The 144179-nt window shown below is 38.0% G+C and overlaps 1 protein-coding gene across 1 annotated transcript; it reads left to right on the top strand.

Moving 5' to 3' along the window:
• Positions 1 to 87721: 87721 nt before the first annotated feature.
• Htr2a (5-hydroxytryptamine receptor 2A) lies at positions 87722 to 143736 on the top strand. The gene is made up of 3 exons (XM_076872546.1): positions 87722 to 88133; positions 91046 to 91246; positions 142931 to 143736. The coding sequence occupies exons 1-3, from the start codon at positions 87722 to 87724 to the stop codon at positions 143734 to 143736; spliced, it is 1419 nt and encodes a 472-aa protein (XP_076728661.1).
• The last annotated feature ends 443 nt before the right edge of the window (positions 143737 to 144179 follow it).

Here is a 144179-nt window from a genome sequence, read left to right as displayed (position 1 = left end):
ATCAAGAAAATAGTTTCTGCATCAGCAAATGTTTTCATTTTCAATTCTAGGGATAAATACAATTTAAAAAGTGAAAGATCTCTTATGATTTGGATATGAGATGTCCCCCAAAAGATCTCTTATTAATGCAGACATATTCAGAGGTGAAATGATTAGATTTTTGAGAGTTATAACCCAATTAGTCCATCCTAGTTTGAATGGACTAACTGGATGGTTAGAGTACACAACAGATGGGGAATGGCTAGAAGAGGTAGATCACTGGGGAAATGCCCTGGAAGGGTTTATCTTCCCTTGCAGCCTCTTCTACTCAACTCCCCACTTCCTAGATCCAGTGAGTAGAGCAGTGCCCCTCAACCACAGCCTTCTGCCATGATGTGCCTCCTCACCTTGAGACCAAAGCAATGGAGTCTGCTGACCATGGACCAAACCTCTGAAAGCATGAGCCAAAATAAACTGTCTTCCTCTAAGTTGTTCTTGTCAGAGATTTTTGGTTACAGTGATAAACACCTAACACAATCTCCATTATAAGAGTTATAAAATACTGATTAAAGAAATTGAAGAGGACACAAATGGGAAGACATGCTGCATTACGGATTAGAAGAAATCATACTGTTACAATGTCCATACTGCCTGTTAGAGAGCTTTCTATAACGATAACAAATGTCCACGATAAAACAACTTATAAAGAGAAAAGGATTATCTTGGCCCCTGGTGTCAGTTCATGATCAATTGGCCCTGCTACTGTGAGACTATGGTAAGGCAGTACATCATGTCTGGGGGGACAGTATGAATCAAAGCTACTCACCTCATGGCCAGGAATCCTGATAGGGACAGGAAGGGCTGAAATCCCACTGTCACCTTAAAGACACACCCTGAGTGGCCCAAGTCCTCCCACTAGGCCCACCTCTTCCAGATTCCATCCCGTCTCAATGGTGCCAAGCCAGGGCTCAAGCCTTGAAGGCACCTTCCAGATCCAAACAGTAGCACTATCCAAAGCAATCTGCATATTTAATGCATTCCTTATGAAAATACCAATGACATTCTTCAAAGAACTAAAAAAAAAAAAAAAAAGAAAAAAAAAGAAATCCTAAAGTTTATATGGAACCACAAAATCTCCTGAATAATCAAAATTATCTTGAACAAAAAGAACAAAGCCTGAGGCATCTCCTCAACTTTAGAGCATACTACAAATGAAAACCGCATGCTATTGGCATCAAAGCACACATGTAGACCGCGCATCTACAGGCAGCTGATTCTTGACAAAGTTTGACATCTACAGGCAATTGATTTTTGACAATGTACATATTTACAAGAAAGAGAATGAAACTGCACATCTCTTACTTATTACAAAAATCAACTTAGAATGGATTAAAGACTTAACCATAGGCCATGAAACTGTGAAACTACTACAAAAAATAATAGAGGGAACTCTTTGGAATATTAGAATGAGCAAAGATCAAAGATATTTTTTAAGAAAACCCCCAAAACAGAAAAAAGCAAAATCAAGAATAGACAAATGGAATTACATTGAATAAAAAACTTCTACACAGTAAAGGAAATGAACAAAGAAACAATCTACCAAATAAAAAAATAAACTAGACCTCAAACAAAAGATTGATATCCAGAATATAAGGAACTATAAAAACTCCAAGAGCCAAATAATAATAATAATAATAACAATAATAACAACAACTTGATTTAAAAATGGACAATAGACCTTAATTGATGCTTCTCAAAAAGAATGATGTAAGAATGTCCAACAGATGTATGAAAGTATGCTACATATCACTGATCATCAGGGAGACATAAGTCAAAACCAAAAAGGGGTATCACCTAACCCCAGAAAAAAATGGCTATTAGCAAAAAGACAAAAGATAAGAAGTATTGGTGAAGATATGGAATAAAGGGAACCCTTGTACATTGTTGGTATGAAGATAAGTTAGCCATTATGGTAGACAGTAGGGAGTTTCCTCAACAAGTTAAAAATAAAACTACCATATGATCCAGCAATCCCACCACCGGGAATAGATCCACAGGAAATAAGAATGTGAAAGAGACATCTGCACTCCCCTGTTCATTGCAACACTACTCACAGTAGTCAGAAAATGGAAACAATGAAAGAGCCCATCAACCGATGAATGGACAAGAAAATGCAATACACATACACAACACTATTGAGCCACAAAATAATTTGGGACAACATGGATGAGCCTGGAGATCATTATGTTAAATATCACATGGTACTGTCTGAATGGTAAGACGGTGTCATCTGTATGGAATTTTAAAAAGTTGATCTCACAGGAGTTCAGAGTAGAATGTTTTACCAGAAGCTGAGGAGTATAGGCAGGATGGGGAAAGGTTCGTCAATGGGTAATAAGTTACAATTAATTAGCAACAAGAAGTTCTAGGGTACTATTTAGTACACAAAGTGACTATAGAGAATAGCAAATATGTATTTCAAAAGGTTATAAGAACGGATTTTAAAAGTTTTTTCCATAAAAGAGATAGTTGTAGTTAACTTGATTTAAAAATTGCACACATGTGTCAAACATATGGTACTCCATTAATAAGCATAATTTTTAGTTTTTTATGTACCGGTTAAATTAAATAGCCAGGAATGATGGCACATTATATTATATAATCCCAGCTACTCCAGAGGCTGAGGCAGGAAGATCACAAGTTTGAGATTAGCCTAGAAAACTCAGCAAGACCCTATCTTAAAATAAGAAGGCTGGGTCAGTAGCTCTGTGCTAGAACACTTGCCTAGCATGTGTGAAAACCTGGATTCAATCCCCAGCACCACAAAAATAATAAATTTGCTCAATTTTAAAAGGACATCTCTCAGTTAAGTTTGGAAGTGATCTTTAAATTGAAGACATCCCTGAAAATCAAACTGACACCAGAGTTTAATAAAAAAAATCCAAATGACTATTTCCAAATTAACAACCATGTCATTTCACATTTTCCACTAGAAATTACATGTAAACAAACCCCAAAATACCAAATCAAATATTTCAAATATTAAATTAGGTCAAAGATAACAATCAAGAAGGCCGATAATCAATCCCACTGTACATAGCAATAGTGATCTTCATGGACTTTTTAATAAGAGGAAGAAGAGAAAGGAATATTTCAATTCGCCAATATGAAAAGAACACTTGGGGGACACTAAACTTTTTAGAAATGTTATGAATAAAATAAATAACTGGCAACTTCACAAACAGTATAAGGGGGGGGGGGTGGTGGATTAAAAGCATTCCTATTGACCAAAGGAAAAGAAACATGAGCTGTTTAAAGAACTAAGAGAAAAAGGAAGGCAAAATAGTGTTATTTTTCTTTAGTTTTTGGTAGAAAATTTTGGAAATGTAAATGATTGAGATGAGGGAAAAAAGAGTAGGTCACCCTAGGTCATCCTAGCTAGGATAGAAGAATTTAAAAATACATAGAAAGGAGACATAAAGAAAGGATGAGGAAATAAGATTTTAATCCAGAAGTTCTTCATAGGTTTCCTGGACTAAGTCAGTCTCTCTCCCAGGTCTGTCAATCAAATTCCTGGGAAATTTGTAAATCTAACTTTGAACTATTAGTTAACCTCCCAATAAATTCATTGAGAGAGATACTGTATCTTGAAGAACCTATACTTTAGGAGATTCTTCAAGCACTATGACCTGATCAGATGAGGACCATGCCAGTCTGAAGATCCTGAAACTGACCAGACCACCAGAAACCATCTTGAGATCACCAGGCTGACGCCATTCCTACATTCCTTCCCATACCCACCCCTCACCAAGTTTCCTTTAAAAGAAGAACTGGGAACCCCCAGGATGCATCTCTTACTCTTTGAGATGATCCGCATTCTCCCTTAAATGTGTATCTGCTGTCTTAAATAAAGCTGTCTACGTCTGTGACTGTTGCATGCTTAAATCCTTTTCCAATGCATAAGTCAAGAACCCCACTGGTCCTCAGTTGAGTTCCCCTTTTCTCTGGCAACTCCCCAGACCCTTCTTCAGAGACACCTCTTCTCCCATGACACTATGAATAATAAGCAATCAACCAACAGACCGCACCAGCACAGACTTTAGGTTGTAAATAGTCAAATGTTTGATGTGCCCATAGAATGTCCTCATAAAACCTCTCAAGACAAAGGAAAGAAGGATCCGAGATGACAAATCCAAGAACTTCTGTTGTCAAAAAATTCTATGTCCTAAGCAGGAAAAATTTGCAAGTAGAAAGAAGCTTTGAGTCTCCTATTGGTTAGGAAATAACCTGATTCACTTTTTCTCTCCAGGATTTCAGGGATTCTTACCACTTTGGATCACTTCCTAGATCTCTTTAGTGTATCAGAGTGAAAATACACAAATAGAGAAAGCTGACTTCAGTCTGAAAATCTGGTCCCAAGGGAGGTATTTGGATCCTTGTTGAGAACAGATGGCCAGAATTTATAGTTTGAAAATTAGCATAGATTCAGACAATACAGTAGTATTTCCTTTAAGCTATAGCAGAAGGGGGTTCCTGCCCCAAGGTTGTACCCTAGAATTAACATCAGCTTCAAAAGGCTTGTAAAATAATCCTTCTCCCTGGCTTCAAATAATGCATGTAAAATATACTTCCCATAGAGTAATGAGAGAGTGGTGTAAAATTATTACAGGGAGAAGGGCAAAAAGATTGAGCACACATGCATGAGAGAATGAGAGACTCACTTCTGATTGGGGCAAATCAGATGTGGACATAAGACCCATTTTACAGACTACAAAACTAAGATGCAGAGAGCTTAGTTACTTGCCCTCATTAACACAGCCATCTGCCCCTCTCACTGTCACTAGAAGGTGACAGGACCAGTGTTGGATTCAAAATGCAAACCTGGAATGAGAAATGATTATAATGATGCAGAAGATGTCCAAATGACCAATAGATAATAAATTATCTATACCAACAAACGTCCTGTGTTGGGGAACACGATTGGCATGACAACAAAGCAATTCTGGAAGCCATTGGACAAAGTTATTTCCTCCAATTTGCTTGGAAAGATGTTTTCCTTTCAGTTACTTCCACTTCTTCCTCAATATTTCCCTAATCTATTCCCCCAATCTTTTACCTCCCCGACTTTAAGTATTGTAAGTTATAAAGTCTTCCGAAATGTCTCTCCTCACCTCAGCTCAAAAAGATAGTATGTTTGTCTAAAAGGAAAATACAGATGCTGGTGCCAGGAGGTCAAGGTTCTCTTTGATGTGACAAGGACAGTGAAGGCCATGATGTTGTTGGAGAAGGGCAGATCCCTAGCATTAACTGCCATCTGTTTCACTATCCCTTTTTCCCTCTCATGAAAGCTTTCTGCACCCCGAGCCCCTGAACATGGAGTAGAGAAAGTTCCCATCTTCCTCAAAGCTGGTTTTGAGTAAGACCCATTTTCCCCTCACAAATCTGACTCCTGAACTTTGGCAGAGTGCAGCGGTAAAGCCTTCCTCAGGGTCACATCACTATCAGCATCCACAGACCTACAAATATGTGACTCAGACAAGCATCCTAGCACAGGTGGCCTTTCCACTGTATCTTAGCAGTGTTTTCATATGTCAACTCTTTCTTGATCACATGCTAAGGACTTGACCTTGGCCTGTTATATCATTACATGGTAGACCATCAGTCAGCCAGCAAGCCCTACTGAAAATTCCAATGTGTTCCCAAAAGAGTTTTTAACCAATTTTGGATCACTAATAAATGCATACTTTATGTCATTTAATTGCAGAATTCTAATTATGCATATGAATTCATAAGAAATTAGATGGAATGGGTGAGAATAAGAAGAGAATTACTTTTAAGCAAGACCCTGGTGAAATTAGCTAAATTTGCCTGAGATATAAGGGAGCCCTGAGAACAGAGACAATTTTTCAGACTTCTTATGAGTCTAATAGAGATTATTTCTGCCTGGTAAAATCAAGTTAGAACTGGAAACTGAGGAGTAATATTCTTTAGGCTATATCTTAATCTCTTAAGGAAAATGGCTATTGAACCATTTATCCCCAAAGTAAGAAAAATGGTAAAAAGTGGGTAGTAATGATGTAAGTTAACTGATTCTAGGTTTCGTTTTTTCTCCCCTTTTAAATTATGCAATAGCAGACTGTCCTATATGAATTACAGAATTTATAAAGAACCTTTCAAATAGCACTCACAGCTATGTTATGCAGCCTGGCATCCCTGGTTTTTGTTTGTTTGTTGGGGGGTGGTTGTTTTTATTTTTTGTTTTCTATTCCATTTTCCAGCCCTAACCCTCCTCCCCTCAAAATCAATTATTCATGAATACTTTACTAGCAGTTCCCTACCTCAGGTGGTATCTCTTGAAATTATTTTGCTGGGTAATTAGGCTTACTGTAGACAGGATTGAAACTAAGATCAATCCTGTGTTTGTCTTCTAGTGGTTTAATTATTGGATTTAGTTTAATTTTTCTATGAGGTATAATATGCATGAATTTCTCCTAATTTTTCAGATCAGATGGGTCTGTTCTCATCCTAGGTCAAACATGGAAAGAACACTTGACCTATCTTCAATCAAAGCAAATTATTTCAGCCAGTGTCCTTTTTATTTAAAAAAGATAGTAAAATGAAGCATTAATACTAACTAATGACTAATATAATTTTTTAAAGTCTAAAAATGCAAAATTTAGAAAACACATTTACAGATAACAACCAGTATCTAGTGTATTTACCCCTACAATGTACTAAACTTGAGTATTTTAATGCTAGTTTTAGTTTCCAAAATGAAGAAAGCCTATTATATTCAAACATCATTTATAATTTGAGATGTATGTATTTTAGGATCACAAAAAAGTTACTATCAATTTGATTTAGAAGACACAATAGCTACATACATAATACTAGTACATATAAGAAACTGTTTTCTCTATGTCCCCAAAACAGCTTCCCTGATCTTTATGGATTCCCATATTATTTGAAATCATTGCATCCCTCTTTATATGTTACTCAACATTTCTTTTTGTGGACATTAAGAGTAACTGGCACTTCAAAGTTTTGCATTTTCACTTTCTTATATTTTGGGTAGAATATGCAACTTAGGAATCAGATTCATTGCTATATCCAGTAGAGGAGATCTCTCAGGAGTCATCAGAAGGCTAAAATAGGACAGAGGAAGAGATGCAGATGGAGAACAAAGCTACACTGGCCCCACATACGCTCCAGGTGCCCAAGTACAAACTAGCAAATTACCAACTTATCACTAGTGCAATAATAGGTTCGATCAATTTAGAAGAAGCACTCAAATACCAAATTGGCCACAATGACAAAAGCAGGTAAGAACTAAGACTACTAATAGTTCTGGGCTTCACCTAGTTTCTGGAGTAGGATGTTAGAAACACAGTGGAATTATAAAAGTATGAAAAACAGGCAACTCATCCCTAAAAAAAAAAAATTACAATATACAGGAAAGAGAGAGAGAGAGACTTTTATTTGGGCCTTGGAAACTCAGGGATGGCAAATCAAGGCTTTGACCTTTGCTTTTGGGAATGTGAAGGTTAGTCACTGAGTGCATTCAGAAAAGGACTCAGGAGAGTCAGCATGGAAGGAGGACAGTTTATTCAGGAGAATTGCTTTGTTTCCGTGATAGACCCCGAGTGAAGGCCTCTGTCTGCTTGTGTGGCCTGCAGAAGTGGAATCAGAGGTGCTGGAACAGACCGAATTTGTCTCCCTCTGAAATAGGAACACTTTCTTGTGCTGAGAGATGGAAGCTAAATGACTGTGACTTCCTACCCTAACAAGCACCAAAGAAAATAGGAGCCCAGTCAGATCGAATGCAGGCTGGCCAACTAAATCTGCATACATACCGAAATTGGCTTTTCTTTCTATAAACTGTTAACTATTTCAGCAATCTAGCTGCTTCTCCCCAGTTGGATAAAATGCACAAAGTTGGATATTCATGTTTCCATCTTTTGTGGACAGGTAGCTCAATCCACTAGCCTGATCCCATCATGGTCCCCAAGCTGGGTTGTAACAGTGCCAAGCCATGGAGGTCTGAGTAGACCTACACCATTTGAAAGGGGTCTGGGGGCTACTTGGTATGGCTGCCACTACAGATTAGGTAGCTTCAACAATAGAAATTTACTTGTCACAATTTTAGAGAATAGAGTCTGAGACTAGGGTGTTGGCAGGGTTGCTTTCTTTCTGAAGCCTCTACCCTAGAGTTGTATATGGCCATCTTCTCCATGTGTCCTATGTCATAGTCCCTCAGTACCTGCCTGTGCCCCAATCTCTTCTTATGAGGACACCAGTCATGGGGATGAAGACCTGTGCTAATGACTCACTTTAAATATTTCTCTCTTCAAAAACCCTACCTCAGATCTGAGGTTGTGGCTCAGTGGTAGAGCGCTTGCCTAGCATGGGTGAGGCACTGGCCCCGGCACCACATAAAAATAAATAAAGGTATTGTGTGTATCTATAAATAACATTTTACACATACACACACACACACACACCCCATATCTCCTATTTCTCTCCCCTATGAATAGGATATTTAAGTTTCCACAATGTGACCCTTTGAGTTTCATATTTTATGACTCCTATAATTTGCATATTACTAAATTTATATGCTTTTTGCTCTTCCTGTTTAAAAAAACAACAGTCTACAAATGCAGTCACATTCTCAAGTACTGGATGTTAGGACTTCAACACATAAATTTGGAGGGGGACGTAATTTGATCCACAACAGATGGCCGACTTCTGCCTGAATTTTAAGAACCTCAGTCCTGAGATTAAAGTAGGACTCTTCTTTGATTGTATATAAATGAACTAAAGGGAGGTAGTCCATATTCCAGGTAGGTTGACTAATATGGAGAATATTATAAAGAAAATGAAAAGTTATACACACATTCAGTTTCAGGAAAAATTGACTAGACCCTGAATCAAGGGTCCAAATATAAAACCATGTACACCGAAAAAGACAAAGGACAGCATCGTGGAGAGCCTTGGATATGTGTCTAAGAAATGTAGAATTTGTCAAAAGGAAGGTATAAACTTTTTTTAAATTGTTGTTGTTGCTTTTATACATACGAGTACCAAGAACAGTTATTTTTGAAGCTTAGGTTGACAGCATTATGTAGGGTGGGTTGGTGAGAGGGAGAAATGGAATTTCACAGATGAGGGGAGAGAGGTAATGAGAGCTTTGAATGATAAATGAAGAGGAGAGATGGGGACAGGGCAGGGAAAACTAAGGAGAAGGTGGAAAAAAGAGATTGAATTTAATAACAAATCAGAACTAAACAACAGGTAAGAAGGAAGGATAAAAGAAAATGCCAGAATTTAAATGCAACGTATTCATCACCATCTTTGATAGCAAACAGTGTTTCTATTTTTCCATTTTAAAGACCTAATTAAATTGTCACTTGAAAAATATGGAACAACAATTTCTGTTGTTGCATGTCTGTTTATTAACTGATTTGCTTTTGCAGAGCTGCGAATATTATTTAAAGAAGACACCTCTTTTCCCCTCAGAAAGCCCTTTAATCCAGTGAAATGTTAAATTACTCACAAAAACTTGCTAATTAAATTGGCTGAAACTGCCAATGTTAAAAATGTGATGGCCAACATAATTGGCTCAAAAGTGACGGTTAATGTCTCATTCATAGAGGACATGCAAATTAATTTTATAGTTTCCACTTCCAAATACACAGTGCCTTCCGCTCCCTCTGTTACCCATCTGTCAGTCCCCACCTACAGAGGCTTCCTCACTAAGCTGCCACACAACTCCCGTAATGGCTTCCTGAATTAATATTCCCTGTGGTAGGAAGCAAATCCACAGCTTCACCCTAACTAGGAGGAGTTTAGGGACAGTCTCACTGACACAGGTGTAGGTTCCCATGTGTCTAAGGTAAGCCCAGATCTCAGGTCACCTCACTACTCATCTCCTTCAGCCCCATTATTGACCTCTTACAGACATGCACAGGGACATTTGAGCACATACCAAATTGGCTCAATGCTGGCTGAGAGCATCTGCCTCAGCTTCCACATCAGAATATTTTATCTGATATTATTTCCCTGCCTTAACCTCAGATGACCTAGTTACGGCCCTTATGTCCCAAATTTACTTTTGATAATTCTCTTCCTCTAAAACCTGGATCCCAAACTTAGCAAACCTGGAGATTGACTGTAATCTTCCTATGGATTAGACCATAACCATCCACCAGAATTTCAAGATGACCTATTGATACACAGAAGATAGGCATATAACTAGACCTATCTATAATCTGGGCCCATTGTGCTGTCCCCCACATGCTTTCTTTTAAAAAAAAAAAAAAAAAAAAAAAAAAAAGGAGGGGGAAATTAACTTACAACCCTGCCTGGCTTAAGTCCATAGGATGTATTACATTCCTGAGCAATTTGTTATCTGCAGGAAAAATGTCACTAAGAACACCACAGGTTACTCTGAAGCGGGGAAGGGATTTTTGTGACCCTTTCACAGAAAGTTCTAGAACTCAGGGAGATAAGCATAATTCTCCCTGACCATAAAATCTGTAAGAACAGAATCCAATTAAAACTGATGAAACAAAGTGACCTAGAGTTGCCCTGAACTTTTACCATGTACAGAGGGGACTTGAAAATCTGATGTCATCCTGTTGACAGTCAAAAGTCAAGATGTAAACTTGGGCAGGATTCTCTTGAAAATTCCCTGAGACCTCTAATAAAACTGGAGCATAGATAGGGGTACCCCATCCTTCTCTACTCTCAGAGGAGCCTCTCTCTCCCTTGAGAGTCTCCCCTTTTCCTTTTTCCTATCCCTCCGAATAAACTCATGCCCGCTACTCTGAGCAACATGTTTGAAATCTCTCTGGTGTATTGCAAGAACCAGTGAGAGTGAAAGAATTGTTTTGGCTGCCTCAGCTCCAAGGTAAGCCCTTGCCCTCTAACACTACCCTCTGATCAGGCTACGAGGCTCCATCTACCAGATTAGGCATTCTCCGAAGTCAAGAGCAAGATGAGTTGATCAAACCCTTCTGACTACTCCCTTACAAGGGAGCTCGTGATTCACAGACTCTACTTCCTTCCTCTTCCTTGTTGAGCTCTCTGTAAGCCCTGGAGTGGAGGATGAATTACGATACTAATTCATGCCATGGTTTTTGGTTTCATCAGCTGAAAGGGTTCATTTGCTCCCCACAAATACACAACTCTAGCTTATTTAAAAAATGATATTGACAGGTTATGAATATTACAAAATTAAGAAAATTAAAACAATAGAACAATCTCGAGTAGTCAACAATTCTAAAAGCCCCAAGTAATCCATAAATTCAATGTCCTCAAACTATAATAAATAACATGGCAGAGTTTAGCTAATGAAAGATGAAACAAGTCAAATTTTTCATTAAGGAGTTATGGAGACATTGTTTATTAGCTTTACACTAAATCACACAAATAATCAGCAGCTACAAGCCTTTGGAATTGTTTTGACTCCACATATCAATTTAATGCCTCCAGGGTAAAAAAAAAATATTCAACAAAATAGTTGTCACAAAATGTTCCCATGTACTTTAGAAATCTATTTTACTTAATCTTCCAAACAAGACCTGTGTGATGAAACAAATGTGTTTGGCCATATATCTTCTTGAAAAGAAACTGTTAATAAAGCATAAAAACTAGGATATTGGAACCCAAATGAATGCATTGACTAGTGTTTTGTCAAAACTAACAATACACATCCTGGTTAGTTTAAGCAAAAGCAAATTTACTAATTTGTCACTGATAATCCTTGTGGGTGCTGGAGACCCAGACTTGCTTACTGTTCATTTTAGCCTATCACCACTCTTCCATCTCAACTGGAAGTAGATGTTGCCCCAATGACACTACTTTGTGTCAACTCTGGGCAATGGACTCAGAACCCTACATGACATAGCACCCTACATGTTCAGATAGTACGACTGTACTTGCTCAGGGTTCAAAAATGACTCATGTCTGCCTTTAAGACTTATACATTTCATTAGTTTGGTACCACCTAAGCCATGTGCCTGCATCCTAAACTGCAAGAAAATCAGAAATCTGAGATTTGTGGTAGAGAAATGCAAATACAAGGGAAACTGGGATGAGTATTGAGTGAGCCAAATCTACAGTGCCAGTCACAGTCTGTTCATGTAAATATCCAACATCCCTTCACACCTTCCCTCTCAAAATTCAATATCCAAACAACAAAGCAAAACATACTCCTAACTTAATGCAATTCTACATTTTGACTGAAAACATCAATATATCCTCCCACAAAGGGAGATCCATGGGCTTCTTAATCCCTGTACCCATTTCTGAGTGACATGCATTTCTCCTCTGGTTCAGACATAACCTTCCCTTGATATCCTATAAGCTATGATTTAGATAGAGTCACATGTTTCTGAACTATAGGGGCACATTCTGAGAAATGTGTCATTAGTTGGTTTTGTCATTCTACAAACATTAGAGAGTGCAGTTGCACACATGGGTATGACACCACTTGGTGAAATAACCTGGAACATCTGTGCAGTCCATTGTTCACAGAAGAGTCATATGTGGCCCGTGACTGTACAGATCCAATATAAAAGTAGGAGAAAGAATGACCAGGAATTGTAAAACTCTCACAGTTCCCTTCTCTTGATCTCTGAAGCTCAGCTGGAAGCAGCCGGCCATTGGTCAGTATTCCTTGTGTATCAAACCACACTGAGGGAGCTGCCTCCAGTCCCACCCTCCCTATTTCTACAGGCAATTTATATCAGATGACCTGGGGAAATTCAAAGTAACCATTTCAACATGTATCCTATTCTTAATGCTAACATCCTCATTGCCTTCAAGGATGTCAGATCACCAATCCCAGATTCACAATTTCTGAATTTCCATTCCTGGGACAACTACTAAATTAACCCCTAGGTTTGAATACTGGCTTATCTACCTTCCAAGCTCTTTGGTATGGTAAGTTTCTCACCAATAAAATGGGACTAGTATAACATGGTTCTAGAATTTAAAAAAAAAAAAATGTAAAAATGTCTAGTGTACATCCTATATGTGAAATGAAGTTTATCTAATGGATTACCAATAAAATAATTGTTTTTGATACAGAAGCACATAGAGTGGGGTGCAAGGAATACAGAGAAGTTTAAAAGAGGGTGGTGCTACAGGAGCTGATATGAGAGATCTTATGGAACGGCACAGCTGCTGCAGGAATGCAGAAAAAAGCCAAGCCATGCCTCAGACACCCTGGTAGCCCTGAGGAAGCCCAGTTCATAGCACCAACCAGTTACCACTTTCTGGAGACACCACGGCACATAGGAAATGGGGAAACTCTCCAGAATCAGAATGACAGGAATGCAAACCACAGTTCTCCTGCTCACTAGCCTGTGACCATGGGCAAGTAATTCAGATACTGAAATTAGTATTTTATGTAAATTAATAAATTAGTATATTATGGATGTTTTGGCAAAGCTACTTGATAATTATGAGAGATAATGTGCATAATGCCTGCTGTGGTGCATGCTCAAAAATGGTACATCTGATTTATAGGAATCATGTCAAATGCTTTGCAAGCATTATCCCATAAGACCCTCGGAAGGGTCCATTTTACAGAAGAAACTGAAGCTTAGAAAAGCTAAGTAACTTGCCTAAGATCTCAGCAAGCAGATGATGGAAACAAGATTCACAAATGGTGATCTTGATCTAGAACTTGTACATAATATTTTGCCCCATTGTCTAGATGTAGGACACAAATAAAAACTTAAATATAGTATGTTATGTAATTATATAGTATATAGCATAATATAATTATATAGTTACTATTAATGTCAATTAACACTTAAGCTCTAGATTATGATTTCCAACCTATTTTAATGCACCTATGTCAATGTTGTTCAAATAGTCACAAAATTAATCATTCATGACTTAATGGGTTAGTGATTAATCTCTTCAGCCTGTACTTAAGGGGAGTTTCAGGAACTGAAATAGATTATCTTGATCTCACTCTCAGAACCTAAAATATTAAAAAACGATTTACTTACATCAATATTCTCTGAACAGTAAAGATAGAAGTAAACAAAGCATTTTCAGAATCTTTTTTGTCAATAACCTTCATACATATCTCCAGGTCCAAAGTAGGACCTCATTTACCTCAAGGAAAAAAGTCGATAATCCAAGATGCCTAATTACTTAAAAAGAGTCAGTGGAATGAGATAGACATAATTACCCTAAGTATATGGATGAAGACACAAATGGTGTGACTCTACTTTGTGTATAACCAGGGATATTAAAAATTGTGCTCTATATGTATAATATGAATTGTAATACATTCTTCTGTCATATAAAATAAATTTTTAAAAAAGAGTAAGGAATACATAAGAAAAAGAAGACAATTGCAAGGCACAAGATCACTACGGAACAGCCTCTGGGGAATTAGCAAACCTCAAAGTGAACTAAAATTCAGCATAAGGATTTTCCAAACCAAGGGATTTAGCTAAGAATAAAGATGATGGTCTCTAAAGTTCCTCACTATTTAAGAACCAGATTAAGAAGGAGCAGACTCAGAGGCGGCTCGAAGGTTCAAATAATGAGAACGAACTAGACATGGAATCTCTTCACAGGAAATCAAACCATTTTAAGGCTGTGATACTCAGCACAGGGACTGGGCAAGCCTTCAAAGGCAGTGTTTCCTGCCTCAAAGGAACAATAATCTTGAGGTTTATAAGAGAAACATCCCTGGATGACATCTCAGTAAATCTGGCTCCCAATTGCAACTCTCTGACCCATTAGTAAGGTAATATTGAGCAAGTGGCTAAACACCTTTGCCTTCACAGCTTTGGTGGGTTCCAAAGGAGAGGATTCCAAGCAGAAGAAAGAATCTAGGTCAGGGCAACTGGTCTGTGGTAATGTATAAAAGCCAGGGCTGCAAAGCAGTGACATTGAAGCTGGCCCTTTAAATCAGGCAGGGATAAAACTTTAGCAAACTGCAGAAATCAGGAGAAAGATGACCTTCTCCTAGCTTATGCCTGGCATTAATTTGAAGACCGTAAGACTATAAATCAATTTTAAATAGGTTATGAATAGTCAGATTGGAGGAAAAAAAGCCATATGTTCTTGTATGAAAGTTTACTCTATTTTAAATCGAAGAGTAGACACCAAAAACAGGGAGGAGGGGAAAATGGCTCATTTACCCAAGATAATTTTAGGGGGGAAAAGAGATGCCTGTATTTATCTCCTTTATCTCTCCTCCCCTATGTTCTTCCATATTTTCTGACTCTGAACTTGACGGTAGGTTCCCAGTGCTGACAAACAAGCACTAAAGTTGGACTCAGCCGGTGGGTTTTTAGTCCAAGCTCTGCCACACTGTAACCGAGTGTGGGGGACCTGGTGATGAGCCACCAAGTCCTTCAAGGCCAGCCTTGAGGTCCTGCTGCTGGGCATATTGTCAGACACGCATCAGCCATCACTGCAGAGAGCCACTGTGTGCTATGCTTCTGCTCAAAACTTACAACTGACTCCATCTTATGTTGCAATGAAAACAAAATTCCTTTTCATGGCCTGAAAGTTCTTGGAGAGATAACTGGATGACATATCCTGCAACCTCAATCTAATGATGTTATTCCTAACACTTTTATATGCCCAGCGCAGCTGATAATCCCTCCTGCTCACAGGACCTTTGCATTTAAGGTTCCTTCTTCCTGAAAAGTCTGGCTACTCCCCCACATTCCTCTACAATTACTCATCCTTTAGCCCTTAGTTCAAGCATCACTTTGCTTGGGGAATTTTTTTTTTTTTAACCTCCCTGACTAGGTCAAATCCTTTTATTACAAGCACTCCAGTGCCTTGTATCTCTTTATTGCAGCAACTGTCATGGTGACAATTTCAAATTCAAGTTTGATGGTTTCAACTCAAAATTATATGATTTTATGAATGTTTCCTTCATCACTGTGCTATATTCCCTGGGAACCAAGGAGGAGTTCAATTTTACTTATCATTTTATTCCTCAGCACCTATCACAGAGTTGGTGACTTGGTAAGTCTTGAATTAAGGAATTAATTCAGTAGTAGTTTCTAGACATTTGGGGGAACGTGTTGGTGATTATCAGTGTCACAGTGATATCTGTGCCTTCTTTTTGGTGGAATAAATGTTCATGCCTCTTAAAATTCATATTTCATAGTAACTCACAAAGTGATGATATTTGGAAGTAGACCCTTTGGGAAGTGATTAGGTCATGATGATGAAGCCCTCATGAATAACATGGGGGCCTTACAAGAGAGACATGAGCTTGTTCTCTTTGCATCATGTAAAGACATAGTAGGGAAGCAGTCACCTGCAGCCAGCAAGCAGGTCCTCACCAGAATTCAATCATACTAGCACCTTTATCTTGGACTTCCCAGCCTCCAGAAATGCAAGAAATAAGTGTTTAGGCAATCCAGTTCGTGGTATTTGTTATATCAGCCCAAGCTAACTAAGACACCCTCTGAACATACAAAAGACTAAACTTTGTGCACCTCTTGCAGTTTTGTAACGACATGTAATTAGTTCTGGACAAGTTATTGAAGTGTTTTAATTTTCAGTCTTTTGATTTCTGTGGTGACTCTGGAATCACACATTGAAATGAACTTTTGCTCACAGTCAATGTCACCAAGCAAGGATAGTAGAGAGTGGAGTCCCCCAGCCAGCCTGCAGTGGATATGAAGTGTAAGTGAGAAATAGTCCATTACTGTTTGAGTAATGAGGTTTTAGGGTTGTTTGTAACAGCAGTATAACCTAGCCTATCCTGCATGAGGCAGAAATTGGTACCGAAAGATGGCCACTCATATTATCCAGTGGTAATATATTTGATTAAAATTATTTACCTATCACAATTTGAAAAGCCAATAACATGGAGTGAATTTGCTATCTGGTAGAAATGGATAGGAATCAGAAAAGTAGTTGTATATGCCATTGGTTTCTTTTGACAAAGTGGATTTATTTCCCATAACAAATTACCACACTGAGGGATTCATACAACAGAAATGTATTGCCTCTGTTCCTAAAGGTTAGAAACCCGAGATAAAGAGGTCTGCAGCTTTGGGTTCCTTCTGAGGGGGCAGTGAGGGAGAATCTATTCTATGCCTCTCTACTGCCTCCTGGTGGTTGTTGGCAATCTTTGGCATTTCTTGGTTAAACCACCTCTACCTCTGCCTTCATCTTCACATTGCTATTTTCCCTATCTCTGTGTGCATGCCTATCCTTGTTCAAATTTACCCTTTTTAAAAGGACATAGGCCATTAAGTCCTATCATAATGACTTCATTTTAATTCAATTACTTCTGTAAAGATCCATTTCCAAATAAGATCATATTCTGAAGTAGTAGGTGGTTAAGACTTCAATATGTCTTTTTTGGGATGATGAAATATATCCTTTACATTAAGTATTGAAGAAAAGAGATGAAATTAGAAATAAAGCCAATGCAAACAAAAATTTAAGAGAATAAAGAACTCCCAAATGCAGGAACTTCTATGTTTGGAAGAGGTAGCTCTTCGGATGCATGAAAAGTCAAGCGTGAAGCTACAGTAGCAAATGCCAAATAAAACTATATTGCATCAAAAATTAAATAAAGAGATTATCTATCTCATCCATGGATAAAAATCTTTGAATAGATTTAGGAAGCACCCAGATATTTGTATCATTTAGGAAAATATGGCGACTCAACAAATCAACAAAATGAATGGTTCTGCCACAGAAGCCCGATAGGACCAGAATGTCTACAATTAAGCTAAATGAGAGAGAAATAGAGTTAAGGTAACAGATATATTGCAAATCTAACAAGACTATCTAGAAAAGAATTGTGGATATGGCCACTGGCACCCAGTGATTGGATTGAAATAAATGAAAAGTTGGCTAAGTTACTGAAATAACTGGATTGCCAAAGAAAACCAGAGATTATGAATCTACAGGCCACAAGTGAGCTGAGAAGCCTCATCAGTACAGAGTATGCTGTTCAATATTTTCTTCATATGTGATCAAAAAAAATATTGGTAAACAAGGAATCCCCCCCACCCCCCCTTGGGTGAAGCCCAGGGCTATGAAGATCAACAGAGTGGGAGCTCCACCCAGAGTCTAATTAGTAACAGTCTCTACATCTAATTCAGAAGTACAGGCCACAACCATCACCCCAGCTCTGGCTGGAGGCTATGAAAAACATCCAGGATCTCTGGAGGGTTTAACTTAATTCCATAACTAAATGGAGCTAGGAAGGTGTGTGTGTGTGTGTGTGTGTGTGTGTGTGTGTGTGTGTGTATGAGAAAGCAAACCAAACATTTGATAAACATATGGACAAAATGTAGTAGTATATAGTGCTGCACATGGATAGCCAGTTGTCCATTTCTTCTGGGAAACTGGGAAATTGAATTTCCTGGCTCCCTTTTAGGGGTGGGTCATGATGCCAGTCAGTGTAAGTGTTGTGGGTCATTCCCCTGCTGAAGTATTGAATTGCTGGTATAAAACTCTCTAGAGTTCTTTCCCTATATCCTCTCCTTTTCTCATCATGGAAGCCCATGTCAAGCTGAGAGTTACTCATAAGATCGAGTCCCTGGGCCAAAATAACAAAACAGAACCCATAAACCAGCTCAGAATAAACATGTAGCTTCAGCCAAAAAAAAAAAAAAAAAAGCAAGCATATTTGCTTTAAGAGATTTTACTGATCATATGATCCAGGAATTATATTCCTTGGTATTTGCCCAAAGGGGTTGAAAATGTACATCTACACAAAAATTTGCAGGCAAATGTTTATAGTGATTTTAATCATAATTGCTAAAGCTTGAAAGCCACTAAGATGTTCTCCAATAGGAGAACGAATAGTTACATCCAGACAACTGAATACTATTCAATGCTAAAATAATTGTGCTCTTAAGTCATGGGGGGGGGGAACTTAAATTCATATTACTAAATAAAATTTTAAAATGTTAAAGGACTACTACATACTATATGCTTCCAACTATATAACATTCTGGGAAAAAAACTAGGGACATATTAAAAATATTTGTCATTTCCAGGAGGTGGGAATCAAAGGGAAGACTAGATGGAGCACAGAGCACTGAAACTATTATGTGTGATAGTATAATGGTAGTTATAAGGAATTATATATTCAGCAAATCCCTGAGGATGTATAATACAAGTGAACCCCCATGCAAACTATTAACATTAGGTAATAATGTATCAATATTGGTTCTTCAAAAAGAGATATGTTTTTTAAACTGAAATGTAACTAATACAGTATTTATAAATAATTCAACTGATAAAATAAACTCACAACAAAGGAAAAAAACACAATATATGATATAGCTTCAATTTTAAATATTCCTCAAGGGCTCCATGGGTTAAAGGCTTTGCCCAACCCAGTCCCCTATTGGGAAGTGAAGGAATCTAAGAATTGGGCCTAATGAGAGGAATTTATGTCAGTGGAGGATCACCTTCAAGAGGATGGATGGACTCAGTCCCTCCCCTTCTACCTTTTCACTTCCTGGCTATCAAGAGGTGGACTGCTTCCTCTGCCAGTTGTTCCCACCATGATGCTCTACTTCATCACAGGCCCTAAAGCAATGATTATGGCCAATTGATTACGGACTGAAACCTCCACAGTTTCAATCCAAAATAAATCTTTCCTCCTTCCAAGTTGATTATATCAAGTATTTTTTTCAGTAACAGCAGCTGACTAACACAGTATGTGGATGGAGTACAGGCAAATTTCACTTGCGCAGCATCAAACTTTTACTTCAGAAGCAGGAGTGCTTAAAAAAGAAATAAAATAGTTATGAGTAAATAAAATAATGTAAAAGCAGTCAGTCTTCCTAAAGGGAAAAGCCTCTGAAAAATATGTAATATAGCCCACATTTTACAAAACAGTATTTCTACATAACTGAAATTTTATACCCTTTGACCAACATCAGTTTCAATTATGTGGAATGAGTATGTTTAGGGAGTTAATGCACTGCTCTGGATAATATCACTGTATACTTGAAATTTATTAACTGAGTAGATCTTAAGTGTTCCCATCACACATACAAAAACAAGAGGCAAGGGAAATATTGATTGGCTTGTGGTAAAAATTTGCACTCTACATGTCTACTAAAATAGCACATTGTATACCTTAAATATATGCAATTTTTATTTTTTGTCAATTATACATCAATAAACGTGGAAAATAAAAAGCATCTGAACTAGACCTAATCTTAAATATATCACAAAACTATGGGCTCCGTTAGCCCCAATAAATCATAATTTGTTTTTATGTCAATGATAATGAACACATTCAACCCTCAAAATTTAAATGACTCTAGGTCAGCATTTTGTAAGGAAGGTAGATCAATTATGTAGGAATAATCTGAAGTGCTTATTAAATATGCAGGTGACCTGGCTCCATCCCAGACTTCTGACTCAGAATCTGTGAAGATTAGGACTTAGGAAGCTAAAGTTTATCATGTTGTGTAGTATTGACTCACCGACTTACAGGATAATAAACTTTAATAAGACTCCATATCATACACTTTTCATTTAAGATGCTAGTTTCTTAGGATGCTTAGTGAATCAAAGTATACATTATAACACAAATCTGTTCTCAGAATCGCTTCTCTGATCCCTTTTTAGGATTCCTTGATCCTTCTAACCCTTAAGGTGTAGTGAATTTCATGATAGCTCTGTAATAAACAAGCTCAGAGTGGAGCTTAGTAACAGAATGAAAATCAAGCAAAAAGAGATCATAAATGAATTCCCATTTTTCCTAATACAAAATTGAACTGAGTCTGAATTGTCCTCCTGCTACCCACATTTTCCATAGGCAATAAATGGTATAACTTGAGTTAATGAGGCTTTTCAGTTAAAAAAAACCAATGGAAAACATAACAAATTACAAAATCTTTAAGTAGTTCTTTGGGGAGAATCCAACATCATGGAGGAGGTGAAGAGAAACAGAATAACATAATACAAGTGGTACTATTCATCTGTTTGTTCCAAAGAATGAGAGCAGACTTTGTTATTCTCAGCATTCCTCCTGGTAATGATTTTATCTCATAATTGCACATCTCTGGATTTTTAAGAGAATCAATCAATCAAAGGTGATTAGGTACGGGCATGTCTGTATCTGAAGAGTCCATGAACAACCTCTGCCATTCTTATAAATCAAAGATCTGTGAGTTAAATTAACAGCCTGAGTATAGATAGAGAAGCTCAACTATCATCTTCTATGAAACCAATCAGAGGTAGGAGTAGGCTGATTTTTTTAATGAAATCAAGAACTTTCACTATGATATTTAAATTTACACAGAATACCATTAATAATTCTCTAATAACTACATGTCTATTAATTTCTCTCCTCCAGATTATAAGTTTTTGTTTGTTTGTTTAGGGGGTGGACAAAGACCATACTTAATGAGAGTATAGACATGAAAAAAATGATGTCTGTAAAAACAGCATGATAAATGTAAAATATTATCGTTGTCATTTGTACTTTATTCTTACATAGCAAGGGAAATAGAAGTTGTTGAACTACATTCAATGAACAAATATATTCCTCTCAAAAGACTATTGTTACCAACTAGGGGTGCAGGGTTCATTGTCTCCATTCAGCAAAGAATTGAAGAACAGGACACAGAGAGAGCAAGTAGGAAGTCATTATACCTCTGATGCCCTATAGTCCTAATCTATGAGAACTTTTTTGTATTTTTAGCTTTATTTAATGGTCTGACAGAAGCACATTTATCCCTAGACCTTCATGTATTGAGGACCCTTTGGGAAATAGTGACAGAAACCTCCTATTGCCACAGGATTGGACATTTGAAGGTTGGGCAAAACTTCCAGTGAAAAACAAAATTAGTGACCATGTAATTCGGCAACCCAAATAAGGGAATGAATATATGGAAAGAATCTTGCACCGACAATGCCTATCTTGCATATGTGCTGATTAAATATCTAGTGTTGTTTTTTATTGGTGATTTTATAGTACATGAGGATCAGGAGTTCTGAATTTCTGCAAAAAAAAATCATACCTTGAGTGGTCTATTTTCTTTGTCTATGGCAGCAAGACATGCTCTAAAAGAAATGTGTTTGATGATCTGTAGGGGGATCAATAATGGATATTAACAAATCACATCTCAAGAAAAACAATGGGAAAGAGATCCGGAATAAGAGAATCCTCTCTTGAATGGGCCCATTTGGTATTCTCTGCAAGAAAACCAATGAGCTGCCCTAGTAGGTGGGATGTGCTCTCACGAGGAGACATCCAGCCTGAGGACTAAGGAAGTTGCCCTTAAAATCAGCTCTTTACAGTTCTGCTCCTATTTTAGCCAAATTTGCATCAAAAGGACCACAGCAAGAGGGAAAGGTTTTGCAGGGTTTATAAGAGTGATTAAAGATCAAAGTCTGTCTGGAACAGACTTCAGAAGTTTGACAGCCATATTTGCAAAGCCAAAATCAGGTTACAGTCAGAAGGGAACTACATATTTGAAATTGAGACTGTGATGAAGAGTTCAGGAAATCAATCTAGGTAGGTAATTAACTTCCTTATTTTACAAGTGATGAGACTGGGTTTGGGACTGCTCCCACATACCTTAGCTGCATGGGATAAGAATCACATCTCTCAGGGCTCAAGGTGAACAGCTGTTCTGCTACACTGCCACTACTGGGACAAGAATTAGTGAACACAGTTAACAGGAATGCAGAAAGTCTAGACTAGCTCTAGTGAAGCTTTTTCTCCCGCTTTTCCCATCACCTTTTCTCCATCTCCATCCAATTTCAGACTCAGCTGTACATGTTCTTTTAACTTACCCCTCTTTACTGCCAAAATCTTCTATATTGCATATGGTAATACATAATATTGTACATATGTATTGTATACAACACTATATCATACATTCATGTATAATATTATAACTTAAATTCTATGTATTTTAACATAGCAAATATTTGTTTCAAAATCAGTGGTTTCCAATAGCTAGGGGGCAGAGAAAAATGCATAAACCTAACAGAATTTTTAGTCCTGTGGCAATACTGTTTGATATCACAACGGTGTGATATGACATCATACATTTGCCCAAAGCCATAGTTCAAAAGCAGGAATGAACCCTACCATAAATGGTGGAGTTTGGCAATAATGATGCATCAGCATATGTTTGTTAAATGTACCCACCTGGTGTGGTCATGGACAATGGGAGAGGCAGTGTATGTGTGAGGGCAGGATGTAGATGGCTCTTTGTACTTTTCTTTCAATTTTTCTATTTACCTAAAAGTGCTCTAAAGATAGTCTTTAAAAAAAATTAATCACTGATATTAAGAATACTAATATCATGAGCCATTAAGCACAGGTTACTCTGAACTAAGAACTTCAATAAATGAGGCCATACCTAAGCTATCAGATCTTTAAGCCCGTAATATTCTTATTTCCTTTGTTTTCTGGTTTTCACTGCCATGAAAACTGGAAATAGAGAAACTGCTATAGACACTGTGAGAGGAATATAAAGGACTAACTAGCAAGGAAATAAATAACTCAATTTTTTAAAAAATGGGCCAAGGTGCTGAATAAATATTTCTCAAAAGACAACACGTAAATGGCCAATAAGAAAAGATGCTCAACATCAGTAGTCGTCAGGCAGATACAAATTAAAACCACATGACAAATCACCTCAAACCAATTAGAATGGTTTTATCAAAAAGACAAATGATACCAAGCATTGGCAAGGACGTGGCGTAAAGGGAACTTTCGAATACTGCTAGCTGGAATGTAAATTATTTAGCCATGGTGGGAAACCTATGACAGGCACATGATAAACCTAAATAGAACTACCATATGATCCAGTAATCCCAATACTGTGGATATATCCAAAGGAATTAAAATCAATGTATTTTGTTAATTGTCTTATGTCGGTCCCTCTTTTCCTCTCCTGCTCTGTGCTTTTATTGTTGTACTGGCATCATGCTTTAATTACATTCTCATTTTCTTTCACATATTCTCTATAGATACTTTCTTTGTGCTAACATGGGGCTTATATAAAATAGTTTGTAGTTATAATAAGCATTTAAGCAGATAACTTCACCTGCATACAAAAACTAACTCTTCCCCCACATTCTAAATTATTGGCATCATGGGTTATATTCTTCTAAATTGTATCTCTATTAGCATATTTCATAGTTTTATTATTTTTATACCTTTGTCTTTTAACATATATAGGAATTAAAAGTGATTTCTGTAACTGTAGCCATGTTACAATATTCTGTTTTGTCCATATATTCTCTTTTTTCAGTTAGATTTACTTTCATGTTAATGTCAAGAATCCTTTCATTTTAACTTGAATGATTCTCTTTAGTATTTCTAGTAAGGCAGGTCTATTGGAAATGAACACCTTCAGCTTTTATCTATCTGGGAACACTTTTATTTCTTAAATCCTGAAGGATAGTTTTGCTGGACATATTTTTTTGCCAGATGTTTTGTTTTGTTCTAGCACTTACCCTACTCACTTCTATACTGCTAGGTTTCTTTGAAGAGATCTCCTGGTAGTTCTATGGGGTCTCCCTTGTGCCTAACAAGTCAGTTTCCTCTTGCTATTGTAAAACTTGTATCCTTCATTTTTGACAGTTTGGCTATAATGTGTCTTAGTGTGTACTTTGTGTTCACACTAGTGGAAGTCAATTGTGTTTCTTAAATTTGGTTATCCATTTCCTTCCTCAGATTCAGAAAATTCCAGCCATTATTTCTTCAAGTATATTATTTTGAACTTCTCTCTCATTTCTTAGATTCCCATAAGGCATACACAGATGCTCTTTAATTTATAACAGGATTACATCCCGATTAATCCATTTTAGGTAGAAAGTTTCATAACTCAAAAATGCATTCGATACACATAAGCTACTTAACATCTTAGCTTAGCAACACCATGTACTGTAGAGTATCAGTTGTTTACCCTCAATTTCAGGGCTACTTGGAGCTACAGCTTGCTGCCATTCTCCAGCATCACAAGATTGTCTTACTGCATATGGCTAACCTGGGAAAAGATCAAAATTCAAACTTGGAAGTATATTATTTTTGTATCATTTTAGAGTAAAAATCACACGTCAAAACATTTTAAGTCAACACTATGTTGACATACTTGGTGGTATCCCGTAAGTTCTTTGAGCTTTCTTTAAGGACTCATTTTCATTTTTCTTGTTATTCCACTGACTGGGTAATTTCAGATAACCATTCTTCAAATTCACCAATTCTTTCTTTCTCCCTCTGGTGTCTCTCTGCAGTACTGCAGCATTTTCTAAAGCTGTTACTAGTGTCCTAACCCTCTTCCCCACCCCCCCTTGGGGCTCCAGGGGTTGAATTCGGGGACACTTGACCACTGAGTCACACCCCCAGCCATATCTTGTATTTTATTTGGAGACACTTGCTTTTGCTGAGGCTGGCTTTGAATGTGCAATCCTCCTGCCTCAGCCTCCTGAGTCTCTGGGATTACAGGAATGCACCCTCAAACCCCTGTTTTGTTACCAAGGTATCTAGGCTTTAGAGTATGTAGGATTCCCTTCAGTCTTCTAGACAGATAAAACAGAAACCAATCCCTTAGGAGCTTTTGAAAAGCCAGAATGTTGCACGCATGCTCCAGCTCATTCACTCCCCAAGGAGACGCTAAGAGTTGCAGAATTTCTCCCATTTGAACCGCAGTGATTTGGCAGGGGAAGAGTGGGGGGGAATAGATGACAAAGGCATGCTCTACACTATCATCTTCGTTCTCCGTGATCCTAACCTGATGCTCTCCCCACCAGCCCTTAGATCTAGGCAGGACGGAACCCATTCCCTCAGGCAGCCTCTGAAAAATTCAACATTGGATATAGAGTCCAGTCTTCTCTCAATTTATTCTCCTGTATTTGATCTCTAAATTTGTGTACTGTTGAGGTTTTGGAAGACAATGCAATCATTTAGTAGTGGACTATCATTTGAGGTAGAGTTGTGGTTTGATGACAGCAGATTGTCTGTCAATTTATTCTCTGTCCTTCCCAAACTGGGAACTGAGAGCTTTCTCCCAACTGTGCCACAATGAGCCAGGGAAAGGGTTCTATGGCAAGTGAGTACCACAGATTTTCCTTCCAGCACTAATTTGGCTAATTTTATTCTCACCTTGGATTTTAAAAATAAAAATAAGAGTCTCTTAATTGGTTACTAGATTTTTCACAAAAAAATCTACGTGTTATTGCTTAGGCAATGTCTCCGTTGGGTGAATATGAGTCTGGAGCTTGCTATTCTGCCATCTTGAGAAGTCACTCCTGTAGTACATACTCTCAATGTAGATATCTATATGACAATCTGCTGTCATCAAACCACAACTCTACCTCAATACTAAATGATTGCATTGTCTTCCAAAACTTCAACAGCACACAAATTTAGAGATCAATGATAGGATTAATTCAGGAGAAAGAGAAAAGGAGACAGTCATAATGAAAAAGTAAGTGGACTATTGCAAAATAGACTACCACAAAGTTTTGTGAGTATGTTAAGTTCACAAAACATCCTATATACTATATGCATTTACTCAGAATTTAATGTAACTCCCTTTTATGTGCAATTTTAAATGTCTGTTATACACTTCAAAAAGTTAAAATGTGATAAAATACATAGTAAAATAAAATCTTCATTTGAAATAAAATAATTCTATGACTAGTAATAAAAGTACTGAGTAACAACTTCAATGTTGATTAAAGAAGGGACTTGCTCAGAACCTTATATAAGTCAAACTAAACTATTATCAAAAATCACTGGATTCAGGATCAGGCATAACTGCTTCCTGAAGAGAAAGAGAATCACAAATTTGAAAATGTATCCATTATCTTTGGTCCAATTTCTACTATATGCACCATTCTGGCAGCTTCTCGGACTGGAGAGTACATGTCTCAAGCTCTCTCTGCAGGAAGCTCATCAATGTAAAACTTCAAGCAGCTGCACACACTTCATTCCTCCTTTGTTTCTCCTTCTATTATATACACAGTTTGGCCCCTTTCAAACATCTTAAATAATGTCCAGCAGTAAATGAATGCTTGTGGTCAAATAGAACCATTGTGCTTGGAGAACAAATTATGCTTCCTACTCTCCAACTGTTCCTAAAATGAGAAGCCACAGTTGTAATTTGTCAGAAAAAATATATACATATCAAACCATTGAAGAGCATTTTCCCCATACACGATTCTTTGCTTGTTTCTGCTAAAATAAAAATATGGATATTTCACAACATTGGCAGAAGGTGAAAGTTTCTACATATAAAACACCCACAAATTTTTAACAAAGGAAAGAAATACCAATTTCATCTTGGCTAAGACCTGAATAACAAGGAAGAGACTATGGTTGAAGAAGCTAAGGGCAAAGCACTTCAGACAGAAAGACACTTGAGCACATGCCTAGAGGCAGGTAAGTCTGTTGTGCTTTAGGAGAGGAAAGCAAGGGGCATGGATGAAGGCGAACCCATGTTAGGGAAGAACAGCAACTGAGGTTATGGGGGAAGACAGGCTCAGTTCTGGCAGACCACAGGGGACCTGGTAAGAAGTCCAAATTAAATCCCAAGTGGCAGGCAGAGTCATTAGAAATTTTAAGCAGGAAAATTATGTGATATGGAAGACATGTTAAAATGATCACCCCAGGTGTTGTGCAAAGAAAGGCTTCTGTGGCCTGGGGGTAGAAACAGAAACTAGAAGATGCTCACAGGCATCCAGACAGGAAGTGAAGATGGTTTCCACTGGCAGTAGGAGTGGAGGTTGAGAGCCAGGAAAGATTTGGGATGGTTCTTAAGATGCTGTGACAGGGACTTGCTAGTGAATTGGAAGGGGAAAAGAGGAGAAGAAGAAACAATGAATCCTAGAGGCTCTTAGTGTTGGTAAAATAAATAAACCAGTATGCCAATTGAATGTGGATATCTGGACCAGTGGATCAAAATTTACCAAATTATAAAATTTTATAAGTTCCAATTTAGAATTTTGCATTTTTAATTTTAAAACAAAACAGCACATAAGTAGGAGAACATTTGAATTAACACAACTGTGTATAGAAAAGACTGTGAAGTTTTAATCAGGTCTAAGCTCAATAGAACCTCAGATTGACAGCTGTCAAGAAATAGCTGTCATACCCAGGCTATGTAACAAAAACATGGTATTTAGAAAATGAAAAGCAGTCTTCTGGCAATTTTCCTTCTAGACAATTCTTCCTTCTGGGTTCCTCATTTACTAAGAGATGACTGACAAACTGATAGTCTCCACATAAGCGTACCAGTATGAAAACTGTCATGTGAGGAAGAGCTGGAGGAATTTCAAGCATTTATCATGAAGATTAAGGAGGAAGGCAATAGTACCCTTAAGGTACTGAGTTGAGAGTCATTATCAAACCTATTTTTTATCATTACAGAAAGGAGAGGATGTCTCAGCAGTTAAAAATACAAGACAAATTACTCTTCCATTAATAGAAGATAGTTATAACAAATATGTCCCAAATGCAATTTGTTTAGCGAGGTCATGATGCCCTCTATCACTAAAAGGATTCTTACATGCCTTGGATGACCACCCACTAGGAATCTGTCAAATAAAAAATTTATATTGACTGATAAGATGGAGAAAGCCATATTATGTTTCCTCTAAAGTCCATAATCCTTGATGTGATATTCTGTAAGCACATCTGGGAAGAATAAATTAAGGAAAATCCCCAAATTATGAAACAAGAAAATGAAATTAAAAAGAGAAAGCTAACCAGGGGTACAACTGATAATCCGGGAAATCTGGCATTCAATTTCAATGTACAGGTTATTCAATGATGAATAATTAAGGCAAGGAAAAAAATCATTAAAGGTAAGTACTAGATTTCATATGGTAGGTCTTATGCAGACCAAGAATTCTAAATGAGAAAATAATGTATCTATGGTTACAGTGAAAGGATAATATACAAAATTGAATGACATAATTAAATCTTAAGCCCCAAGGATTGTCCTCTTATTATTTGATCCCAGAAATATAAGTGTAATCTAAAAATCAAAGTGACTAGTCCTTTTGATGGCTAGTTTTATATGTCAACTTGTCTAGTCTCTAGCACCCAGTTATTTGACCAAACACTAGTCCAAATGTTGCTGCAAAGGAACTTTGTAGATGTAAAAATAATAATAATAATAATAAACAGAACAATCCTTGGGCTTTAAGATTTAATTATGTCATTCAATTTTGTATTATTCTTTCACTATAACCGTAGGTACATTATTTCCTCATTTAGAATTCTTGGTCTGCACAAGACCTACCATATGAAATCTAGTACTCACCTTTAATGACCCTGTTTCTCTGAGAAGCCCTGACTTCAAAAATGAAGTGATTTTTTTCAAGGTGAAAGGCCAGGGCAGCAAAAATGACATAACTTTAGTGAATAAATTGGAGAGCATGTCTGTTTGAAAACAAAGTGAGTTTATGTTTGCTTAGGTTTGTTTTTGTCTCTTTCTATATTCATATTTTGTATTCAATTAACATAATACACTAAAAACATTGGAAAACAGAGGTACTAAACCCTGACACAGTGGTTTCTACTTTTCTGTTCTTTTCTTTTCATAAATGCATTCAAATAAATATATACTCATGTACAGCATTATAACTCAGCAATGTATTACAAGAACATGTTACCACAAAGCCTTTATAATAGTTTAATTGCTGCACGATATACTATTGATTGAAGACAAACACTTAAAACAGTCCCCTATGGAATGTGTATGTAATTCCTATTTGTCCCATGATCTGAGTCATCACATTGACGGAGTGTATGGATGTTTCCATATTTGCACTGATTTCCTCGGGGGAAAAAGCCTATAGATAGAATTCTGGAGTCAGATGGAATATTCAGCAAGTACACTAGCGACGTGGCTCCCTAGCCATGAAACTGCACAGTCAGCCCCATAATTCCCCACCAAGGGAAGTAGTGGTGAAGTCACAGAGCAGTGGCACAGGCAGACTGGAGCACAGGAGGCAAGCCTAGGTAGTAACCTGAGGCCCTCAGAGCTGGGACCAAGGCAAGCCAGGGCACTTGGACCTGTGGCCCCAGGGCTGGGCCCAGCCCCATGCAAATGTCTGCTCCACATAACACTGCAGCTTCAAAGAGAGCGAGCATCCATGATCCCAGGACTTCAACCTCCTGCTTCCCAAGGAGCAGCAAGAAAATGGAAAAGGAGCAGACTGAGATTTCAGCATTGGTACTTTTCCAAAACCTGATTTGCATAAATGTGGACCAATAACATTCACCCAAATGGTATATAAACCCCTAGACTAACACACTCAGCTACCTCTATAGATTCCCTCTCAACTTTTTAGAGCTCTCTATTCTTCCACATAAATAAATCCTACTCTTTTCTACCCACTCTTCTTTGTCTGTGGATTTCTTTCTTTAAATTCATGAGACACGAACCTGGAAGGAAGTTGGTCGGGAGTTCCTTGGGTCAGCTGCAACACTGGAGGACATAGCCTGCCATTTACAGCTGCAACACACCACTCAATGGTACTGGAGAAGAATTGGACTTTGCAGCTGGGACCCTCAGAGGTGACAGAAGCAGACATCCCTTGCCTTGTTTAACTGCTAAGACCACAACAGGCTCTCTAAGCTGCAGAGGCCTGCAGCTTATTCAGATCCCACCTGCCAGCAGAAAGAAGAGAATCTAGTTTCATCTCAGACTGTGTTTTCACTAATGTAATCATACTGCTTTAATAATATGTTGAAATATATCCATACAATTTAGTAAATAGACCTTGACCATTGCCTATTAAATGTCCCCAATCCCCCTTAATCAGGCCCCTCACTTGAAACCAGCTGACAACTCCAGGATCCCCAAACTACAAGATTAACACCTGTCTGCAAAAAGGGACCTGATCCAGCACTGTAACTAGGGTCCTCCTTGGTTGGTAGCCATGTTTTACCTGTTAACGTATTTTGAAATCCCAGAGTCAGAGGCATTTGTATAAATTATGACATTTATGTTAATTAACTTTGTTTTAGCACCTCATTTAACCTGAGGTAACATATTAATGCTTTATCATTCAAGGAGGGATGACCCAATTTCATTCAGTTTGTCCTCTTTTGATCTTTCTAGCCTCTTCTGAGGCCACAGATGCCTCCTATAGTTGACCAGATACTCTCCAGGCCCTATCCCACCCTCTACATTGGTTCTTATTCTTTCTTGAGATCTTCTGGTTCTTATTCTTTCTTGAGATCTTCTAACTGAAAGTATCTCTCTTCTTTGCCACTTCATCCCTAACCTCCACTTTAGTAAATCTTAGACCCTACCAAAAGCCTTTCTTCTCCCCTGTAAAGGGGGAGAAAAAAAAGAACCTATATTTTTTTTGATTTGTTGATTATACACAGACTATATTTCTTACTATTGTTCTAAAGACATTAGGGCTTTGGAAGATCATAAAAATAGTACTGTCAGGGCTGCTGTGAGATCAGGCAACTCTGAACTCAACAAGCAAGCTATTTTTCTCTTTCTGAAATAAACACTTAAGGGTACCTAATGTCAACAAAAGAAATAATCATTCTTTCTACTTTTTGGAAAAAATGCATGGAGGCAATTTATGATGAATGTGGTTTTTTCCAAACTGTCATTTAGCCAAAGCAATCGATCAGGTAGGGTTATCACATTGTGTGGTAGTCACTACTCATGTAGCTATTGCAGTATGCACTCTAACTTTTGTGTACATCCAAGTCAGTTTTGGAGTTCTTCACACAGATCATCTTCTTTCCTTTTAGTTATACCAATTAGTATTGAGACTCACTCCTAAAGCAACAATGAATGACAGAATTAATTAAATCATTTAAGAAAACAGATGGACCTAGTTCAGAATACCTGGGGATTTAATCCTCAGAGAAGATACATGGAAATAATTTAGGATGCTACAAGAGAACCATTCCAGGAGGAATTGCCATGTCAAAATCCATTAAATGGAAGTTCAAAATTGTCTTAAGATGCTCTTAACTTCAAGCAGATGAAATAGAATGATTTTTTTTCAAATGAAATTGACATCACCAAGGAACAAATTTTGACATTTCATCTGAAGCTCTTTAGATATTATTGAAAGAGAAAAAAATATCCATCCATCAGTAAATACCTATTTAGGTGATCCACGTGGTAACTAGAATATGCAGCCGACAGAAACACTGCAATTTAGTTGGCAAGCAAAGAGAGAGTCAAAAAAGTACACTAAGTGCCAAATAGGAAAAGAACTTAGAAAAGACAGTAAGGGTACACAGCTCAAGCCACCTAACCATTCCTGGCAGATAGCAATGAGATGCAGTATTGATGTGGTCTATCACTGGTGTCTAATAGCCCCACCATGGTAGCACTACAGACTAAACTATACCATACTTTCATATATCAAGGATATTTTTAATAAGAGAGTGCTTCTCACAGTAAAAGGCAAACAGTGGGCAAATGGACATGGCATTCAACAGACATTTCACATCATTATCACCCCAAGGCTACTACATGTCTCCTGAGATCTGTGTGCTGTACCATGTGTGAGAATTAAGTCTGTGACTACTTGGTGACACTGACAATCTGAACCTCAGATTCTTCTCTGATTATAAAGAAATCATTAAACAAAATGATCATACTAAGCTTAAATACAAACTATATATAATACAAACTATATATGTGTGTGTGTGTGTGTGTGTGTGTGTGTATATATATATATATATATATATATATATATATATATATATATATATGAATGATAGAAAAGTACTAAAGTTAATACAATTCCAGTCACTAAGAATGAATAGATTTGCACATGTACACTTAAAAGAAAGTGACTGTGGTAACCCCAAAATATCCAATTTTATCAAAATCAATTCTAAAAAGAGAAAAAAATCCATAATGAACAAGAATGACATCAGTAAATCATAAAAAGTGATATAATAAACAGCTGTTAAAAGAAAAAATGAGGCTCCCGACAGATGCTTTGACTTTAATTCCTCCCCATAAAAATTTGGCTCAAATATAAAGATACCAAGTGTATTCATACAATTTAACAGTTCTGCCAGAATTTAAGTATTAAGTCAAAAACAACAAAAATGATTTAATGTATAAGAAATCATTTTTCCTATCCATTTTCCCATATGGATGGGAAAAGAATACATTGTATTAGGACTTTTAAAAATTTTTAAAAACACAGCTCGGAACAGAGATGTGTTGGTATATATTTAATGACTAATTTTACAGAAAACAAAACCATTGTACAGTATTCGACTATTTTCATGGTACAAATACTACCACTGTGGCCAATCCCAAGCTGTCAAAACATCACTTATCACAGAGTTAGGAAAGGATATGTGCAATTTGCTCTTATGAGCTCATTCATACCATCCAGCACACTATTAATTTACTGGATGCTGCGGCTTGCCTCTGAGGGCTCATGTGTTGAAATCCTGGTCCTCAATGTGGCAAGACTTTTAAGAAGTGGGGCCAAGTACAGCATGTCTTATGTGGTCTTACGATTTTCTGGCTTCCTGTCTTCCACATGCTCCCTCTCTCTTACATGCATCCCCACCATGATGCCATTTGTTGTGAGATACATCTTGGCAGAGTCTCAATCAGACTTTCAACCTCCAAAACTGAGAGCTAAATAAACTCCTTTTCTTTATACATTTCCAGTCTCAGACACTTGGTTACAACAATGAAGAATTGACCAATATATATGGCAATGGAAAAATATATGAGGATTTTTTTTCATGAAACCAGTCTTAATATTTATTGTCTATGGAAACAGTTTTGTAGCACCAAGCCAGGCTTTGGTGCCAGGTGCATATTTGGGTTAAAGAATCTGTCACCATTTACTTTTATATGCTCGTGGACCAGTTACTTCATTTTTCTTAGATTTAGTTTTCCACATGCACAATGGAAATAACAAGAATATCCATCCTATACTATTGTCATAGAGACTCAAAGAAAAAGAAAAGACCTTTCTCCAATCTTAACTCCCTGCCATACAACCTATTGGCAGAGCCTAACACCAAGCCATCTGGCAAAGGAGAAATATAGTCTGCAAAGTTCAGATATGCAGTCACAAAGTAGAATGAAAAAGGGTAGGTTTGGATGTAATAACTAGCTAGCACATTCCTCAAACTGGAATAGAGGCTATAAGAACCCGATAGCTCCTGAGACTTCAAGAACCAGGACCAGAGATGCAAAAACTGTCAGCATTTTCTTCAAGCAAACATCACCCTCAGGCAACCTTTCAACCATAGATGGACTCTTTTATAGCTCAGAGATAATAGACACTATTTCTATCCAGCACCATATCTTCCAATCAAGACCAAATATAAGATGGGGGTTGGGAACTCTCCTCCAGCTCCATTATATGTAAATTATGAAGTATTTTTGAATCATGGCCCTCTTTCCATGAGTTTATGTGACCTAGAGAGTGTATAACTCTGATGCCTCATGTTTAGACAGCTTCTCTGCTACTGTGACCATAATACCTGACAAGAACAATTTTAAAGGATGAAAAGTTTATTTGGCACTCACAGTTTCAGAGGTCCCAGTCCAAAGAGGGTTGGCTCCATTGCTCTGGACCTCAGAGGAGGCAGATCATCATAACAGAAGGGCACGGAAGAGGAAAGGAGCTCAGGACAAGCCACCAGGAAGCAGAGAGCATTCTCACCAGGGACAATATACAAACCCCAAGGGCATGCCTCTGTGACCCACTTCCTCCACCCACACACTGCCTCCCTCTAGTTACCACCACTTACTAGTGGATTAGTGCACTGATTAGCAAGGCTCTCATAACCCATAATTTCACCTCTGAATGTTCTAACATTGTCTCATACATGAGCATTTGGGGGGAAACCTGATGTGTGAACCATAACACCTTGTATAACAAGTGCCCAACTCTATAGGAAGGACTTAGGGAGCTGTAAGGGTAGCCCCACCAGAAACACACAGGTGAAGCCAAGAAGGAAGATTTTCCCAAAAGAAGTGGCAGAGAGAAAACAATAAATATTCATGATTAACATTGCAAAAGTAGTCTCCTACCTCACTTTTGTCTTAAGACCCCATCAAAAAATTACCAATGGAAATCTGCAAATCTAATGCACAAGAAGACAGTTCTGCTCCAGCACAACCAACTTGTTCACTGTGCTTGATCTCTTCTGCCTCCAATTAAGCAATGATTAAACTATATGCATAACCAAGGGATGGTGACAGACACAATGACAGATCGAAATATGGTGAAGTCATAGTGCTGGTCGAGTTTCACTGCTACAGCTTCTCAAAGGCAGGGGGAAAGGCAAGTTAAGGTTTATATATCAGAGAACAGTGGTTTTAATTTTTAAGTTTCCTTTACAGAGAACCCAGAATAATTATGACCAAGAGGTTTTTTGTTTTTTGTTTTCAAGGCAAGGCCTATGTACTACTATGGTACCTAGTTTAATGTTCAATTTATTAAAGTCACACTACAAAATTAAAGTTTGGGCTGTTTGATACTCAAAGGCCAACATTTGGAAGCTGAGAGATGATAGAAAATAATACATTTATTCAGGAGTAGGTGTCTTGGAAGACAGAAAGGCTATTGATCTTAAAGTTCCAGTTGGGGGAAAACCAGTGGCACAAAGGGATCTTATAGGGGAGGAAAAATAGGCACCATGGGACAAAGGCAGGAAGGCTACCTACTGAGTGGGGTGTTTGTCAACCAGGACATGTATCTTCCCCGCTCCCCTGCCAGCCAGAACATCACAATTGATCAACCTCCTGGTGCTCGTTCCTATATATTTTCTTAAGACAGACCTATTACTTTTATGCAAATTAAACTCACATCAGTTTACATGTTCTGTTAGTTGGTGCACTGAGCTAAAGATGGAAGAGGCACATTAGCGAGGTCACATGTTCTAGGTTCTGTAAATCTAAAAAGATTAAGTAGCATCTAACATCTTAACCACTCAGGTGGGCTCTCTCTTTAGAGAATTTAGAATGCTGAGCAAAAGGAGGGGAACGAAATATTTGCAGAAGGGTAAGGGAAGGGAAACTACTTCACAGAAGGGCAGAGTGAGGGGTAGTGGAAAATAATTCTGCCAAGGACTACTCCCAAAGGAACAGCCCTGTTACACTCATCTCTGATAAAGAACTTGAAAATCAATTTTATTATATGCATTTAGACATTGATAATAAGTTTGATAAAATTCCTTTAAATAATTTAATTGTAATTACAAAGTATGCCTGATTCTTTGGAATATCTCAAAGCATCTAAAATAGTAAATCATGCACAATGTGGTAAAAAAAAAAAACTTATAATACCTTTACATTAAATCCAGTTATCAAAATTCTAAAATAAGCTTAGCTTATTCTTAAAATAACTTGGCACATTGCTAGTGTTACTATTTTAGATGTTTTTAGAGTTTTGTTAATCTTACCAGATCCGAAAGAATAAAAAGTTTCCTACAAGTCAAGACTGCAGATTCAGAGTTGCTAAATAAGTGACCCTGGTTTGGGACTTTGAGTGTGATTATAACCGTCATGGTGATTCAAACAGTGACACTGAAAATCATGAGTAATTTTTATATAACAAATGTTTTAAAATTTCAAGTTTTTGAAACCTCATGCCTTTTCTGAAAATGATGTATTTTTAAAGTTTAAATGCCCTAATTCCTAATCTATTGTCCTGTCCTATGATAGATGGACCTCATCTATTGACATTTAAAGGTATATATTTCCACCAGATTTCTTTGTTTAATTATCAGAGTCTTCTGAGGTTTAATCTCTATGAATATATGATCTCCTTTGGAGATTAGGCTATTTTATTGGAAACTAATTTCCTGAAATTTCTATCTTAAGAGATCTGATAAATTTGTGTATCTAATACTAGGTTATTTCATGTAACAGCAAATGCTAATCAGAACCGCCTGTTCTTGGCAGAGTTCCTACTTTTTCCAGGATTTCTTTCCTGCTTACAAAGACTTAGGGGGAGGGGAGTATGTAACAGAGTCACACCTTTTGGGGTTGTCCTTGGCAGAATGACTCACTTTCCATTTTTTTAAAAAAGGTTCTGAAGACAAAATGCTACTACATGCCTAAACATGTCTCATAATACAACAATGGCACTTTTTGATATTTACTGATATTTAGCCACTCTTTTCATAATTGCCAAACCTAGAAATGACCGAAACGTCCTTGAGCAGGCAAATAGACAAAAAAATCGATGAAAATGGAGGAATATTCAAGTGACCTATGGAGCCTTGCAAAGACAGAGAAAATTTAAATGTACAATGGTAAGTGGAAAGTATCTAAAAGGGCTTCATAATGTATAATTCCAACAATTGATATTTTTTTAAAAAAAAGCAAAACTATGGAGACAGTAAGTTATCGTGGTTTCCAGGGGTTAAGGTAAGGATGAACATACAGGGCACAGGGGATCTTAGGACAGTAAGATGCCATAATGATGGATACATGTCATTACACATTTGTCCAAAACTTTTGGAATGTGTAACACCATGAGTAAACCTTTATGTAAACTATAGACATTAACCATATGACTTTCATACCTATTTAAATTAACACTTTTAATAACAAAATAATAAATTTAAAGTCCACCAATTGCCCTAAAAATATGTCTAGAAGCTTGACCTCAGCTCTAAACAAAACTTAAGAAATGGCTTTGGGTTTTGGTTTTTAATTCTCTTTTAGTATAAAATAGTCCTCTCATCATCCTTTTTGTTTTATAGCATTGATTTTTCAGAGGAGATCAAGCAAATGGTCATATTTAATATCCCACATAATGGATTGCCTGACTGATACTTCTGTAGACTCAGCTGAAACATTTTTTGCAAGAAGAATGTTTAGTGGTTATACTGTGCACTTCTCATTGCTTTGAATTTGAGGCACATAATGCCAGTTGTCCCACTATTAGAAATGCTAAGTTTGGTCACATGGTTAAGATCATCACAGGCAGATGATTTCAGGGCAAAGGTTGATTTTTCCCTTTGTAAACAGTAAGTAATCTACAGGATGATATTTCAAGACCAATGTGAATCTCTTATTCCCCCAAATCTTCACCCATTAGTTTTAATATTATTCTACTGGGTGTTGCAAGTTAGCAATCTTCTAACATTGTTTTTATTTCTGCACTTATTAACCGACATGTTGCAGCAATATTTTTTTTCTATCATACATTTTCTCCATCAGTAGGTACAAATACAACTAGTGTTGTATGAGTGCACAAACCACTGATAAGATTGCTATCTGCAAATCTAGGCAGGCACAAGAAAGTTGGCTAGAGATAATGTAAATATTCTACTTCGTATACAAGCCTGCTACACCATCACACAAGACAAGTAGTTTAACAAAGCTCTTTTGATTGACACCACTGCTGTCTGAATTATTTGCAAAGATTTCCGTATCCGACTTAATATAAATAAACACATTTTGAAATAAATAGAAACTCATTCCCAAAGCACAGTGTTAGGATTCTAGAAAGATAGAAGACATTATTGAAAGCAGGCTTATCTGGGCCATGGAAAAACTAAGCAAATGACTGAATAACCCCTACCTTCATACATGCTGAGAGCAACAGAATTTTAATATTTACTAATTTATCTTCATTTCCCTTAATTTCTGATGTGTTTAATGCAAAGACGACATGGGGCTATGTTGTTAAACTTCCATGCAAGGCATGTAACACTATAATTTGTGATTCCCGGGGATTCTCTTGAAAGGCAGCCAGAAATTGCCACAGGTGCAGAATTCAGCAGCTTGAAAACTGCATTCAACATGAATTGGAACCAATTTTATGAACTGAAGCTCGATATATAGAATCTCCAATAAGCCCACATATAAGGAACTGACCTACTTGGATCTTGTGTCAAAACAAGAATATGATTGAGTGGTTCCAGTACTGTCCCTCTGATTTTAACAAAAGTTTGTCAAAATGAGGACCCCACCTCTTCGGAATATCTCCACAGAGAGGTTCAATACGGCTTTTTAAAAAATTTAATCGTTCATGATCTTTTAAATAATCAAATATGCTTATGTGAATAAGAACTTTTCCTCCCCAATCTGGGGTCCTCTCTCAAGGGAAATGGATGATAAATGGTTGAAACACTGAAAGAACCAGAGATGATTTACAGGTCCTCTTAATCTTCTGCAGGATATTGTCATTACCCACTTGGGTTTCAATCAAATTTGAATAATGGAGTGAATACACACTCATAGGAAACATTAGTTCATAGGAATTATGAAAAGAAGGTCCATGAAAATCAATACCACCTGGATGCAATTTAGGAATGGGTGAAATACGGGAATGAAAAGGGCAACTCATAAAACATATAATACTTAGTACTGGTTTCAGAAAAATCAAAATACATACTATCTCAAAAATATACTCCTATGCCTTAAAGCAGATAATGCACCACAACTCCTCATCAATTCATTCTATTGAGGGGGAAGGTCGTTCCAACAGTGAATCTCCAACATCCTGAGTAGTGCCTTCACTAGCACAACACACCCCATGAGGGACTGTTGAACGACAGCCTATCTCAGGGCACCAGGTAGGCCCAAGAATTTTACCCCCTCCCTTTTCCCCTCTTCTCATTCTTTTTTAAGAGTTATAAAACTGAAGGAATATTGAACTTCTCTGAAGAAAAAAACATCACAAAATGCAGGACAGTCAGTTGACTCCAGAGCAGAAGTTTCCTTTATTCTAAAATTTAATCTCTCACACATTCATGCACCTTCTAACTTTTGTCTTTAGTTCTTACTAGTTCTTCATTAACTAATGAGTTCAATGTCTCTTCTATTTTGCTAGATATTAAGCTGTCTAATGACCAGGACCTTGTCTATCACTACTCTATTTTAAATGCTTAGAACATGAAAAAATTGATATATTTTTGTTAAATGATTTAAATAATGACTAATCAACCCACTCATAAAAAAAAACTCAGTCCAGAAGTCATGCCTGATTCAGGGAATCCTCAGAGAATCTTCTTATATAGATGTCAATAGCAATAATTTTCTTCCCTTATAATATTTATATGGTAATCTCAGTGCCTCCCTTGAGCAGATCCAGTTCTCCATGGGGTTCCCTGGGACCCATGTCTTTCCAAAGACAGTCACTCTGTTCACCACAGAATGGATTCAGTCATTACAATGAGTATTTCTCATTTGACCAAATGCATGAGACTCCCTGATACCAACCAAGTCTCATTCTTCAACATCAACTGGAATCTAAAAATTCACTTCAATTCTGGTACCAACTCCAAGAGTTAGAGCAGACTTCCTACATTAAGGACTCAGTCATAGGATTGTCCCACTTCAAAGGCCAGTTGCAAAGGATAAGGTCAGACAACTCATTACACCTGTTCAGCTAACTTAAATTTGAGGGTTCCCATGTCTTCCCTGTCTTAGGTTCAATAATTTGCTGTCATGACTCAAACTCAGGTGAGTAATTCACATACTATTACCTCTTTATGGTAAAACACAATTTTGGAAAAACTAAATGGAAGAAATATGTAGGGAAAGGCATGGTGGGGAGTTCACAGAGAGTCCATGTTCTTTCCTGGTGTGCCACTCACTCAGAACTTCAAAACATTCACCTAACTGGAAGCTCCCCAACTTGTAGTTTAGAGGTCTATAATTATGTGGGCCTTACTAATTGGTCATTGTTGATTGAACTCAATATCCATCCACTCTAACCTCCCTGGAGGTTCTAATCAAGGCTTGGTCTTTCTGGCAATTAGCCCCTTCCTGAAGCTACTTGGAGACCCACCTAAGTTATCTCATTAGCATAAATTGAGGAGGAGTTGAAAGGAGCTTATTATGAATAACAGAAGATACCCCTATCACCTTTATTGCTGAGAGAGAGAGTGGAAGAATTTTGGAGCTTTATGGGATCACATTTTCTCTTGTTAAAACACACCTGACATCACTTTTCATCTTCCTCTTACCCATGACTACTACATGAAGGGAGAAATCCAATCCCTATTTGGGTTGAAGTCCATGGTCAAACAGCAATATTATTGGCATGTATAATCTGCCTGGCACTATACTTAGTGTTTTATTTATAATAATTCAATCTTGACAACATTTTGAGATAGGCACCTTTTTTTTTCCATTTTTCAGAAAAGAAAATTGAGGCACAAAGTAGTCAAGTAACTTGTCCAAAGAGAATGTGGTACACAGGGAAGGCAGGATTCAGATCCTGAGTCTGGCTCCAGAACCTGAGCTCCTAAGCACTCTGCCAGTATAAAAGGCTCTGTTGGGAGGATCACCAGGCTTTTGTACAAATTGAAGCCCTCGTTTTCTACAGAGTGGTTGTAAAGATTAGATTATAAAATACACTTAACAGCATTCAGCTATTCTTTTTACAAGAAATGGTGTTTTCCAATTTCCTATCTCCAACTTTTCTTCCTTATTCCTTCTCTTTGTTCTTGCTAAACTCTTCATTGACCAGATTATAGAAAAGCACACTGTTTCTCAGTGAGAGTTGCTGAAAACAGGGCAGAGGGAGAGGTTCACTGGACCTATCAACAAGAACTCTAGCCTAGGGTGGTGTGCACATCTGTAATCCCAGCAGCTCAGGAGGCTGAGACAGGAGGATCTCAAGTTCAAAGCCAGCCTCAGGAACAGCAAGGTGCTGAGCAACTCAGTGAGACCCTGTCTCTAAATAAAATACAAAATAAAGCTAGGGATATAGTTCAGTGGTTGAGTGCCCCTAAATTCAATCCCTGGACCCCAGAATAAAACAAATCAAAAACTCTAGAAAACAGCCTCCTATCAACTCCCACCAGATGTGAAATTTTAGGCAAATGGAATTCCCTGAGCCTCTAGGGCTTTGCACAGAAGTAAACAAAATTCAATGTGGAATATAAAATAAAAAATATTAAGACTTCTCCTGACAGATGATCTCTTGAAGTCAAGACACTATGTCTCTCAATTCTGCTGTTTTGTGGGGTCCTAGAAAAGCTATTTTTTGTGTGTATGTTTCCATGACACAAAGTAAAGGAAGTGGTTGGGATAATATCTAGGCCTGAGAGGTGACCACCCAGGAAGACCCTCTCTGCACATTTGTTTCCACAATTGCAGAAATAGCTAGCTTTCTTTCTTTGGTAAAGACATATTTCTGATTGATTTGTATGACCTGGGGACAGTGTAAAGAATGTTTATGTTTGTCCAGAACTAATATCAGCAACCTTTCTATAGCAAATAGCAAATACTGTGCTCATATGCCCACAAGTTAGTTAGAAATGTCAGCCTTCTATTATTAATGCCTCGTCCCAGCTTGTCATCCTCTTGGCTGACACCTAAGGAGACAGCACCACCCTCAAGTAGGCTTGTGCATCCAGCTCAGATAATGAGCTCATTAGCTGTCCCACCCTAGCCCTGTCCAAAGTCAACAGAGAAAAACATGGTGACTAAATCTTAGTCAAGAAGTAGCTCTAAAGAATAAAAGTACTGACTGGCAGGAATAGCATGAGACTCGAAATTGGCCTGTAATTCAGAACATAAACCCTAGAAATATGCCTACTAAGGTGTTTTACAATAGGTAGGAGCATCACAGTGTTTAACTGAAGCAGAATGAAGTAACTGTTAACCTTTGAGAATTCTCATCGTCCATGCTAAATTTCCATAATAAAATGAAAACTCTTAATATTTCCTATTGTTGTTCCATACCCCTACTTACTCCCCTTCATTCAGTTAGGTTGTACTCTTTGTCTAAAACAGGTTGGCAAAACATGGTCTGCAAACCAGTCACTTGTTTTTATAAATAAATAAGTGCCCATTTGTTTGTATAGTTTATGGCTGATTTCATGGTACAACAGCAGAGTTGAGAAGTTGCAACCGAATTCATAGCTAAAAAATATTATTTGGCTCTTAAAGGAAAAATGGACAAACTGATCTAAATTCAAGGTCATAGTTTTTGATTCTGGGCAAGACGGAGTAAATACACTCTTTGCTGTTTCTGTCACCAAGTTCAATGACAAAACTTGGAGAGAAGCCACAGTGAAAATACTGGATGATTCTTAAAGGTAAATACTTAGAGTTATGGACCAAAATTCAAAGTACCAGTGGAAAATTTGATGTTTTTCTTCCTTCCAGTCAGAATGCCTATCACTTGACCCAACATGTGGATATTGCTGTGGAAGTCGAAGGCAGAGCAGGATAAGCAAATCCCCAAGTTTCTGGTCAAAGGACTGAAAAATAGATGTTAGGAAGTGGAAAATGCTTTGAAGATTGTCAAGATAAGAACACTTGTGAAAGCATCCACATATTTATTAATTCTTGGATTTACACATTAACGGAACATAGGTTGGTAAAATCTTAAAAATACAAAAGCTTTTGAGTACTGAACTACTCTCCTCCTACACACAAAAATCAACTCAAAATGAATAGAATACTTAAACATAAGACCTGAAACTATAGCATTTCTAGAAGAAAACATGGGGGGAGGGCGGCTCATAACATTAGCCTTTGCAATGATGGTTTTAGTCGGCTTTCTTATCACTGCAACCAAAAGACCTGATAAGAATAATTTAGAGGAGGAAAAGTTTATTTGGGGGCTCATGGTTTCAGAAATCTCAGTCCATAAATGGCCAACGTCATTGATCTGGGCCTGAGGTGAGAAAGAACATCAGGGCAGAAGTGTGTGGCAAAGGAAAGCCACTGGGGTCATGGGAATCAGGAAGCTGAGAGAGTGAGCTCTGCTCACCAGCAACAAAATATATACCCCCAAACCAAACCCTCAGTGACCTACCTCTTCCAGCCACACCCTACCTGCCTCTAATTTATCTATTCTAGTGTATTAATTCACTGATTGGAGTAAGGCTCTCATAACCCAATCATTTCACCTCTACACCTTATTTGTTGTCTCACACACGAGCTTTTGGGGGATACCTCATATATAAAGAATAACAGATTTCATGGATGAGACACAAAAAGCATAGGTGATTTAACAGATGAGTATGATCACATTGAACTAAAAAGCTTCTGCATAGCCACGAATCCATAGTGGCAAGGTAACACAGAGAAATGGGAGAAAACATCTACAAACATCTGAAAAAGCTTGAATAGATATTTCTTCTAAGAAGATATAAAAAGGATCAAAGGGTACTTTGAAATGAAACTAATCATTACTAACCATCAAGAGAATGCAAATTAAAATCAAAATAAGGGGCTGGGGTTGTGGCCCAGAGCTACAGCTCTTGCCTCACCTGTGTGAGGCAGTGGGTTCAATTCTCAGCACAGCATATAAATGAATGAATAAAATAAAGGTCCATTAACAACTAAAAATATATATATATTTTTTAAAAAATCACAATACAATATTACTTCACATCTGTTAGGATAAGCTTTTCTCAAATATCAACAATAAAAAACCCATAAGTGTTGGTAAGGATGTGAGTAAATTCAGACTCTTGTGCAACCTTGACAGGAATGTAAAATGGTGCAGCCTTTATGGAAAACAACAGGGAAGTTTCTCAAAAATTTAAAAATAGAACTACCATAAAAATCTAACAATCCCACTTCTGGGTATTTGTTCAAAAGAATTGAATCGGGATCTCAGAGAAATACCAGCACGCCCATGTTTGGTACAGCACTATCCCCAATAGCCAGCATTCAGAAACAACCTTAATGTCCATGAATGAATACATTTTTTTTTAAATCTCATAATATTCAGCCTTAAAAGAGAAAATTCTGCAATGTGACCCATAAAAGGACCTTGGGGAAATTATGGTAAGAGAAGTAACCCAGCCACAGACAGGATTCCACTTGTATGAAGTATCTAAAATAGTCAAATTTATAGAGTTAAAGTCAGAGTTAAAGAGGAGTTTCCAGAGGCTGGGAGTGATATAAATGGGAAGTTGTCAATGAAAGGCCATAAAGTTAATAGGAATAGGCTTCAGAGATCTACTGTACAATATTGTACCCAAAATCAACAATATACCATAGACCTGAAAATGAATTAAGAGGGCAAATTTCACATTAAGTGTTCTTGCTACAATGAAATTTAATAAAATAAAAGAATGGAACTAAGAATTGAACTGAAGGATCTACCCTGTTCCCAGACTGTTCACTGTTTGCTACACAAATAGAATTTATCCAAATAATACTATGAGGCTTTGAAAACTGAGCTGGGACCACTGCATGTGGAAGGCAGTTTGAACTTGCTACTAAAACAAAATTACCAACATTCACCATAGAACTTAAACAAGACCCGATGTCTCACAACATGGTATTTAAAATTATTTGGCATATGAAGAAGTAGGAAATTGCCCATTCACATGGAAAAAGACAATCCACAGATGTCAACACTGAGATGAAATCAGTGTTAGAATATCTCACAAAGCCTTTAAAGCAGCTATTATTGAAAATGTTCCAACAACCATAAACACTCTTAAATAGAAAAATACAAGTCTCAACAAATAAATAAAATGCATAAAAAAAGAAAATGAAAATTTTAAAACTTAAAAATACTTAGTTTGAGTTGTTGTAACAAATTACATTTGTAATTCATAAGCTAATGAATATTTATTTCTCGCAGTTCTGGAGAATGAAAAGTCCAAAATCAGGGAGCGGTCTAGTGAATGTCCCCTTCCTGTTTTGTAAATGGCTGTCTTTACAAGGCAGAGAGCAAGGCTCCAAATCCCCTCCCCTTTTTTATTATCTTACACGGGCTCCCCCCTAATGACATAACCCCAAAGGCCCACCTCCAAATTCCATCACATTGGGGGTTCAGTTTCGGCATGTGAAGTTTGAGGACATACAAACTTTCACTCTATAGTAAATATAAGAACTAAAAACAAAAAAAAGTAAGGCAAAGGGCTTACAGTTGAAACTACACAGATACTAAAACAAAACTTATATATACCTTTACTGTAACAACATAACTTTAAGTTCAGTATCAAATGGCACAAACATTTTTTAGAAATCCACAGCTGTCCTTTTAAACTACCTTGAAGATACATTTACCAACCAGGAAAACTTCCTCTACACATTATGGTTACTTACTTGGCTTGTTTGCTTATTTTAAAGAAAACAGTCTTTCACCTACACAACAAAGTTTTCTGGCATATGCTTCTCAGATTTTTCCAATTTACTGTGACATTTTATGCCAGTCGGGAAGAACAATATCTAAGATAACTGAATTGTGTCAAAAGGACACAGGAGCTCACCAGAAAGGGAGTCTATCAAAAATAATAAATGCAATTGATTGAAGCAATGATTATTTTAAATCATTCATGAATTCTAACACTAGTTGTAAAGGAGAAAAAGGAAAAAAAACTCACTGGAGACCTCTGGAAGTAAGCAGGTTACCAATTCCTTATCCCGAAGACTGGCAATTGGAAATTAAGAGAAAAGAAATCAGTCATCCTGCCTTCCCTATGCATCCTAGTTAATGATTAGAAAGGAATTTTGTTTTATTTTTTTTTAAAAAAGTGTTCTAGCTAAACCATGTGGGAGGAATAACAGATTTTAAAATTCACTAATTTATAGGCATTAGTTGAAATACTTGATTCAGACAATGAATACAAATGGAATGAAACCATTCAAAAATGGGTTAATGGGGAGATTTACAATAGAGGTAGTATACTTGTAGCATCCCAAGGATTAACACAGACATTACTGCTTCCTCATGTTATGTAATAGGAAGCATATAGTATTCACCACCTATAAAATATCCTTGCCAAAAACATTGAACTAGAATAAAATCTAAAAGTGTCAAAGCTAATTGCTCATTGACAGGAAACTCAGGAGAGATAGTTAAATGACAACTCAAGAAAGCAAACAATCCTAAAATTTGAACTTTCTTCAGAATTCTATAGACAAGTCATTGACTAAATGTTACAACAAATCAAAATGTCATAAAAAAGAAAAATGGGGATGGAGTAATATTGAAGAATCTTAGGAGCCATAATTAATGCACAGGTCTCATTTGGATTCTGAGTTCAAAGAAAAAGGACATCTTTAAGACAATAGTATTAGATACTGCTAAGGAATTATCTATCATTTTATTAGATATGATGTTATTTTAGTTATATAAAAAATTATAAAAAGATGCCCACACTAATGTGAAGGTATAAAATGATATGATGTCTCATATATGCTTTTTAATGCTTAAATAGTCAAAAAGCAATTTGCAAAAATTTTGACAACTCAGATCTTGATGTTGAACATATGGAAACTCATTCCCTTTACTCTAGTATCACCAGTATGTTGGCTAGAATGTAGACTGTCTCATTTATGTTTAAAATTTTGTAGTAAGATGTTTTTAGTAAGGATTATCATCACAAATATCATAATATCATAATATTATTCCCAAGTCTCAGCCAAAGTCCAAAAGCAACTCTGAAAAGGGAAGTAACAAAAGATTCATGTCATTTTGCAGTGTCATTGAAATATATCATTCAAATATGTCATTTAAACATGAGTATCTTTTTGAGGTATAAGGTGTAAGATGTTTTCTTTAAAATGAAGTCACTTTTATTTGTACTGTTAAAAATCTTACTGTTTTTTTGTAACCAAAAAATCATCATATCTTTTAATAGATCAAACCTCAAATCCTCCACTGAAAAGAGAGAAAAGGTCAGAGTGACGGAGAAAGGTCCCTGGACTTCACAGCCATCCCTCTCATCTAGAAATCTACCTTTTGAGTGCTTGTAGCTGCTTCGTGAAGAATTCAATTCCTCTAAGATTATAATTTAGGTCAGAACATAGAACCCTTCTCTTAACACTCCCAAGCAAAATTGAGGTAAGGCCATTTACACAAGAGTTTAAGGAAATCGAGGCAATGCATTTACACAAGAGTTTAATGAAAATTGGGGAACAAAAAGAAATAAGCAACTTATGGAGGGGATGGGGGACCAGAACCAGCAGCATCAATATCCCGTGGAAATCTGTTACAAAGGCATATATGTGGGCCTTGCCCCAGACATACTAAATCAGCATAGCCAGGAACAGAGCCCAGGAATCCATGTATTAAGCAGGTTTGTTATGATTCTTTTATGGGCAAAACATTTTTAAATTACTGAACCTGACAGCCTCTAAATTTCTGAGTTGTTCTATGATAATCATTCTCAAATTTGATTGCATATTAGAATCACAAAGGAACCTATTAAAAGTTTCAACACCCAGACCTTACAAACAACCAATCAAATCATCTCTAGGGGTAGAAGGCAGGCATCAGTAGCTTTTAAAACTCCCCAGATGCTTTCAATGTGTAACCAAATTTATGGGTCCAGAAAATGGCATGACCCAGTCATCAGTATTTTTAAGAGCTCCCCACATTGCTCAAGTTCAACCTGGGCTGAAAAATCAATGAACACAACTTACATACAAGATTCCCCATATTCATTCCCATCTAGGAGTCTTCTAAGCTAATTCACTGCCCGTACTTGGTATTTTTTTCCCCAACATACCAGAAATTCCTATAAGCATTGCTTTGATGTTATAAAATCCAAGGAAAAACAAGAGTGAAGATCAGAAATTCTTTTACCCTTTAGTGTGTGCCTCCCAACTTTTGATTTCCTATTCAATAATTAGACTCTTGCACGGGTGGGCAATATCAGCAGTATCACTCATCATGAGAAACCTTACTTCCTACGTATGTGGAGTGATCCTATCCCGTATACCTCAACAATCATACAAAAATGCATAACACAGTAGCTTTAGCTAAGGAAACTGGAGGAAAACATCATGTTATCTACACACTGCGAAAATAATGCTACTATTTGAGTATCTAGTAGTAGAAAGTAACTAATATGCATACACCATACACAAGTATAAACTACATTCTGATTTACAATTGAAAGGGTTATATAGTATATGCCTATTGAAGACTTTAGATATTAATTTCCAAGTGTTCCAAAGAAGAAATCTATTTTTGAGAGGTGCTATCCTGAGCTACTGGCAGAGAAGCACTATCATATTGAGTTTGTGTTCAGTACTTCTATGACTGCACTGGATTCCAGATTAACCACTGACCAGCTATCTGCTTTTTAACAAGTTATTCAATCTAGTTGAACCCTCATCTTTAAGATGATAATGATACCTTGTCTGAAAGACTTTTGTGAGGACTCATGTACGTGATATACTGACAAATTGCTTAGTAGATGATTTGTGGTCAAAAATGGGTTCGTTGGTATCATTGTTTCCAGAACACTGTGTCATTCTTGCCTAGTGACTGATTTTGTCCTACCATTTCCTCTGCCTAGAATGCCTATCCCCCTCTTGTCAACATGGTTCATTCATCTAAATATTTGAATATTTGTTGATAGCCCTTTATTAATCACTGAGGACAAAATAGACAGGCCATGAACTCCTGGAAAGACAACTCAAATTGCTAAGTACTGTGAAGGAAAATTACAGGCTGAAAACAAAGTGCACACGCTGGAGACCTCTAGTCTGAGGAGGTAATGTTGAAGAGCAGTACAGAATAGGGGTTAAGACCATGGGCTGGGTGTCCATTAGCTGTGTGACCTTGGGCGTGTTATTTCAGCCTCTGTGCTTCTGTTTTCTTAGTACCTAAGAAACAGTATTGTCTGGAAAATTACATGCTGTGTGCAATCAACATAATGTCTGGTACATGGCAAGTGCTTCGTAAAATCCTGACCTTGTGAGAACCCTCTTCAGTGTTACGATTTTCTATGAGATTCTTCGTATCAGGCATAGCACAAACAATAAAGGTTAGTGTAATAAATATAATGCACATATGTCAAAGTCGTAAGTCAGATAATCACATCAACTTCTACTAAATTCTACTTCAGTTTAACATGACAGCACTTATTTTACCATCTAGCTCAAGGTCTTCATTGGAACCTCCATACAATGCCTGCTGATGTATTCCACTGGCATTCTCTCCAGGAGCTCCAAAGTGAAGTGTATTTTAGCAGAAAGAATGGACCTTTGTTCTAGGATAGCCTAGCGAGTCTACCTTGCTGTTGCATTTTTATACCTGGCCACGATGACTGTCATCTTCTAATGTACAAAATTATATTTATCAGTGCTTATTTGATTTCCTATAATCTCCATTTTGCAGAGGAAGAAATTATATTTCCAATGCTAAATAATATGTCCGAATTCGTGGCTACTAAATGGCACAAGCCAGAACTTCCTCAAACACGGGCTTCCAAGTTCCATATTTTTTATCATCTTTTACTGAAGTTAGAAACAACAAAAACCCTGTCATATTCAAATCCATATTTTTTTTTTTTTAGAAAATTACCAAAAATATCCCCTAAAAACTTCAAAAAGAGGTTGGGGTTGTGGCTCAGTGGTAGAGTGCTTGCCTAGCACATGTGAGGCATTAGGTTCAACCCTCAGCACCACATAAAAAATTGAAATAAAGATACTATGTGTCCACCTACAACTAAAAAATATTTTTTTTTAAATTTCAGAAAGAACTAAGTCCATCTATATGTTTACACATATAAAAGTTCTACTACAACTGCCTTGTAATTAGATTATTTCCAAAATCGGCATTGATGCCACTCTCTCCCTAACAATTGCAATTTTAAAAATCCTAACATTTACAAAGGTTTGCCATATGCCTGGCACTGTGCAAAGCCAGGCACTATCTCATCTAAATCTCTTAACACTGAAGCTTAGAAAGATTAATCTAAGTTAACAGAGCCAAATTCTTCACATAGCCATATAATTTCAAAGCTCTGATTTTTAACCTTTTTCAGTGGCTATTAGCTCTCTGTTACTACAGCAAAATACCCAAGATAACTTAGAAAGAGGAATGGTTTACTTTGACTCACAGTTTTGGAGGTTTCAGTCCATGACTGGCCATTGCTTTGGGCCTATGGCAGCAGTCATCAAGGCAGGAGTGCATGGTGGAGGAAGTTCAGTCACCTCAAGGCCAAGTGCAAAAGAAAGAGGAAGGTGCTGGCACACTCCCAAAGACTGGAAGACCTACTAGGTATACCTTTTAAAGGTTATACCACCTCCCAATAATGCCACAGTTTGGGGACCAAGCCTTGAACATGTGAGCATTTGGGGAAACTTATCCAAACCACAGCATGCACATCTGTGTTCTTGGCTATGGATAGAATAACATCTAGAGTTTCTCATCTCCAATCTTCCCTGTCACTTAGAACTGTAGATTCGTGCTTTAAGGCCATTGTTCTTGCTCATCATTAAATTTCCCACAGACTTTTTCTCTGAGAGGGATCCAGACGTCCGAAAATGCCTTTGTTGGGTCTTGTAGATCCCATTTCTAAGGCTGCTCTTTAGGAATCTGGCCACAGATGGCTAAGGTGCAATTCCTAGCAACACCTCACCAAAATACATCCTCATCATACTGCCAAACTGATAAACCCAGAGGGCGCAGGAACCAACTTGAACCAGTTTGCGCTGACTCCGTCCACTTCCAAGTTGGACGGAAATTACAGAAATATTTCATCACCAGAATTAAAACCGTCCAGGATATAAGCTATTTAGCATAGAGAGAGTGATTGTCAATATAGTAACTCAAGTATTATTGCCTAAGTCTTAGAATATCCCTTGTGAATTTTCAGGCAGGAATGTATGTGTGATCCTACCTCAACAGGAACAGAATCCTAAGAAATGGAGACATGTTTTTGGAAGGAGCAAGGAGGTGTTATGGTTCAGATATGAAGTGCCCTCCCCACCAAATCTCCTGTTAATGCAGAAATGGTCAGAGAATGAATGATTAGATTATTAGAGCTGTAGCCTAATTGATGGGCTAATCTACTTGATGGATTGGTGATTTGAAAGGATCATCATGGCAGGTGGTAAATGTAGGCAGGTGGGACATAACTGATGGAATTAAGTCTCTGGAGGCATTTCCTTGGTGATCATATCCTGTTCCTCTGGTTCCTTCTCTCTCTGCTTCTCAGTCACCAGGAACTGAGTAGCTCTCTTCTACCCTACCTGTCAGCCATGATGCTCCACCTGATCTCAGGTCCAAAGCAACAGAACCAGTCAACCATGAACTGAACCTCTGAAACCATGACCCAAAATAAACTCTCCTCCTTCAAGTTATTTATGTCAAGTATTTCGGTCACAGTAACTACAAGCTAACACAGGACATATCTAGCAGCAATGTCTTGCTAGATCAAGGTCTTTGACTTTTTTTTTTTTTTCACCTGTTGAAATAGGATTCCTTAAAGAAAATTATCATGGGGCTTGTTAGCTAACAATCATAAGAACCATGGGCAAGGCTTTGTGCAATCAAAAGCCACTTCAAGACAAATCCAGGAATAAGAAGGGAAGAATAAAGTTGTGTGTATACCTTTGAATGAATTCAGACAGTACAAATCTATAGAAGTCAAGTAAAATTTTATTGAATAGGACAAAGAAATTACATGTGGTCTCAAATCCACAAAAGTCTCTATGTCTCTGGCATGATACCGAAGACCATTGGAAAGAGACAGCATAATCAAAGGTTTCCTTTAAGACAGGATGAAAGAGAAAAGTACTCTGTATAGGGATTCAAAATCCAGAGAATTTTGTAGGAGGCCACAAGGAGCACCCCTTGGAGAATAAGGCACAACAGAAGCACACACAAAAAAGGTCTTCTTAGGTGAGAAAAAGGGAGGGCAGAATTGGCTACCCTCAGGTAATAAGGCAAGAAGTATAAATATGGCCTTGAACTAGACAGGAAGCAGAAATGACTTAGCCCCTTAAGTTCAATTGTTTGGCGGGCAAGGTCCTCAGAACCCACTGCAGGTCAAGTAGGACCTGAAGCTCCATAATCTATTCCATTGTGAAAGTTAGTATGAAACAGCAAAGCTATGACCAAGCAGATGCCAACTTCCAGCTCCTTTCAAACATAACTCAGAGGACAAATTCTAGGTCAGTCCTGGGATTATCTAGGACATTAGGAGGTGGAATACTTACCTTCCTGTTTCACTTGTTACAAGAAATATATTGGTGAAGAAAGTCATCAGAAAGAAATCTACAAGGGTAGATTTCCCTCAGTCTTCCCTTGCAGGAGGTCCTGCAGGAAGAATGAAGTGTGCAGAGCACCTACCAATGGTCCTTTTCCTTTGCAGAATAAGAGGGTGTCTTTGTCCATCCACTGGGACTGCTGTAACAACACACCATAGACTACTGGTTGGCTTATTAATAAGAAATCTCTCACTGTCTGTAAGTGCCCTCTTCCTGATCATATGTAATACTTCTTGCTATGTCTTCACATGGTGAAAGGGAACAGGGAAGCTTTCTCAGGCCACTTTTATAAGGGTACAATTTCCAGTGATGAGTGTGCCATCCCACTTTCCAAAGAACACCCATCTGTTGATACCATCACCTTGGGGTTGGGATTCCAACATATGCATTTGAGCTGGGAGACAAGTTCAAGACCACAGCAGAGGGCCACACATCCCAGGTTGGGCCGGACTCAATGTGAAGAAAACACAAAATGCAGCCTGGATAGGATTCTGCCTACTTGCTGCTGCTACTGAGTTTTACTGAACACTTGACAAATTTCCAGTTCCTTCAAGCTCCACAAGATGTTAGTTTACACATAGGGCACTGGCCTGCCTGAGCTGTGGCAAAAGAGGACTCAGAAGAGAGGGCACAAACCTGTTCAGCATTTTAGCATCCAGGTTGAGTAAAGAGTCACCTAAGAGAGCTCCTTCAATTAGCCATGCTCAGCTCTTCGAGTGAGCTCAGCTGAGTGGGTGGCAGGGAATAAGAGAAGGAATAGAACTTAGTCAAAAGGGAAATCCGGGGGGTGGGGGGAACAGTAATATTGCATAGGCTCCTCATTAGATTTGAAACATCTCCCCTCTTCCCTATTCTCATGCAAGGGTCAGGCTAAAGAACAACCATTTTTGCTTAGGAATTCAAAAGGGTATATAAGCTGAGGATAACACCTTAAATCCTCTGGATAATAAGGGATAATTTTAGAAAGGTGCTTGGACATCTATATATGGGTGAGAAATTTTTGAAAGAACCTATTTTTTAAAATAAGAAACTTTAATTGATGTTATGTTGTGTATGATACAGTTCTCTCCTCCAATTCCCTCCCCACACACGCAACACAATGTTTTCTATAAACTCACCCATATTTGTGTGAGTTTATAGAATTATTTTGGAAGGAGGTTGGGATGAGGAAATGCTGGATCCAGCTATAGGGCAGCAGCGGTGAAAGTCAAGCACAAGGAGCTGGACAAATCCAAGCTGAGGGAGGTTCTCCTGTGGTCCAGGAACAAATCAGGCAGATCAGATGAGGAGGCCCATATCATATGCTGACCACAAGTTCAGGTGTACATAGAGCTAACAGAGGGCCCAAGAGTCATCTGAATTGAAAGCCCAGGACTCTCAGGAAATTTCTTCCAGTTTGTCAGAGCCACTCCAGTTATTAATTATGCCCCCAACAGTGTCTTGAGCTTTTGTATAATAGTTCCTAATTTTGTGGGTCAGGAATTTGGACAAAATTTGGCTATGTATTTTTTTTTTTCAATATTGGGTTTCAAACCCAGGGCCTCCAGTATGCAAAACAAATGGTCTACCCCTGAGTTACATTTCCAGCCCTTTATTATTTTATTTTGGGATAGAGTCTCACTACGCTTCCAAGACTGATCCTCCTGCCTCAGTCTCCCAGGTAGCTGGGGTTATAGGCATGCACCACCACGGCCAGTTTGACTGTGCACTTTTTATGCACCATGTAGTGCTACTTGTGATCACTCAGCAGTAAGTGGGTGATGGCTGGTTCCATCTGCTCCAGCCTGAAAAGGCCAAAATGTCTGCACTCACCTACCTGGGGCGGCTGGAAAGCTGAATAAAACTGAGTCATTCATCTCCTCCTAGTTTCAGAGCCTCTCCACATGGTCCTTCCAGCATGACAATTAGGCTGTGTACCTGGTGGCCTCAGGCTCCAAGAATAAGTGTTCCAAGAGACAATACGCAGAAACTGTAGCCCCCTAGTGGCCCAGCACGGAATTGCCATAGCAATTGGTCGGAGCCCGTGTAAATCAGCCCAGAATCATGGAAAATAAACACACCTCCTAATAGGGCCATCTTTAATCTGCCACAGAATCAAACAAATTTAGTCCAAGAAAAAGTAGTAATTTTCCAAGGAGAATGTCACGATAGATTCATGCTACATACATCTACTACACAGATGCATGCTACTCAGGCTACACCAGAGCCTGGTCAGACTGATATTTATGACACAGAAACTGCAGTTTAGAATAATGTGGTGATGTTAGGAAGCTGAGGATACTGACAGTTTTGTTTCAAGGTAAAACGTAAGAAACGAAGGTGGAACATCTTGTCAATTTCAGATGCAGAAGAGGCTGAGAGCAGCCTCCCTTCTCCTTTCCAGCAACAGAGAAAGATCTCAATATAGACTAGGAGAGGGGATAGTCACTTCATGTGACCACCATAGCCCTCACACATGTAAGGTTTCCACCAACCATAGAGCTTCCAAGACCAAGGACTGGAGTCCCCAGTCTATAGGTGGAAGATGAGACAGATAATACACTTTCATTCCTATGTTGTGATAACCATTTCCTCCTGAGAAAATGCAGGTACTATCACATAGATCTGAGTCACCTTGATGCTCTTCTCTCACTGAGACAGCAGGGAAAAAGTTGGCATTTATAAGGGCATTTACCCCTTACATTAAAAAAAATTAGCAATTCCCAATTAAAAATGACTTCCCTCTATGCTTTGACATTATTGTCACCATCTATTCCAATACTGCATTCAAATACTAGTGATAAAGAATTTCTTGTTCTAATCACCAGATTATTTTCTTGTGCCCTTGGTAAACTCCTTAGGTGAATACAGGAACAGTCACTAAGCAGACAACCCACCTCCACAGTCCTATTACATTACATGTATCCCAACCACGTGGCCACAATCTGGGCAGATGCTGATAGCCACGTGACAACATTTCTTTATTAGAGGTGGGCAGAGGAGAAGAAATTCAAAATATAGCCAGCATATTTCTTTACTTATCCCCTCTCATATAAGATCCACCACAATTCCATGCAGAAATTAAATCCTATCCAAAATCCAGAACACTTTTAACTAACATTCTTGTCATCCCACAGCTTCTTTATTTGATTTTTGTTAATTTTGTGATATCGTGTATTAGTAGGATCCTTTTACTTGCAATTAATAGACCAATTTAATAAAAATTGGGAAAATACTTGGCGTAGACACTGGAATTTTTTTTTTAAAAGGGAGAATGTGCTTCATGCACAGGTAGATCCAGAGACCGAAATGTTGTGCCCATTCTTTCTCCACCAATGGGCTCTGCTTCTCTTTGCATATTTATCTCATTCTTTCCCACTTGAAGCTTAGAGATTATCCTCTGAAGGGCAAAAGAATCCGTCTGTCTTTTAGTATCTATATTTAAAATCTCAGAGGACTGCCAGTCTTATTATGTGCCATATGCACATCTAGACCAAGCACCGTAGTGAAAGAAAGAGATCACCCAATTGGCCTGGCTGGGCCCTGTGCTTACTTTAGAAGACTGCAGTAATAAAATCAGGTCTACTAAACTCAAAAGAGCAACTTCCCCACGGAAAGAAAGGTGCTGGTCAGGCAAAAGCAACACATTTCCATTTCCCATGACCACTCCTGTGCTTGATTAAACTGGAAAATATGTATTAAAACAGATGGTTAATTTAAAAAAAAAAAACTTCAAAATAATCTAGCCTTTAAAATCCAATTATTGCACTCTTTTTTTGTCCTTATAATGTCCTTTATTTTATTGTATGTTATCTTTCTTCTATTCTAATCCCATCTTATTTCATTTCCCATTCATGCTCCGTCCCAGCATCTCCATCTCCCTCATTGTAGAATCATTCCCATCAGCAAAGAAACATTGCCACCTTTTCTATCAGGAACCAGCCCTTCGTGGTCCCCCTGGGAGCAGCCTCCCTTCTCCATGGCAGCAGCAGAGAAAGATCTCAACATAGACTGGGAGAGGCAAGGGATGGTCACTTCATGTGGCCACCATAGCCCTCACACATGTAAGGTTTCCACCAACCACAGGCTGGCTACTGCACAATTTCTATTCTCTTTTGTGTAGCAAAACTCAAGAACAGTCTCCATTCACTCTCTCTTCTTTTTCACCCCATGTTCTGTTCCAATTCTATTTCAATAGTACTTTCAGGAACCACTTCCCTAAACCAGGTCCCCATCAACAAGGTCACAAAATGAGGTCCATTTTGTGATTCCTACAATCAGTTCTCAATCTCTTCCATCTTCATTTCTCAGCAACATTTGACACACTCCAGTCATCTTGGAAGACTGTTTCCTCTTGGATTTCACAATACTTTGTTTTCCTGGGTTTTCTCCTACCTCAATGGCTGCATCTCCCCAGTTTGCTTTCCTATCTAGACATCTTCCTCTGACTGACTTCTGCACTTTAAAAGATCCCATATCTCAATCTTTGATCATCTCTACTCACTCCTTAGGCAGTTTCTTTCAATCTCTTGGATTTGAAGATCATCCAAATACTGAGGACTCTCAGATTTTATGCTATAGCCCCAATCTCATTTCCCATTCCAGACTCATACATCCAACTGCTTATTTAATCATCTGAATGTCTAAGCAGCACCTCAAACTTAACATGTCCAAAATAGAATTTCATCTTTGTCCTCCAACAAAAATATGTTTATAATCTTTCACGTCTCAGGAAATGGCAAGTCTAATTGCTCAGGTCAAAAATATCACAATTACCTTTGATTCCTCTTTATCTCTCACTTTTACAATTTGGATCTATAGTATCCTCTAGGAACCCATGTCACCAGCCTGTGGCACTACAGAAGGTGGCAGAACATTTAGTGGGTGGGCTTAGTGAGAGGAAGTGAGGTCACTCAGGTCATGACCTGGAAGGGGATATTGAGACCCTGGCCCCTTCTTCCTTGCTTCACTTCCTGACCACCATGAGGTGAACAAGCCGCCTCCTCCCTAATGCACTGTGATGCCACAGGCCTAAAGCAACAGGGCCAACCAACTGAACTGAAACTGCCAAAACTGTGAGCCAAAAATAAAACTTTCCTCCTTATAAATTATCTCAGCTATTTTATCAGTGTTATAAAGCTAATATACTAACACCCCCACATTCAAGCCATCAATAAATTTTACTGGGATCAATGTAAGCAAAAATAACCAAAATGGTTTCGGCATCATAATGAAAGTACAAATAATCAGGTTAGGAGCAGACTCCATGGATCAACTAGGCCCTCTATTCAGCAGCGGAGTCAGGCATCAGATGGGCTCACTTTCTGGGTAGAAAATGGCCCCTACTTACAGAGTGCTTATTGAGAAGTGACTTAACCATGGAAGACTTTAATAGAACATATCAAATGATATGAACAAACCAATGATACCCAGGAAACAGGTTGGGAGAATTTGAAATTTGTTTTTACTGGGGAAGGATGGAAGGTTCAGAGTCCAGCATTCAGTGCTCATCTCTTTCCCTCCAAGGTCTACTGTACCATCACTGGGAAAGGATTTATTTGGGGAAGAATCAATGTTTTGGCTTCTTCACAGAGACTGTCATTTTAGGATTGATGGATTTTTACTTCCCAGAGTTGTCTTGTCACTGGCTGATGTTTGCTTCCTTCTCAGGGATTGTCTTGTCACTGGGAAAGGATGTATTGGGAAAGGATCAATGTTTCACCTTCTTCCTCTCTCCCTCTTCCCAGGCCACTGTTTTAGGGGTTGTCATTTTCATATCCTTCAGTCAATCTTCACAATATTATTAAACCAATGATATCTTACCACTTTCGCCAACACCAGCTAATCTAAGGCCAAAGCAGCACAACAACCTCCAACTGAAATGCCTTTTACTACTATTAGCTTCTTACAGTTTTTTACACAGTAGCCAATGCTCTTCTAAAGATCCAAACGATTTACCATAACATGCACAGCCCTCTATTATCTGGTGGCTTCCTATATCTCCAACCTCATGCCCCACTCTTCTTTCTCACTGTAATCTAGCTACCTAGACTTTTTTACCCATTAAATATCCCCAAAATCAATACTTGCATTTGATTTTTGCCTGTGCCTGGAAATTTCTTGTTCCAGTTCCCATTAAAGCCTCCTTGCTAATATTATCACTTAAGAAAGATTTTTCCCTACCCATACTGTCTAGAAAACTCCCCACCCCTTATATAATAGTCTAACCTCTTCCACTGCACTACAGCTCTTCTAAGCACTCACCATCATCTGGTCAGATATATACTATTTTATATACTGGTTTATGACTCGTCTTTGTGAATGGACCTAACTCCAGCTACTCACATCTACACACCCAGCATCTAGAGCAGGGCCTGGTTAATGGGAAACCCTGAATAAATAGTTAATGAATGAGAAAAATGCCAGAGGCTGTTTAAGAGCAAATGGGGAAAAAATGAGGAACTGTCAGGGTAACTGGAACTGAAAAGAGGTTACAGAAAACATCCCTCTGTTCAATTAGAGAGTTTTTATTAGAGACAGAACATCTCTAACCTAATTATGTTTGCAGGAATCTAACTGATTTTTAAATACTGTTAAAAGGCACAGCAAACACTGCAGAGAATGTCAAACTTCTGACAGGAAGATGACAGTTGAAGTTTGTCAGGAATATGTAATGAGCATCTTATGACTGAGTAGGCTACGATTAATAACTGCATCTTGGAACTAATGTTTAAGTAATGCAAGTGGAATTTGATAATTTCCAGTTATCTTTGTAAATTCATGTTAAGTAATGGTATTTCTTCCTCATTTATTATTAAAGGTTATCGCTATTATTTATTTATAATTAAAATTTTGTCTGATAAATGTCTAAGAAATATTCATTCTCTTTTCTCATCTCCTTTCATATTTGTTTTTTGTTCATTTATACACAGTCTTTATATCACACTGGAATGGATAAACTAAATAACTGGCATCTTTTTTTTCCACAGATGGGTCACAATTAAGAAATAAGAGTTCTTTAAAATCTTTTGAGTTTATAGAGTAAACCATCTCCTAGAATTCCTGCCCACTCCAATTCCCTTTTAAAGACTGTTTCCACCATTCCTGCTGAGTCGAGAGCAAGCCATTGCTGCCCTCCCTACAGACAAATAGCAAAAGAGTGAGAGAGTTCACCCCAAATCGGCTCATTAGATGGTCTTTACCTAAAATTCTGAGATAGAAATTATTTTGCTGGAGGTTTTAGTAGACTATTTCCAGAAATGGAGATTAGACATACTTCATTCTGTTCCTTCCACTAAGTACAACTAAAATCCGCATGTGTGTATGGGGGTGGGAGTGGAGAGAGGTGGGGGAAGGGGCAGGTGGGAGGAGGGACTGGTTCTGAAGAGTGGAGAGAAGGCAGCCAGATGGCGAGTTCTAGTGACCCAAGGAATAACACAGTAATGATTTCCCTGGGTTTTCTTGGGGCTCCATATATCTCAGACTTGGTGTTTCAGAAACAGCAACAAGAACAGGTAAAATAAATAAATAAACAAACAACTCCTCTAGTCTGGCAAAGGGGAAGATTAAGAAAGCAGAAAACTTTTAGAGAATATCCACTTTCCTCCAACCAAACACCACTGAAAAAAACCTGGTCCCACCCATAAATGCTGAATGGTAAACCTAAACAACTGCACAGGCTGAACTGAGAAACCCAGATATGCCATCAGGGAGAAAAGGCTGAGTGGCCAGGACATTTATCCAGGTTGGATGATAACAGTTCACCCATCTCAGTGTCCATGGAAACCACATGGGGAGCCTGGACTTCTACCCTCACCTCCTATGAGCAAGGTATGAGGAAACCTCTTTCCCCAATGCGGTGGCATGAGAGGGAGGGGGTCTAGTACATAGAAGGCTCTCCACTGTGCATAATGAGGCCACTACTCCCCGTGGTATCATTGGAGGCCAAGTGGGAAGCATTAATGAAGCACTGCTGTCTCTCCATCCAAGGAGGAATCTTGAAGGGCGGTCTGTAATTTTACCCAGCCAGCTATATTGAGGAGTTCCATTCTCAAGAAAATTTCCAAATAGGGAACCTGGACTTTCACCCCTACATGGCAATAACCAAGTGCTACCACCCAACTCCTTCCTTTGCAAGAGCAATGTCAGAGAAAGCCAACTACAACAGAAGGTTTAAATAAAATCTAGAATCACAACACTATATCCAAATGTTAGATCTCCATATAAAATCATCATATAAAGAAACAGGGAGACCTTAAGCTGAACACAAGAAACAGAAAATAGACACCAACTTTTAGATGGCAGATGTTAAAATTATTTGACTGATGTTAAATTGGCCATCATAAAGATACTCTGAGGAGAAAATATAAATATATGAGACAAATAAAAAGTAGGAAGTCTCAACAAAGATATAAAGAACCAGTGGACATTTTATAACTGAAAACTATAATCATCAAAATGTAGTCAATAGTCTCAAAAGCAGAATGCAGAAGATGGGGAAAGACTAGTAGGCTGATAGATAGAACAATAGAGATCATACAATCTGTACTGAGAAAACATACAGAAGAAAATATTAACAGGGCCTCTGGGAACTGAAAAACCCTAGCAAAAGCCCTAATATTTATATCATTAGTCTGGAAAGGAGAGGAGTAAGAGTAAGGCTGAAAAAATAATTCAAAGAAATAGTGCATAAAAACTTCCCAATTTTGGCCAAGGACAAACCTTTAAATTCAAGAATCAATGAGCCCTAAACAAGATAAACCCAAATATATCCACATTAAGATAAAACAAGTGAAAGTTCTAAAAAAGCAGACACAGAGAAACCTTATCTATAGGGAACAACAGTGCCAAGGACAGTGGATTTCTCATCAGAAATCATTGACAGAAAGAAAAGCTATGTTTTTAGAGCCAAAAGAAAAGATCAATCCAGAATTTCGCATGCAGTAAATACATCCTTCAGGTATATGAAGACAACAACACACTCAGATGAAAGAAAACCACAAGACTTTGTTGCCAGCAGACCTACATTGAAAGAATAGTTAAAGAAAACTATCTACACAAATATAAATAATTTAAAAGATTGCAACATCAGGAAACAAAAATATGGGTAAAAATAATGAACTTTATCTCTATTTGTCCAAATTATATTTGACAGTGGAAGCAACAATAAAAGGTTGTAACACTGTCTTATGAGATTTTAAATGTATGTAGAAGAAATACTCAAGATATTTATAAGTTGGGAGAACAAAAAGAGACAAAGAGAAATTTTCCATACTTTGCTGGAACTGGTGAAATTACCATACCAGAAAACTGTAAAAGTATGTACAAATAATGTAATAGTTACAGCAACTACTAAAGGAACTATTCAAAGAGACACTAAAAAAATCATGATTTAAAACATTAATCAAGAAATAATTGCAATAAAAGTTCATAAAACTACCTATTACAGAACACCAAGAAAAATTCCAGATAAAGTGACACTGTATAATGATAAAAGTCAATCCACCAAGAAGATAAACAATCCTACATGTTTGCACCAATCCACAGAGATAAAAATTATGTGAAATAAAAGTAATACTGAAAGGAGAAATAAACCCACAATTCTATATAAAGACTTTCACACTCATTTTTCAACAATTGGTAGAATAATTAGAACACCAATAAGGATATGGAAGAATTCAACACCACCAATCAACCTAATAGACATTTATAGAACACACCACAAAACAGAATATACACACTATTTTCAAGCATCCTGAAAAACATTGCAAGACAGACCATGTCCTGGTCTGTAAAGCAAACCTCAACAAGATTAAAAGAACTGAAATCATACAGAGATAGGTGGATGCATGCACTACACCATCAGCCCCAGTGGAAATTTTCACTGGGCAACCAAGGAGGTGCAAGGCTCATTATCCTGAGTGTGTGCTACTGGAAAACAGCTGTTGGAGCACAAGGAAATGAAAGAGTCAGGGATACTTCTAAGAACTACTTCACCTAAAAAATGATGTGGTCATGTTTTAAGATGCTAACCATCGCCTACAAGACAGACAAGACTTTTTAAAGTCTAACAATGAACTCCAGAAAGACACACACACAAAAAAAATGCTTTGAAGTACATGACTTACAAGATTATGGATTATAACAATTCCATGTTAGGAGGATAATGCAAGGATTCTGACACATCTCAATAACCAAGTTCAACCTGCCTCTGTCTCCTTTAGATCAGTCCCAATGAGACTTTCGATTCCTAGCTAGGAAGGGCCAACACCTGCAGTCACCTTAAAATTGATCTTGAAGAAAGATCTTTGACCTTCCTCAACCCTTAAAATAAGGTGCTGTGGTGCACGCCTGTAATCCCAGTAGCTCAGAAGGCTGAGGCAGGAGGATTTCAAGTTCAAAGCCAGCCTCAACAAAGGCGAAGTGCTAAGCAACTCTGAGATCCTGTCTCTAAATAAAATACAAAACAGGGCTGGGGATGTGGCTCAGTGGTTTAGCACCCCCAAGTTCAATCCCCAATAATCACTGCCCCCTCAAAAAAATAAGGGAGAAAAAAATCTGAGTTGGGGAGCTGAATTAGGATTAAAGATATATGTATACGTATAACAGAGACAAACAGGGAAGGAAAGATGGACCATAACTTTAAATCTAAAAACTCATTGATCATCCTCCCCTTCATACCCAGGCCTGTTTTCCTGCAGGCCTGAATTCTTAAGACCTCCAATAAATCTTGAAGAGTACTCTAAATCCTGTTAGTTATACTTTGTTAGTTTACAAATTATTTTTGGACTGATTTAAAGAAACCTAGAGGAAGAGATTGTTAGAGAACCATGATGAGTGTAGTCCAAGTGCTCTGTATTAACTAGACAGCATCAAACTGAGATTTTAGAATCAGATGACCATGACCTACTCGGTTCCACAATCAAAGAAATCAAGTTCATGAGCCTGATGCCACCTCACTGTGCTTCTCTTGTTCACCATTTACAAAGTTTTAAAAGAAGCCTGAGACCCCAAAGAATATCTCACATTGGAGCACCTGCACTTGTCCCCTTCAGTGTGGATCCTGTTCTACTGTTAGCTCTCCCGAATAAATCCCCTTGCTCTCCTTAAAAAAAAAAAAAAAAAAAAAAAAAAAAAAAAAAAAAATTAAAAAGACAGAAAATCATATTGAGTACGTTCTCACAAGCACAATGGAATCAAATTAAAAATCAACAACACAATGATGAAAGGAAAATCTCCAAAACACTTGGAGACTAACCTGTATACTTCTAAACAACCCTTGGGTCAAAGCAGTTGTCTCAAGGAATATTTTAAGGGGGTGGGGGTGACGCCACAAAGTGAAATGAAATAATAAATAGACGGTATAAAAATTTGTGAGGTACAGCAAAAGCAAGGATAAGAGGGATATTTATAGCACTAAAGACATACGGAAAATTAGGGGAAATCTCAACTCAATACTAAAAGCTCCATTATTAAGAACCAACAAAACAACAGACTAGACCTTCCATGTATAAATAATGTAAATTTCAATGTATCTATCTAAAAAGAACTAATAAAAATAAACCCAAAGGAAATAAGAAATGAAATAGGAGCAGAAATCAAAAGAATTGAAGAGAAAATAAAACAAAGACGTGTTTCTTTGAAAAGAAAAAATTTGACCCTAGCAAGATTGACAAAACAGAGAAAAAAGACACAAATCAATGAAACCAGGAACTATGAGCAATAAGGGACTACGATGAATAATTCTATACAAATAATTCTACACATAATAATTTAGATGAAATGGCCTAATTCCTTGAAAAATACACACCACCACATTCACCCAAAGTGAATTCTTACTTTCGAAACTCCCACAACCACAAAGGACAAACTTCAGCCCCAGAAGGTGTCATTGGAGATTTCTACCAAATGGTTAAAGAAAAATAAACATCACTATTACACAATCTATTCCAGACAGTAGAAAAGGAGGAAAACACTTCTAATTCATTTTATAAAGTTAATATTACCAGGACTGGGAATGTAGCTCAGTGGTAGAGCACTTGCCTTGCATGTGCAAGGATCTGGGTTCAATTCCAGTACTGAAATAAATAAAGAAAAAGAGAAAAAAAATAATATTACCCTGATACTGAAACCAGACCAGATCTATCTATCTCTCTCTCTCTCTCTCTCTCTCTCTCTCTCTCTCTCTCACACACACACACAAAAAAAAAAAAAAAAAAAAAAATAGAAAACTATCAAGTAAAATCCCTTATGAATATCAACACAAATAACCTTTATCAAATTATACACCGTGACCAATTTAGGATTAATCCAGGGATGCAAAGTTGGCTTAATATGTACAAAGCCTGTTGGAATTTCAAGAGTATGTAGTACACCTTATCAATAGGCTAAAGGAAGAAAAACACAAGATCATATCAATTGATGGAGAATAACCATTTGACAGACTTCATCTGTTCATGATTAAAAAAAAAAAGGAAGAGAAGGAAACTTCTTTGACTTGATAAAAGGTATAATGTTAGGTGTTTTGTGGCTGCCCAACAGTAAAGAAGAATAAGACAAAATGTAACTTTTGCCACTCTAACTTAACGTCGTGCTAAAAGTTCCAGCCAGTTCAACAAGGCAAGGAAGGAAATAAAAGGCACACAGATTATAAAGGAAGAGACAAATCTACCTCCACTTGTAAATGGCATGGTAGTCTGGGCAAAAACTCCCAATGAATTTTCAGAAAACACTCCAAGAAGAAAGAAGCTTAGAAAATTCATGCAATAAAAGGCAAAAATCAACTGTATTTTTATACACAGCAATGAGTACAAGAAAAATCAATTTGAGACAATTTTTTACAATCACTCAAAAAATAAATAATTGTATACTTTAGAAAAAAACAGGGATGTGATGAAAACTACACAACACTGGTGAAAGAAAGATATTTTATAGAGTGAAAGGATCTACCTGTTAAAGGTGTTGAGTCTTCCCATATTGATAAAAAATTGGTAAACAATTTTTAACAAAATCCTAGCAAGAATTTTATAAATAAGATTACTTGGGAATTTGTATGGAAACACAAAGGAATATTTTTCAATTTTTGAAAGGGAATCAAGTTGTGAGGAATCAGTTTACTTGCTTAAGAATTATTATGTATCAGGGCTGGAGATGTGGCTCAGTGGTCAAGTGCCCCTGAGTTTAATCCTCGGTCCTCCCCCCACACCAAAAAAAAAAAAATTATTATATATCTACCATAGTTGTGATGTGTAGTATTGGCAGAAGAAAAGGCATATAATAATGAAACAATTGAGAAGTTGGAAGTAGTCCATATAAATATGCTCAAGTTATTTTTGGCAAAAATAAGTTAATGGAGGAAAGAATCTTTGCAACAAATAGTGCTGAAATGATTGAAGATCTATAGACAAAAAATAAATCTCTACCTAATAACAATTTATGCAAATACTACTCAAATAGATCACAGATTAATTTAATATGAAAAACTAAAAATCTTCAGAAAAAAATAGTAGAAAATCTTTGCAGTCTAGAGCTAAGCAAAGGGTTTCAGACTATGCATCAAAATCATTATCCATAAAGGAAATTTATATATAGTTTATATATAATTTATATAAATTTAAATACTTCTGTGCTATAGAAATGCCCTATTGATAATATAAAAGATAACTACAAAATAGGAAAAATATTTACAAACCCACAGATCCAATAAAGGACCAGCATCTAGAATATATAAAGAATACCCAAATCCCAGGAGCAAAAAAAACCCTAACAAACCTACTTAAAAATAGGCAAAAGAGACAAACACTAGGGAAATTAAAATTAAAAGCACACTGTGATGTCATTACATACCTATCAGAATGACTAATATGAAATGTAGTGTCAGCAACCAAATGCTGACAAGGGTGCAAATCCCTTAGATGCTGCTAGTGTGAATGAAAACAGGACAGCTATTGGGGACTATAGTTTGACAGTTTATTACCAGAAAAAAAAAAAAAAAAGAAAAAAAAACAACTAATCATACAACCAACCTTACAACTCAGCAATTTCATTACTGGGTATTTATCCCAGAAAAATAAAAACATTCACATTAAGACCTGTACATGAATGTTTCTAGCTGCTTTATTTTCAGTAGCAAAAAAAAAAAAAAAAAATACTGGAAACAGTCTAAATGTCCTTCAACGGGTAAATAGTCATATTGGTATAACCACTCCAAAGACCACACCTCAGCAATTAAAAGGAATTTCTGATACACCAATATAAGTAAACAAGGATGAATCTCCAGAGAATTATGCTAAGTGAAAATACCAATTCCATTTGAAATCTGTATGACTCCATTTACATGCCTTTCTGTGAATGACAAATTATAATAATGGAGAACAGATTAGTGGTTTCCAGGGGCTAAGGAAAGAGTAGACAGGAGGAGTGGGTATGGCTATAAAGAGCAGCACAAAGGATTCTCATGACACTGAAACTGTTCTGTACCTTGACTGTGTCAAGATCAATATCCTGATTATGATAACATTATTTTGTAAGATGTTCCTATTGGGGAAAACTGGTAAAGAGCACATAAAATCTCTGTTATTCCATTCAACTTCATACCTAACTACAATGACCTTAAAATAGAAAGTATCATTCAAAAAATTTTAAAAAGAGCCGCAAGTCCCTTTTGGCTACTGGAACTGGGAGGTAATTTTTAGTGGAAGCTGGGGAGGTGATGTTGGACCAGGCAAGGCAAACAGCAAAACCCTTTGGCAGCAAATGACAATGAAAGCAAAGGTGGCAGATGATTAAGCATAAGCTACTAAGAAAAAGAAGCCCCCTAAAGAGGACAGCCTTGATGCCTCTGGATGGGTGAGTTCATGGCTCCACATGCCATTGAGAAAGGCACAGCAGCACCATCCTCGAGATCTGCAACACTGTGCGCTGCTGACGTTCCTCTGGGCTTAAGCTAGCTTAGATAAGTTCCATTTCTTGCTGCCAAACAATTCCTAAGTAACACAGCCACTTTCACAATGATCTGGACTGTCAGAACAAAATGGAATACAAAAGAGTGAAACCAAACAGTCTTTCCATAGGATCCAGCAGTCCTGCTCCTGGGTGTCTACCTAAAGGAGCTGAAAACTTATGTCCAAAAAAATCCTTCATGTGGATGTTTATAAGCAGCTTAGTTTGTCATTGCCATAAGCTGAAAGCAACTAAGATGTCCTCCGTTCAGTGAATAAACCGATATATCCATACAACGTTAGCACCTAAAAGAAATGAGCCATAAAAAGTCATAAAGAACTATAAGTGGACATTACTAAGTGAAAGAAGTCAATCTGAAAAAAGCTATATACTGCACAATTCTATCAACATTCAACTCTGGAAAAGACAAAACTACAGATATAGTAAGAAGGTCAGACATTGGCAAGGACTAGGGGAAGAGGGATGAATAGGAAAAACAGGATTTGGGAGACACTGAAAATACTGTGATACTACCATGTCAGATGTGCTGTATACAGACGTCCAAGCCCATAAAATATATAACACCAAGAGGAAACTATTGTGAACCATGAACACTGGGTGGTTATGCTGTCTCAACTTAAGGTCTGATTTTTTTTTTTAATGTACCATCCTGGAGGGATGTTGATAACAGGGGAAGCTGTGCTTGTGTGGGGACAGGGGGTTTTATGGGGAATCTCTGTACCTTCATTTTTCTATAAATCTAAGTCTGCTCTAAAAACTAAAGTCCTTAAAATGTATGGAATTTATCACAGGTAGATTTCCTTATGTTTTTGGTTCAACAAGGGAACTAATTTGTTAAGGCCAATACAGTGTGAGATAGTTAATTTATAGAAATATTCATAACATTACCAGCATTCATCCTCATAGTAAATAATACATCTGCACACAGTAATTGACATAAACATTTTGATGTCCCATTTTCAGCAAAAAAAAAAAACCCTCTTGAATTGTTTCTCTAGTAGTTGAAACAAGCTGTTTTAAGCTACTCTCATTTTCCTTAAGTTGGTTTAGATTTAATACACGGAAAAACAAAAGGGAAATATCAAACAGCCACGTAAGTGTTGAGAACATCTGCTTTGCAAGCTGGATGCCATGGGTCGTCAAGTTATCTTATCAAGCTACGTGAGACCACGGGCAACAGCCAATTCCTCTGCTCTTCTGCCTAGATTCCTTCTGATACTCTTACTTCAGCCCACCCATCAAATGCCAAAGTTGGTTCTGAGCCCTTCTTACAGAGAAAGAACTCAATCATCCTCTCAAAGGCACTTAATTGGGAACACCTGTAATCCTGGCTGCTCAGGAGGCAGAGGCATAAGGATGCAGAGTCCAAACTCAGCCTCAGCAAAAAAGCTAAAGCGCTAAGCAACTCGGTGAGACCCTGTTTCTAAATTAAGAACAAAATAGGGCTGGGCTGTGACTCAGTGGTTGAGTGCCCCTGAGTTCAAACCCTGGTATACTCTCCCCCTCCAAAAAAAAGGAGCAATTGCTTTTCCTTCTCATAAAATTCAAACTTTTTAAAAAACATTAGGCACATCCATTTCAGAGCACATCCCTGATACATACTGAGGTGCACGCGCCCTGTTTATCCATTTGTTCTACTCAGTGGAGTTGTGAGACACTGTTATACAAAGGAGCTCTGTCTACAAAATGCCAGAGACCTGAAGACCCTCACCAGCAGGGAGGGAACAACCGTAGTGGGTCTGTAAACTACATGGTATCTCAGTCGTAAATAAGGAAGCCTGCATTTGGCATATAAAGGAAATCTGCAGAAATTATTCCATTTGAGTAAAATGAATGAGGCTGTATTTGTGGGGTGTGGGTTAAATCTGATCATGTCCTTATGAAACTGGCCAAGGACCCTCAGCACTCTCTCACAGCTTTTGAAGTGCTACGAAAACAATTATTTGAGAAAACTGTCAGGAACGGGTTCTGTAGAGAATGAAAGAATCAAACTGAAAAGCAACATATATTGGAGAAATTTGGGATCTCATGTTTATACTGAGTCAATAAGGGCCTTGTATAGGGGAATGTAAACTAAAAGATACTATGTCACACAAGATATGAAAAAAAAGGACAGAATCTTATCATATCCCTGACAGAGATGTCTGGATGCTAGAAAATTTACCTTTAGGCAGACTGGCATATTTGTAACTCAGCAAATTAAAAAAATATATATTATCTGCCATTTTCTGTGAACGGAACAAGCTTCCAACTTGCTTCTGTGGAAACAGGATTAAAATGGAACAGACATTTTAATAAAGTGAGAAACACTGCCTGGAGGTATCATACAAAGCACCTTCCTTCTTCCTTCATTAAAGGGCTTTGTTCTGAAAGCAGATTGTTAGCCACTATCATAATTATAATCCAATTGCTCTGTTTATTCAGTGTCGATCATACACCAGGGAGCACACTTGGTTCTTTCAAGATGTTGCATTTAAGTCTCACAGTCACTCTCTGAGGTATTGCCACCCTGTCATATAGAAGAGGAAACTGAGGCTGGAAATGACTTGGCCAGCCCAAAGTCACAAACTAGATTACCATGTTGCCAAACAAGTGAGAGACCTCGTACATTTAGAGGATGGAGAGCTTGTAAATAGCCCTTGTCTGTTGCTCACCAAGTTGGGTCTGAGAAGCCAGCACCAGTGGTGTTGGGTGCATGAATAGAACTTTCATTTTTGTTTTGTATCTCTCCTCTGCTTGATTTCTTTTTGTAAGGAGAACACATTCTTTTTTAATAAAAGCAACTAAATCCTTGGTCTGATAGAAACACCCGCTCAATGGAAACACTGAATCCCTTGAGTCTGAACACACAGAGGGCTCTGGGTCAACATTAGATAAAACAGAATTGGGTGAAACATTATCTTTGCAAAAATGAAAGATAAAAAGAGAAATTAGCTAAAGTAAGTATAAATGTGTTTTATCACGTTTATATAAAGTAGCATTAGATATCATATTTCTGAATGTACACACACCCTGACATATCTTTTATATGGAGAAATGATTGACGTGTTCTGTCATTAAAAAATAAAAAAGTAGTAACTCTCTAAGGTAGAATACAGATGTATGTATTTTGAAAAATCTCCAGACATATTTGTTGAATGAACCAATGACTGGGAATCCCTATTACAATTGGAAGGAAGAAAGGAAGCAAACTATTCCACTCTTCAGTAGGTACCCAACAGAAAATGACATTTATTGCAAAACATAATCTAGACTAGAACCACACTGTTCCTAAAAGTCCCAAACTAGAGACTCGCCAAAAGCTTAGGGAAGTAGAATGGATAAATACGTTGTGGTTTATTCAGACAACAATGCTATAAACCAATCTAGGGCTACTTGCAATAATGAGCAGGAATCCCACAAATGAAAAATTGAGCAAAAGCAAAAACATTGACACAAAAGAATGCATACTACATGCTCCTATTAATAGGGAATTCAAGATCCTAAAGCTCATTTTTGCTGTTAGAAATCAGGATAGAGATGACCTTTGAAGTTAGGGGAAGACTAACTAGAGGGAGATCAAAAAGGGTTTCATGGATGCTGATATTTTCTGTTTCTCAATCTGAATGTTGATAATACAGGGACATGCCACTGAGAAAAGTTAAGCAGCTGTATACTTAGGATGGGGGCACTTCAAAATAATATATCAAATTTAATTTAAAAAGCAATCTAATTAAAAAGGTGAAGTAAATCTAAAATGTCCGTAATAAACAGGGATCCTTAGGATGTTTAAACATTTGAAACCAAGACATTAAAAAAAATTTAAATACATAGTGATATAAGAATAACACTTACTGCCAGGACTATGGAACCCGCGTGTGTAAAACCATCACACTCAGCACACGGTGGTTTTAACATTCCTTCATCTCCCTTCTTTGACTCAAAATAGGAACATGTTTCATACAAAACCAACTGCCACATTCTTGAATGAAGTAAGATTGTATAACCAGGATATAACTCAATATTTCGGTGAGCAAACATATTTCAATGAAATGTTTTGCCAGTTCAGAACTATATAATTCCAGAGGATTTTTAGATCTTTCCAATTTTAAGTGCTTTTGGGGGATGGGAAAGCAAATGGTAGATGGTGACCGAGCTACCCTGGCAACCGTACCTGTGGTGCACAATGTAAAGTCTAAAAGAATGCTCGCTGTGACACTGTTTTCAACAACCTGGAGCTGTGATCCTGACTCAGTAGGGTGTCACTAAAATATGTCATTGAAGTAAGTAAAGATCAGACTCCAGCAGCCAAATTCAAATGCAAGAGAAAAAAACCACATCTGGATATTGAAGACTGTCTAGCTGAATGGGAGTCAGCACGGCTGTGTTTCCACTTAAAAGTGGCTCATTTTCAAATGCCGCAATGTGGCTGGCATTTATTAGTCACAGCACTTTGACCAAATATTCACTGTGTGTCAAGATTCTGCCCTCGCCACCCAGTTGTCATCTAGGCTCCAGAAGAGATGGGAGCTAGAGAAGACAGAATAAAAGGTTGAAATCTGAAACAAAGCAAAACTTAAAATTAACCAGCATTATTCACACAAGGCAAAGAAAAATAGGAGACACTTCAATAGCCTGAGTGTGAATCAAAAGATCAAGGATTAACAGGGAAAATAACAAGTGCCTGATCAACCAAAATCAAACACAGCAAAGAACCGACCACAGGTTCGTACAGTTCTGCCTGTTGGTACCACAGTGCCTTCCCAGCAAGAATGATGTCTCCTTCACTGGCTTTTATTTTCATAATGGTGCATACGGTCAGGATATAATCTCTGATTTCTGATCGAGAAAAACATGCTCTTAGAAGTGGAAGCAAAATGCAGAATGGAAGAGAAAGGAGTGTTTGGGTAAATAAGCTTGTTTTCTAGTCCATCGTCTTCTACTGTCCTTGGCCACTAGGGTCAATTGCAAGCGACTCTAAAAGTCATAGATCATCATCAACCCCAAAATAGATACCAATAGAATTTGGAGAGCGCCACACAGCCATGAAATGTCAGTATATTACAAGATAGTCTTCTAAATATCAAAAAGGTAACTAAAGACAACAGAATTATTTAACTTCACTCTTTTATAAGAGTTTAAAATCTTTTTTTTTTTTTTTTTTTTTTCCTTTATCAGCATCTTCCAAAAAGTGAATTGGTCACTTAGGGAAAAAAAATGTGGTCAGGTCTGTAGCTAAGAAATAAATTCTGTTTATATGCCAAACTGTCACATGCTATCTACTGGGAGGCAAGAAAGGGGAGATTGAGGCTTTATTATTGGAATGACTCCAAAGTGGGGATAAAAAGAAACAGAGAATTGTAAGGACATAGAGAATTACATTTATTTTCAATTTATTCTTTTTTGCTATACATGACAGTAGAACATATTTTGACATTATCCATACATGGAATATAACTTCCCATTCTTCTGGCTGTACAGTCGTGGAGTTACACTATTCTGTATTCACATATGAACATAGGAAAATGATGTCTGATTAATTCTGTCTTTTCCATTCCCATCCCCCTCCTTTCTCCCCACTTCACCCCGTCTAACCCAGTGAACCTTCCCTCTTCCCCCTATTGTGAGTCAGCATTCGCATATCAGAAAGAACATTTGGCCTTTGGTTTTTCGGGGATTGGCATATTTCACTTAGTATGATAGCCTTCACATCCATTTATTTACTGGCAAATGCCATAATTTTCATTCTTTGTGGCCAAGTAATATTCCATTGTATATACGTACCATATTTTCTTTATCCATTCACCTATTGAAGGACCTCTAGGATGGTTTTGTAGCTTAGCTATTGTGAACTGAGCTGCTATGAACAGTGATGTTGATGCATCAATATAGTATGCTGATTTTAAGTCCTTTGGGTATATGCCAAGGAATGGGATAACTGGGTCAAGTAGTGGTTCCATTCCAAGTTTTCTGAGGAATCTCTATACTGCTTTCCAGAGTGGTTGCATCAATTTGCAGTCCTATCAGAAATATGTTTGTATCTTTTTCCCCACATCCTCACCAACATTTATTTTTACTTATATTCTTAATAATTGTCATTCTGTTCTCTCCCCCTTTCCGTCCCACCTCTCATCCCTGTTTAATGTTAATCTTCTTCTCATGCTCTTCCTCCCTACTCTGTTCTTAGTTACTCTCCTCATATCAAAGAAGACATTTGGCATTTGTTTTTTAGGGATTGGCTAGCTTCACTTAGCATAATCTGCTCTGGGAAATGGCATGGAAATGGAAGGAGACCCTCATGGTTATACAAAATTACATACAAGAGGAAGTGAGGGGAAAGGGAAAAAAAAAACAAGGGGGAGAAATGAATTACAGTAGATGGGGTAGAGAGAGAAGAGGGGAGGGGAGGGGAGGGGATAGTAGAGGATAGGAAAGGCAGCAGAATACAACAGACACTAGTATGGCAATATGTAAATCAGTGGATGTGTAACCGATGTGATTCTACAATCTGTATACGGGGTAAAAATGGGAGTTCATAAACCACTTGAATCAAAGTGTGAAATATGATATATCAAGAACTATGTAATGTTTTGAACAACCAACAATAAAATTTTTTAAAAAGAAAAAAATTGTTATCTTAAAAAAAAATAATTGCCATTCTGACTGGAGTGAGATGGAATCTCAGTGTAGTTTCAAATTGCATTTCATAGAGAATTACTTCTAAAGCAGTTTGTAATTTTTTTTCTGTAAAGGGCCAAATATCTTGTAATTTATAGGCCACATGATTTCCAACAATACTCAACACTGCCCTCGGATCATGAAAGAAGCCATAGTCAATATGTAAGTGAATGAGTTTGGTTGCATTAAAATAAAGCTTTATTTATAAAACAGGTAACTAGTAGTATACAGTCTGAAGGTCCCAGCTCTAGGTAAGATCCCCTCCTATTGAGTGGAATACATCAACATTTTATTAATTCTGGCCATGAGAAGATATCAATTAGTCTTCTATGCCACATCAAAAGCTTGAGTATTAATGTCTCTAAGAAAGCTAGCTCTTGTTCAAGTCGTCTTACACTTAAAGGACTTTTCTTTTTGATGTTTACACACACATTTTATCTGTTTTCCTAAGCTTTGAAATTATAATATCAGGAACTTAGAATAAATTGAAATATAAAGCATTGACACAAAATATAAATCTTAGGGGAAAAAAATCTAGTCTATGTGACTGATTCAAACATGAGTCATTCTACTAATGCAATAAGACATCCAAAATATGTAGACAAAAACATTGTTTCTCCTTTCAATTGTACCATAAAAAAAAAGATGCCCAATGCAGACTCCATTTTCAACCAAATTGGTGTCTTAGATTACTATATGAGAGAGGGCTGCCACATTCAGTGGAGGTCAAAGAACGGTGTGGGAGGGTGCCAAGAGGATGCCTTTGGCCATGGATCTCAGACAAAGCTGGCAGCAACCATTTTTTTTCTAGAGGTGGCAAACTATGAGAGGGAAGACTGATGATTCCCCTTTTTTTGTAACAAGCAGAATGAAGTCAGCATGCTGATGGCAAGAGCTTTCCTCATCCTGATTGGCACAGAAAAAGGCAAGACTCAGAAATCAAGAGATTATCTGTTAGTGAGTAGACCAGGGTGGTGATAGGACATTTGCATTGATCACTGACCTGCAGCATCAGTCTCTGCTGGCTAGGGAGATGTAAGGCTAAAGTGTCTTTTATACACACACACACACACACACACACACACACACACACACACAGTATGATCTGGAACTTCACAAAATCAGACATAAATCCACTAGACGAGACCAGGCTCTGGCCCTGAAGGACCAACGAAGAATTGGTCTAAGGGAAAAAGAGCAGAAGAAAGGCAACTCACAAACCCAGAATATTCCTCCTCCCAGAAAATTTCCATGGAGATTTTAAAGTTTTACCAAACATATGACATGAATGTAAAGACCTTAATAAATCTCTTTTGTAAACAAGAACTTCAAGTAGTGACTAACTCTCAAGTCATCTCAAATAAGATTAGCAGGGATATCAGGAGATATAACAGGAGCTGGCCCTAGAAGAAAAGAAAAAGCAAAGAAATGTAGGCCACATTGGAAGCAGAAAACAGACACTGCTAAAACAGAGTAAGAGACAAAGGCAGCAGGCTTGGGAAAAGTGAATAAAGGCAAGATAACATACTCATAATTGGCATCTCTAAGAAAATCCAAATAAAAAATTTAAGATTAAGAAAATTTGAGAAAGTCAAGAAGAATATAATCTACAGATGGAAAGACATAATATTTCAGGAAAATCTGACACAGAATAATAGTCACATATATGTAAACATACATGTAGATGTATCTATAAATATATAAATGTAAGTATATAGATATGTGGAAGTATATAGATATATGTAAGTATATGTGGAAGTATATAGATAAATATGTGTGTGTGTGTGTATATACACGCGTGCGCGCGCGCACACACACACACATACACACACACATTCTGGTAAACTTAACTGAATAGAAAAAGTTAGAACAAATTAACAAAAGGAGACCTTAGAACATTCAAACATCTTAAGACACCTTAAAAAGGGCTGGAGGAATGTCACTATACTCCTACTTCTGAATCCACATTCAACTCCAAAAGATAGCCTACTCAACATCTGTAGTGTCCTTGAGAAAAGAAAATGTGACCTGACAATTTTAGACTATTCAAATGTTATTCAAGTATAATATTTGAATGCTTTTTAAGTTTTTAGCACTCTCTGAGTATTGTTCCATGACTTATTTTTGAAGAAACCACTAAAAAACATTCTTTAACCAATCAAGAGCTTACTGGACTTCTATAGCAAAATAGATAGTGGTCAGCATTCATCCCATTAAACTATGGGACTAGAACTAGAAAAGATATAGGGATTGTGATCACAAAATAGGATTTAGTGTTATCAGCCCTCAAAAGGTTTTAAAATGATATAACAGAATTGGGTGGACAAGTAGGAAAGAAAGTACTAACATGAATATGATTTTCTTCTTTTATAGCTATTAAAGCTGGTAACTCAAGTAGTTAAAGGTGTACATTTACTTAAGTTAAAAGGCCTGTAAAGACTGATAGTCACGATTCTGTGCAATCCTGTATGTCAAATTTTCACAGTGCATTAGTAGATGAAATATTTTCTGAAAATATGTATGTTCTAGACTGACTTTTTTTTTTTCCCCTTTTTGGTGCTGAATGTTGAACCCAGGACCTTGCATGCAAGGCAAGCACTCTACCAACTGAGTTATATGTCCAGCCCTAGACTGGCTTCTTATGTAAATGATGTACAGAAAAGCATTTCATCTTTGCAAAGAAATTATCTAGAAACAAGTTGCTAAAATTCAGTTTAAAGAAACACTAATAGAAATGATAAAATCCAGGAATCTCAAACTGTGTTGTGATTTTGTGTGTGGAAACCAGGGCTTTTCTGAATCAATAAGATAGTGGCTTCTGAAATTCTTGTCATGTTTTTAGGACTTAAAAGAATTTTCCATATATACAAACTTCTAAGTATCTTCATTAGAAATAAAAAAAGAATCTTGTTTTATAGCCTGACACAAGTTTTATTAGAATAACCATATGGTAGTTCATAAGATACATTGGTGTTTGAACTGCCAATTTAAAGAACCCTATAGCAGGTGTGAGGAAAATACTGAGTAGTAGTTGGTAAGACTCTAAATTAGCATACTATGTTTGAGAGCTATTTGGTGGCATCTTTGAAATTTGGTACTTGAAATGCCAATATTCTATTTAATCTATTTGAAAAAAAGAAAAAATAAATGAATTATAGTATATGCATCTGTTGAATTCTATTACCAATCTGTATATGTTGAAGTTTCATAAACACCACATGTAAATCATACATATGCATAACACAAAAATGCAAACATTCACATATTAGCAAATAAAATATCTAGAAGGAAATAGAATGTGAAGTTTAGAAAAGAAACCCTTTTACATGGATTGTTTACAATTTTTTTTTTTACATTTAAGAATGAAATCCCAACCAGATTTAAGATATCAATATTTTCATTTTGTTTAGATTTACAAAATCAATATCAGGATTGGAAGGAACCTAAAGAACACAAATGTCAACTCATTTTGTGAATGTGTCTCCTTTAAAATTTTTAAGGGCAGCTGTCCAATCTTTGATTCCTCTGAGGGTTCACAACCTCCAAGGGACAGGGAGGATCTCTAGAAACAACTCACATACTCCAGTCTCGACTCCGGGTACAATGGTCACCTCCTGAGAATAAAGGAAGAGTCTCACTTCCTAACCACTGCAGAGCACCCAGGAACCAGGGCAGCTCCGTGACTGAAGACACACTGTTCCTAAGGGATGGAAAAGGCTTCAACAGAGACACTGTGTGGCAGCAAGAAGCAATGGCAACTGTGGACTGATCAACTCTCTCCCCACAGGAGGTCTGAAGCAGGACTGACCTCTTAAGTCCAAGATCCCCTAACACTTAGCAATTTCAAAAGATGTGGAGATAGTGAAGGGCTAAATGGGGGGAGGGATTAAACATCCCGTTTTAAGGGCAGATGGGAACTCGAGCGATTAACTTTTACCAATAAAACTTGTTCATGAGTATCTTTTTTACTCCAAAACTGAGGAGGTCTGCTATTGTTTAGATCCAAGATGCGCTCCCAAGGCCTACGCGTTAAAAGCCTGGTCCCCAGTCTTGGCGCCATTGATGGGATTTAGTTGGAGGAAGTTAGGTCACTGAGGATATTCCCTTGAAAGGGATATGGGGACCCATCCCCTTATTCTCTGTTTCATATCCTCCACAAGTTTTTCTGACCTCCTCTGTCCCACATTCCTGCCCTGATGTACTGTAGCACTACAGGACCAAGGCAACTTGGCCAAGCAACCATGGATTAAAAACTTGAGCCTAAATGAACCTTTTCTCCTCATCAGTTTCTCATCTCAGGTATATTGTCACAGTAACGGAAAGCAGATTAACACAAGGTATACTGACCTACAACCTTATTCTGAACAGCAATAATCGAGCGTTGAGATGGAAAATAGACAGGAAGAGTCATTTTATCTCAATATATAGTGTGCCTTTAGGAGTAACTAAATTGAAGTAATGTTCCAGTCCATTTCAGTGACTTTGGGGACTCGATTTATAAAAGGCCTTGAGGGACTTAACTACCTGAAGTGTCCACATCAGGTAGAAAACAGAACAGAAAACAATAACTTGGATTTGAAAAGTGGTCTCATGAAGGTGAGAACTTGACTTTTCTGACCTAATGACATCTTTTCAAGAAGGCAGTACTTTATACTGACTTGTGGCTACTGAACCCACTGGAAAACAGAGGAACCCAGGGTGTGGTCTACCACTCATTTCATCCTGTAAGAATTCAAGACTTCCCCTATTCCTCATTGTCATTCTTCACAGAGGAAGTAAGATGCTAATATAGGTCAAGTCCAAGGACACAATTAGACCAGACTGCTAAAAGATTCCTTCATTGAAAGAACCAAAGAGGTTAAAAATCTATCCTTTGAATGATGAACTTCGGTTCTTTTCCTTTTATACCTCCTATTTTCCTCTCATATACTGCCTGGTTTCCTAGTGCTAGTTTGATAAAACTGCTCCAAAATGTTTCTCTTAATTCGGAAGTTACCCTTAGTTAGGGGTAAGCAATAAATCTGTCTCAAATATTCCTTCAGCACATACCACAGACACCTAACAGTTGGTGCCAGAACAAAATTTGGGCTCCTGGCCAAATGTCTTCAAGATTCAACCAATAGACACCTTCGAAATTTTGTGAAACTAGCAAAAAGTATTTTTTGCTTTAAATAGTTCTGTACTCTTTTTTATAAGAAATGTTATCATCTTGCTCTATAATGAGAAGCTACGTGATAATATATTCATTTCTCCCAAACCCAGGTCATGCCTGGTAGTAAATTAGATATTTCAGGAAATCCACTTATACTTTTAGGTTACTAACTGACTGGAGTGCTATTTACCTCCAGAGTAATAATACACCAAATGGCCTCCCTGTGACCTGAAATAAATGTGATGCCTCTTGAAGCACCTAAGGATGAGTCAGGCTCCAGAGCCAATGTGGCCAAATAAAAACACAGCAAAAATAGATAATCTGAGAAGGGCCTTCCGCTAACACAGTGGATCATTTTCCCAGCTCAACCCTGCATTTTTTCCCATTTCCATAAATGATACTATTACCTACCCAGCTGCTCAATCTGAGAAACCCTTAAAGTGATCCTTGATCCATGCCTTTATTTCCTCACCCACCCCACTCATAATAAGCCAGAGTCTGTTTCTAAATTATTTCTGTCCCCTTCTCTCCATCTCCATATGTCAGCACCCTTCACTGGAACAAGGTAATCACTATTAACCAATTTCCCTCATTCCATTCTCCTTACCCTCCACCCGTTCTCCACACAGCAACCACAATCCTTTTATAACCTGGGAATCATTTCACTCCCTAAGACCCTAAGTGGCTTCCCACTGTACTTAAAATAGAATCTGGACCATTACCCTGACCCAGAAAGGCTTACATGACACTCAGCTGAACCTCCTTCCCTGCCTCACTGCCCCCAATCCTCCCTCTCTGACCACCGTATAAAAAGCTATTCCTCAAACTTTCACACTCTTGATCACAGAATCCGTTAATCTCCTTCATAGAACTTCTATAGCATGTAAAAATACCTATTTACCGTCTCTTTTAACCAGAATACAAATCTCTCAAAGGGTCTGGGCATCGTCTGTTACATCTGCCAGCTGTGTGTACCTGGGCACATACCTTCTGCCTTCTCTCTGGCTATGACAGAAAAAAACCCTCCACTTGAGTATTTGTACATTTTCATCTACTCAACCTCATTTCAACAATTCTCTGTTGCATTTATTGCACCAATTTTTCCCTCCCTCTCTAGTGGATCATACACAGCAATATATATAATTTATCCAATCTTGAAAAAAAATATTTTTGCCTCGTATCCCTTCAACTGATATTCTATTTCTCTGCTGTTTCCCAAAGTCATCGTCCATACTCATCCTCAGTTCTTCTCTTGAACCCACTTATTGAGCTATAATTCCAGCCATTTCAGTGGAACAGTTCTTATCAAGGCCACCAGAGACTACCATTTTGACAAATGCAATGGTCCTCAGTCTTCATTGTATTCTACTCAGTCCCTGTGATAGTCAACTTATCAGGAACATTTGACCTAACTGTGCACTCTCTCCCCTTGATAGTACTTCTTTCAACCAACTTCTGAGATACCAAGTTCTCTGTGTCCCTCCCTCATTCCCTGGGTGCCCCTTCTCAACCTCCATGACTACTTCTTCCACACCTCCCTGCCCTAAAATCCAGAGCTCAGTACTCAGACCTCGTGCCTTGTGTATCTCTACTCACTTACATAATCTCACCCATTTTAAATGCCAGCAATATGCCATCAACTCCCAAATTTATCTCTATACACACCTGTGCTGTAGCCAATTATTTGAGTGAATTGAATTAAATAAAGCAGGAACCCTATCCACCATCATAGGTATACTCAGCACATAAAATAGTGCTCGACACAATTACCTGTTCAAATAATAAATATTGTTAAACTAAATATCACAGAAAATTTTAAAAGTAGATGTCATTAGCTCATATCAGGTCCTTATTTCTTTTGATGCAAGTCAATGGCATTTCAAAACATTGTATATTCCAGGTACACAGGATTCCTGAAGTCTGGTTTTTTCCAATCCCGAGAATTAGAACAGTCAAAAGAAGCAATAGATTAAATATCACTCAGAAAAATCCTCTGAATATTTTTTTCTTATTCTCAGACCATTGATAAGATCTGGGTAATAAAATCTCAGATATACTTTTAAGAAACAAAATGAGTGGTTGGCGATATAGCTCAGTGGTACAGCATTTGCCTAGCATGTTTGAGGCTCTGGGTTCAATCTCCAGCACATCAAAAGACAAAAAAGAATAATGGAATTCTATGCTGCTGGCACCATCTTGAAAAATTAGGCTGTGAAAGACAGAACAAGGATCTGGTCTACATTCCTTTGAACAAGAAAACAAAACACGAAGGGTTGATCCCTAAATGTTCACACCCTTTAAGAGTTTCTCAGACTATAATTCTTTAAAAATGAAAAGTACTATGAAGGGGCTGGGGATGTGGCTCAAGCGGTAGCGCGCTCGCCTGGCATGCGTGCGGCCCGGGTTCGATCCTCAGCACCACATACAAAACAAGGATGTTGTGTCCGCTAAAAACTAAAAGATGGATATTGAAGAAATTCATTCTCTCTCTCTCTCTCTCTCTCTCTCTAAAATAAATAAATAAAATTTAAAAAAAAAAGAAAGAAAAGTACTATGAAGCAAAAGAAATCAAACATAAATGAAAATACATGGTATATTTTTGTCTTAAGTGAAAGGCAAAAAAGAGCATGAGACACACACCTATAAACTCAGCAGCTCAAGAGGCTGAGGCAGGAGGATCATGAGTTCAAAGCCAGCCTCAGCAAAAGTGAGGCGCTAAGCAACTTAGTGAGACCCTGTCTCTAAATAAATAGGGCTGGGGATGTGGTTCAGTGGCTGAGTGGCCCCAAGTTCAATCCCTGGTACCACCCCCACCAAAAAAGGGGGAGGGGAGCACCAGAGAATTTTCAGAAGTGATGGAAATGGTAGATATCTTGACTTAGGTGATGGTTACAAGGGCATATACAGTTGTCAAAAAAAAATTTTTAAAAAACCACTGGACCACATACTTTATAATTTAACAGAAGTAAAATAGAACAATTTAAACTAATAAAATTGACCTACAAGGAGTATTCTGGAAGAGGAAAAATAAGACAAATATAAACAGATTTCATTACTGCAGGATCTCTCACAGACTTTAATATGCTAATGTGCACTGTGCATTTCCTAAAGGAGGCTATGAGATGCAGTATGTTACAGCTTTATGTGCTCAAAGAACTTTTTTTTTCCTTCTACACAACATCTATAAGGCACTAATGTTTCAGAAACCCAATAACTTCAGCATAAAAAAATTTTAGGACTACAAATACTATTGCAGCCAGTTAGAAAAATAAATCAACATCTAATTTTTAAGCAATCACTTTCTGGTGAACTCTTCAGAATAAACTAATTGTAAAATGCACCCCCGTATATAAGGTTCAATTAATTACTGATGGCGTTCTTCCCAGAATAATAAATTTAGTTTTGGAGTTGTTGACCTTAAATTCCTCTGGCTATATTTCGGAAGTAAAGTCAGTTGTCAATTGGAGAACTCCAAGTTTATGCCACGGGAGCAGTCACCCACATATAGACCACACTTAACTTTTTGTTCCCTGAATGACATCCATCTCATCCAGAGGTGCTATTGAGGCATCAAAACACAAATTTAAAAAGTCTTAGATTGAGACCCCCAGGATGTCAGCTCTGAGACAGACTTGAGTGTCAGAAGGTTTGCTGGGAAGAGCTCACAGACCACCTGTAGGGGATGGGGGAGGGCTTGACAGGGTCCAGAAGCATTTTAATTGTGATTTGTTCCCAAGAAAAACCTCAGGGATCCTGTAGAGGGCTCTGGAATCAGGTAGGCCCTGAGGGTTACTCAGCCTAAAGACAAGAGGGTTAGACATTGACAACCTCAGATCAGACTAGTCCTTATATGCAGGCTGTCCTGGGGACAGGGCTTAACCATGGGCAAGAAGTTCTCTTTGGCTGAGGGTAGTTTGCAGAGAACTGAGAACCATTTCCAGCAACGGGGAAAGTGAGTGCCTGAGGTGTGAAGGGAGAGCTGGACAGCACGTCAGCATATAAATCAGCAGCCAAGATACCCCAGTCTCGCCAAACTCAAAAGGAGTCTCAGACCTGCAAAAAAAAAAAAAAAAAAAAAATTCTACCAAATCTGACACTCATGCTACTAATGGACAAGCTCTGTTTAAGAATCAGTAGCCAAAGTCCTAGACCGTGTTCATATTGGTTTTTTTTCTATAACAAGTAATCATAAAACTGCAAATAATCTTAGATGGTTACTAACAACTCTACTTCAGAGTGTAAATCATAGAACAAGAAACTCGCCGACTACTTTTGCCGTGAGGAGAAGCTAAAGGTTCTTCGTGAGGTATGAGACATCAGACTTCTCTAAGGAAATAAGAAATCCATAAAACAAAATTTAACTTCAAAATGATTTAGAGTGGACAGGTGTGGTGATGCATACCTATAATTGGAGCAGCTTCAGAAGCTAAAGCAGGAGGATTGCAAGTTCAAAGCCAGTCTCAGCAACTTAGTGAGGCCCTAAGCAACTCAATGAGATCCTGTCTCTAAATAAAAAATAAAATGATCTGGGGATGTAGCTCAGTAGTTAAGCACCCTTATGTTTGATTCCTGGTACCAAATTAAAAAAAAAAAAACACAAAGATTTACAGTAATTGTCTAACAAATATTTTTTAAAAGTCCTTTGCCCTCTGAGTATCACATTGGACAAAGTAATTTTTTAAAAGATTCTAGACTTCTCCCCAGTTGTCCTTTTTAATATTTCAACAATTCAATCTAAGCATATCTGCTGAGTAACATCCTTTTTGAGACACCAGGCTTCATATTAAAGGTATAGAGATGAACAGGAAATTCCCTATGGAAGAGAGGATAGACACGTAAACAGGTCATCATAAATCAGCCATATGTTCATTCATTCATTCAAGTATATCTAAGAACCAACCATGAACAGGATACACAACTCTTGCCTTTATGAACTTATGTGCTACATGTGAGTACTAAAATGGAAGATAGCAAAAGATGCCATGGCTTTTGAAGATGAGCCACAGCAAACTTGATGGGAATAGGCTTGGTGACAATAGCAACTAACCTTTATTGTGTGCTTAAACTGTGTCTGGCTCATCTAGCAATTGATTTAGCTTTCGAATTAATCCTGAGACAGTGATAGTATTAATAACATTCCCTATATACAAATGAAGAAACTAAAATGTAGATTAAATGCCTTCATCAAGCTCAAAAGGTAGTTAAAAGCTTAATTAAGGTTAAAAATGTATACGTGGCGGGTCTGTGATTCTCAGAGGAGATAACTTTGGAATCGAGCCTTGAAAACTGAGTAGGAATTTGCCAGATGAACACCGAGAGGGGCAGTGAGAGCATTCCAGACACATGGAACTGCAAGTTCACAGTCATAAAAATGTCCAGAAATGCACAAGTCTGCGGGTAGGCTGCTCAGGAGAGGAGCAAGAGTTAGAGCCTGAAAAGTAAGGGTACTGGGGAGCTAGCAGACTAAGAAAGGAATCATACAGCCCCCAAGGAAGAGACTGGAAGAATGGAGGCAACGGGATGATGCGAATTTTGTAATAATATCAATACGAATACAAATACAATGGTTAACATGCACCGAGAGCACCAGACTAAATATTTGCAAATTTTATCTCATTCTAGCTTTACTACAATCCGCTGAACAAGGTACTGCTATTATTGCCTTGTATAAAGGGAGAATGCTAAGCTTTAAAGGGAGCCACCAGATTGTTTGGGAGTCTCCTATTTTTGAGTTGGAGAGCTGGAATTCAAACACAAACAACCGTGATTCCAAAGCTGTGTTCTCAGCTGCATGCTCTACTGCACAAGTGTTTGATGTGGTGGGCAGGAGGATGGCCACAGGGCAGCCCAGGAGGCACATGAAGCAGCCCTCAACCAAAGAGCATCCACCTACCTGTGGGTTGGAGAAGAGATTGGGGAAACATGCATACAGAGGTAGCCCTGGACCCTTAGTGAGATCTGGCAGTGAGAAGGAAGGAAGAGTCATGTAGTATCACCAGCTAGCTGTATGACGAGGTGACTCCATGAACCAGGAGAAGGGGTGGGGATAATCCCGGAGATATAAGTGGGACAAGGGAGAATGACAGACTAGGCTGCAGATGGAAGCATCCAGAAGGCAACCTGATATTTAGGTCTGGAACTGAGGGGAAATAATTACCTTTTAAGGTACAAAATTTGGCCACAAACATTTTGAAGGACTGAGAGTGGTTGCATTGTCTAAGGGGAATGTAAAGAATAAGAAAAGGCCAGAGATGGACAGAAACCTAGAAAGTCCCAACTATTCAGGAAGGAATCCATTTTCTCATCTGTAAAAATACGGAGCTACTTTTGCCTTCCTTAAAATCTACTTGGAAAACGTGGAAACAAATTAAAACAAACAAAAACTCCTTGGGAAACAGCTTACATATAAAGCATGTTGTCATTAGTGTTATTTCTGGGGAAAAAAAAAAAACTCATCCTCTATCACATGTGAAGTTTTAAAATACTTCTGGGTGGTACATTTCTGAAGAAAAATAATCTAGCTGAATGGTGTACATATTTAGCCATAAATAAAAATAGCACTATAAGTTTATCAGTGTCATTGCCCTTCCTGCCACCCTGAGCCCATGTTGCGGAAGTCAAGTAATTCCACTTGGCTGAAACACAGTTGGCTTTGGATGGAAGTGATGTATGCTTCCAGCTCTCAGGACATTCCATTTTCTAGCCTTATTTATGTTCTTGCTTCACCCTTCAAGCTAAAAGATTAACCACTGTGTGGCTTACCTGCCTCATCAAGAATCTGCACAAAAGAGCATTTCTCCAGTTTCTTTTTTAAAGCAAAGAAAAACTTCCCAATGTTAACATGTAGCAAAAAAGAGGAAAAAAAAAAAAAAAAAGCCTGTTTGGTCCGCCCTCCCCGGCTGTTGCTACCTTGCAGTTTATGACATACACATAGAGGGAGGTCTGATGAAGTGAAGGAGGCAGCCAGAGAGCAGCTCCATCCCCGTGGAAACCAGGAGCCCCTGGGTGCAGACAGCTCTTCCTACTTTCCCGTGCAGTTCTTTTGTGTCACTTTGAGAGGGGTTTGTGGATGATTTATCAATGTGTGCCTGCTCAGGCGAGCCCCACAGGGAGGGAGGACCCAAGCCGAACGGTGGCAGAGGAAGCCAACAGGGACCTCACAGTGCTGGAACTGGCTCGACTCTTGTATGCAGTTTTTGAAGTCAGCAAAAGAGAAATCAAATTACTATCATATTATGCTGCTGGAAGCTCAGAAAGAGGGGATTTTACACCGGCTTCATTACCATGCGAGATGCAGCTAGGCACAGAATAGCCAAGTATGTCTACCGTATGGACCCCTGAAGACAAATGTAAGTTCTCATGCTGCTCTCATTTTATTGCTGTGTAATTTTCTTTTCTGGTTTGAAATCATGCTTGGCCAAAATGTAATCATTTCCATGAGAATTTCTGGTGTGGAAAGTTGTCTGCTAATCTTCAGGACTTTTTCTTTTTCCTTTTGTTAACTAAGCAACATAATACAAGCTGAAATTCCTGATAGCAATTGCGGCAATTCAGCCTAAGACTGAGAACTATAACCCAAAGTATATCCCATTACTATGGGTTTAACTCTGGATGCAATTTTAATGGACTTTCCTAATATAGACTGTATACATCCTGTTTTGGATTGCATGCTATTTGAACATTACTGTGGCTAAACTAGGTGATCTGTCTATCCAATCAAATGAGATATAACTAAGAGAGATTCTTAGTAGTTACAAAACTTTTCTTCTTTGGCCAGGATCACATTTGACTTCCTGAATTCTCAAAACTCTGCAACCTCTGTGATAAAAGTTCATTCTGCTTATTTTGCCCTTCTTTGGTGGAAAAAAAAAAAAATACAACCCAACAGAGGACGCCACTAAAATTGTGAAGGCAAGCAATCTAAAGAGCATTGCCATTCTTAACTACTATGATAATAATGGGAGAGGGAAAAGACTGCAAAGGAGTCCCACATGTACATCAGCATCCGCACGACAGAGCTCGGGGATAGAAAGATAAACGTTGAGCAGAGGCTATAACTTGTCAGTCTTTCAACACTTCATCTGCTACAAGTTCCGACTCCGACATGGATATTCTCTGTGAAGAAAATTCTTCTTTGAGCTCAACTCCGAACTCCTTAATGCAATTAAACGATGACACAAGGCATTATAATAATGACTTTAACTCTGGAGAAGCAAATACTTCTGATGCATTTAACTGGACAATAGAGTATGAAAACCAAACCAACCTTTCCTGTGAAGGGTGCCTCCCACCAACATGTTTCTCCTTACTTCATCTCCAGGAAAAAAACTGGTCTGCTTTATTGACAGCTGTAGTGATTATTCTAACCATTGCTGGAAACATACTCGTCATCATGGCAGTGTCCCTAGAGAAAAAGCTGCAGAACGCCACCAACTATTTCCTGATGTCACTTGCCATAGCCGATATGCTGCTGGGTTTCCTTGTCATGCCCGTGTCCATGTTAACCATCCTGTATGGTGAGTGGCATTAGTTTCCCAGCTGTACCCACACTGATCACAAAGAGCATGTGCATGCTGTTAGCAGATGAGCAGGGGCTCAGCGGGTGAACTGTGAATATGAAGGTTTATTTGTAGACCAGGGTCTATCACCATGTTATGCTAGTTACTTAAATTTTAACCCTTAAAATGATGTTTCGCTTGAAAAACAAAAATTAGACAACATTAGCTGATCATTTTGGGGTTTTCTGTATACACTTTATGTAGGAAGATAATGATACAAGTTTGTGCTTCAAAACATGGGGGTGTATGCAATAATGATTATAAATATCCCAATATCATCATCAAGCAATAACTTACCCAAAATTCTGAATCCACTTGATTCTTAATCCTTTACATTCCCACCTAATTATTCCAGACTTAGGACAGAACAGTTTTATCTTTGTCACACAGTTTTCAGCACTTCTTAATGGAGTGGTAAAACCTTCCCAATTACCTTGGAACATTTGCAGAGAGAACATTAGTGGTGGAGTGGGTTTAATGTTAAAACATTCAAAGTCTCCATTAGAATAAATGAATTACTCCAGTTTTAATTGTTGCCTGCCCAAAGAAGCTAATTTGGAAAAGTGCCTTTGAATTATATCCTCAACTCTTTAAAAATGCATATGCATAAAACTCCTCCAGTCTGGTTTGGAGGAGGGTGGAAAACAAATGGAAAGAGATTAATCTTGCTTTCTTCTCAACAGAGTTTGACACAGTCAAACCTCTCAGCAAGTCTGCAAACACTGGGACGGCTTCATTGGGGAGAATGATATTCTTTCCAAAATATGAATGGTACAGCCAGATTTCTCCTTAAACAGAGAGCCAAAGAGAGAACACTGAGGTTGCCGACACTGGCACATTGGCAATCAGCTGGACCTTAGAGATTGGCTAACGAGGTGCCTGTGAGAGGAGATTTTCTAGCCAAGTTTAAAGTCTAATTTTTCTTTTAAAATTCATCTATCCCTGAACAGTATGAAGGAGGTAAGCAAGGGAGAGCAGGCATCAGTTTGTACAGGGTCATTAATGATCACTGCAAGGCTAACCCCCGCTTCACCATGCAAATGTCACACCTAAATAATTTCATTAAATTTGCCTGTCATTTCCCAGACATTCTGGAGGACTTCTCACTTCTAAAACCCCGCCCCACGCTCAAAGGCAAAATCCAGTGGGGGCGGGAAGTGAGGAGGGTGACTGTGCAGGAACCTCGGCAAGAGGGGGGTGACCGCCCCCAGCCCAGTGCGTCCCTCCTTCTCCCCGCCCCCGCCGCCCCGCAGGATGGGCGGGAGCGCTCTAGCTGGGCTTGGAAGGCGACCACTGGCACCACGGGCTCAGGGTGCAGGGGCGCCCCCTGGCGGCAGCTGCTGGGCGCATGGCTGGTTCGGCCCAGAGTCCTGCCCCCAACCCCAGACTGGTCCCTATGCCTATGGCAACCTGCGGGGCGCCCAGCAGTCCCACCAAAGGATATGTCCCACCAAACTAAGGTCTGTGGCTGTGGCTGCCTCCTTCCAGGAAAAAAAAAAAAAAAACGCTCTGAGAGCCAACATCAGTTGGGAACAGGCAGAGCCTGCTTCCCTAGCTGGGGCTCTTCCAAAGAAGACTTTCTTTTTGCTCAAGCTCTGTCCTGCACCCTTTCCTTATCTAAATATCCCTTGTGACATCTTGGTAGACAGTAGGTTCATATATGGAGAGTTTGCTCAGCTTTTTGGTCTGTGGTAGCGTAAAGGAAAGCAATCTTTACAATTTTCCTTCTCTCATGCAGGCAGATCTAACACCACTGCTTATACTGTTAGCAAAACTAATTAACGCTTTATATAACCACTTGCTCCCTCCAGAACACACAGAAACACGGACACTTTGCTTGTGTTCATAAGGCGTCCTCTATCTTCCTAACACAGGAGATAGCCTGCAGTGCTGCCTGGATAGCAATCTTTCAGGGAGATCTAAAGCCCTTAGAATATTTGTAGCCCACCTCCCGCCATCCTTCTGAGAGAATTATTTAATTCTACTGTTTGGCCTGGGCATCAGAGCCAGATCCGTGTCTAATGCTCACCAGCTGACTTTAATGTGACATCCAGGAGTAAGAATGGCAGTCTGAGTTCTCCAAGTGTGGTCTTTGGACCAGCAGCATCACCTGGGAATTGGGTAGACATGTAAATTTTTCAGCCTGCTCCAGAGGTACTGGATCAGAACCTCCAGAGGTGGGTCCAGCAGTCCCTATTCTAAGAAGCACTTAAAAGAGTCACCTGTTCCCAGAAGTTTGAGAACTACTGCCCTGAAACAAAGCTCAGAGAAAGGACACAAGTTTCCCCATGTTTGAGGTTAACACCAAAAGTATCAGTAGACAATTATTTTTCATTTTTCTTTTTTTTTTTTTTTTTTTTTTTTTTTTTTTTTACAAATAAAGTCCCCATCTGGATTTTTAACCATTTAGCCACTTACCAATACCATTTATTGCTATTACTGTGAGACTAGATGATAGTTAGGATAATAATACGAGACTAACCTTAGGACTTAAACCCTGAAGAAAAATATGATAGTACAGTGTGAGAGGTACCCAAATAGAGGAACTCAAAACACATCACAACTTTGAACATAATTCATTTGAAAAAGTAGTTTTGCTAGGTGAATAGAGCAGGGGAGAATCCCTAAAGAGTAACCATCCAAGTTAACCATACCACACTGATAATTCTAGACACCAGAAATGTTCAAACCTCATGTTCATCAGTCAGGTCAGCAGTACTGCAGTTAAACAAAGTTGCTATTAGAGTTTGTTCAGATACTGAAATTTTCTTGTATCATTCCATGCCACCACTTGTGCCTGTCACCAAAATGAAAACCATTGCCTCAGGAGGCATGAGGCTGCTGACTGATGCTAAGCTTCTGTATTGTAGGGTACCGGTGGCCACTGCCTAGCAAGCTCTGTGCGGTCTGGATTTACCTGGATGTGCTCTTCTCCACGGCCTCCATCATGCACCTCTGCGCCATCTCCCTGGACCGCTATGTCGCCATCCAGAATCCCATCCACCACAGCCGCTTTAACTCCAGAACTAAGGCATTTCTGAAAATCATTGCTGTTTGGACCATATCTGTAGGTAAGCAGGAGCATCTGCCAGCCTTGTTTGAAATGACAGTTCATGCCTTCTCGGGAGACTTGTTCTGTTTCATTGCATTGAAACCTGACATCGAGCTGAATATATTGTTTGGGGTGTTTCAAGATTATGTCCTAACATAGTAATTATCAGATTTGCTATAGGAAAAGAAAATCTGTTTATGTCACTGGCTGACAATATTATTTGTATTGCTTTGCCCAGGTAAGAATAAAAATAACAATAGGGACAAAATCAGGAATAGCTGTGCTGTATTCCCCAATTGTCACTTTCAAGTTCACTATTCAGAATTCTGAATCTACCAGAAACCTCTGATTTTATAATCAGTGGACTTATGGTCAATACAAGTGTACAGATGCCCATACCAGAGAACATAAGGCTTCAGGAGAAAGGTACCAGGTTACAACTCAGAGGGAGGTGAGGACAGAGAGAAATGGCAGGACTTGCTTAGGAACCATGCATCTCAGCCTGCTCAGTTCCTCTCGGCCCGTCTCCATTTGTATACCACAGACCACAGGACTTCAACCCACTTTAGTTAGGTGTGTGACAGATGATCAATACTGGCAAGAAGTGAATGTATGTAATCAACCTAAGTCAGGAAATCCCAGGTAATAGAAACCGAAGGGACAGTTCCCAGGCAGCAATGTCAATTGTACCCATCACTTCAGCAAGCTTTATTTGTAACCAACGATTCCCTGAGACTTGTTACAAAGTCTCAAAGCTCCTGAGATGGAAATGCCATATATATTTAAGGTCATATGAGTGCCAGTATCTACTTCCATGAGAGGTCATGGGATTTGATGGCAAGTTGAAATTCAAGAACTTGTGTAAAGATGCAACTTTGTCACAAAATACCAATCAATAATAGCCAGCACTCAATACAACCTCATATATTTGGTTCCCACTTTTTCTTGCAGTGGGAACTAATATGCAATCAGCAGAGTAGATATCTCCATTTCATAGCTGAAGAAACTGGGATAGTTTCTGCATAGCCCACAGGTGGTAAGATGTGCAGTGGAATTTTCTTTAATTCTGATAAGAACAGTAACAAGTTACATTTGAGTAATTACCAAATTTTTGAAAAGTTTTATCCATTTTCCAATTTGATCTACACATTATGGTTTATAGTAGAAAATTCTATCACACTTACTTGATAAGTTAGGTAACCAGAAGACAGAGGTCTTGTGGGTTTCTGAGTCACACCTTCAACTTGTGCCACAGCTAGGACTCTGAGCTTCTAGCACCAAACCCTGCTCTTTCTGCTATGGGTAACCACATTCCTTAGGAAATAATTTTTGCTCCAGGAAAATGCTGTGGTTTCTGGGCCTCTGCAATCTAGGATTTATTCTACTAGGAACAAGAGTGAAAGGGCAATAATTTCCAATCCAAGTTGTACATGTAAGCCCCCGTGGAGAACATTCTGATTTAATTGGTCCAGAATGCAGCCAAATGATTCTTATGTACAGCCAGGGTTGAGGACCACTGAGACAGATTGTCAGAGAGGGAGATAGGATGAGCAAGGTGGGTCAGGTATAAGGCAAATGAAGCAGTGATTAGTAAAGTTACTCTACTTTTACCCCATACACTATCCCATTGGTGAGACAAACTGGGAGGGTCCACCATCTCTTATCCTCAGCCATACCAACTCCCTCATCCTAGTCAAGCTTCATAGTAGTACCATTAATAAAGCTAACAATTTTTAACATTGACTATAGACCCAGTAAACATCTGTAAATATCTTACAGAAAATCACCTATTGCACATATTATTTATAAACAGGAGTCAATTCAGGTCAGTTTGACTCCAAAGCCTATGCTTTATCTATTACCCAAAAAGGAATTCTACTTCTGGCTCTTTCTGGCTATGACCCCAGGAGGCAGGAATGGTTATGGGGGTGTTGGCCAAGGGTCATTCATCCATTTGGTCAACAGAAAATTTATTACATATCTGCTATGTCCTTGGCACTGGGCATACTAAAGCTTTTCTTTTCTAAAGCAAATCTGAGGAATGTAATACACATTCAAAAATCTCTCACAGTGCAGTTGGAGAAGTTAGTTAAGGAAATACATAAAACAAGTTACTCAGCCTTTATTCTAGAAGTCTACGGCATGTTTGGCTGAAGAGGGAGCAGGTAGGGAATGTGAAAATGAAAACATGAGTTCTACTGAGGGGCCCGAAGAAGCTCAGCACAAATATTTTCCTGAATTTTTTCCTCTAGTATTTCTGTTTCTATGGTTATTTTGTTTGTTGCTCGAGGTTTTGTCTTTTGGTTTGTTTGCTCTGTTTTCAATTTAGATCCTTAGTCCAGTTGGAAATTTTTAATTTTCTAGTTTTACTGAGGAATAACTTACAAATTGACGGAATTTAAGTTTCACAATGTGATTGATACCATTTCACAAAATATAAGTATACCACAATTCCATCATCTCACCCAGTTACCTTTTCTTTTGTGGTTACAACATTTAAACAAATTGCAAGAGCAAGTTCCATATTATTAGCTTAGTCACCATACTCTACATTAGATCTAAAGTTACACAAGTTTGTACCCTTTGACCCACATCTCCCCGCTTCTCCTTCATCTGCCCTTGGCAACTACCATTATCCTCTGTTTCTATGAATTTAACATTTTTAGGCTTTGAATTACAAGTGAGATCATGCAGAATGTATCTTTGACTTATTTCACTTAGCACAATGATCTCAAGGGACATCTGTTATCACAAATGGTAGGATTTCCTTTATGACGCCATAAAAATATAGCATTTCTATTTGCATGTGGTCTCACTTATTTTTTATTACCAATAATTAGAGCTTCTTCAACATCTATTGATATAATCAGTTTTTACCTTCAATTTATCGATACTCAGTTTTCTTGATAAATTCTTATTAAGCTAATTTCTTATCCAATTTTTTTGGATATATCTTATTTCATCTTATCACCTTCAAGTTGTGGCTTTTTTTTTTATTTTAAATGTTAGCTGTAGAAAATAAAGCTTGTTTTTTATCCAGTCAAACTTACTTTTAATTGGATTACTTAGCTCTTTTATATTCAACCCAAGTCAGTATTAGATTTAAATCCCCTCTCCTGGTCTCAATTTTTCTACATTCCAATCTCTCTCCATTCTTGCTTTCTTTTGGACTAATCAGGAATTGTTCATTCATAATCCCCTCCTGTAAACCTGTTAGCTATTCATTCTTTTACATTCCTTTAGTGATTATAACATACCTTTTTGATCTCAGTAGCTAAAACAATTCCTTGAACACATCTTGTAAATGCAAAGCCTTTAGAACTTTTTTAACTCCACGTATCCTGTTGCTGTGCTGTTTCCTGGTTTCTGCATGTGCATTTCTAAACCCATAAGATGGCATCATAGCCGTTCTATTGATACATATTTATTTCCCACATGTTGTCCTGTTATTGCTTTTTCATTTCCATGACTCTGCCTGGCTTCATATTTCTTATGCCTGAAGAACTTCCTTTAGAACATCATGGTGTTTGTTTTTTTTCTTTTTCCTTCAGTTTTCGTTACTTTAGACATCTTTATTTTGACTTCATTTCAAGCACATTTTTGCTCAGCTTGGAACTCAAAGTTGGCAGTCTTTTTTCAGCACTTTCTAGGTAGTATTCCAAAATTTCTAAATTATATTCCTTTGTTAGAACCCAGGTGTTAGTCTTCTTGCTGTTCCCTAACAATCACTACCCCTGGCTGCATTAGAATTTGTATTTTAGCAATTTGACGATGATGTACGTAGGTATGGGTTAGTTTTGTTTTTATCCTACACGGGGTCTGTGTTGATTCTTACATTTGTCTTTTCTCTTTGGGAAATCCCTTGACGAGTATCTTTTGTTTTTACTTCTGACTGTTCTTTCTCACCCTCACTTTTGGGACTTCAGTTTGGGTGCAACAGAAATTTTACCCAAGTTTCTTGTGACTCAGCTTTCTCCATTTTCCCCCCAACTTTTGCCCCTCTCTTCTTGCCTTAGTCTGGATAATTTTGCTGACTTTTCTTCTAGGTTATTAATCCTCTCTTCTACTCTGTTGCTAGACTCATCTATTTTAATTTCAGCCATTATATTCCTAGTCCAGATTTTTCCATTTACTTCTTACAGATTTCAGTTTTCTTGTAATAATTCTCTAGGTTTCCATCTATGTTCTTTAATATTAATCACAGGTTTCTGGATATCCGAATTACCTGGGGATTTCTATTTTCTGGGTCTCCCCCTCACTGGATTCTATCAGTGATAGGAATGGTAATTTTTTAAATTAAATATTGGGCCCTGTTGATATTTCTCCAGAGAGGCATCCTGTAGCTTTAACAGACAAAAATATAGGTCCCCTTAGTCAAATCAGGGATTGAACTTATTTTAAACAGGATTTTTGTAAGAGCTGATCCATTTCTAGTTTATCCTCACCTCTACACTGTACTCCTTCATGATCCCAGATGACAACTCCATGTGTTCTCCATTTTATGAGCTTTGAAATGCAGTTTTTATATCCCCAGCCCCATGAACTGCCACAGACTCTCTAGCCCCTGAGCCTCACTCACCAATTGAAATATGCCTCAAGGAGAAAGAGGGCTCAGACCATCATCTTCCAGTTCTGCTCTTCCCTTCACTTCAAAATCTGACCTCCTCAAATCCTGGCCTCCTTAGTAGCCTTGACAAGTCGGGTTTTTATCTCCCTAGCCCCCAACAAAGGGCCCCGAACTCTACTTTGATACTAATATCGTCCTGCCTTTACGTTTGAATCTCTCCAGTGCAGCTTTTCTCGTCACTTCATTTTTCATACAGTTTAGTTCCCTTGCTTTGTATGCATTTTCCTAATTTATAGATGAACTTTACTTTTCAAACAAAATCTGACAGTCTGCCTTTTGATATTGAAATTCAGCCTGTCCGTGTGTACTGTGACAATCAACATCAGTTTTATTCCAGTTTATATTTTCCATGGAGTTTTCTTTGTAATAATTCACCTTCCCCTGCCCCAGAGGTCTACTTGCAAATGTTTTCTTCATTTCACATTTCCTTCCAGGGAATGCCCTTTACCCGTCCAACCTACTTTGAATTTCTGTTAGACTTTTCTATTCGTTTTCTGATTAAAGTCTCACCCCAAAATTACTACACTAACATTACTATTAATATATAAAAAATTAATAATCACACTAAATTATTTTATCATATACCCCCGAGTCCCAGTTCATTTCACAGGGTTTTTTTTTTTTTAATAGTTTTTAAGTAACCTAGTGGTGGGTCAGATGTTTTCAAACAAGTTAAAAATGCAGAAATTACAAATATAGACCAATTATATGAAAGATGTTTAAAACGGCTAAAATCAATATAAGCAAATTCAAAAGAAAAATATTTTTCATGTATTTGATGCAAACACCAAAGGTTGATTTTTTTTCATTTTTGTATTTTAATTTGTTATCTATGACAGCAGAATGCATTACAATTCATATTATACATATGGAGCACAATTTTTCATATCTGGTTGTACACAAAGTGTATTCACAGCATTTATGTCTTCATACATGTACTTGGGGTAATGACATCCATCTCATTCTATCATCTTTTTTTTTTTACCCCCATGCCCTGTCCTTTCCCCTCCACCCTATCTAGAGTTCATCTAATCCACCCATGCCCCCCCACCACCACATTATGAATCAGCCTCCTTATATCAGAGAAAACATTCAGCATTTGGTTTTGTGGGATTGGCTAACTTCACTTAGCATTATCTTCTCCAACTTCATCCATTTAGCTGCAAATACCATGATTTTATTCTTTTAATGTTGAATAATATTCTCCAATTTCTTCATCCATTCATCTGCTGAAGGGCTCTAGGTTGCTTCCACAATTTAGCTGTTGTAAATTGTATTGCTATAAACATTGATGTGGCTGTGTCCCTGTAGTATGTTGTTTTGAAGTCCTTTGGGTATAGACCAAGGAGTGGGACAATAGGGTCAAATGGTGGTTTCATTCCCAGCTTGCCAAGGAATTCTCCATACTACTTTCCACATTGGCTGCACCAATTTGCAGTCCCACCACCAATGTACAAGTGTACCTTTTCCCCCACATCCTTACCAACACTTATTGTTGTTTGTATTCTTAATAGCTGCCATTCTGACTGGAGTGAGATGAACTCTTAGAGAAATGCAAATCAAAACTACTCTAATTACTAGACATGTTAAGATACAAACAACACCTACATTTTGATAAGGAAAAAAGATGACAATAGATAAATCAAACAAACAGGCAATTCACAGAAATGTAATTTGAAATGGACAATTAGGCTCTTGAAAAAAATGTTCATCCTCTTTAACAGTCATGGAAACATAATATAAACCAACCATGTAATAACATTTTTCACCCATCTGATCAGCAAGATAGAGTGAAAATACCCCATGCTGTTCTGGAGCTGGTACGTACTCATATCCAACTTCTATAGATCGAATTGTTGGTTCTTGGACAATCTAACAAGTGCTCTTAAAATGTGACCTCCCAAACCCATTTGAGAGAATCTATTCCATTGAAAACCAAAAGTACATATAGGAATCTTTAACACAACAATTCTGAAGTGTAGAAAAGTGGAAAGGTTGGGTTGTGTTTGGATATATTAGTTTTATATGTTAAGCATAAATTTGGAGATCTTAAAAAATATTGAGTTAGGGCTATTTGATACTGAAGTAGAAGGATGTCTATGATGTCAAATTTAAAAAAAAAAAAAAGGAAGTTTGGGGTGGAATGCATGATAGGAGCGGATTCTGATAAAACAGTCATCATAATGTATAGGGATATGTATTGTTGCAGCACAGAGAAACTCTCAAAAGACTTCACACTTATCAAGATGAAATTTAAAAGGATGGCAGGATTGTTACTTTCTCCCTTATACACTTCCATATGGCTGTATTCAGCACAAATACTATTTACAAAGTGTTTTGCATGATCAACAATAAAATGCTTACCTCTATCAGGTCAGATTAGGCATCCTCAAGCAGGTGGATGACCTGCAAGTTTTGCTGGGATCTAGCAAATGGCGACCTTGAAAAGCACATCATAGACTACTCTCGTTTTCTTACACTAGGTATTCCTGATCCTTGCTGCGGCTTCTCCCCCGAGTGCTACCAACGGTGTTGTCATTCTATGGCTCACCTAGGCTTCCATCTAATTCTCAGAAAAATGAGCATAATGACAAATTAATTGTGTTTTCCATTTGTGAGCTGCTCCAAGTAAAAAAGTGTTGGCAAAAGAATGAAGTATTACATTAAGAATGATGCTGGGATTCTCGGTGGGTTTCGCTTTCCCTTCATCAACCAAATTTCTATGATTATAGGTAACTGGGACTTCAGTACAATCTATGGATCTATTGGGGGATGGGGACCTTTCCTCCCAGTGATTGCCTTGCTAATGCCTTATGGAAAAAAACAGATGCCAGATTATTTACCGTCTTTAGCAAAGGTATATATTAGATGGAAAAAGTGAAAATGACTATTTTCACATTGTCATTTTCTGACAGGCAAGCAAAGACACCACTTGAAATTCTTTTTCCAGAAGTATTATTTCATTTCAGAAATATATTTGTACTCATGGGGTAATTTTGAAGTGAATCTAAATAAAAATGTTTTCCTCCCTCAAGGCTAAGCATGGCCATGTATTTTCTGCATTATTACTTTTGTAATAAAAGGCAAGCTGTGTCATCATCACAGCTGTGACACCATATGTAGAATCTTGAACTGGAAGCTTAGGTCCTCAGATGAGCTTCTTGCCTTATCACTGTGGGTCTATAAGGAAGCTTTGAGGGATAGTAAAAATGTATCTTACTATAGTTTTTTTTTGTTTTTTTTTTTTACTTTTATATGGAATTTCATCATCTTTGCAGGTTCATGAGCAAACTTAGATTGTGTTTCCTACAGTTGGATGCTCATGTTTTTACTGTAGAATTTAGTGATTATAAGCAAAAAGTCCGGATTGCCTGGATTTGAATCCTGGCTCTATCCCTTATAAGCTCTTTGACTTTGAGCAAGCTACAAAATATTTTGGAGCTCTTAAAAATATTGAGTTGGAAATATATGCAAAAATATTCAATAACTCTAGCAAATAGAGAAATTCAAATCAAAACAAAGAGTTCATCTCACTCCAGTCAGAATGGCAGCTATTAAGTATACAAACAACAATAAGTATTGGCAAGGATATGGGGGGAAAGTCGCACTCGTCCATTGCTGGTGGGACTGCAAATTGGTGCAGCCAATATGGAAAGCATATTGTGCTTTCCATTTGTGAGATCCTCCAAGTAAAAAAGTGTCTGATACACATTTGGGTATATTCTAGATTTTCTTTGCTAGTTGGTCAATCTATTCCTTCATCTGTAATATAATTTTGAGGATATATAATTTTTATTATCTCAAATCTAGACTTTGTATTTATTCAGACTTCTCTTGACCACTTTCATTTCCTTATTTATGAATTTTATAAATTAGTTTCCATCCAGTTCTAGAAAAACTGCCCCTCCCTTTTTTCAGAATTGCATTCAACTTTATAAATTGACTTTCTCAACCTTTTGGTTGATAGACTTCTGAAGTTTCTTTAATTCTGTTCCCTCGTGTCCCTTTTTTGCAATTTTTCACCCTTGATTTTTATGTGGAATGTAGCAAATGTACATAAAGAAATAACTATGTTAAAATCTTGGCACTTAGGTTGAAAACATGGATCCACCACTTAGGTCAGAGAGGAAAGACAGGAAAATTGTACATATTTCACTATCATATCTTTTTTGGGGAAAAATGCTTGAAAAAATAAATCAACTGAATAAAATGGGCTCAAAACCAGATGGTGTTCTGTCAGCCTTGCTGCCTAAATTGAAACATTCAAGGAGTCCACGTGGGACCGTCTCCTCTGGGACCAACGGGTTTATGCCCAATTCCCTCAATGCCTGTGAATCAGCCTGAGAAGTAGATTAGAGAGACCCTTCTGGCAACCAGGACAGGAGGGCTGTGGGCCCCCTTTCTGTCTCCTCCTCCTAGGTCATATGGAAGGTGAACATCTACCAGGATTCAAAAGGAAACATAATTCTAACTCTCCTTTCCTGCAGTTTATCTGCTCATTTTCTCTCCTGGAGTAAAGAAATGAAATTACCTCCGATTTTTCCTTTGCCTTTGTTTTTGCCCCACCACACTCATTAATTAACATCTAGCTTTAGGCACTACCCCAGCCTGTAGGTGGGAGGATCAGCATTCAGGAGCAGGGATGCTCACAGCCAGGTTGAGCGAGGATGCAATCCATCCCTAGAGTATTGCAGCATCATGCTTTCACTCTCCAAAACCAAGGTTCCATAGGGCCACCACCAAGCAGGCCCCTTTTGTCCCTTGAGTACAGTGACCCTTCCCATCTTCTGTCCATTGGTACAGGAGAAGTAGGGACATCTTGCCTGGCCAGCTTTTCTCATGCTTAATAGCACAGTTGGGTAAGAGAGATATCACAGAGAGCTTAAGCTCTTAGAGAACATGTCCTTGGTTGTCCTTTAGTATACTAACTTAGGAGTGACAAGCAATAATGACCCAGGCAGCTCAGAGCCAGCCAGAGTGACAGCTGACTTCTCTCTGCATGGTAGACTCTAGCCACAGCCATGGAACAATGTGCTCAATAACACAGCACTTGGTAGCTTACACACCCCACAGCCACTGAAAACTAGTGAGAAAAAATAATAAATGATCAGACAAAGGAAAAATGCTTTCTCATTTGTCTGTTGGTTTGGCCTGGCTTTTGGACTATGAATGTCTTTGCTTTTTTTGAAAAAAAAAAAACGACTATTGTTGCTTCTAGCTATTTAAAGCAGAAGAATAGCACCCATATGCCCTTGGGCTGTGGCAGGAACCCATAGGTTCTTGAGGTTTCTATTTTCTCCAAATCTATCTGGAACCAACAGCAAAAAATTTTCACCAAGCCAGGAACTATGGAAGACTATCTGATCATTTTGTTTTCACCAGCATCCCTAGTGACCCAGCATCCCTCCTCAGTCCAAAAATATCCAGCTCTGGAGCATGCTGGTGACCAACCTTCATTGTTGCTGTGCTGATGTTAACTAGAGCTGCCAGAGAGTCCCACACTGTGGATTGGGAGGCTCTATCTCTGATGTTTCTAACCTTAACCAGATCCTCATCATTGCTACAAATTCTTTATTTCAGTGCATTTTTAAAAAAAAAAAATTTAGTTATACACAGACACAATCTTTATTTATTTTTTATGTGGTGTTGAGGATCAAACCCAGGGCCTCACGTGCACCAGGCAAGCGCTCTGCCACTGAGCCACAGTGGCTTTTAATCAAGTCTTTTTCTATTGAGATTCTCTTCTCAACCTCAGATTGCCACTCTTAAGTAGATGATCTTGTCCCCTTCTCTTAAAAAAAAAAAAAGCCATCATGTACAATTTCCTTTCCTATTCTATTTCCACTTTTGAATTATACCCATGTTCTTCCATGTTTCTACCTCCCAGCCTTCCCCCAAAGAATCAATTCCTCTCCATTTCTTCAATTTAGATCGATATGCCTTCAAATTCTACCTTTGCTTTTTTCCGTTGTCTCTTCTCATTCGTGTCCAAAAGTACCATCCAGCTGCAACCTCCTTCCCTTTTATTGCTCTTGTCCATATCTTAAATGCTCTCCTAATTTCCAATCAAATCTGAAAGACTTTGTATCAATTCCACTCCTGGGTATACATGCAAAGGAAATTAAATCAATATGTCAAAGACATATGCACTCCCATGTACATTACAACACTATTCACAATACCCAAGAAACGGAAACAACCTAAGTGTCCATCAACTGATGAATGTATTTTAAAAAGTAGCGCATTTATATATATATAAATAAATAAAACGGGACTACTATTCAGCCTTGAAAGCCTATCATTTGCAACATAGAGAGAAACAGAGATCATTATGTCAAATGAAATAAATCCAGGCACTGAAAGACAAATGCCACATGATTTCATTCATATGCAAAATATTTTAAAACTGGTCACTTAGAAGTTGGTAAAAGAATATTGATTACCAGAGGCTGGAGCAATTAGGATGAAAAGGAATAGGGAAAGGTCAATTGGAGTACTAGGTTACAGTTAGATAGACGCAAGATGTTCTGGTGTGCTGTTGCACAGTAGGGTGCCTATAAGTAATAATGTGATGTATATTTTTAAAAAACTAGAAGAATTTTTAGCTTTCACCACTAAAATAATGTTTAAGAAGATGTGTAATCTGATATAAACATCCATACAATATGTACATGTATCAAAAACACTTCATCGTATTCCATAAATATGTACAGTCTTGTTTTTATGTATAAGTTAAAAAGCTAATATTTAAAATGCTGATCCTTTGCCCTCTTTATAGTCATGAATCTTCCAAAGGAGAGTTGGATTTAACTTGCCTTCAAAATGGTATTTCTCATTCTTGAGTTTCATTGGCAACTCCTCAGTGAATTATAAATCTGATAATGAGTCACCAAACAGTTAAATCATATATTCAAGTAAATAAGAGTCCATTCTCACCATGAAGGAGCTGATAGTTCAGGACCACGAAGGAGACAAAGTGAAGTGACCCTTTGTCCCTCCCTGCCTCTGCAGGCTGACATCCAGTCGTGGTGGTAACTGGAGCTGAGTGCCCTAAGGAAGCCCCCCACTGATTTCAGCCCTTTGAGAAAGCCCCTTGGTCCCCTTCCACTTGGATATTTGTTGACCCTTTGCAATTCAAGCAATTGCCTTAAACCCTGCTAACTTTTGCTGCAGTTTTGTCTTGTATTTGTTTCAGTCCTTTAAGTTCTTTGTCCTTACACCAGATCCCATCTGCCATCTATTTCCCAGAGGCATTTGAAATACCAATCATCCTTGGTATTTTTAAAATACCAATGAAATGACATCTTTTTCTTTTCAAAGGTTATGAATTGTTCTAATTTGTTTCATCTTTTTAATCATTAAAATTTTTTTTTTAGAGCGACCCATACTCAGACACAATTGGATCCACACAAGAAAAAAGTGTATATGAATACATTTGTTATTTACTGTCTTACTTTCTTCTTCTTTTTCTATTTTTTTTTTTTTTTTTTTTGGTAGTGGGGATTGAACTCAGGGGCACTCAACCACTGAGCCACATCCCCAGCCCTATTTTTTATTTCCTGAGTTGCTTATTACCTTACCAGTGGCTGACACCGACTTTGAACTTAGGATCCTCCTGACTCAGCCTCCCAAGCCGCTGGGATCAGAGGTGTGCGCCACAGCTTCCGACTTTACTATCTCTTTTATTCATTGAATTCCGTGGGTCTTTTCAAATGTCTCCTCCCTTGGCTTCTCTCCCCTCCCTGATCATCTCTGTGGATTTTTCTTTTTCTTTCTTTCTTTTCCTTAAATGTTCGAGTCTTCCAGAGAACCATCCACCTTTCCACTTCCCATTCTCCTTGCTTATGCCAAGTCCTCTCCATGTCCATGGATTCAGCTGTTACAAACCTACTCAACTGTTTTAAGCTATATTCTGGCTCACAGTGCTCCTCCCCGCTCACCCCAGGGCTTCAGACTCTTGCCTTCAACTACCTGAAGGACACCTCTAGCCAGAAGACCTACAGGAACCTTGGTCCTACCAGATCAAAAGCTGTACTCATGGCCTGCCCACTTCTCCTCCTTAAGTCTCAACCTCAACATAACATCAATACTTACTCAGTTGATATCCACATCCCCCTTCCTCACTTCCACATGCAAGCAACTGACTAATCCTTTTGTTTTTATTTACTCACTGTTTCCTAAGTCAGTCTCCTCCTTCCATTCAGCCTTCAGTATCTGTCCCGTGCTACTGTGAACTTCCCCCCTCCACAGATTCCCTGCTCTCCTTCTCCACCTTGCCTCGAGATCAACCTCGTGAACCGCAGGTTGAAGAAGTCACTCTCCTGTTGGAGGCCATTTGAATGCTCCTGTTGCCAGCGGAGTACAGACCTTTAAACGAAAGACCCACAGTCCCCACAGATCTGGCCCCTGCCCACACCTCTATTGTCTCACCTACCACACTTTGTCCCACCACTGATTTTCCAGATACACTAGTTAGCATCATGTCATTTCACTCTTATGACTTTATTTAATTTTCTGCTTGAAATGCCTTCTCATCCCCTTACCTGGCTAACTTTTATTTCCTTCTATTCTGGAACCACTTTCTCCAAGAAGCCTCCTTCCTATGTGCCCTATTCTGAATCTTCCGTGGCCCTTCATGTATTGTCTTTTCACATATTTTATTGTAACAGTCCTGTTTATTTCTCCACTTGGTCAAAAGCTTCCAAAGAGCAAGAAACAAAGAGCAAAACAAAAATGCATTTCAACTTGCTCCCAAACTATATAATAGGAAATGCCTATCCAGGCATGCAGGCATTCAAATATTAATTTCTGGAGTCTGACAAGGAAGGTACTCTTGAAAGAAATTTTATTAACCTTGTGCTCAGTTTCAAAAGCTGTCTTTGGATTGCTTTCCTATACTTTAAACCGAATACTAACAATCATAAAAATAAACTAGTTTTATTTTTCTACTTAATATCACTATGTTATAATCATTATAAATGCGCCATTAGTTGAAGCTATAAGAAAAAACTGTCTGAGGGTTTCATTTTGTTTTCCTTTTTCTCTACCTGTTGGTGAACTTTAGTTTGAGATTTTTCAGATTTCTTTAGAAAGCATTCAAGAAAGCCAGGTGTAGTAGTACACACCTGTAGTCACAGTGACTTGGGAGACTGAGACAGGAGGATTGCAAGTTCCAGATCAGCCTCAGCAACTTTACAAAACCCTCAGCAATGAGACAGACCCCCATACAAAAAGGACTGGGTTTATAGCTCAATGGTAAATTACCTCTGAGGTTCAATTCCCAATACAAAAAAAAAAAAAAAAAAAAGTATTCAAGAATCTTTCTGAGTTTTCTCATGTCAGAATCCAGTTCCATATCAGGAAGTTTTCTCTTTAAATTGATTGTATCCACAACAAGAAATAGTCTAAGGAGAGGTATAATATCTGCTGTCCTCCTTTGTCTCAGGACCTTACCATTCTGGATACTTAGTAATGGAATCTCCATATTCCACAGTCCAAGCATGAACTTTGCAAGTTTAGATTATCATCTTTTTCCTTCATCAAAGAGTCATTACATTTTGGGAAGCTGACCTATATGAATCAAGTTTTAGTAAACTCATTGATTTAAAATGTAGGTATAGATTTTCCTGGGTCCATTCATCTGCACGGGACCTTCCTTTCTGGTATGAGAATCCTCTCAGAAGACCGTATTAAATAACAGTGCCATTAATGAGGGTCCACAAAGATCCAGGAGCTTCACAAGTATGCAAGGGACACCGGTGAAGATCAAATGCACGTAAAACCATCTAACAGAAGGTTCAACACACGATCATGAACGTTTTTCTTTAAATATGAATCAAAATATATGTGTACAGCAAACAGCTTACAATCTAATGGAGAAACCAGCTATAGCAGAAAACAGAATTTGCCATTGCACTAAAAATATAAAGAACTCTGTGAAGGTCCAGAACGAGGCAAGATTTCATGAAAAGGGACATGTTGTCGGCAAAATGGAGGAGACAGAACTTCCCAAGAAGAGAGAGAATAATGTGGGAGAAAGACATTATGACAGGGCTTTAAAAGCAAAGCATAGAAATAGCACGAACTTGCAAAAAATATCCTTTAAGGAACATCTAACTCTAAAACTGAGGCCCTTTTCCACTCTGGGAGTATTTATAATCAGGCAGGACCAGCTATCTAGAGTCAGAGCATCTTTGATGGTACTGGAAGAATGCTCAAGATTTCCTAGCTGTTGGACTCTTTTTCAGTATTTTGCTTTCATCAAAATAGCATCATACCATTAATATTATATTTTATATTGTATATTATATTTTATATTTATATTTATATTTTATTTTATATTTTCAAGATTAGCACTAGTCACACTGAAGAGCAGTATTTGATGACTTTTAGAGAGGTATTTTGGGATCATGGATGAACAGAGAGCTATATTTCTATTAGACACATTTTCAAAATCTTTATTCCGGAGAAGCACTTCTAGGAAGATTTCAGAACAATTTCTGAGGAAACTTTTTGGTTTTTATTTCAAAAACTGGCATTTTCTGGCTTTCATTCTCTGTCTTCGGTTATGGGTCTGTAATAGCTTTTGCTTTTACCTTAAGGATTTGAGAAACGTGAATTATACTGGCACTTTAAAGAAATGTGAAGTCTTCAAAGTCTGTTAGTTATCTAGTTTTTCTCATTTTTTAAATTAATGCTTGATTTCAGGAACTAGGACCACTGGCTGTGGTGAAGTGTGAAGTTGACCAGGCATATCTTGCCCAATTTAAATTGGAACACACCCATAAGATCCTTTAGGGTAACAATCACTAATGCTAAAAATCCTTTAAAATCTCTTAAAACATGAATTAATTTGTCTTCTACATTTTTCTATGACTCATTGGATTCCTTTTCATATTCCTGCTCTTTTATTAAATCCCAAATGAATCACCATGAAGGTTTATGTCAGTGACCCTGTTACATACTGTGTGACCAGACTAATTCCCATGCCACTTATACATTTGAGATAGAAACTTTGGAGACACCCCCCCCCCCCCGCGCCCAGTTGACATAAAAATCAAGTCTGACTACTCCAGAGTGCTCTTTATTTCTCTAGTAGGTCAATTACTCTGTCTGTGGTAAGGGTAATTATTTATTAAATGTGTTTCGTCTCAATATTCAATCTTATCTGAAATAGAGACATGATTCTCAATTATTGGCTGTTCTTGAGGCACTGAGGTTTATGTCTACTGATTTTGTCTTAAGCACAGACTTCTGATTGTCTGGCATATTCACATGATGTGCCAGACACAGCACACCTTTATCTTCTTGTAAATTCTTTGTGTGCATCCCAGGTACACTAGCTCTCCAACACATTCCTACCCCAGTCTGTCCAGCCAAGCATCCCAATGCTTATATGTACATTATGTGTTGGATGATAGTGATTCAGACCCTAATCCTGTCCTTGTATCACTGTTTTATAACAGACATGCTTCCTAGATGTATTCAAAGACATTTTGCAGATTGGTTTTGCTCTTATAACCATGTATTAGTGTCTGACCTATATAAGAAGAAATATTAACATGTATATGTGTATTATATATATATATATATATATATAATATATATATTATATATATTATATATGTGTATATCCATATGCGCATAATAATGTATGTATCCATTATTCTAGCTCAATTATTTCGGTTGAATAAATGAATGAATGAGGTGGGGGGAGGAAGAGAATAAAAAATAAAAGAAGGAACAAGGAAATAAGAGGGAGGAAATAGTTTCCCAAGAGGTCCTTTTGGTTTCTTCCTGACAAAGTCCTTTCTAAATTAGAATGTCCTCCCAGGCCTGTGGTGTGTATATGGGACCTGACTTGGAAAAGGACAACAAATGAGAGTTTTGGATGGACATCTCTGAAGTAGCTTTTCCAGTATTTTCAGAGATTTAATGTCTGTTTCCATGGAGATGGTTTGGCAAAGATGGTTGTCAACAGAAGCCAAGAATGCAAAACATATACCATGAGAATTTCACATTCCAGTTGCCAGGCAAAAGCTGGCACTTTTAAGTTGCACTTTGTCTTTTCAATAACTTGGTGCTTTAAACTCAGCAGGAGAACACCTTATTAATTCAACCAAGAAATATTTTCATTAAATTAATGAGGTTTCATTTTTGACTGTTTACATTTCCCATAACAGTGAAAGCAATTACAGGGACAGTTTTAGTAGAGAATTTTCCTCGGGGGAATGGACAACTTCAGGTTCAGGTTTTGGCCTTCAAAACCCCCCCACCTCTAGCCTTTTTCTCAGTGAACTACATTAGCCAGCACTTGCTCACCTGCCTATTGTGAGGTATTTTATCATGTTTGAATGAACCATTTATCAGAATGTTAAAAAAATAATATTAAGCCTAGGAAAAAAAACAAAAGAATGAGTTGTTAAAGTGAAATATTTCCAAGCATCCATAATAACCATTCTCAGGTAAGTCTGAATGGAAAATTGAGGAACACATCACCTTTGCATGAGAGCCCACTTATGACTTTTCTGTAAGAAAGTAACGAAAAGTACATAAGAATTACTGAGAAATGCATATTCTTAGAGCCAGTTCCTGGATGATCTGATTCCATAGGCTCTGAGAAGCACTATCTAAAAAGAATACTCAGTTAAGGATTGGGAAGAATTTGAACATCCTATGAATCGCACAGTATGAGTACTTGGTTTTAAAATTGTAGCTTTTCTACATTCATATATGCTTGCTCAGGCAAGCACTTCCACTACTGTACAGAGTGGTCAAATAATCCATGGAATGGTGCATATTAGAATTTTAAACTCTCAAAGGAAGGGGCTGTGTCTTACTGTCTTTGAATTCATCACCACTAACACAATAGGCACTTAATAAATGGTAAAACTGGCCATTGAAGAGCCAATCCTGATTGTTTCAAGCAGGTGTATTGCCCTTGATTTTTTAGAATTTTCTCTCACAGTAACTCTGATTTAAAGTTCATGTTTAGGAGTTTTCATTTCTGGTTGGTGAGAAGGTAGAAAGGAACCTTCTCACATCTCAAAGAGCTCCATATTTTAACAACCCTATCAGAATGCAAGAGGAAAAATATAAGATACAATTAAAGCAATTTCCCTGGTACTGTTTTGAAACAATTCAGAAAAATCAAACAGTTGAAAAAAAAATCTTAAGTCTTATGAGGCATTTGTCCAATTAAATTACATTTGATAATCTTTTTCAGTAATCAATTCCATTTTCTGCTATTAGGTCAACACCAAAAATTGCCATCAAGCCTCTGAACAAAAGATGTTTTTGTTCTGTGAGCAAGGAATTCTACTTGACGTTTCCACATGACCTTTAGAGCCAGCTGGTTGTGCAAGGATTGAACCAAAGGGGTTCAATCCCTAATACAAAAAAAAAAAAAAAACCTAGTGATCCGATTAGTACACATGATGTCACCTGCAACTCTCATCTCTGTCTGCCAACCTGGAAAGTCCACTGACACTTTGTAATTATTTTGAAATAGAGTTTTCTCTTGGTTGAATAAACTAGATGGTATACTGTATTGAAATAGCAATGCTAAATAGTCTATTTTCAGGATGGTACGCTTGTTTTTGCTTTCCTTTTCCATGATAGTTGAATGCAGAACAGAAAATTGATTATTTTGCAACCTGACCAGTGGCTCAGCAACCTGAAATAGGATAGCAATAGAATCAAACCAGGAGAGGACTGACGGGCCAGAAGGGGATCTTTTTTAAACCAGCTTCTGCTTCAACTAGAATTAAATAGATAGCAATCAAAAAAGGAGGCAAGGTTTTATGATTGATTTCCTTTTGATTTGGGTCAAAATTGATCCATATACTTTATGGGCTTGGAACAGATTTTCACCAGGATAGAATAAGAAATATGATTGCATTTATATCTCCACATCAAAATTCCAGCATATGCCAAAGTCCAGTGATTGATGAATTGAGATCAATTCATAGTGTGAAACGGGATCATGGGTTTGGCTAATTTAATACAGATTAATAGTAACAAGATAGTAGCATTTGGAAGACATGTCTTCTAGCACTAGGCTCATTAGGTGTGCATTTATAATACACAGTAATACACAGTTTGACAATGAACTAGAGATTACACTGAGTAATGAAATGAGCAGAGTCCCAAGACTTAGGAGTCTGGGCTCCTGCCTGCTTCTGTCAGCTTGTAGTCTGTATACCTCAGTTTCCTCATCGGCAAAAACAACTTGGACTACTGAATTCCTAAGTTAATGTTAATGAACCTTGAAGTTTCCATAATAAATGAGACGATTTAGTGAAATCTCAATCAAAACTCAGTATGGAGTTTCTATAACTTCTGCAAAACATTCTCTTTGGATTGAAAAATAGCGACATTCGAACAACATAGAGTTGTATATAATTGTTGTATATAATTGATACAATTCTAGGATAAAGGGACTCTATCCTGAAACTCCAAAGTTATTTTTCAAATTACTAATTGAGATGCAAGGTATTGAGCTATTTTTCATTTTCCCTTTTTAAAAAGCTGAATAATGCAACAGCAGTAGAAATATTTTAATCCTAGCGCAGCTATTTCCATTTTTGTATTTTGTCTCCCACATACAACATATCTCAAAGTTGCAACAATCTCTCATGCTGGTCTACATTCTGATCCTTTTATATAACTTTGTACTGTTGACATATTTCTGTTTTTCTGCATGGGCCTCTTCATGACTAGTGCCTACAGGTCATTATTCCCTCCTACTGGTTATGACCTATTAATTATTCTTCCCATGGTTTCTAGTTTGATTAGTAAAAATTAAATCAACTAGTACACTCAAAACTAATTTGGAATTTTTTCCAACTTATTTTTTTCTAGTCCTATAATAGTCTGTATTTGTCCTTTGAGTTTCCACTTGCTTGTAAATATCTGATATATTTACCTAGGCCCCAGTACTTTTCTCCATTAAAAAAAAAAAACCTATTTGACCAATTTAGAATTCACACTTCTTAAACCAAATGAAGGTATATATCCTCTATAAAAAGTTTTGTGGTAAAATACATAGCATATTCTGCCATTGTAACCATTCTTAAGTTTGTACTTCAGGGCATTAATTAAATTCACCATCGTGTACTACCACCATTATTTTCAGATTTTTTTCATTTTGTAAACAGAAACTCTATAACTCAATAATTCTCTATTAGTAATCTCTTATCTACTTCTATTAGTTTGCTCATTCTAGATATTACATGTAAATGGAATTCTATAATTCCATTTGTCCTTTTTGTCTCTGGCTTATTTCATGTAGCAAAACTATTTACAAGATTCATATAAAATATACATCAGTCCCAGAACTTGGGAGGCTGAGGCAGGAGGATCCCAAGTTCAAAGCCAGCCTCAGAAATTTAGTGAGGCCCTAAGCAATTTAGCAAGACCCAGTCTCTAAATAAAATATAAAAAGGGACTGGATGTGGCTCAGTGGTTAAGTGCCCCTGGGTTCAATCCCTGGTACAAAAAAATAAAATATGTATTAGAACTTCATTTCCCTTTGATGACTGAATAATTCTATTTTATGTTTATATAATATTTTATATATAATTATGCACATTATATATAAAATAAAATACATTTTATATTTTTAAGATTGATCTGTTGATGGACACCTGTTTCCACCTCTTTATTATGAGTAAGATTACAATGAACAATGGTGTACAAATAACCATTTCAGTCTTGTTTTCAATTCTTTGAGGTCTATACCTAGAAGTGGAATTGCTAGACCACATGGTAATTCTAGGTTTAGCTTTTTGAGGAGCAACCAAACTATTTTCCACAGTCGCAGTATCATTTTACATTCCTACCAGAAATGTACAAAGGTTCCAATTTCTTCAAATCCATGGCAATGCTTGTTATTTTCCATTGTTTTATTATCATAGTGCATGTGAAGTGGTATCACATTATGGTTTTAATTTGCATTTCCCTAGTAACTAATGATGTAGAGCATCATTTCATATGCTTATCAGCTATTTGTATAACTTCTCTGAAGAAAAATCTATTTGAGTCCTTTGCTCATTTTAAACAAGTTTATCTTATACTTTTGTTGAGTTTTAATAGTTTTTTTATATATCCTAGATCTCTCTCTTACAAGGATTTAATGATTCACAAATATTTTCCCTCATTCTACATGTTATCTTTTAACTTTCTTGGTACTATCCTTTAATGTAATTATAATGAAGTCCAATTTATCAATTTTTTCTCTTGCTTGTGCTTCCGTGTAGTGTCTACTTCAATCATTTTAATGTTCCTTTAATCTAATTTCCCTTTTTACTCTCTTCAGATTCTTTCGAGCTTCTTTATCACCTTGAGTTCACTTGTTGTTGGATTGTTTATTATTAAATGATATATCTGGGAATAAACAAGTAAAGATTTTCAAAGTTATTTTTCTATAATTTTTTAAAAAAGTATTTTGATAAGTATTTGATTTTTTTCCTGTATGGCAATAATAGAAGTGAGTGACTCACATGTCCCATATTTATAAATGGCAGCAGCTGGTGAATGCATATTTGTGCACTTCGAGAATGAATATCTGCCCCAGACTTTCTTGGGGAAGTGCCTGAAGATAAACATTGCAAATAGGGTAAAACAGGAACTGAGTTAAACATAGGGCATTTCCATTATACTCCCCACGAGTAGGTCCTCCTAAAGAGTTAGGAATACTAATTAAACATTTTAGGGTACAAGTTCCATAATTTTGAAAGAACAAAAATCAGCAATGTTTGGGGAAAACGTTAGGTGGCATGTAATTCTGATTGGCGTTTGCTTTGGGTCATATGAATGACTCTTCCAAACCACGATCTTCCAAATAGTCTTATTTGTCTAGTTAGTCCCTTTACCCTCAAGGACCTTGTACAAATGTTAAATCCCCATACCAAACTTTCAGAGCCTTGCTTTCCATTTCATCCTCAAATTGCATTTCCATCCGCACAGTGGCCTTTGATAATTCTATTCAGGTTGACTCTCTGACCAACTCTGGCAGCTTTGCACATTCAAGGATGCTGAGCTCTCAGGTTATTCAAATGCTATGTGCTTCCTAAAGTCCTTTCTAGAGAAAGGACGTCCCCCAGAATTTTAAAAAATAAAAATTAAAAAAGGAAGGAAAAATGTTTGTAAATGAAAATAGAACTTCCAATAATGACCCATTAAATTCACAAAATTATATGTTTCCAACTGCCTAAGGAAGCTTACTACTTAAGAATTAACTCTCCCAGTAGTGCTGGGAAAATTAATAAGCCATCATTTTTATTTTCTACTTTATAATCTGTATTTTTTAATTGGGACGAAAAGCTAATTTAGATAATATATGTTTGTAAGGTTTATTATCCCTTCTTAAATTTCTTTAAAGATTCTCCTAGGAAAATCTCCAACTCAAATACTGAAGTGCAGTTCTTAGATTCTATTCTGCTTGCAAGTGAACAAGTTAGCCTGACAGTTTCATGGATGTGGTCTGAAGATATGAGACTCTTGGGTCAGAGATTCACCCCAGCAAAATAAAGTATTATCACTTTCTCACACTGGTTGCCCAAGTTCCATTTCCCACAGGGTGATAAAAAGAAGGCCAAATGACAACCACAAACACAGTGGATTACATTACAGGAAAGGAACCTGAGCTTAGCAAAGCTAAATCTTTTATGACGAGCAGTAAGCAAGCCTGTTCTTGGCTCCAGATGGAGACATTATCTGTCTTCCAAGATTTCACTATTCAAACATCCTTGAAATGATTCTGGAGGGACAGCAACTTGTAGTCCCATGGAGAACAACTCCAAATAGTTTTATACTGCATTACATACCCCTAGGCACCAGCCTATTCCATAATATTGAGATAAAATCCACACTAGGAAATGGAATCAGATTCACATTGAAATGTTCCCATTCCTGAGACTTTGATCATTCAAAGTATTAGGGTGAGCCTTCAGTTTCCAGGGTGAAGAATGCCAGTTAACATCAGCTTTCAGATACAAAGTATTTGTCACCCAGCATACAGTAGGTATTTCAAGGGTGGCTGTTATTCTCTCCTAGTGAGGGTCACCAACCATGCTTATTTTCAAGTTCCTCTATCATTTTCAAGTTTCTGGACCAAAATGACATTGCTTAGAAGTCTCTCTTTACACAGGAAATGAGGCATTTACCTTTAACCCTTTGCTCAAATGTCTATTTCTCAGTGAGGCCTATCCCGATTCTCCAACGGAAATTATATCAAATATTCTCTTCCATCCATTCCTATTCCTCTCCCCAGCTTGTCTTATGTGTTATGTAATACATTTATTGTGTTTTATTTTCATTTCCCTCCACTGGAAATACAAGTTTGATGAGAGTAGAGATTTTCAGTTTAGTTCACTGACAAATTTCTAGTTCCTAACACAATACTTAGTACAAAATGGTATTCAGTAAAGTATTTGTTAAGTGAATAAAAGAACTAGGACTCTAACACATTAAGCATCCAGTTATGGTTTCATAACCCAGAGGGCAGGACTAGGACTCAAAGGAGGTCTGACTTCAAGTCCAATGCCGTTTCCCCTGTGCAATTCTTACTTCACGACTTTCAGCCAACCTACCTGCAATTTCCAGCTAATGGCATGTCCCTCCACAAAGATCTAGATTAGCTCTGTCCACAAGCTGACACCCCAGGAAAGGATGAACATGGATAGAGAAGGAAAGAACTGTGAAGCCAGGCTGAGGCTACAGGAGGGTTATCAGCATGGGTAAGATCACTGGGAAGCAGAACCCTTGATCCGACTATCTGTGCGGTTCTGCCTCCTGGGTTAATAATGCAGATTCATTGCACGAAACCCTATAAAGGGGAACTGTCAGAAGTCTAATCTCTCTAAGTCAGGACTGCTGGTAGTCATAGACACTTTATATAGAATTTTAATCTACAAAGCAATTTATAAAATTCTCTAGAATCCTCTTAGGATTCCCAGGATGGGGCAAGATAAAGATAGCAGAACTTGAAAATAATGAAGTGTGTGAGAGAAGGACTGTAAAAAGGTCTCTCTCATGAGCTGGCTGGAGAGAACCCAGAAAAGCTTATTTCATACCGAGCATCTACATGTTCTCATTGCTGTTAACTTTTAGGAGCACTTCAACTCCTGTCTACACATCCTCCAACCAGTGATTAATGCCAGTTAGCTTCCCACATGAGATTTCCCACCGTAACTACTCCCTGCTGAGTAGTACAGGCATTATAACATTTTTTTCCATAAGTCAATGACCCCAAAATCTTTTCCCCTTGAATCATAGTTCTGTACAGTCCAATGGAGTAGACACTGTTTTTAAATTGATTTAAAAATAAGAGTAAATATTAAATTACACTGCCCATATTTGATGATCAACAGAACATCTGGCTGACAGCTAGTGCATTGGATAGAACAGATATGGGACACTTCTATTACTGTAGAAAGTTCATTGAACAATGCTACTCTATGTGTGGTCCATATGATAAAGAACTGGTTTTGGTCTGATCTCAACCTGGTAGAGCAAGAACTGTTTTGTAACAGTCTGTTGCCAGAAATTCAGCATAATATTTCTTCCCCACTTCTTGAACTTGGAGCCATTGCCTCATCCTGCTTTTTGAGGTCATGGTATGTTTTATTTTCTGCCATTCATTCACTGATCTTGAATTCCTAACAGCAGAGGCTGTCTTCTCTTCCCATCCCTTGCAGTCCTCTTATCCTCGGTTAACTGGCAGTTCCTGGCCACATGAAGCTTAGTCCAACTTGCTGCTATTTCATTCTTCAAGCTATTATAAAATTAATCCTCTAGGTCCAAATTAAAGTTACAGAACATCATTGTAAACAATGCCCATGGAGGATGGGAAAGAATAGCAGAATGTGTTCGAGCATAACTTGATGCTATTTGGAGGTGGGAGAATTAAGTTTGACGTTGAATGGTTAAACCATAGATAATGAAACTAAATATTAACATCTGGCAAGGGAATATTTTTATGAGCAAGTGAAATCCATCCATATAATCAATATGAGGTCATGCTGGGGATACAAAATTATCTCCTAACCTAGAAAATCTCTCCACAAAGACAGTAGAGAAAGAAAATAGCTTTATTATTGAATACACACTGAACCAGAATGTGATGCACCTCACAGGAAATACAGATATTGCAAAGACACAAACCCCACATTTTTATAGAGCTGAGCACATGCAACCTATGATATACACATTCACAAGATAAAGAATAACTCCTCAGTCAAGAGGCCTTGCTGGCACCATTTGTCACATAGTCCCTCCTAAATTTACCTAGTAATTGAAGTGACTATCTGTGTTAGCTAATTGGCTTCATACAAAGGAAAAACAAATCTCTTCCATTTTAATGACAAGAGGTAGTTTTGCAACTTGGAGAGAGATCTTCCTTGAAGTTAGGCTTCTACCCTTCCACTGAAACTGGAAGATTGGGATACCATCTCCTTTGATGATTACATTTCATGTAATACTCCTTGGATCTTGGAAAAGACTTGGATTGAAAGCCCTGCAATGGGTTTTTAAAAGATTTACATCTGAGGGCAGAGAATTTACAAGTTTGCAAAAGAAAATGCTCTAAGAAAAGGAAAGAATTGCCTTACTTTTAAGAGAAACCTCTTTTTTTATATAAATTTGTATGTGCCCTTACACAGGAGTATATTCATTAAAAGTTTTGTACAACATTCCCTGATTTGATAATTTGAAATCTAAGTCTCAAAATTAAATTACAGATTATTTAAGAGAAATTTTTTTCAAGTGCACACAGAAACCTGGGTCATACACCACAAAGGGCATCTGTCGGTGGAGGTCCTTGGACATCTTCTGTGAGGGTTAACTGTAACATTTTTAAATCAGTCCTTCACACAGATCAGATTGGAAGGTATCTGAAAATAGTATAAACCCTAATACTTTCCCTAATAACTTATTTCCTACTACATGTTAAAAAATACCATTTTATTAGTACAAATTTTTTTTACATGTTCTAAAATATTGACATTCAAATAAAGTTGCATTATGTGAAGCAAGCTAATAGCTTAATTTTTTTGATGTATTGCCTGGCTACATAGATTTTTTTTGCCTTACCTATTGTTATTGAAAGTGTTGCATGTAACAATATGCTTTTGCTGACTTCATTATAATTTAGAAAATTTCCATATCATTTTTTAATCAAATTTTAAATTTAAAAGCTAATTTCAACACTTGATAAAATTCTGATTCAAGAAAATTAGGAATCATACCATCACTCACTTCTAGGACTATTTAGTTGGCTGAAGTCCACATATCCAATGTACATTTCGTTCTCCTACAAAATACCTTAAAATACTAATTGAGTAATCAGAACAGCTCCAAGACTTTAAATACGCATTAAAAATGCACAAGTAGTTCAGTTGATTTGTAGCTGAACAACTGAATGAATAAATAGTGGTTGATTATTATAGGTATTTAGTATACTTTAGAGATGAGTGCTATCGGTAAAGATCTTTTAATAATGTTTTAATAGTTCCCATTGTCTTTTGGATGGTTTGGAAAGTCAGGCACCTTTATCTCCTTCCTTGCTTCACCCCACTTGATACCTATCCCCATCCTTTAAAGGTTCATGTAGAATTTCCCCAGTTACCAGGCTCTATTGTTTCAAGGTTGAAATTTCATTTCCTACCCCCACCTATTCTTGCTTTGGGTCTGGGCCCCCAGTTGGGTATTGGTGGTGCATACTACCATTGAAGCTATTTATTACCAACCAGAAGACACTTCTAAAGTTAATTGACCAAACAAATTATAAGTTGCCCCCGAAACTGTTCATTTAATGGAATCTACTAATAATCATCCCCTAAGTGAGGATCACCAGTCAACTTTCATTTTCCTATTCTGGTTGTTTCCTCATTAGGGGTTCTATGTTTGCTAAAGCTATTTATCATCTTTCCCTGAATAGCTGGTGAAAAAATATTGTATAAGCTATTTTTTTATATTTTGTTAAATTTGATCTTAAAATATAGCATAAATTCCCTAATAATACATTCATTTGCTTAGAATAGATTCATATCAGACCCAGCGGTTACCTTTGTACTTTTGAATTGTGATACTTACCAAAGGAAGCCCTTTCATAATTAAAATGATAGGTAGAAAAGATTTTTAAAAGGAACCACTTGCTTTGAGTCTGTTTCCCCTAAGACGTGATATGTTTCAACTGATTGGTTCAAAATTGCACATTCATAAGCAATTCGTCACTGACACAAAATGCCTGGGGGAAAAAAAGTTAAAGGAAACAAAATTTATTTTGGTTTATGAATTTAGAGGTTTTAGCCTATGATCACCTGGCTCTATTTTTTCTGGGCTGTAGTGAGGCCAAACACCATGGCAGAAAAGTATAGCAGAGCAAAGCTGGTTTTTACCTCATGGCATCCAAGGATGAGAGAGAGAGAGAAAGAGAATCAGACAGAGAGGCAAGAAAGGACAAGGACAAGATATAGTCCCCAAGGACCCACTCCCTTTGAGATCTCACTTCCTATTTGCCACCTCCCAATAGTCTGTTCAACTATGAATCCATCAACGAGTTAATCCATTGATGAGGTTAGAACCCCCTGATCCAATCACTATCCAAAAGCCACACCTCTGCTGCTTTGGGGACCAGGCCTTCAATATAGGAGCCTTTGGAGGACATTCCAGATCCAAACCATAATACTGCGTGTGCATTTTCTATATGCTGTGAACTGATTGTTGAGGTGAAGTACACTTAGGAAAATACTGCAGCTCATTTCATTATAATGGTTCAGATTGATCTGGCAAGGAGTTCCGCTCTGGTCCTGTATTTTGCGTGTTTAGACAGAGGTCATTTTGAGGTCCACACCTAATTTTTTTTTTTTTAATGTAGGAAATTAGCATGTTCCTGGACTACTGACCCAGAAACTAAAGAAAACAGCAAGACAGAATCTGTTTCTTTTAAAGAGATAATAAAGGTGGCTATCCCTATATACAATTCAATATTTCTCCTTATTCTGGGCTCTTTTACAGTACAGAGGCCTAAAATACCTACCCTGACTTTAGTTGGTGCATTAGTGACCCATAAAATTTTGTTTTAGTAAACAGTTGAGCCAAAGACAGGCCCTCTTCTTCAGAATTGGAACACAGGCAAAAACAAATGGGCTTTTCCAACTCCTTTGAGTACAATCTTCCCTCTTCCAGGTGCTAATTTCTCCAAAGCAAGACATTCCACATGATTCAGTCCAGACAGGACTTCCATCTAGGCTAAGATTCTAGTTGATAAGAGATAATGGGTTGTAAGTGATTACCTTTTCCAGAAATATTTGCCTTTTAAACAGGGAGCCAGAAAAGTCAAAATGCTAGATAGATCCAGAGAAGTGAGTCTGTGATGAGAAATTTTCAGGAAGGTGGGGAAATAATCTGAGCTGGAAGAGGCCTTTCCAATATCTCTCAAACTTTATAGCAAAGGCAAGTTTACTTCTTTGCCCACAGCTGGCTCTGCCCAGGAAAATAATAAGTACTGGGTTGGTGCTTGTTATATCATGAACTTGAAGGTGATAGAAATATAATGATGACTTGGAAAATAATGAAAGAATTTTTTTTTACTTGGAAAATAATGAAAGAATTTTTTTTTAACAATCTAAAAGTATGTCAGTGAGAAGGAAGTTGCTGACCAATGAATCCTTAAGGGAAAAAAATAAATAAATCCCTTCCTTCATAATCAGTCCAGGCTTCCAAATTTCATAAATGCTAACACAGTAGGATTTCACCTTATTGGTTCACCTTAATGGTTCTTCTTTGAGCTTGTCTCTTCCATTCCTTTTTAAACTTGATTGCTTATAATTTATCATTCCAGCTTCCTACCAGTCATTATGAAATTAACTAGGATCTTTTAAAAGGATAAATTCTTATTTTCCCACTTAGCTTCCCATCTCTGCCCACAACAAAAACATCGGGCGAGTTTAATGTTAAGTAATCAACCTTTTCAGTGTGGTGATTAAAAGATACAGATCTGAATTTGCATTCCATTTGTAGAAACTCTGCCCGAGAGCCACTTGTTTTTCATCAGCCTCCCTGTGTTTTTCATTACTTTCCTCCTCACCTTCTCCCTGTGGTCAACCTGCCCAAGTAAGAAGCTCCATTTCACTCCAGCCTCAGGATCAGCAATGCAAGACCATTAGCAAATGTTAATAATAGTAACCCATCTGACTTCATTTCTTCAGTAATGGAAGCTGTCAAGGATAGCCACTGATGGCTATTAATGACCTCCTTGTTGATAAATAGTCATGGCAATAATATTCATCTTAAGCAAATAAAATATATTCTGATTAAGAATCCATTTTGCCCAGTTGGAATCCAATTAAGCTCAGCTTTGGAAAAAGGCTCATTCAGGATCTTTTCTCTGAATATATTGCAAAATCAACACAGTGGAAGTTTGACTTCTATTCCATAAGGCTTATCTTTCATTGGAGAAAATAAAACATTGTCTTTCATCCAAAAGAAAGTTATGGTGGTCGTTCTAAAATTCTCCTTTGCCCCAGACCTATATCAAACCCATATACAGACTCAACCACGTACTTAGCATACTAATGCTATGGTTTTACTTTAATGTGAATATGACTTGTTCATCGTTCACGTTAGGAATCTTTTCTTATATTAACCTAATTATTATGGAAGTTTCAATGAATTATAAAACAAGAAAAGTAGATTCTCACTTGGAAGTCTAGCCAAGGATGACAGTCAAAATATATTTTTAAAGATAAGATTTATTGTGTAAATACTATTGGTGCATATAAATTATTCAGAATAATAGGTTCCATTGAGGATAGTCAAAATATTTATAAACATGTACAACACAGACACCAAGTTGAACAAATTCAGTTCTTGGCCCCAGAACAAGGGCCTGCTGATCCAGGTATCAAGCCTTAAATTGTGGATTATGGAAAATTCCAAGGACTCCCAGAAGAAGGTAGATATAAGGATGGGTAAGGTTCTGGGGGCTTCTAGAGCTCTGATCAGTGGCTATTAAGAGAACAGAAGAAGTTCAAAGTTTAACTAGTATGGCTACAGGGTGATAGCTGCTAGCTGCAAAGAGCCCCAACTACAGGAATCTTGACTTTTTTCTAATTGTTAACCGGTATTTGCAGAATGGTGCTCATGTACCAGACTCAATGTGGCCATGTAATGCCTAAGTAAAGCAGGCAGAGTTTTCACCCTCAAGGACCTAGTCATGTACTGGAAGGGAAAGACAATAAATAGGTAGACAAACAATACATAATTTTAAGGTGACGAAGTGGTATGGATGAAAATGACATAGTGCCACAATGGTATCTATTTACAGAAGGTACACAGGAAAGTCTTTTCTGACCATTTTTATCTCAGGCAAAGCTTCAGAAATGACAAGAAATCAGCCCATATGATAGCATCTTGAGGACTTGAACAAATTTAAAAATCTATTGCAGAGGACTAGCTGTATCTGATTATTTGGGAAAGAAAGATGTCCTTCGAAAACTAAGTCATCATAGTATTTTGTCAATTTTAAACATTTTGAGTATTGCCATTTCTTTTAAAAGACAAAGTAGTTTTTCAAAGAGTGAATTCATTCCTGAACCTTAATATTGATGAAAAGGGGTTACATGATGCCACAAGATTTTTTTTTACTGCAGATGAAAATGATTATTATTGCTGGTTTCCTTAAGGAACACAAATTCTAATGTTTTAGTGACTCATGACTTTCATAAAATGTGAAAAAAGCACTGTTTATGGCTATTCTGTCCTGATTTTCTCACACCTACCCCGTTCCATCCCCCAGTTGGATGCCTGTCTTACCCAGTGGTCCACCATTAGCCAAGCCAGAATCCAGAGAACAATCCTTGCCATCTTCCTCACCTCCCATATTTAATCCTATACATATTATTCCTGCAACTCAATATCCCTTGAATTCATTCCTCTTCATTTCTTCTTCCTCAACCTCGATTTTAAATTTGCTCTCTTTAAAGAAATAGTGCTATATTCTCTTAACTGGTCTGACTCATTCCCACTTCCGGTTCACATTCATGCTAGTGCCAATCCAATTTCCTAAAACACATAATCAGGTCTCCTGCCTAAAGTTTTTTGTTGGCTCCTTCCTGGTTCTGCATACACAAAACAGGACCTGCAAGGCCCAGCAAGAATTCTTCCATCTTCCTTCTCTACCCACAATCCCTGATGGCATTATGGTCTCTTTGGCCATCATGCTTCTGCTTCCTCAGGTGTCCCCCCTCTGCATGACCTGACCGCTAATACTCATCCTTCAACATTCAGCTCAGCACTCACTTCTGCCTGAAGCTCCCCTTCCCCAGGATTCCTGAAGGAATCACTAGTATCTTCCTCTTCCAGACTCAGGTAAGTATTTACCAAGCAGCTCTTCTCTGGTATACATTAAGTACTTCCAGATCACTATGTCCAGAGCTGAATTGCCTTCCTTCCAAAACTTGCTTCCCTACTGAGTTCTTAAGCTCCATTAGAGGTACCATTCTACAAAGCTTAAAAACAAAAAACAAACAAACAAAAAAAAACACATCTTCATTTTCTCCCTTGAATCTCTAATCTCAAAGTTCTGCTAATTCTTTGTCTTAGGAAACTCCCACCCCCACTTCCCTGTCCCTCTGCCACTGCTGCCTATCCCTGCCCACCTCCTTCACTGAAGCATCCTCTTACTGGTCTGCTTCCCTCCTAATCCCTCCTCCACAGAGTCGGGCCATTCATCTCATTTCCGCCGTCTGCCTAAAACCATTTAGTAACTGCCCATTGCCCTTAGGATAAAGTTACAATTTCTCTAAATGGCTTGCAAGGGCCTTCAAGATGTGGCTTTTGTGTACCACTCTGGGTTCATCTCTCTCTCGGGCACCCTTACCTCATATTGAATTACTTTCATTTCTTATTATATGCTGTGCTTTCTTGCCTCTGGGACATTTATCCAATTTGTCTGAATAAACTCTTCATATTCGAGCGCTCGACTATCACTTTCTTAGAGAGCTTTCTAGATCCGTTCCTAAATCCAAGCTAAGTGCCCCTCCCCGGCCGATGCGGTCTGAACGTCTCTCCAAATTTGTGTGCTGCAACTTAATCATCCATGTGAAATATTAAGAGGTAGTGCTTCTGAGAAGTGATTAGATTATGAAGGCAGAGGACTCATGATCTAGTAGCCTTGTGAAAGGCCCCAGAGGGCTGCCTTGAACTTTCTACCATGTAAAGATACAGTAAAAATGCACCATCTATGGTATCAGGACACTGGCTCTTATCACATACCAGATCTACTGGTGCCTCCATCTTGGATCTTTCCAGCCCTCAGAACTTGAATAAATTTCCACTGTGTATAAGCTACCCAGTCTGTGGTAATGTTAGAGCCACATGCTAGAGATCCTAGCACTCCTCACAGCACCTTGCACTGTCCTTGTCCTAGGACTTACCACACTGAATCATAAATGTCCCCTACCCAACTGTGAGCTCCACAAGACAGGGCTTGTGGGTGTTTGGGTCAAAGTTGTATCCTCAGTGCTTAGCATCATGCCCGACAGAAGATATTCAATAAATTATATGCTGTTATATTTGTTATGGAATCAGATAATTTAACCTAAGTTTCAAGTCTTTTAATAAGACTCTGATACCAGCATGAAGGTATGTAAGAATCACCATCCCTGATTATATTAATGGACTTTTGGTCTAATATTGTTACTGAGTTGAAGAAACCTGGAGAAGGACTTGCTGATCTTCACTTTCACAAACTTGAAGGTATAGCCAAGACTCATATCCACTCAAAAGACCCATATTCCATAAAGCATATGGACAACAAGCCTCACATCCATTTCAAAAGCATTTTCCCCCTATTCAAAATCCTGTCATGTTTTCTGCCTCTTGAATTTCATTAGCTTTTAATGTATGGAATGAACATTTTCTTCATTTTCCCCTACTTGCCTTTGTTAGGAAAAACAAAGTTTAAGTAATTAGACTTATTAAGTTTCATTGGAAAGATAGAACACTGTACCTAAGTATTTGGATTTACTTCAAGTTCTTTTTAAATTGTGTATCAATTTGATTATAAATCTGAACAATTAATGTTTTGCTCTTCAATGAGTTTTTATAGAGAAAGATTATTTAAGCCAGGTATTCTCAAAAAAGGGATGAGATAGTATTGGCAGATAGTATTCAGTAATGCCTGAATCTTGTTCTCAGCCCAGAGTCTAGAACACTCAATCTTCCCATGGTAAGTGTAGAACCAGAGACAAAGCAAAGCAAAAGATTGCTTTATTCTTTTATTTTGCTTTACTCTGTAGTTTGTCCTAAGCCGAGGCCAACTCTCTGATTTCCTCATTTTGTTTGGTAAGGAACATAACAGTTAGGAACAAGGTGTAAATAATACAAGACCATGGTAGCCAGAGGAACGTCCATTTTCTCCAGTGATCAAGGCTGTTTCATTCCATTGAGCACTTCTACTTTTGGCATGCCTACCCACATCATGTCTTATGCATTAATGTGTCACATTACATATGACTTACACATACAGAACTATCCAGAAACCCCAGGGCAAATTTTAGCCTAGAAAAAGTTGAAGTCAGACAGGGACAGACCTGGGCTGATGATGTTTTATTCTGAGAAGGGATCCAAAGTCCTGTCTATGACAACAAGTTCCAAAAGCTTCAACTTTTAGGTGGTCCAGCATAACATGAACCAAGTTGGTCAAGTTCTATAATATGCCCCCCTTGCCACATAACAGAAGTCTAAGTGCTAACAAAGCCTAATGGACAATCCTAACCGGGGAACAAGCACCTAGGGGTGGTTCAAGGACGCTGAGGAACACCCAAGACTGTGGTATTTGCAGTGTTGCCTATTGGATGTTTTTAATTCTTCCATCATCAATTCTCCTGTCAACACCAGTTAATGTTTCTGTCCTGTTCAACCCAAAAGGGTTCAAACTTAGCTAACATCTATGAGCATCTCCTAAAATCCTATCACTCCTGGGTACTTTTCCACTTTACTTCTTCTAATCCTCCCACTCTCTGGGGAATAAAAGTTGTTAGCTAAAAATAAATAAATAAATCACATCTCAGACTTTGCACTCTCAGTCCACTATCCTCTCGTTTCCTATTTGGTAATGGTTCAAAGCAGAACATACATGGTCCTGATGACCAGGAACCCCCCGGCCCAGTCAGGCTGGGTTTCCCTTTAGTCTTTCAGTATTAGAAGATAAAGGGAGCTCCTAGGTCTTCTTCTGAAGGCATGTACCCTGGGACTATAAACTGCCTCCATAGTGAAAACCAGAAGTAAAAAAGAAATGAGAAATTGGCATAAAAACTAAGCAGCTGCTCTCAGCATCCATAAGGTCATTAGGTTCACCTGTGGGAGACATGTGCAATCCAGAAAGGACGAGGGCTAAGAGCCACAGAATAGTGTCCACACTGCCCTGGGCAGGGCCTGCCTGCCTGGTGACCCTAGCAAAAGCAGAAAGGCTACCCTAATGTTGGCCCAGCATCTTCAGCCAGTGAATGCCTTTAGGAAGTGACTAGAAATCCAGATCTCAATCTCAGGAGCATATCAAAATCACCTGGGGGGCTTGAAAACATCCCAAGACCCTCAGCCTAGCCCTCATAAAATCAGAATCCTTAAGGCATCAACACAGGTGCCAGTATTTTCTTTTAAATGGTACCAATAGATTTATTTAGAAAAACAAGGACACCTTGAAGAGAGAATATGGGCCACTTAGAGAATGAGAAGCAGCTCAAGTGTATTTTTAAAGATCCCAGATGGTTCCAATGTGATGCCCAGAACCACTGGGAGCACAGTGAGGGAGGAGAGCCACCAGCTGTCCTGAGCCTTTTCTTCTCCTGCTGCATAAGGCCAGTTCAAGGGGACTGTGAGCTAGAGTGACCTAAGGAGATGTCCACAGAGGCATCCAGGCAAGACAGGCAAATGGGAGAATGTGAAGCCCACACTCTAATGCTAGAGATCCCTGCACTAGGGCCCATCCTTCTCCTTAACCAAGAGGTGTCACAGTCTAGGCCTGAGCTATAGCCCCTTGTCCTGGGGTGCAGTATCACCCATGGCAGCTTATACTCCCGGGGGGGTTCACAGGAAAGCATTCCTAAGCATATGAGAGTCCCAATCTCTAAAAAAGACGACAAGCAGACCAATTTTGACCCAACAATTCAGAAGTAATACACTATTCAGAGGAGCAAAAACTCAGATAGGAACAGACTGCAACATTGGATACAAGGTAACATAAGAATCATCAATACCTTTACAAGAAAAAAAAAAATTATTGAAGAGATAAGACCTGTGTATTTTTTAATGTTCAAGATGAGATACTTTAACATTGTGAATTACAAAACCTTTAGTTTTCCCAAAAATTCATTGGCAGTTTCAACAGTTTAATCCAAATGTTAAAAGGATTTTTTTGAGAAATATGACAAAGTTGTTCTAGAACATGTATGGAGCATGGAAGTGCATCACGTTCCTAGTATGCATGGGGACGAGCCAAGGAAAGAAACCAGAGCTTCCATCTCCACGTCTCCTGCTTATTTCGCCCCCACTTAGCCACAAGGGTGACTTGCATTTTAACAGCACAAAGAAATATATGGCATGCAACGCTTTTTCTATTATAGAACAATTATCTTGCATATGGAAAGGTTTAAAAGGTACTACATTCATCTGAATGGCATCGAAACTCATCAAGTTTGCCCCTTGGTCAAAGAGTTTTTGTTAGGAATGCTTCTGCCACAGCACTTGTACTAACATGGGGCCATGAAATTAAGGGAATTCTCACATGAAAAAATGCAATGGCCCAGCCTGGAGAGCCCCCCTGGCCCTAACCATCTCCAGGAGCTGCACCCCCACAGCAGTGTCAAGTATCAGAGCCCCAGTGAGTCTGGCAATGAGCACTAATTTCTTGGTACCACCAACGGTGACCACAAACTTAATACTTGGCTAAAAACCAACACAAATTTACTACTCACAGTTCTGAGTCCAAAAGTCCAAACCAGGTCCCACTGGGCCACAACCAAGGTGTCAGCAGGGCTGTGCTCTTCCTTGGAGGCTCTAGGGAAGATATGTCAGATGGCCCCTCCACCTTCAAAAGGCCACACGTACTCCTTGGTTCCTGGTGCCTGTCTTGCATCTGCCAAGGGCAGCTTAAGTCCTCTCACTGAATCACAATGAATAAACCTTCCTGCTCCTCTCTTCCTCTTTTAAAGAAACTTGAGATTGCATTGGGTACACCTGGTAATCCAGGGTTCTGGGCCTATTTTAGGTTCAGCTGATTTGGATCTTTAATTCCCTTCTGCAACTTAAGTCCCCATTACTGTGTAGAACAGCATATTTGCAGGATCCAGGAGTTCAACATGGACATCTTTAGTGCACATTGTTCTACCTACTATATAATACGTCAGGTTCGAATATTCAGCAGGTCAAATGAGTAAACAGCTCCCTTTTTACTATTACAGGGTCTAAAAAAAATGGTGCATATATTATCAAGAAGTTTGCTCCTCATTTAGCTGCATCCACAATGGTCCCACGTGCCCAGATATTGCTACAAACAGCATTGCTCTCCAGTTACTCTAAACCCGTCTTGTCCTTGTACAGCAAAATGGAGATCTGAAGTGATTTTTCAGAAACCTCTATTCCCATTTTTCATGTTTAAGTGTTTTTCTGCCTGACTTATTCCAATCAGCACTTTAATGTTAACACATGTGTAGGTAACCCAGCCAACTGACTTCTCCCTAGGATGTTAAAGTGAATGTGTTCTGTGGTGTGTGCTTCAGTGCACGTGTGTGTTTTAACCAGAAAACCCAATTCATCAAGGAGCTCATCCTTTTTTCCCTGCATTTCCTTATAAACCATCTGGCTCATTACACTTTGACTGTAACTTTTGGTTCTTCATATTACGATTTTTTTTTAATTATAAATTGCTTTCCTCTTTTCAGAAAAAGTACTCTCCAGAAGAAGTGGAACTATAAAGCTATAAAACTATGATTTTACTAGGAAACACAGACACATACACTAGACATAGCCTTTGTACATCAGGTCCAATGGACCAGAACCCTCCCTGTGTTACAAAGAATTGGGAGAATGATGCCTCTCCTGGAAGATGTGTAATAGTCACATGAACTAAAACATTTGCATTCATTTTAAAAGGTTGCTTACCCCACCCCCATTCCACCCCTGACATCCTCTGAAGGTCAAGTCAAACAAAAATATTCAGTACCAACATAGATATGGTGTTCCAATTAGCTGGACTCATGAAAGAAAACAAGTATTGTAAAAAAAAAAAATAGTGGAGGAAATGGTAATCTAAAAAAAGTTAATTTGGGAGTTGTGCCTTAAAAACTTACAGTAAAAAATAATTGCTTCTTAAGATCAAGCTCCTGAGAGCTAGGTTCCATATCTTATTCACTTTTGTATCTCTCCTGTGGGAAACCATAACTAGCCTTCACATGGATAATATCTACATGGCTGTAATTGTGAAATTTTGTGGCACAACCACAGACAAAGGAGGCCACTTCTCATAAAGGTATTACATAGGGTCAGCAGGAATTCTGAGCTCCAAAGCCAGTTGATTCAAGATCCAAGAAGTAGACCAAAGCACTGTGACTTATTAAGCAGCATCTCTTCTGAAATGAGGGAATTTGACCCCTGAGCCCTGATGGCTAAACTGCTGAGACTGCAGATCAGAGAAGAGCACAGACTACAGAGCCAGGCTGACATGGATCAAAATTCTAGTTCTACTTCTTACCTTGTGACCTCAGACAAGTTACTTAACCTCTCTGTGCCTCTGTTTTCTCATCAGCTAATGGAAATAATCATAATGCTATTTCATAGAATTTCTGTGAGGAGTAACTGGGCTAGTTTGTGCAAAGCACTTAGGACAGTTGCTGGAACACAGTAAACTTCATATAAGTATTTGCTGCTAATATAATTTTTATGAGTATTATTACTACCACCACTATGTATACCTCCCTGGGGCAGTGCTAAGTTGTAAAAATTTTTTTTAAATTGTTATTAACTAGGATTTTAGAGCAAGAATAGTGTTGTTGGAGAGCTCTCAAATTAAATATCTTTACCTTCGTTTTCTATAAAGGCCATATTTGTCAGAATTTGTTGATCCCCCGAATGACCTATAGTTGGGCAATCTCTTGCCCTTGTCCCTGTAACTAAGTCTACTGTTCAGTCTTAATTGTTTTCTTTCCTTCTTTTTATGTCGCATGTGTTCCCAAAGTCCTCTTTATTTGCTTGTTTATGTATTTCACTATCTTTTTTTAATTTGTTCTAATTAGTGATACATGACAGTTGAATGTATTCTGCCACATCATATATAAATGGAGTATAACTTCTTATTCTTCTGATTGTACATGATGTAGGATCACATGGGTCATATCATATATGCACATAGGGTATTAATGTCCAATTCATTCTTCTATCCTTCCTACCCCTCCCCTCTCTTTACTCCCCTCTGCCTAATCCAAAATACCTCTATTCTTCTCAAACCTCCCTCTTCCTTATTGTGAACTAACATCTGAATATCAGAGAAAACATTTGCCTTTGCTTTGGGGGATTGTCTTATTTCACTTAGCATGATGTTCTTCAGTTCCATACATTTACCGGCAAATACCATAATTTCATTCTTCTTTAAGGCTGAGTAATATTCCATAGTGTATATATACCATATTTTTTTATCCATTCCTCTGTTGAAGGGCACCTAGATTGGTTCTATAACTTGGCTATTGTGAATTGAGCTGCTATGAACATTGATGTGGCTGTGTCACTGCAGTATGCTGATTTTAAATCCTTTGGGCATAAGCTGAGGAGTGGGATAACTGGGGTAAAATGGTAGTTCCATTCCAAGTTTTCTAAGGAATCTCCATACTACTTTCCACAGTGATTGCACCAATTTGCAGTACCACCCACAATGTATGAGTGTACTTTTTCCCCTGCATCCTCACCAACATTTATTGTTACTTGTTTAATCTTTAAACAGTGGGTGCCGGAAGGACATGATCTTAGAAAAGATCCCTCCTTTGATGCAGTTCACATTCAGGGAGATGAAGAGCTAACAAGCAATAAACAGATCAGCAAAATCATGTCATAGAGAGGCAAATGGCTCGACATAGGTCGAGTGTCAGGAAGAGATCCAGAGAAGAGGCACTTCCGGGGATGTTGGATAATGAAAAAGAGGCAGCCATGTGAAGATCCATGGAGAGCAGATTTGTGGCTGTGCGAATAGCAAGGCCCATGTGCCGAGAGAGGTGATCCCTTACAGGGTTGAAGAGCAGGAAAGCCGCATGGTGAGGGAGGGAGGGAGGGAGTCAGGAAGGAGAGCGAGGTCGGGCCCAGTCTCTGAGGACTGTAACCAGGGTGAGAAGCTTGGACCTTACTCTATGTACAGTGGTGGTCCCTGATGGTTTTAAGCCAGGGGTACATGGGCAAAAGTAGAAGCCGTAGGAGCAGTGGGCATGGTCAGACACGCATTTTAAGGGCTTAGATTAAAGAGACGGCAGTGAAAATAGAGAAAGATTTGAACATAAAATATATTTCATAAGTAGGACTACTGTAGATTCTTAGGGAGACTTATTAGGATGTTGGGGAGTTTTGGCTCAGAGAGGATAATAGAAAAGACAACTCCTAAGTTTTTGAGCTGTGTGTCTAGATGTACCATCTACTGGGATAAGGAAGTTGGAGAGAGAGATGCCCTATTAGAGACCGACCAGAGAGGCTAAGTAGGTAACTAGATAGTTAAGCTGCTCATTACTTAATACAACAATGTGCTGCACTTGGGGGATTTTATTTGTTTTCTCTTCCTGTCTCCCATTTCTATCCCTATGGACCATGTTTAAGTATATGAGAGCTCATATAATTTCCAGAGGTGTCTCAAAACTCTTTATAAATAAACATTCTTAATCCCTAAAAATCTAAAAGTATTATATTTCAAATGAAAACAAACAGAAAACTAAGTAATCATCTCATGTTTCAAAAGATCTATGAAAACGCCTTATAATAGGCATGGAAAGGCAATAGGGTTGTTAAAAAAAAAAAAAAAAAAAAAAACACTCAACTACAGTTTATGATGTCAAAGGTCCTAAAAACGTAAGGTACCAAAGAAAAAATGTCAGACCTAGGTTTCAATCCTAACTCATTCAATTATGAGCCACAAGACCTAGAGCAAGTAATAGAATATCTTGAAACCTCCTTTTACTTCATCTTGAAAAATGAGAATAATAATTCCTACCTCATCAGTTCCTTGTAGCAATGAAATTTGCCAACGTGTGTAGAGACCTGCAAAGTGTCTGACACCTTGCAGACAGTCATAATAAAGATGGGTTTTTCCCACTTTTTACCTATCAGCAGAAACTGGAACAAGGATTTAGATATATCTGGTTTCATTAACTGTCAAAGAAAACGGCTTCACTCAGAGAACACTGAGCTCTTTCTATTGTAGCTCATCAAAAATATCGATAAATTATCCTTTTGATGGCAACGAGATAAATTTCTCCATCAAAGCTGTTTTTTAGCCTGAAGTCAATGCATCTTTCTGAAAACTTAAGGGCCTACTTATACCGGGGAAGACAGAGAATTTACAAGTAGAAATCAAACCACAAAAAATATTTCTCCAATACTGCAAAAAAAATTTTTTTCTGCCTCCAAATTCCTGAACTGATGTTTCTGAAGTATATAGAACTTTGTAGAAGACAGAGTAAATGGAATTTCATTCAGTAGGGGCTTTAGTACTGCTTGCCGCAAATACAATTTGAGAGAAATAAAAACCTACAGTTTGGGCTGGGGATATAGCTCAGTTGGTAGAGTGCTTGCCTCGAATGCACAAAGCCCTGGGTTCAATCCCCACAAGGTTTCCCTCAGCTGGAAGCTGGAAGTTTTGAGGCAACCTTGAGTGATGGATGGAGGGACTGTAAAGAAGCTTCTAGAATCCTGGAAACTCAAAGAGAGAATAGATAGGACAAGAGGAAGATAAGTTTAGCTCAGGTTAGAAAAAGGGATTGTTAGTTAGGGATGTCCTATGTCCCCAAGTAGCGTCCAGGGACACTGTCTGATTAAGAATTTAGCTTTCTGTGACAACAGTTATTTTTGTTTCTTTTCTTTTTTTTTTTTGGGGGGGGGTTTGTTTGTTTATTTTTCTGAGTTCAAGGGGTACAGATCTGACACCAAGCCCAGAAGGACCCTGCAAAAAAAGACCTCAGGACTTAGGAACCAAAACAGAAAGCTACTTGAGCCTTGTGGTTTAAATAGTGTCCATTTATCAGGATAAAGACAATGACCCCAAGAGCAAGGCCAAGGTGAGAGGCCCATAGAGATGTGAAATAAAGAGAATCCAAAAGAGTCTCTTTATATCTCTAAAATCTGCCAGCTAATTACATAATGAGAAATGAATTTATCCCTCAGATACATTTTGTTTTGCTCACACAATGTGTTGTGGTTTTTTTTTTATTGAACCTGATTGTACTCAGACATTATCCAGCTTACCACACACCAATCTTCCAACTACCTTACACCCTACCTCAGTTACATTGCTGATCCCATAAATATTTGATTTCATAGTTCTTGGTAGGTAGTTTGTATTTCCAGACTGACTCATTTTGAAGTATTAAATACTTGAACATCTGTTGACCAAAGAATTCATAGAAAAAAGATAGGGAGATCCCAATCGGAGGGAAGAGCAAAGACCAGAAATTCTAGTGGGCACCATCTTTGGAAGAAGCACCTTCTGCCCCATCCAGTTAGAGCAGCTACAAATCAGGCCAAACGAAGTGGACACCAGCCACTGCACTTGAAGAGCTATGGCTCTTTTAACTAACCTGTCAATATTTGGAGAAACTGTCAAGAGTCAGAACCCAAATTCCCACCCTCCTTATAGGTAGGATATTGGTTTCTAGCCTAGGTCCCAGCCAACAGCAGCACTCTGGTAGTATAGCAATTGGAAAAAAAAAGAGAAATGAGAAACAGGATGAACAAGTTGCCCCATGGTGTGCCAGTATGGCAAAGGCAGCGGATTTACAGGGATTACATCACTGAGCCCCTAGCACAAAGGTGACTCTGGTGGCATGGCATGGCAGCAGGCACTTCTTTTGTGGTTATCCCTAGTGCTCAGTGGGCAAGGAACAGAGGAAAATATCCTCACCTGTCACTGTATCTGTCATGCAGTCATACTCCCAGAATGTTAGTCCATAAAGCCCAGTCCTCTCCAGAATTCTTGGAATACTCAATATCAAGCTCATTTTCTGCCAAATCAAACAGTATCAGTTTCCATTGCTTAAAACAAAAGTACCTTGTGGGCATCATGGTGCCTGCTGTAATACCAGCTAATTTGAAGGCTGAGACAGGAGGATCACAAATTCAAGGCCAGCCTGGTCAACATAGTGAGACCCTGTCTCAAAATAAAATTAATAAATAAGAAAAGCTGAGGGTATAGCTCAGCAGCAGAGTGTTTGTCTAGCATGCATAAGGACCTGGGTTCCACCATATACAGAGAGGTAATTCCAATTTCACTATGTCCATTGTTAGTCATCTGGGGAGATGCTCTTGTTCTGCAAGGTCCTTATCCAGGTTGATGAACTGGTTTCATATTAATACAGGTCCATGTGCAAAGAAGGCAAGCCAGGTAGCCATTTTTAAACTAAGCTCTAAGGATGACGGCAAGCTGGGGTTTTATTTTTCTTAAGAGTCAGAGAGGTTGGAGATTTTCTCTCCAAATGGCATTTTTAGACAGAAAGAAGAACTTTTATTTGGCATTAAGGAAGGCTGAAACACTCTTCTCTTTGTCAGCTGTTAGGTAATACTACGTATACTACTAATGGTACAGCAACTGTCATTTATATTCCTCCTGGCAATCATTGAAGGAAAAACTTTAAATAATTTCCATTTTGCAGGGGAAAACTGAGAGAGATTAAGCCGCTTGCATAAAGTCAAAAGGGATTCAAATTTGACTTTTCTGACTTTTTATTTTATCTATTATTTTTGGTGCTGGGAATGGAACCCAGGGCCTAATGCATGCTCAGCAAGCACTCTACCTCTGAGCTACACCCCAGCCATGGCTTTTCTCTCCTACATCAGTGACCTTTCAAAGTGTGTTCTGCAAGTGCCTGAGATCCCTGATCCAGGGGGTCAAGACTATTTTCAAAATAATAAGAAGTTATTTGCCTTTCTCCCTCTCATTCTTTTACGAGAGTGAGGTGAAGATTTTCAGATACGTTGGTGTATGATAACACAATTAACTGAAGCAGCAGCCGCTATACGTATCCGCTGTCCTCTGTGAAGCCAGACATAAAGACATTTTCAACTACAAAACAGCGCCACTTAGTATTAATTTTAGAAAATACATTAAAACATTTTTATAAAAATATGCTACTATGGAATGGGCTTATCACTATTATTTTAGATGAACTGATAAACGACTATTTTTAAGTGTTCTGTTTAAATTTCTAATTCAATAGATACTGATAAAACCCACAGAAATGAAAACTCTTTGAAATCCTCGATAATTTTTAAATGCGCAAAGGAGTCCTGAGACCAAATGTTTCAGAACTGCTGTCCTACATTATAGTACACCTGCCAACAAAATCCAGGGTAAATTCAGATTTACTTGAATGCATCCTTTTTTTTATGAATTTGATGCCAGTGTTAAACCTAGTTTTCCTGCTTTCTTCTCTGTACCCTTTCTCTCCTTAGTCTCCTTTTGGATCAAAGAGTTAATCAGTAGCAGTGAAAGGTCTTGGATTATAAAGCAACTGGTTGTAGATTCAAGCACCTTCTTCCTCTCAATATCCTTAAGCACCTCACACAAAGGAGGCACTTAAAGTTTTTGATTGATGGACAAGTGACCAAAACTGATTGCTATCACAGATAGAGGACCTGCTCCATGCCTCTGATAAGCAGCAAGCAACATACATGCTTGCTTCCAAACCCACAGCTGCATAGCAAAGAGCTGACTACCTCAGCCCCAGGGATGCCAGGTGCACCACAGCCAGAATACACAGATCTCTGCTGGCTCCTTGCCTTGGTCCTGACTCCCATCCAGATTCTATTCACCCACAAGGCCAGCTCAGCTCAGTCTCCTACGTGACTTTCCCAGGGATGCAAACCCATAATAAGCATTGTACACTGATATAAGCATGGAAGCATTTATCCATGTCATCTGTTTGCTTCGTGGTATGAGTCCTCCGTGCACTGCTGCCTTAATAAATCACATGTGTATATTTCGTATTCTCTATAAAATCTCAGGCTTCCCAAAGCTCCTCAAAGTTCTTTTGGATTACCTACAGAATCCTACATAGCTTTAAGTAAATTACAATCTGTCATCTAAATAAATCTTAGGAGTTCACAAACTAATTCAAACCCATTATGTCACTGTTCTCTCACCAAAGAGCTGCATGTAAATTCAGAGGCTTCCCTTTTTATTATCTTTTTATTATCTCCACCTTATATGTGGGGATTTTAAAAATCAAGCAGCCTGGGGTTACCTGACTAATCATTAATAGGAAGAGACAAACTTATAGCTTATGATTATAAATTTTGTGCTTTTACCACGATATGATGATCTAGTTTCCTAATACTTGTTTAATTTACCTGAAAAAGAGCTGGGAGAAGCATAACACACCTGGCTTCAGGTAATAAATCAGAATCTATAGGAATGAACTCAGGTCTCCTGCTCTGCACTGTTTTAAGCCATCTTTTCCTTTTCCATTTTAGCTGTCGACGTGATCAGCTCCCACGCTGGCTAATCCTATGGGTAACTCTCTCAGAAGAGTATGCAGATTCTGCATCATACAAATATCCATTTTCTTTTTCTTTTTCTTTTTCTTTTTTTTTTTTTTTTGCATCATGAGACTACTCAACTCCCTCATTTACTGTGTTTTCCTAGCCCCCCCCTCAAAAAAAAGAAGGGAAGCTTTATAAAGTTTATTTGGTAATTTCAAGCTGTGTCTATAAAATGTATGATGATGTCCAACCCTCTCTTTCCTCTCCTTTGTTTACTCCTCAGTCCCACAAGTATTTACTAAGTCCCTGGTATGAGTAGAACCCCATTAGATACTGAGGTAGCTTGTAATAAGTAAAAGAAAAGATATCCCTGCCACTGATAAGATTATTGTCTCATGAGTCTAGTGACATTTCTAGAGAAAAAAAATGCTAAGATATTGGAAGTGTAAACCAAGACAGCATAAATGATTAAGGAGGTGACAAAGGAATATGGAGTCAGAAAATGAGTTCTTATTATAGAAAGAAATTATTTGGGGAAGGCTTCACCCAGGGGATGTACCTTGAGGTATGTTTTGAAAGAAATGTGAGATACAGTTTGAAAATATAATTTCTATTTACAGCCCCCAAAATAATCATACACCCAAAATAAAGGGGAAAATGTGCTTTCTATGCAAATGTAGTCACAAGACAGTTTGTCCTGCTCCCCAATGCCCAACCAACTGCCACCCCCAAGCCCCTACTACATAGAAATTCTGGAACCCCTACTAGTTTGTAAGGCATTTGAGAGAAGAAATTGAGAAGTCTCTGTAACACCTGGTTACTATTTACAGTGCCCCTTTCCCTATGATGTTCCATGCTTTTAGGAACAACGTAGCATGTCCCAGCACCCACCTCCCCCTACACCAAAAGCTGCTCTCTCTGTCCTCTTTCCTGACAGCTTTCTTTCCAAGGCCCCACACCCTCAGAACTCTTCTCTGCTATGCATTTCTGTGCCACTGCTACAGAACTCCAGTTAATTGTCAACCCTCAAGGTATTGTAGGTACACAAAATGGGACTGTTCACTCCAGCAGTGGGACATTGCAGTGTACCAAGCACACCAATGGGAGAAGACACACAGGAGAAGAGACAGGTCTTGGGAGTTCCTCAAATCACACTATACTGTGAACTCAGAAATTAAGCCATGCATCATATTCTTCTGCATAGTGTAAGACAGAGAGAGAACACCATGTGATCATATCAAAAATTGAGAAAATTAAGACCAAACTACAAAGACTTCCCAGGGTGAGCTGAAGAGTTGGTAATTGCTTGAGCACTGGGGACACCGTAGATTCTCTGTACTGTAAAACGGTAAATGTGGTGCTTTAGGATGCCATGTGCAAGAGAAGCATCTAAAGAATGGACTGCCTGAGAATCTGGATTATGGAGAGTCCTGCTACACCCTAACTTTCCAGATAATTGACTGTTTCTCCACATGCTTTTGTGAACCAGAATCTCTACATTGAGATACATCAAATGCAAAACTCATTTTCCACACTTTCAGAAAGAAACACTCCAAAATCTGCCTCTTAATTCAAACGGGAGAAACAATTTTAATACTTTCAAGGAAAGGTTCAATAATGTAAGGATAATTTTTTTTTTCTAAGTAAAGTTTTTCTCATGAGCACAATACTAAACATGCAGTCAAGGAATGAATGCTGGTTGCTGGTAGATAGTATAATACATACTTATTTTTAAAAAGATGCAATGAATGATAAGTTGACTTGAAGAATTTTATTTTTGTTATATTATTTTGATTGGCAAATCATAACTGTATAAATCTGTAGGGATGATGTGAGGTTGTTTTGATATATGTATGTAATGTGGGATGATCCAATCAAGCTAATTAGCATATCCACCAAAGTCACTTTATTACTTGTAATTCCACCAGCAAAGCAAGGCTAAGGTGATAATTTGTTCCAGTTACATCATATGATTCAAATTCTGTTTGGTTTTTATAACATCTTGTCAGCGGGGGAATGGTGAATGGAAGTAAATCTGCCCTGGGCCAAAAGAGATGCCCGTGGGCTTCTAAGTGCTTCAGTGACAGCTGGCAAACCACACCTGCAAATTGGAATTTATTCTCTTTACCTTTCCATTGAAGATCATAGAACAGGAAAGGAATAAGAATCAGAAGAGCCAGAGGCCACTTTACCAGCAACCTATTATAGGGACTATGATGGGGGCAGTTAGGCCACCAGCTTCTGCATGCATGGTTGCTTAGACTTCAGGGATCACTGAGTGGCTTTTGCTTTAATGTCTAAAGAGGGCCTGGGCATTTATATTCTTTAAAATATTAACATCAGAACCTCTCGGAATGAGGCCCAGGCAATAGAGTTTTTAAAATCTTCCAAGGTGATTTCAAAATGCAAACAATTTGAGAATAACGGCTGTTTATGAAAGAATCTAAGTGTCGATTGGAAGGATTTCATTTTTAAACTATCTGCCTGGCCTCAAAGAATAATTCTTCCCTGGAGGAAATTTTCACTTTGAGATTAAAGAACGAAGAAAGAAAGAATTAAGGTTCAGAGAATCACTGAAGTGTAGGTAATGTTTTTGCAATTTTATTTTTTAAAATGTGGAGTTAGTGAATATACATGAAAGTACCTTGAAATGTTGTGGTTTAATATTAGAGCTATTCGGAATTAATCAAAGAGGAAACATACAATTTCTTGGGTAACTGACATGCCTATCTAGCCCTCAGTTTCATGTGCATCTCTCTTGTCAAAGGACCATAGATTTGAAGGAATTTAGCAAGAGCATTATTACACCTTTGGAAAGACAGTGAGTCCCAGTCCCGGTTACCCTATCTATTCATTTCCTCTTCCCTGGCAGTATGAGGATTATCCTGCAGTGTTCACTTGTGATGCTGTCTGTCAAGCTGCTAGTAAATCCCTTCGGATATCTTTTAAAAATTCAGCATGTGTTAAAATGCAAAGAAAAGGTATCAGTTTCAAGGGAATTAAAACCTCTGAACCAAAATTTGAGCTTTTTTTTTTTTTTCTTTTCCCTCCATTACCTACTCCACCCAAGGCCCATAGGGTTCTCCTTGTCCTGTTCCCTGTGGGAACTTGCTACCAGCTAAAGCACCCTGTTTGTTCCCTAAGGAAAGAACCTTGTCACATAGGTACCATCTTTCCTATGATATTAAAGCATAAAAGCCCAGGATTAAGCATAAAGCCCAAGGGGCTGTGGCTCAGTGGTAGAGCACCTGCCTAGCACGTGTGAGACACTGGGTTCGATCCTCAGTACCACATAAAAATAAATAAATAAATAAAAGTATTATGTCCATCTATAACTAAAAAGCACCCCCCCCCTTTTTTAAGAATAAAGCCCATCTTTCACAGCCAGTGTTCAGTTCAGATCCTTTTATCCAGCCTGTGCTAAGATGTTAGTTAGAGGTGCAAAGAGTCCCCAGGGCTTTGGTTAAAAACAAAAAAAAAAGGCACCCATCAAAGCCTTTGCTCTCTGAAGTGTCAGTTGTTTCCCATTCATTTCATTGTCTGAGTTTTAATGGAAAAAAATAAAAATGTGCATGGAAAATCCAGTACTGATAGTGAATTTTGATTGCTGTTTCCACTCCTCAGGAAAAAAATGCATCCGGCACAATGCAGAGTCACGTAGTTCAAGCTACTGTCTGTCTGTTCATAAAAGAAAATGCTTCATATGCAGAAATTTCAAGTGAGAGGACATGTCAGATCTCCAAACACAGTTATTATCAAACAAAGCAGCCAGAAAATTAATGCCCTAGAGATGACTGTGACCATAATCCTGGATATCAGCCAGTGTCTTCATCTCTCTTGGTAGGACTGTGTTTTTGAACTGATTAGACCCACCAAGCCCATCTAAGTTCTTTGACATAAAATTTCTTCCCCTCTTTATAGAGGATTGTTTTAAGTTTCTGGCTACGGTTTTTATCAAACCTTGACATTTACTTACTATGAATGAGGACTTGAAAAACAATGATATATGAGAGTGTTCGGGATATTTTTGTTAGGTGGGAGGAGGAATGGGCCATTTAAAGACCCATGGGTTTGATTTTCCCCTCTACAGCAAGGTCTCCCTTTCAGACACAGAACAACCCCAACCTCTCACCACAGCCTTTCAGAGTGGTTCTTTATGTTGGGCATCTAAGAGAGGGAATCTCTCCATCAGTGCAATGGCTCCTTTACCCCTTTCCCAATCTGGATGCAGAAACTGAGCCATTCTGAAAAGGTGTGTGTGTACGTGTATGTGTGCATGCGTGTGTCTGTCTGTCTGTCTGTCTGTGTGTTTTCTCCAAACAAAGGACTGATTCAGTTCTAAACTCCAAATGATTAAAGAATTTGGCATTTTACATAATCCCACATTCTGGTTAATTGAAAATTGACATTTATAAATTATCAGATTATAAACAAATAGAACAAAGGCTCTCAAAATAGTAACTTCCTTTGTATTAATTAAGAAAATGAACAACCAAGAACTTAATAACAAAAATCATACACCTTTTTTGACAGTTGATGTTTTGTTTATGTATATCATGACTGATAGTAATGGCTGTGATTCATCATTTTAGAAAAGTAATCAACAGTTCTAGTTGTACCAAATTAAAATTGATTGAGACCCAATACCACCCTGGCAGAAGCTAATAATCACATCATTATTAACTACATAGCTAGTCACCATAACTACTTTTTTTGGCTTAAGAAGATCTATAATATAAAGTATATATTATACTTTATATAAAGCTTCTTTTGGCTTAAGAAGATCTATACTATAAAGTCTAGTGTATATAAACTAATTAAAATCGACTAGAAAAAAATGACATCCATGTACTTTTATAAATATGATCGTTCTGCAGAGAAAACTACTCCCATGTTTGTGTACCATTGGTAGAACATCCCCTTTGGATGAGGCACCACCCTGGGTGCTCTGCATACTTCATACATCTTATCCTTGACATATCTGTGAAAGCATGCTGGTACCAACCTCATATCATAGATGAGGAACTAAGCAGAGATGAAATACCAGTCCAGGAACCCAGAGCCACAGCCAGGACTCAAATCCAGGGCTGTTTCAAATGGATGTCCAACACATCTGGTCTACTGAGTAGGCAACCAAACTAAGAAGTCTGTGGATGATACAGGAAACATCGTTCACAGATGTTATGTTCAAACATTGGAAGAAAATACACTCTTCATAGAAATCATATTTTAGCTTTTATGATGAAGAGGTTTCTGAAGGATAAGAAAGACTAGTGGGTCTCAGAAAATGTTCCCCTTAGAGCCACAACTCTCAGCCCACAGAATGTTCCTGACAGCAGTTCAGACACAGAGAAAAGTGAAGGACAGGATGAGTCATTAGCCACAATAAGTGTTCTTAAGGACAGTTCTGATGTCATTTATCACCACCTTCCAAGAATTATGGAATGGCCTTGTGGAGACAAGTGGCAGATATTGTCATTGAAGTCTGTGACAATAACGGTAAATGGCACCAAGAAAGATTTGTGTTAGACATTGCACAAACTCACACTAATGTTCCCTCCTGCCAGAACAGCCAGGGTGGGGCTATATGAGGTTGGGCTGGTCATATCTGTGGTTGGATGGAGCTGAACTTTTCTGAATAAGCAGAAGTCCTATTACCTGTCCTCCAATGGACTTTTTCCCCATGGGTGGCAAGAGTCAAGTAGTGGCCACCGACTCTGGAATGAACCAGCATTCTTGACTAGCCTGAGATCACATCTTAGACTACAGAGGGGTCAGAACGATAGCAGGACTCTCTCTGTTTTACAGCTTTAGGGAGCTTACAATATGGGCAGGAATGAGAAGGAGACCTGTACTGTCTGCCCTTTTGCAAAAGAAGCAACCTTGAACTAAGTTATATGGTTAATCGTTGTTTCCTCTCCTCTCCCATATGCCTACATCTTCCTTTATGGGAGAGAGAATAAGTCATCTCATGATTGCCTTGGCCAGTCCCAGGCCAGCTCCATAAGCAGAGACAGGCCTCAGCAGAGACAACCTCCCTGGCATCTCCCAAGCTTCAGAAAGAGGACAGGATGTACAACATGGTCAGTCAAATCTCCCTTCATGGAGAGGGTCCTGTCATCATGGAGAGAAATTAGCAAGAATCAGAGTCAAGGGTCACCTTTCCACATTTCTGCTCCCGGCCCCCGACCTGAGCCCTGGGCCTAGGGGAGCTTTATAGATCCCCCCACATTTGAGTGACAGAGCATGACTATAAGCTCATGCTCCTAGGTATTGTTACATTCTGTACCTAACTCTGAAATTGTCAATAAATAAAAATCTGGTGCTGCCTTTGCTATTGTAATCTACCCTTATGAATGCTCTATCATCAAAATATATGATGACTTTATGGCAAATTTGAACACTAACTGCAAATTTAATGATATTAAGGAAGTATTAACTTTCTATTTAGACGTGAGAATGGTATTGTGATAATGTTAGGTTTTTCTAAAAGTGCTTAGATTTTAGATCTAACATAATAAAATAAAATATCTGCATATTAAATGATATGATGTTAGACTTACTTCAAAGATAGGATTAGTTTAAATCAATATTAGTCTTATTTTCCAAAGATACCTAAAATATGTGCAACTTTATGATTTAATTTTCAATGGAATAAGATCCAAAATTGTAATACGGTAGTGCATATATACATACATTTTATATGTATGTACATATGTATATGTGAATGGAAGAAGAAATGTAAATTATGGTTATCCCTGGCCAGTGAGAATGCACATTTGTTTTATTATTCTTTGTTACTTTTTCGAATTTTTCAAATTTGCTGGAAGGACAATTTTCTATATTTATAATTTTATAAAACTATTTTTATATATAAGTGATGCTCATGACATTGTTATATGGAAAAGTTACAGAATATGACCTATTTTAATGTGCGCACATGGATGTGTGTCTATATATGTTTAAAATAAGCAGCATTGAATTATGAATCATGATTAACTAAGGATGATGGTGTTGTTGGTCATTTTTGTGTTTGCTTATGTGTGTACTTCTACAATTAGTAAGTTAAATTATAATCAGAAAAATGTGACATAAAAAATTAATGCTAGATTTATTATATTCTTTGTAAGTAAAAGACCACACAAGGCTTGACAGCATACACGGAACTGTATAATATGTATGTATGCATAAAACATGTAAGTCCAAAGGAAATCTAAATTCTCATTTGTATGTTAAGGTTTCAACAAGGTTGGTATAAAGTCCCTTGAAGAGCCACTTTATGTGGCATTGTTCTTGCCTTTGTGCACTGGGTTCCTTAGTGATCCTGTTTCATTTTCTGTCCTGCTCCAGGTATATCCATGCCAATACCAGTCTTTGGGCTGCAGGATGACTCCAAGGTCTTTAAGCAGGGGAGCTGCTTACTCGCTGACGACAACTTTGTCCTGATCGGCTCTTTTGTGTCCTTTTTCATCCCCTTAACCATCATGGTGATCACCTACTTTCTAACTATCAAGTCACTCCAGAAAGAAGCTACTTTGTGCGTGAGCGAGCCGGGTACACGGTCCAAACTCTCTTCTTTCAGCTTCCTCCCCCAGAGCTCCCTGTCTTCGGAAAAGCTCTTCCAGCGATCCATCCACAGGGAGCCAGGGTCCTTCGCGGGCAGGAGGACGATGCAGTCCATCAGCAACGAGCAGAAAGCGTGCAAGGTGCTGGGCATCGTCTTCTTCCTGTTCGTGGTGATGTGGTGCCCGTTCTTCATCACGAACATCATGGCTGTCATCTGCAAGGAGTCGTGCAACGAGGATGTCATCGGAGCCCTGCTCAACGTGTTCGTCTGGATCGGTTACCTCTCCTCGGCCGTCAACCCGCTGGTCTACACGCTCTTCAATAAGACCTACAGGTCCGCGTTTTCGCGCTACATTCAGTGTCAGTACAAGGAAAACAAAAAACCCTTGCAGTTGATTTTAGTGAACACTATTCCGGCCTTGGCTTACAAGTCTAGTCAACTCCAAATGGGACAAAAGAAGGATTCCAAGAAAGATGCCAAGGCGACAGAGAATGACTGCTCCATGGTTGCTCTAGGACAAGGACCTCCTCCGGAAGATGCTTGCACAGACAGTGTGGACACGGTGAACGAAAAGGTTAGCTGCGTGTGAGAGGCTGGTTGCCATGGCAACCGTGGAGGGCACAGCAAACAAGTTTTCACCTCTCTGGAGAAACAAAAAGTAAGGGAGGCTGGAACCGATAGTAACTATAGGGCCCTTAGTTGTATTCTGTCAATGAAAAGCAGGGTTCCTTGCTGCAAGATGTGCACTTGAAATATGTTCTGACAGCATTTCAGCTGTGAGCTTGATGATCCTTTTAATGTTATAAATGATGTCTTTAAATAAGCTTTTATTGTACAATTATAATGAGGTCCTAAATAAATCAGGATTAACTTCTATTACTGAATGGAAACCTTGCCACTAATGGGATCCAGTTGTTACCTACTGCTGTAAATAAAAATAGCTATAAATAGTGAAAGTTTTGTTGACTGTAATGGCCTCTTCAATAAAGAAAAAATATAAAACTTACATACATTTTGAAAGGAAAACAAAAA

This window comes from Callospermophilus lateralis, chromosome 12, assembly GCF_048772815.1.
Source record: "Callospermophilus lateralis isolate mCalLat2 chromosome 12, mCalLat2.hap1, whole genome shotgun sequence".
Lineage (NCBI taxonomy): Eukaryota > Metazoa > Chordata > Mammalia > Rodentia > Sciuridae > Callospermophilus > Callospermophilus lateralis.
The sequence above is the reverse complement of the archived record's forward strand: the minus strand, read 5'-3'. Positions and strand labels throughout refer to the sequence as shown.

Bases quoted from the DNA above. Each gene is read 5' to 3' on its own strand.
- Htr2a (XM_076872546.1), top strand. From the start codon at position 87,722: ATGGATATTCTCTGTGAAGAAAATTCTTCTTTGAGCTCAACTCCGAAC. The intron at 88,134-91,045 runs GTGAGTGGCATT...TCTGTATTGTAG, and splicing joins CATGTTAACCATCCTGTATG to GGTACCGGTGGCCACTGCCT. The intron at 91,247-142,930 runs GTAAGCAGGAGC...GTCCTGCTCCAG, and splicing joins TGTTTGGACCATATCTGTAG to GTATATCCATGCCAATACCA.